General features: G+C 43.1%; 1 protein-coding gene across 2 annotated transcripts; it reads left to right on the plus strand.

Annotated features, from left to right (window-relative positions):
- The first annotated feature begins 25,338 nt into the window (after positions 1–25,338).
- On the plus strand, positions 25,339–111,223 carry LOC139749173 (uncharacterized). 2 transcript variants are annotated; one of them, XM_071662832.1, is made up of 12 exons: positions 25,339–25,481; positions 39,967–40,088; positions 40,497–40,693; positions 40,795–40,993; positions 46,289–46,438; positions 46,690–46,805; positions 48,958–49,045; positions 66,589–66,770; positions 70,426–70,536; positions 108,067–108,303; positions 109,976–110,114; positions 110,895–111,223. In XM_071662832.1, exons 1-12 carry the CDS (start codon positions 25,448–25,450, stop codon positions 111,105–111,107), a joined length of 1,788 nt encoding a protein of 595 aa, XP_071518933.1. In that variant the 5' UTR covers positions 25,339–25,447; the 3' UTR covers positions 111,108–111,223. The 2 variants fall into 2 exon arrangements, with proteins under 2 accessions (XP_071518933.1, XP_071518934.1); XM_071662833.1 differs by lacking the exon at positions 70,426–70,536.
- The last annotated feature ends 32,956 nt before the right edge of the window (positions 111,224–144,179 follow it).

Here is a 144,179-nt window from a genome sequence, read left to right on the forward strand (position 1 = left end):
ATCACCAACCCTTCTGGTAAACCTTGTATCTAATTTCTAACATCTTTCCATTGAGGATTCTATAAAGCTCTGAAAACTTTCTATCTTGCTTTTGTATACATTTCCATTCAGTTTGTGTATGCACTCTTCTGAAACAATTTTCTGCTGTATGTGACTTTTTGTTGACTCTGCTGATTATCCCAATTTATAGTTCTCTTTAGCATTGTAAATATACACCTCTGCTTTCAGTGCTTGTCATATCCTTTCCCATATTTCTATGAGTATGTATATTAACCTGTATCAGACATATTTCATAGCTTTGTTTAGTTGATGTCTAATACTTTTTGAGATGTGAAACCAACCAAAAATGACCATTGGTTGCCATGCATCAACAGCAGCCATACTCACCATTGCCACTATGTACTCACATGCAATGTTGAGTCACCACAGTTTAGTGACATCAGCTTTTTCTTTCTCAATACTGTAACTTGATTCAGTATCTTACTTTTAGAAATGCCTATGTGTTCCATCTTCAACAGATGACTAGAACCAGTTTTTGCTGTAATATATTCAAGCAGCCAGTGGTGTAGGCTAACCCCATACATGCCGTTGTTAATGGACTTAATCACCCATCTCTGTGGCACATTGATAGTTTTTGTTTTCTGTTACAGCCTGCAGGTCAGTGGTGCTGGTGATGGTGCTATTATTGTAATGTGTACTGATTTTTATCGTGAATATGGAGTCAGGATCAATAATTGGGCATTCATTCTCTGAACTGATTTCTTTGCTATAATTATGGCCTTTGAATTCAAACAACGTTCTGTGGCATATAGTGTGCTTGTAAGTGATTGTCCTTCCTTATTACTCACACTAAACTCCCCTCAGCATGATTGTAATAAACTTGTGTTTGAAGCATGACATATATATAACCTAATTGCCCATGATGGACTTATAAGAGTCTAATTTTCCTGGATTACTTCACATACTGGGATCAGAATGCATGGTAAGGCTGATGAATTAGCAAAAACTCATGCAGTTGAGGGTATAATTGGTGCACATGGGGTATTTAGTATTGTGAATGGAAATAGTGAAGAGCTTGTGGATTTGTGTGCTAAAAAAGACTGGTGATTGGGAATACCTGGTCTGAGAATAGAGTTATACAAAAGTATATGTGTGTGAGTAGGAGAGATGTTCAAAAGGCATTATTACATTACGTATCGAGTGATAGGCCTGTAAAAGAGACTTTTGGATGTAAATGTGCTGAGAGGGGCAGCTGGTGGGATATCTGATCACTGTCTTGTGGAGGCGAAGGTGAAGATTTGTAGAGGTTTGCAAAAAAGAAGAGAGAATATTGAGGAGAGGAGAGTAAGTGAACTTGGAAAGGAGACTTGTGTGGAGAGATACAAAAGAGATTGAGTGTAGAATGGAAAAAGATGAGAGCAGATGAAGTGAGGGGAGTGGGTGAGGAATAGGTGTTTAGGGAAGCATTGATGGCATGTGCAAGATATGCATGTGGCATGAGAAAGGTGGGCAGATTAGAAAGGGTAGTGAGTGGTGGGATGAAGAAGTAAAGTTGCTAGTGAAAGAGAAAAGAGAGGAGTTTGGATGGTACTCACAAGGAAGGAGTGCAAATGACTGGGAGATGTTTTAGGGAAAGCAGCAGAGGTCAAGAGAAAGGTGCATTGGTTGAAAAAGAGGGCAAATGAGAGTTGGGGGGAGCGTATCAATAAACTTAAGGGAGAATAAAAAGATGCTTTGGAAGGAGGTAAGCAATGTGCAAGACATGAGAGGAAATGAGAACATCGCTGAAAGGGGCAAAGGGGGGGAAGTGATGACAGGTAGTGATGGAGTGAGTATTTTGAAGGACTGTTGAATGTAAAGATAGAGTGGCAGATGTAGGATGTTTTAGTCAGGGTTGTGTGCAAAGTGAGAGAGTCAGGGAGAGTTGTTTGGTGAAGAGGGAAGAGGTGGTGAAAGCCTTGCTGAAGATGAAATTAGGCAAGGTGGTGAAGTGGATGGTATTGCAATTGAATTCATTAAGAAAGGGGGTGTCTGTGTTGTTGATTGGTTGGTATGTACGGATTGGCAGAATGCATGTATAGTGCCATTGTCCAAAGGCACAGGGGACATAGGTGAATGTTCAAACTACAGGGGCACGAGTTTGTTGAGTATACCTGGAAAATTGTATGGGGGGGTATTGATTGAGAGCCCAGTTCCTGGACCTTTTGTGCACTTTCTTTATCTTTTTATGCACCACCATCCACCCATAGCAGTGCACAATACATTCACTGCCCTTGCAGTAAAAAATTATATCAGTCGATCACAGGCTTAAGGTCCTCAAAATCTGCCATAACACTAACCCCCTTAATTTTATTGTCATTCTTTTGCATTACAAGTAATCCTGATCTTTTGTTAAAATGAATATCTTAGGCTCCCTGAATTTCCTTCATGAGCTCTTCTATTGAAGTCAGCAGACATTTTCAAGCCAATTTTTCCAGTGCCTATGGCTTGGAAACCACAGCCCCTGAGTAGTTATTATTAAGATACAAGGGTAAATAGGTTGTCAAAGTAGAATTTATGTCCACTGAGTTTGGTGGTATCATTTATCATGCCAAACTCAACTTACCAGTGGTTAAATTTGCAGTTGTCACACTCTTCACCAAAGTGTAAATCAAACTTGTGAGGGTAGTCATCTTCACTGCATGTTGCCTGGGATGTATATCAGATACAGATAGGTTTGCATGTCATAAATTGTTTTAGATTTTGACCATAGAAATGCAAAACTACTTTATTTTGTGTAAAATTTTGAATGTTACATTGAGCATCTCAATCAATGGAATACACTTTCTGAACAATGTCAACCAATGTGTTAAGCTGAAACTGTTAAGCTGTTATAAATCAAGGTTTCAACCATGGCTCTTTGCTGACCTTTCATACTCATAGGATTAAATTCTTTTTTCTTGATAATTTCCTGCTTTTCAACATTTCCTCTTGTAAGGGGTTGTTAGTTCAAAAGAAACCCACTTAAATTTAAGAATGAATTTTGTAAGCTTTTCTAGGTCTTTGTAAATATGAAGTTTTGGATCAATTTCATCATGAAAAAAGTTAGAATATAAAGCCCACTTAGGAGTTTGACTTCAGTAACAATAAGGAGCATTTATAACCCCAACCACAACAGCTGTCCCAAGTTTGTCATGTACCCTAGCCTGCCTCCTGCAACTAGAGGATTGCTAACTGTAGAAATTCTGTGGTCAACAGAGAAAGTTCTATAAAGTTATCACCCCCTATGCACATGATTTATCAGTTCATTTTTCATTTGTAGATACACAGTTTCTAGGCACTTTCAGGGCGGTTCTCACAGGGCTTGGCTTTGCCAAACTGCAGTGTCCTTATCACAGTCATGGTTACATTTTACTTGGAATTATTTAGCCAAGAGGTACTTCGGCAAGCTAAGAAATTTAAAGACAATGTGGAAATTCAGTGGGGGCATTCATCAAAGGGAAAGCATGAGAAAAGCAAAGAATACCCTACCCTTTTGAACACCTACTGCTTTCTTTTTTACATCTAATCATCACACTCCTTCCCTGACCACCCATATACTTCTCTTTTGTCTTTCACTAACAACTTTACATCATCATCTTACCTGCCTACCTTCTGCATGCCATACATTTCTCTCACATGCCAGCACTGCTTCACTATATGCCTCCCATTCCTGACTCACTCCACTTGCTATGTTTGCTCTTCATCTTTTGCCATTCTACACTCAATCTCTCCTGGTATTTCAGAGGGAGCCTGGCTCTTGTGGGGGCTGGATGGGATAACAAGCCCAACCCCCTAGGCCCAGTGCTTAGGTCCCTCACCACTAGCGGGCCACCCAAGAGCATTGGGCCCACACCTCCTGAGTTGTAGGAGGTTTAGTCTCAAACAGCATCCTGGTATTTCTTCACACAAGTCTCTTTTCAAAGATGTTTTACTTTCATCTCCTTCATCTGTCTCATATCGTCTTTCTTTACCAAAAACCCATACAAATCTTTTCCTTACCAGGTAATGATCCCACTAGCTGCCCTCTAACACAATCACATCCAAGCCACTTTTGCATGCCCTTCAGTTATTATATCATCCAATAATGCCCAATGGCCATTTGTCTTACTCTCCCATGTATACTTAAGCTTGTCCATTGTTTTAAACTAGGTATTCCCAATCACGAGTGCTGTTCCAATACATATCTCCACAACCTGTCCATTGCCATTCACCTCACTGAATACTCTATGTCTCCCTCTTATACTCTCAAGCACCACATTACTCTTGCATTTAAATTAACCCAGAACCAAACTCTTAGAAAGAGTTCTGGTGTTGCCCGGGATTCCTCTTCAAGGGCTCTTGCAGCCCAATGCTATTTCGTGTGTGGCGGGGTGGCGGCGAGAATGGATGAAGGCAGCAAGTATGGATATGTACATGTGTATATATGTATATGTGAGTGTGTGGATGTTTATGTATATACATATGTATGTGGGTGGGTTGGGCCATTCCTCGTCTGCTTCCTTGCGCTACCTCGCTAACGCGGGAGACGGCGGTTAAGTATGATAATGATAATAATAATAATTATTATTGTTATTATTATTATTATTTTGCTTTGTCGCTGTCTCCTGCATTAGCGGGGTAGCGCAAGGAAACAGACGAAAGAAATGGCCCAACCCACCCACATACACATGTATATACATACACATCCACACACGCAAATATACATACCTATACATCTCAATGTACACATAGGGGAGAAAGAATACTTCCCACGTATTCCCTGCGTGTCGTAGAAGGCAACTAAAAGGGGAGGGAGCGGGTGGCTGGAAATCCTCCCCTCTCGTTTTTTTTTCAATTTTCCAAAAGAAGGAACAGAGAAGGGGGCCCAGGTGAGGATATTCCCTCAAAGGCCCAGTCCTCTGTTCTTAACGCTACCTCGCTAATGCGGGAAATGGCGAATAGTATGAAAGAAAGAAGACATATACATTATACACATGTACATAATTCATACTTTCTGCCTTTATTTATTCCCATCGCCACCTCGCCACACATGGAATAACAACCCCCTCCCCCCTCATGTGTGCGAGGTAGTGCTAGGAAAAGACACCAAAGGCCCCATTCGTTCACACTCAGTCTCTAGCTGTCATGTAATAATGCACCAAAACCACAGCTCCCTTTCCACATCCAGGCCCCAAAGAACTTTCCATGGTTTACCCCAGACGCTTCACATGCCCTGGTTCAATCCACTGACAGCACGTCGACCCTGGTATACCACATCGTTCCAATTCACTCTATTCCTTGCACGCCTTTCACCCTCCTGCATGTTCAGGCCCCGATCACTCAAAATCTTTTTCACTCCATCTTTCCACCTCCAATTTGGTCTCCCACTTCTCATCGTTCCCTCCACCTCTGACACATATATCCTCTTGGTCAATCTTTCCTCACTCATTCTCTCCATGTGACCAAACCATTTCAAAACACCCTCTTCTGCTCTCTCAACCACACTCTTTTTACTTCCACACATCTCTCTTACCCTTACATTACTTACTCGATCAAACCACCTAACACCACATATTGTCCTCAAACATATCATCTCCAGCACATCCACCCTCCTGTGCACAACTCTATCCATAGCCCACGCCTCGCAACCATACAACATTGTTGGAACCACTATTCCTTCAAACATACCCATTTTTGCTATCCAAGATAATGTTCTCAACTTCCACACATTCTTCAAGGCTCCCAGAATTTTCACCCCCTCACCCACCCTATGTTCACTTCCACTTCCATGGTTCCATCTGCTGCCAGATCCACTCCCAGATATCTAAAACACTTCACTTCCTCCAGTTTTTCTCCATTCAAACTTACCTCCCAGTTGACTTGACCCTCAACCCTACTGTACCTAATTGACTTGACCCTCAACCCTACTGTACCTAATAACCTTACTCTTATTTGCATTTACTCTCAACTTTCTTCTTTCACACACCTTACCAAACTCAGTCACCAGCTTCTGCAGTTTCTCACATGAATCAGCCACCAGCGCTGTATCATCAGCGAACAACAACTGACTCACTTCCCAAGCTCTCTCATCCACAACAGACTGCATACTTGCCCCTCTTTCCAAAACTCTTGCATTCACCTCCCTAACAACCCCATCCATAAACAAATTAAACAACCATGGAGACATCACACACCCCTGCTGCAAACCTACATTCACTGAGAACCAATCACTTTCCTCTCTTCCTACACGTACACATGCCTTACATCCTCAATAAAAACTTTTCACTGCTTCTAACAACTTGCCTCCCAGACCATATATTCTTAATACCTTCCACAGAGCATCTCTATCATATGCCTTCTCCAGATCCATAAATGCTACATACACATCCATTTGCTTTTCTAAGTATTTCTCACATACATTCTTCAAAGCAAACACCTGATCCACACATCCTCTACCACTTCTGAAACCACGCTGCTCTTCCCCAATCTGATGCTCTGTACATGCCTTCACCCTCTCAATCAATACCCTCCCATATAATTTCCCAGGAATACTCAACAAACTTATACCTCTGTAATTTGAGCACTCACTCTTATCCCCTTTGCCTTTGTACAATGGCACTATGCAAGCATTCCGCCAATCCTCAGGCACCTCACCATGAATCATACATACATTAAATAACCTTACCTTTTAATAAATTCCACTGCAATACTATCCAAATGATAATATATATATATATATATATATATATATATATATATATATATATATATCTTTCTTTCTTTCAAACTATTCGCCATTTCCCGCATTAGCGAGGTAGCGTTAAGAACAGAGGACTGGGCCTTTGAGGGAATACCCTCACCTGGCCCAATTCTCTGTTCCTTCTTTTGGAAAATTAAAAAAAAACCGAGAGGGGAGGATTTCCAGCCCCCCGCTCCCTCCCCTTTTAGTCGCCTTCTACGACACGCAGGGAATACGTGGGAAGTACTCTTAATCCCCTATCCCCAGGGATCATATATATATATATATATATATATATATATATATATATATATATATATATATATATATAAATTTTTTTTTTTTTTTTCATATTCGCAATTTCCCGCGATAGCGAGGTAGCGTTAAGAACAGAGGACTGGGCCTTTGAGGGAATATCCTCACCTGGCTCTCTTCTCTGTTCCTTCTTTTGGAAAATTAAAAAAAAAACGAGAGGGGAGGATTTCCAGCCACCCGCTCCCTTCCCTTTTAGTCGCCTTCTACGACACGCAGGGAATACGTGGGAAGTATTCTTTCTCCCCTATCCCCAGGGATATATATATATATATATATATATATATATATATATATATATATATATATATATATATATATATATATATATAAGCTAAATAAGTGACATACCCTCAAGTCAACCATTTCCTTAGTTACCAATTTTTGAACATTATGATGAGTAAAATTTGTCGATTGACATTACTGGCTGGTTGCTGAGGCTTGTTCATTAAAAAAAAAAAAGGAAAACTATTAATATACGTAGAGCCGAGGCATTTAGTGATTCACATATCAAAAGTTAAAGCCCAAAGGAAAGTGTACTGTCAGAGGGGGTTATGATGATTACCGTAGAAATATTATTATAACGGATCTTAACTAAACTCTATATGTCAGTCTATGCTCGAGAATACACGCTTATAAGGTCTGTCAAGATATGCAGAGTTACTTATAATGCAAAAAGTTAACTTTCATGTAGACTTGTTTGTGTTACAAAGTCGCCTGTGCATAAAAGCCATTCTCCTGTAGAGTACGGAATGCATGCATATTCTAATCATGCAAAGTTACTCGTATGCAAAGGGGGCTTCTGTGGAAAGTTATGAAAATTGTTACTCTCACGGACAGTAACTTCTGAGTAAAGTCACTTCTGCGGCAGGTGCCTCATTTTATGCTGAGATTCTTATATATAAACTTTATTTGGTGCTAGAAAGTTACTCAGATGATGGGTCATATGCATGAAAAGATACATAGTTTAATGCGATACCAGAACTCATATATACATATATTTTCTTTCTTTCGTACTATTCGCCATTTCCCGCATTAGCGAGGTAGCGTTATCAACAGAGGACTGGGCCTTAGAGGGAATATCCTCACCTGGCCCCCTTGTCTGTTCCTTCTTTTGGAAAATTAAAAAAAAAAAAAAAAACGAGAGGGGAGGATTTCCAGCCACCCGCTCCCTTCCCTTTTAGTCGCCTTCGAGACGCAGGGAATACGTGGGAAGTATTCTTTCTCCCCTATCCCCAGGGATAATATATATATATATATATATATATATATATATATATATATATATATATATATATATATATGTGTGTGTGTGTGTGTGTGTGTAATAAGAGGAGAGCAAGCTTGAGAGAATTTGAATCTCGCGCGTCTGTTGTAGTCCTCACCATCATAGCATGTCAACAAAGGCCAAGCCTGATACCGGTGTTTGGTCACTGGTGACCCGAAGTAAACACACATGTAGCAGCGCTCTGGGAATTATTGCCATAATTGAAGCAGGTATGTGTTTATTCGGCGGGGGACGGGTGGATATTATGTGCAGACAGTTCTAGATCAGTATGACATTAGCTGGGAGGTAGGTACAGAGAATGTTGTCTTAGTTTAGGAAGGAACCTAGGAATGAGGTGGGAGGAGCTCCGCCCATTGTACCGTTAAAGATGGTGGTTACTTGACCCCATTACAAAATAATAGCAGAGCGTGGTTTGCTCCTTGACTTGGGGTCATTTAACAAACAGATTATTGCTTGGGTCCAGTAGTATGGCATGGAGAGCTTTATGGAGGCATTGGAGGGTCATGATTTGAACGCTGGTGTCTATGGACGAGGATACAGGGATGTGGTCGTAATGACATGGACCATGAACCCCCTGGCTGTCACTGTGACAAAGTTGTGGGAGAAATTGAGTAAGAGGTCAAAGGATGCCCCCCCCCCCCACACACACACCCGCCCGCTGCCACCATCCATAAAATTTTTGGGTCGGCAGAAACATGCAGAAGAATTGGCGAGACTGTGAGGGATGGTGAAGAGAAATTAGAACAGTTTGGCTCGCAGGGGAAGTAGGCGGTGACATAAAGATTTTTGGAGTGACCAGCTTTAACTCGAGTATGCAATTGTCGGATGGAAACAACAGAGTTGTTGTTTGATTGTTTGAAAATGCTTAGAAAAAGAGTTGTAGGGCATGGGACAGGGAGGATTTACAGTAACCACAGGAGGGTGGGTAGGAGAGTGCAGATACTGGGGATGTTAGGGAGTTTGAGGATAAGTAAAGTAGGAAATGGGTCGCTGGTCCCACAATATACTGTAATTAGTTTTAAGAGAATTTGACATACTATTGATTAAATTGGATAAGTCTGACAACTCAAATGGTCTAATTTCTTTAACATATATTGTGTTCTTACATATTACTCTTGTTTTGAGATTATCATGATCTTTGCAGGTTTGTAAGTGCCCACTGTCCGTTCCCCCCTAACAAATCCTGGAATCGCGTCTGCCGTGTGGGTGACAGAGGGAGGGAGGCTGAGCAGATACTGAAGGAGGAAGGTGAGTGGAACAGACGCGGTTAACGAACGAGTGGTGAGGGTTGTGCGACACACTGCTTCCACCCTGACTTGTATTGTTGCGTGGACAACATGGTCAGTTCGGTTATCACTGTGAAAGATTCCAGTGGGGCAGTGACATGGGTCAGTGAATGAACTGAGAGTGCGGAATGTCACAGTGGGTTCCCATGGGACGAGTCGTTGATCAGTAGCTGGAAATGTTCAATTGTTTGAGAAAACATCGAGGATTTCTGTGTTTAGTGTATGGTGTACAAGTGGAAGCAGCTGTCGGCTCCGGAGCCGAGGTTAACCTGGTGACAGAGGCTTGGTACTACAAGTAATAGCTTATTCCTAGTCAGAATGGATGTGCAAATTACGGATGTGAAGGGGACGGAAATGCCATGTGTCGGGGTAAGTGAATGTTGACTTAGAAGTAGAAGAAAGTAATGAAGGCTTTGGGTTATTTACGAGGATAGATTTTGGGAATGAAGGGGTGGTACAAGGAAGAAGTTTGTGTTATGAATATGAATGAACGTTTTGGCAGTTAGTGAGAGGGTGGCCGAGTATCACTGGAAACAACTTTCAGTCGGAGTTGCAGGAAAGGTGGGTTCGATGTGTTTGAACCGTGGAGGCTAGTTAAATGGTGTTACATCTGCCATTAGGGTGGGCTGAAGTTTCAACGGGGGCAAAATCTGGTCATATGAGCGGGCTCGAGACGGGTGTTAAGGGTGTTCGTACGGAGTTTTAAAGAAAATAACATGGAGAATGTCATTTCGGGGCCCATGGAGAGATGAAATGGGTGTGTGTGTCTTTCCAGATTCGGGCTTTAGTTGGAAGGTTACCAAAGTATCGGAGACAGGAACTAAGAAGAGTGTAGCCATATAACTTGAGAGGGTTCGGTCGCCAGGGGAGGCTCAAAACCGCCAGCAACGTATTAGGGGTTCATCTAGATGAATAAGGTGAGAATCCTAGTTGGGTGCATCAGCAAGCTGTATCGGTATAAGGCAATGTAACAGTGAATGAACAGGAGTGGGTTGTGCTGGAGGTCCAGTAGTGACCATGTTAGTCGTGGAGACCCTGTACAGTAGAAGAGGTCCACGTCGCCTGCTGGCCCAACCCACACGTTCCCCAGACTGTCGACCGTGTTCCCATGTGTTCAGCTTGGCCAGCGGTGTGGTAGCCAGCCGTATGTGTGTAAGGCTGCTCTTCACCGTGGGTTTGTCCTGCCTTTTTACGAGTTGGGCGGTCGAGGGAGGTACCTAAAAGAACAAATGAAAAGTCAGCTTTGCTGGCTGTGAAGATATGTAAATACCCCGGGATAATACATGGCTCTGCCATAGTCCCACGCGTGGGTTGACTGGTGAGAAGCGAGATGTCTAGTGGAAGGACGGCCATAAGGAGTCTTTGCCTATGTTTCAGGTAGGGATGGAATGTAGATGAAGCAGCAGGCGGGTGCTGGCCATCCTTAAGGACGAGCAGACTGGTCAGGGAGATGGTGATACAAGATGTGGTATAGTAGTCTTCGAAACGGCGTCGTTCACATCTGTCTATGTGATAAACAACAGACCTCTCGTGTACCTTGAGTCGTCTTAGGGGCCACTTGGCCTAGACGGTGATGCACGTCAGCAGCCAAGCCATGGCTGATGGAGTCGGGTGGTGATGGTCCAGCTACACAAGTGAAGACTGACACACTCCTGGTCAACCCGTCCAGTAGTCAGTGGGAAGGGGGGAAATTATTATCTGTCACTGTCCGTTTTTGCGAGACAGATTACGAGTTGAGAGAATACAAACACGATCCACCTGGAAGTCGACCTGACGCGTAAACATCTCTTAGTCGGCCAAAGCTTCAAAAAAAAAAAAGAAAAAACTTCCCCAAAACTGGTCAGCCCTTCGTGTGTCACCCGCTCTTTTGAGGTCGACGGAGCTAGGCACTGGCAAGATAAAGGGCGGCATCTTTTATCATCTCTTGTAGAAAACGCTTGTGAACCAGCAGGTTCTGAAGCGACCGACCTGCTTCGTGATTGTGAACGAATCGTGCCAAAGAAGATCACCACCATCGTCTCGCGTCCAGAGAACTTGTGGGAGGAGGAATGAATGATCATGACCCCCCTGGGTGTAACCCCGGCAACAGCTGGCTGTATCGTGGGTGTGGTACTGGTGACCCTGAGGGAGAACCACATCCGGGTTGTGGTGTGTGTGTGTATGTGTGTGTCTCGGGGGAACAATGGGATTGACGTCACGGGCTGTGGGAACGACTGCTGCTGCTGCTACCACGGGAGGGACGGGGTGCTGGCACTGTCACCTCTACCCGGAGGAGGAGGTGAGGAGGGGGAGAGTGGAGTGTGGGGAGGCTCCGATGTGACCCTCCTTCCCTCCCCTCACATCAGCCAGTGGAGAGGTCGGCCGACCACCTCCCCCTGCTTACCTGCCACGGTCGTTCACCCTGTTACGGTAGGAGTGTGACGGGGCTAACGTCCACCCTGTTACGGTAGGAGTGTGACGGTGCTAACGTCCACCCTGTTACGGTAGGAGTGTGACGGGGCTAACGTCACCCTATTACGGTAGGAGTGTGACGGGCTAACGTCCACCCTGTTACGGTAGGAGTGTGACGGTGCTAACGTCCACCCTGTTACGGTAGGAGTGTGACGGGCTGACGTCCACCCTGTTACGGTAGGAGTGTGACGGGGCCAACGTCCACCCTATTACGGTAGGAGTGTGACGGGCTAACGTCCACCCTATTACGGTAGGAGTGTGACGGGCTAACGTCCACCCTGTTACGGTAGGAGTGTGACGGGGCTAACGTCCACCCTATTACGGTAGGAGTGTGACGGGGCTAACGTCCACCCGTTACGGCAGGAGTGTGACGGTGCTAACGTCCACCCTGTTACGGTAGGAGTGTGACGGGGCTAACGTCCACCCTATTACGGTAGGAGTGTGACGGGCTAACGTCCACCCTGTTACGGTAGGAGTGTGACGGGGCTAACGTCCACCCTGTTACGGTAGGAGTGTGACGGGGCCAACGTCCACCCTATTACGGTAGGAGTGTGACGGGCTAACGTCCACCCTATTACGGTAGGAGTGTGACGGGGCTAACGTCCACCCTGTTACGGTAGGAGTGTGATGGAAATGGTGAAGAGCTTGTAGATTTATGTGCTGAAAAAGGACTGATGATTGGGAATACCTGGTTTAAAAAGCGAGATATACATAAGTATACTTATGTAAGTAGGAGAGATGGCCAGAGAGCGTTATTGGATTACGTGTTAATTGACAGGCGTGCGAAAGAGAGACTTTTGGATGTTAATGTGCTGAGAGGTGCAACTGGAGGGATGTCTGATCATTATCTTGTGGAGGCTAAGGTGAAGATTTGTATGGGTTTTCAGAAAAGAAGAGTGAATGTTGGGGTGAAGAGGGTGGTGAGAGTAAGTGAGCTTGGGAAGGAGACCTGTGTGAGGAAGTACCAGGAGAGACTGAGTACAGAATGGAAAAAGGTGAGAACAATGGAAGTAAGGGGAGTGGGGGAGGAATGGGATGTATTTAGGGAATCAGTGATGGATTGCGCAAAAGATGCTTGTGGCATGAGAGAGTGGGAGGTGGGTTGATTAGAAAGGGTAGTGAGTGGTGGGATGAAGAAGTAAGAGTATTAGTGAAAGAGAAGAGAGAGGCATTTGGACGATTTTTGCAGGGAAAAAATGCAATTGAGTGGGAGATGTATAAAAGAAAGAGACAGGAGGTCAAGAGAAAGGTGCAAGAGGTGAAAAAAAGGGCAAATGAGAGTTGGGGTGAGAGAGTATCATTAAATTTTAGGGAGAATAAAAAGATGTTTTGGAAGGAGGTAAATAAAGTGTGTAAGACAAGGGAGCAAATGGGAACTTCAGTGAAGGGCGCAAATGGGGAGGTGATAACAAGTAGTGGTGATGTGAGAAGGAGATGGAGTGAGTATTTTGAAGGTTTGTTGAATGTGTTTGATGATAGAGTGGCAGATATAGGGTGTTTTGGTCGAGGTGGTGTGCAAAGTGAGAGGGTTAGGGAAAATGATTTGGTAAACAGAGAAGAGGTAGTGAAAGCTTTGCGGAAGATGAAAGCCGGCAAGGCAGCAGGTTTGGATGGTATTGCAGTGGAATTTATTAAAAAAGGGGGTGACTGTATTGTTGACTGGTTGGTAAGGTTATTTAATGTATGTATGACTCATGGTGAGGTGCCTGAGGATTGGCGGAATGCGTGCATAGTGCCATTGTACAAAGGCAAAGGGGATAAGAGTGAGTGCTCAAATTACAGAGGTATAAGTTTGTTGAGTATTCCTGGTAAATTATATGGGAGGGTATTGATTGAGAGGGTGAAGGCATGTACAGAGCATCAGATTGGGGAAGAGCAGTGTGGTTTCAGAAGTGGTAGAGGATGTGTGGATCAGGTGTTTGCTTTGAAGAATGTATGTGAGAAATACTTAGAAAAGCAAATGGATTTGTATGTAGCATTTATGGATCTGGAGAAGGCATATGATAGAGTTGATAGAGATGCTTTGTGGAAGGTATTAAGAATATATGGTGTGGGAGGAAAGTTGTTAGAAGCAGTGAAAAGTTTTTATAGAGGATGTAAGGCATGTGTACGTGTAGGAAGAGTGGAAAGTGACTGGTTCTCAGTGAATGTAGGTTTGCGGCAGGGGTGTGTGATGTCTCCTTGGTTGTTTAATTTGTTTATGGATGGGGTTGTTAGGGAGGTAAATGCAAGAGTTTTGGAAAGAGGTGCAAGTATGAAGTCTGTTGTGGATGAGAGAGCTTGGGAAGTGAGTCAGTTGTTGTTCGCTGATGATACAGCGCTGGTGGCTGATTCATGTGAGAAACTGCAGAAGCTGGTGACTGAGTTTGGTAAAGTGTGTGGAAGAAGAAAGTTAAGAGTAAATGTGAATAAGAGCAAGGTTATTAGGTACAGTAGGGTTGAGGGTCAAGTCAATTGGGAGGTGAGTTTGAATGGAGAAAAACTGGAGGAAGTGAAGTGTTTTAGATATCTGGGAGTGGATCTGGCAGCGGATGGAACCATGGAAGCGGAAGTGGATCATAGGGTGGGGGAGGGGGCGAAAATTCTGGGGGCCTTGAAGAATGTGTGGAAGTCGAGAACATTATCTCGGAAAGCAAAAATGGGTATGTTTGAAGGAATAGTGGTTCCAACAATGTTGTATGGTTGCGAGGCGTGGGCTATGGATAGAGTTGTGCGCAGGAGGATGGATGTGCTGGAAATGAGATGTTTGAGGACAATGTGTGGTGTGAGGTGGTTTGATCGAGTGAGTAACGTAAGGGTAAGAGAGATGTGTGGAAATAAAAAGAGCGTGGTTGAGAGAGCAGAAGAGGGTGTTTTGAAGTGGTTTGGGCACATGGAGAGAATGAGTGAGGAAAGATTGACCAAGAGGATATATGTGTCGGAGGTGGAGGGAACGAGGAGAAGAGGGAGACCAAATTGGAGGTGGAAAGATGGAGTGAAAAAGATTTTGTGTGATCGGGGCCTGAACATGCAGGAGGGTGAAAGAAGGGCAAGGAATAGAGTGAATTGGAGCGATGTGGTATACCGGGGTTGACGTGGTCAGTGGATTGAATCAAGGCATGTGAAGCGTCTTGGGTAAACCATGGAAAGCTGTGTAGGTATGTATATTTGCGTGTGTGGACGTATGTATATACATGTGTATGGGGGGGGGGGGGTTGGGCCATTTCTTTCGTCTGTTTCCTTGCGCTACCTCGCAAACGCGGGAGACAGCGACAAAGTATAATAAAAAAATATATATATATATATATATATATATATATATATATATATATATATATATATATATATATATATGCATGCTAAGTGACCCATGACTTGTTCACAGACGCAAAACAACGGTTGTAACAGATGATGGTGAAGTGTGGCTGGGAGTGGCAACTTGTGGAGTACCACTGGGATCGAATTTGGTTCCCAGTGTCTTTTTAATATGTGTTGATGATCTGTTGATCAGGATTAACGGCAGAAATGTCCACAGGTTCACGGCGGCACACACTGTGGAAGTCCACAGCCAGACACGATTGTAGAGTGCAAAATGAACTGGATGAGTTATCGTATTGGTCAGAGAATTGACGAATGAAAAGGAATGTGGCAAGTGTAAAGTTATGCACATTGGAATACGTACCACGTCAACGTCAAATATTCAGTAACTTTACCGTTACCGCCCGGTTCGAATCCTGTCGGCGGCGGCAGTCTGTCCGCAATCAACCCAGCTGTTCATCCTTCCGTAGGGGTTGGTCGAGTGTAAATGAGATGGTGTTGATTTAAGGGCTATTCAGTTGACCATACCATTTCAGCTACCGTGAAGAACAGTATACAAAGCAAGTGCCTGAATGTGAACGATAAAGCACGCGGAATATTGGGATTCTTAGCCACAAAGAAGTCACATAGCGAACTTCCAAAAGCAATACATACTTGTATGTATACATTTCAGTGGTGAGGCGACATCTCGAATATTTAAGTCGTTGGTCTGGCCACATCTCGAAGATGCGGTGGAGTTTTGGTTTAGCAAGTACATGTGAAAGACGAAGATAATCTTGAGAGACTCTATAGAAAGCTAACAATGACTATATAGGACCAGGCTTGCCTAACTAGCCAAACAAGGAAACACTCCGACAGATTATTTCATTTTCTGTAAAAGAGAAAAAGAAAAAAAAATGGGAGTCGAAGGAGAGTCTTATACAGGTCTTTAGAATATCATAAGATATCGTGAAAATCAGTTTTGATGTTTCAACACCAGATCAGAGGGGGGAATCCTATGTACAGAAGTGACAGAAAATTATATAGGTAACAGCAAGTGATCGCTGGCTGTTGTTGATGTCAACATGAAACAAGACATTCAAAGAATAGCCTAATAATTATTTCGAAGAAATCGGTTGTGTTTTATATAAAGAATTAAGAACGCCTTCTATTAGATGGGCAGGGAACCACGTAGCAATATGGTCATAGAGCAACAGGTTTCATGTTATCTGGAAAAATATAAACGGCATACTAATTTTTAAACAGGTTTCATTTAAAAAAAATACAAACGGCTTACTAATTTTTAAACGGTTATCATGCTATTTGGAAAAATATAAACGGCTTACTATTTTATAAACAGCTTTCATGTTATCTGGAAAAATATAAACGGCTTACTGATTTTAACACAGCTTTCATGCTATCTGGAAAAATATAAACGGCTTACTATTTTTTTCCCTTGACCATTTTGAATGACACCAGCCTTTCCCCGTCCGCTGACGTACATAGCATGAACCCCACGTCATTCAAGCCAGACGTTTTCGAATCTTGGCAACCTCACTTGTATTATTTTTATTTTTTTGAAGGGGTTGTTTTCTGAATTTAACGACCAGCCTCGTTCATCTGCTCGGATTCCTTTTTATTTTTTCGACAAGAGACTTTATTTTTTCCTTCCTCTGGGAGAACCTGGCACTGGTGCAGGTTGCCTTCAGAGAGGAGCTGTCCAACTGTCTTCATATCTCTCGAGTTCCCTAGGCTTTAGCTAACCTGCCTCGCCTCCCCTCCGTCCCCAGCTCCCACAGCCTCGTCCACCGTGGGCCTTCAGCACCCACCTCAAGGCAAAAAAGATAAAGACTCTTTCATAACGAGATAATGTAGCAGTTCTCGCTAAAACTTTTCTATCTCGTAAGCCTTGGTTCTCAGTCATGGTAGCCTAGTGGTCTACCTAAGATTAGACACACGGTGTCCCCCTCACCCACAGTTTGTCTTGCCGCACTCACCTGTTCTAACCTGTTGATATTTTTGTATTTGATTTTCATTAGTGGCCGTTGCCCCTTACACAGTGGGGCTGGTAACCCAAAAAGGTTGCATCTTACAAAGTGGGGCTGGTAAATACTACGGGGCCGTACCTTACACAGTGGGGCTGGTAACAGAAGAAGGTTGCATCTTACATAGTGGAGCTGGTAAACACTACGGGGCCGTACCTTACACAGTGGGGCTGGTAAACACTAGATGGTCGTACCTTACACAGTGGGGCTGGTAAACTAGAGGGCCGTACCTTACAGTGGGGCTGGTAAACAATAGAGGGTCGTACCTTACACAGTGGGGCTGGTAAACACTAGGGGGCTGTACCTTACACAGTGGGGCTGGTAAACAATAGAGGGTCGTACCTTACACAGTGGGGTTGGTAAACACTAGGGGGCCGTACCTTACACAGTGGGGCTGGTAAACTAGAGGGCCGTACCTTACAGTGGGGCTGGTAAACACTTGAGGGTCGTACCTTACACAGTGGGGCTGGTAAACAGTAGAGGATCGTACCTTACACAGTGGGGCTGGTAAGCAGTAGAGGGTCGTACCTTACACAGTGGGGCTGGTAAACACTATGAGGCCGTACCTTACACAGTGGGGCTGGTAAAACAAGAAGGTTGCATCTTACACAGTGGGGCTGGTAAACACTAGGGGGCCGTACCTTACACAGTGGGGCTGGTAAACATTAGGGGGCCGTACCTTACAGAGTGGGGCTGGTAAACTAGATGGCCGTACCTTACACAGTGGGGGTGGTAAACACTAGGGGGCCGTGCCTTAAACAGTGGGGCTGGTAAACACTAGAGGGTCGTACCTTACACAGTGGGGCTGGTAAACACTTGAGGATCGTACCTTACACAATGGGGCTGGTAAACAGTAGAGGGTCGTACCTTACACAGTGGGGCTGGTAAACACTAGAGGGTCGTACCGTACACAGTGGGGCTGGTAAACACTTGAGGATCGTACCTTACACAGTGGGGCTGGTAAACAGTAGAGGGTCGTACCTTACACAGTGGGGCTGGTAAACACTAGGGGGCCGTACCTCACACAGTGGGGCTGGTAAACACTAGAGGATCGTACCTTACACAGTGGGGCTGGTAAACACTTGAGGGTCGTACCTTACACAGTGGGGCTGGTAAACAGTAGAGGGTCGTACCTTACACAGTGGGGGTGGTAAACACTAGGGGGCCGTACCTTACACAGTGGGGCTGGTAAACAGTAGAGGGTCGTACCTTACACAGTGGGGCCTGTAAACACAAGAGGGCTGTACCTTACTCAGTGGGGCTGGTAAACACTAGGGGGCCGTACCTTACACAGTGGGGCTGGTAAACACTTGAGGGTCGTACCTTACACAGTGGGGCTGGTAAACAGTAGAGGGTCGTACCTTACACAGTGGGGCTGGTAAACAGTAGATGGCCGTACCTTACACAGTGGGGCTGGTAAACACTAGGGGGCCGTACCTCACACAGTGGGGCTGGTAAACACTAGAGGATCGTACCTTACGCAGTGGGGCTGGTAAACACTTGAGGGTCGTACCTTACACAGTGGGGCTGGTAAACAGTAGAGGGTCGTACCTTACACAGTGGGGGTGGTAAACACTAGGGGGCCGTACCTTACACAGTGGGGCTGGTAAACACTTGAGGGTCGTACCTTACACAGTGGGGCTGGTAAACAGTAGAGGGTCGTACCTTACACAGTGGGGCCTGTAAACACAAGAGGGCCGTACCTTACTCAGTGGGGCTGGTAAACACTAGGGGGCCGTACCTTACACAGTGGGGCTGGTAAACACTTGAGGGTCGTACCTTACACAGTGGGGCTGGTAAACAGTAGAGGGTCGTACCTTACACAGTGGGGCTGGTAAACAGTAGAGGGTCGTACCTTACACAGTGGGGGTGGTAAACACTAGGGGGCCGTACCTTACACAGTGGGGCCTGTAAACACAAGAGGGCCGTACCTTACTCAGTGGGGCGTTTCTGGTCGCTAGAGAACCCAGCCGGCATTTCTGGTCGCTGTGGGAACCCAGTCGGTTTCTGGTCGCTAGGGGACCCAGCCAGCGTTTCTAGTCGCTAGGGGACCCAGCCGGCATTTCTGGTCGATAAGGGAGCTAGGTGGTGTTTCTGATCGCTAGGTGACCCAGCTGTCGTGTCTGGTGCTGGAGGACCCAATCGGCGTTTCTAGACGGTAGGGGACCCAGTCGGACGTTTCTGGTCGCTATGGAGCCCAGTCGACGTTACCGGACACTATGGGACCCATTCGTCGTTTCTGGTCGCTAGGGGACCCAGCCATCGCTTCTGGTCGCTAGGGGACCCAATCGACATATCTGGTGGCAAGGGGACCCAGCCGGTATGTCGTCGCAAGGAGACCCAGGCGGGGTTTCTGATCGCTGGGGACCCAGCCGGCGTTTGTGGTCGCTAGGGGACCCAGCCGGCGTTTGTGGTCGCTAGGGGACCCAGCCGGCGTTTTTGGTCTCTAAGGGACTCAGTCAACGTTTCTGGTCGCTAGGGAACCCAGTCGACGTTTCTGGTCGCTAGGGAACCCATCCGTGTTTTATGATGGCTTGGGGACCCACCTGTCGTTTCTGGTCGCTAAGGGACCCAGGCGGCGTTTCAGGTCGCTAAGGAATCCAGTCGACGTTTCTGGTCGATATGGTACATAGGTGGCGTTTATGGTCGGTAGAGGACCCAGCCGTCGTTTCTGGTCGCTAGGGGACCCAGCTGGCGTTTCTGGTCGCTAGGGGACCCAGCTGGCGTTTCTGGTCGCTAGGGGACCCAGCTGGCGTTTCTGGTCGCTAGGGGACCCAGCTGGCGTTTCTGGTCGCTAGGGGACCCAGCCGTCGTTTCTGGTCGCTAGGGGACCCAGCTGGCGTTTCTGGTCGCTAGGGGACCCAGCCGACGTTTCTGGTCGCTAGGGGACCCAACCGGCGTGTCTGGTCACTGAGGGACCCAGCCGTCGTTTCTGGTCGCAAGGTAACCTAGCCGTCGTTTCTGGTCGATAGGTGACCTAGCTTTTGTTTCTGGTCTATACAGAACCCAGCCGTCGTTTCTGGTCGCTCGGGAATCCAGCGGGCGTTTCTGGTCGCCTGGAGACCCTTCCGGCGTATCTGGTCACAAAGGGACGCACCCGGCGGTTCTGGTCGCTAGGGAACCCTGTCGGCGTTTCAGGTTGCTAGAGGACCCAGCCGGCGGTTCTGGTCCCAAGGGGACCCAGCCGGCGTTTCAGGTCGCTAGGAGACCCAGCCGTCGTTTTGGTTGCTAGGCGACCTAGCTAGCGTTTCTGGTCGCAAGTTGACCCAGCCGGCATTTCTGGTCGCTAGAAAACCCATCCAGCGTTTCTGGTCGCGAGGGGGGCCCAGCGGTGTTTCTGGTCGAAAGTGGACCTAGCCGGCGTTTCTGGTCGAAAGTGGACCTAGCCGGCGTTTCTGGTCACGAAAGGGAATCCAGCCCATGTCTCAGGTCGTTTGAGGGACCCAGCCGATGTTTTTGGTCGCTGTGTGAACCAACCGGTGTCTCTGGTCACGAAGAGAACCAGCCATTACTCCTGGTCGTTAAAGGACTTAGACGGTTTTTCTGATCGTGTGTGTGTGTGTGTGTGTGGGAGAGAGAGAGAGAGAGAGAGAGAGAGAGAGAGAGAGAGAGAGAGAGAGAGAGAGAGAGAGAGAGTTGCAAGGGAACCTTGCCGGTGTTTCTGGTCGCCAGGGGGGACCCAACTGATGTGTCTGGTCGCCAGGGGGGACCCAACTGATGTGTCTGGTCGCCAGGGGGGACCCAACTGATGTGTCTAGTCGCCAGTGGGGACCCAACTGATGTGTCTGGTCGCCAGGGGGGACCCAACTGATGTGTCTGGTCGCCAGGGGGGGACCCAACTGATGTGTCTGGTCGCCAGGGGGGACCCAACTGATGTGTCTAGTCGCCAGTGGGGACCCAACTGATGTGTCTGGTCGCCAGGGGGGACCCAACTGATGTGTCTGGTCGCCAGGGGGGACCCAACTGATGTGTCTGGTCGCCAGGGGGGACCCAACTGATGTGTCTAGTCGCCAGGGGGACCCAGCTGATGTGTCTGGTCGCCAGGGGGGACCCAACTGATGTGTCTAGTCGCCAGGGGGACCCAGCTGATGTGTCTGGTCGCCAGGGGGGACCCAACTGATGTGTCTGGTCGCCAGGGGGGACCCAACTGATGTGTCTAGTCGCCAGGGGGGACCCAACTGATGTGTCTGGTCGCCAGGGGGGACCCAACTGATGTGTCTGGTCGCCAGGGGGACCCAACTGATGTGTCTGGTCGCCAGGGGGGACCCAACTGATGTGTCTGGTCGCCAGGGGGGACCCAACTGATGTGTCTGGTCGCCAGGGGGGACCCAACTGATGTGTCTGGTCGCCAGGGGGGACCCAACTGATGTGTCTAGTCGCCAGGGACCCAGCTGATGTGTCTGGTCGCCAGGGGGGACCCAACTGATGTGTCTGGTCGCCAGGGGGGACCCAACTGATGTGTCTAGTCGCCAGGGGGGACCCAACTGATGTGTCTGGTCGCCAGGGGGGACCCAACTGATGTGTCTGGTCGCCAGGGGGACCCAACTGATGTGTCTGGTCGCCAGGGGGGACCCAACTGATGTGTCTGGTCGCCAGGGGGGACCCAACTGATGTGTCTGGTCGCCAGGGGGACCCAACTGATGTGTCTGGTCGCCAGGGGGGACCCAACTGATGTGTCTGGTCGCCAGGGAGGACCCAACTGATGTGTCTAGTCGCCAGGGGGGGACCCAACTGATGTGTCTGGTCGCCAGGGGGGGGACCCAACTGATGTGTCTGGTCGCCAGGGGGGACCCAACTGATGTGTCTGGTCGCCAGGGGGGACCCAACTGATGTGTCTAGTCGCCAGGGGGGGACCCAACTGATGTGTCTGGTCGCCAGGGGGGGACCCAACTGATGTGTCTGGTCGCCAGGGGGGACCCAACTGATGTGTCTAGTCGCCAGTGGGGACCCAACTGATGTGTCTGGTCGCCAGAGGGGACCCAACTGATGTATCTGGTCGCCAGGGGGACCCAACTGATGTATCTGGTCGCCAGGGGGGACCCAACTGATGTGTCTGGTCGCCAGGGGGGACCCAACTGATGTGTCTGGTCGCCAGGGAGGACCCAACTGATGTGTCTAGTCGCCAGGGGGACCCAACTGATGTATCTGGTCGCCAGGGGGGACCCAACTGATGTGTCTGGTCGCCAGGGGGACCCAACTGATGTATCTGGTCGCCAGGGGGGACCCAACTGATGTGTCTGGTCGCCAGGGGGACCCAACTGATGTGTCTGGTCGCTAGGGGGGACCCAACTGATGTGTCTGGTCGCTAGGGGGGACCCAACTGATGTGTCTGGTCGCCAGGGGGGACTCAGGTCGTGAGGGAGGGAGGTGAGTGTGTGATGCAACAGATCTTCGCCAAGTGAGCAATAACATGTATGGGAAAGATCCAGACATGGCCTATCAGAGACATGGAAAGCATTCTTATCTCTTGTTGTTTGTCTGCATTTTTTGTTAACTGTATTGATAACTTTAATGCCTCCATGACTTTTATTGAGTTCACTGCCAAGGCAACACTAGTTGTACGATATATATATATGTATATATATATATATATATATATATATATATATATATATATATATATATATATATATATTTTTTTTTTTTTTTTTTTTTTTTTTTTTTTTTTTTTATACTTTGTCGCTGTCTCCCGCGTTTGCGAGGTAGCGCAAGGAAACAGACGAAAGAAATGGCCCAACCCCCCCCCCCCATACACATGTACATACACACGTCCACACACGCAAATATACATACCTACACAGCTTTCCATGGTTTACCCCAGACGCTTCACATGCCTTGATTCAATCCACTGACAGCACGTCAACCCCTGTATACCACATGGCTCCAATTCACTCTATTCCTTGCCCTCCTTTCACCCTCCTGCATGTTCAGGCCCCGATCACACAAAATCTTTTTCACTCCATCTTTCCACCTCCAATTTGGTCTCCCTCTTCTCCTCGTTCCCTCCACCTCCGACACATATATCCTCTTGGTCAATCTTTCCTCACTCATTCTCTCCATGTGCCCAAACCATTTCAAAACACCCTCTTCTGCTCTCTCAACCACGCTCTTTTTATTTCCACACATCTCTCTTACCCTTACGTTACTTACTCGATCAAACCACCTCACACCACACATTGTCCTCAAACATCTCATTTCCAGCACATCCATCCTCCTGCGCACATCTCTATCCATAGCCCACGCCTCGCAACCATACAACATTGTTGGAACCACTATTCCTTCAAACATACCCATTTTTGCTTTCCGAGATAATGTTCTCGACTTCCACACATTTTTCAAGGCTCCCAAAATTTTCGCCCCCTCCCCCACCCTATGATCCACTTCCGCTTCCATGGTTCCATCCGCTGCCAGATCCACTCCCAGATATCTAAAACACTTCACTTCCTCCAGTTTTTCTCCATTCAAACTCACCTCCCAATTGACTTGACCCTCACCCCTACTGTACCTAATAACCTTGCTCTTATTCCCATTTACTCTTAACTTTCTTCTTCCACACACTTTACCAAACTCAGTCACCAGCTTCTGCAGTTTCTCACATGAATCAGCCACCAGTGCTGTATCATCAGCGAACAACAACTGACTCACTTCCCAAGCTCTCTCATCCCCAACAGACTTCATACTTGCCCCTCTTTCCAGGACTCTTGCATTTACCTCCCTAACAACCCCATCCATAAACAAATTAAACAACCATGGAGACATCACACACCCCTGCCGCAAACCTACATTCACTGAGAACCAATCACTTTCCTCTCTTCCTACACGTACACATGCCTTACATCCTCGATAAAAACTTTTCACTGCTTCTAACAACTTGCCTCCCACACCATATATTCTTAATACCTTCCACAGAGCATCTCTATCAACTCTATCATATGCCTTCTCCAGATCCATAAATGCTACATACAAATCCATTTGCTTTTCTAAGTATTTCTCACATATATTTCTTTTTTCAAACTATTCGCCATTTCCCGCGTTAGCGAGGTAGCGTTAAGAACAGAGGACTGGGCCTTTGAGGAAATATCCTCACCTGGCCCCCTTCTCTTTTCCTTCTTTTGGAAAAATAAGAAAAAGAGAATATAGAGAGGGGAGGATTTCCAGCCCCCCGCTCCCTCCCCTTTTAGTCGCCTTCTACGACACGCAGGGAATACGTGGGAAGTATTCTTTCTCCCCTGTCCCCAGGGATATATATACACATATACATATATATATTAATGTACTATCCACACATCGCACAGGCAACCATCACTGAGTCCATTATTTTATTACCCCATTATTTCAAGCTAGATTTCAGTGCTTAATACAGCTGTAGGGGATGTATTATTGACCTGCATGAAACAGTGGCCACACTGTAAAATATAGTGAAAATGCAGGAAACCTTCCCCCAGTGGCCATACTGTAAAATATGGCGAAAATACGGTAAGTCAAAGCCTCTGCCTTATGCCAGAACAAGAAAATATTATCCAGAAGTTGAAAATACGAATGAACTCTGGCGGAACTTCGTGATGTTCTATGGGGGCCACTGGGTGGGAATGGGAGGGCCATGCTTCTCCCAGTGGCTATGGCCCGAAGTGGTCGGTACGCTCAAATGTACCCAGACCAGATGGTCTGAGATGCGAATTGCACCACTGCACCAGCTGCGTGTAGCAGATGGCCTAGGGGCCCAAGGCTGAACTCGATTACTGGACATGATCTGTCAGCATTTCTCTGTTGTGTACATTAATGGCATATACTTTCTATCGCTCACGAGTACCATTCATTGAAAATCCCACCTGGACACACATTAAGGCTTATCTACTGTTTTCATTAACACATACCTATACATCTACCCTGGGTATGTGCCATATGATTTCCCCCAGATGTTATCATTTATACAACGTGGACTAGGCTGTGTGGAGGTTCGAGGTGGGAAGAAGGCAGGTGTGGCGCGCCGGTGAGGTTGGTGTAGCAGTGTGGGTGGACGGGGCCTGGGTACAGTACATTTCTGGCAGCTATGGAGGTCAGATGTGTCCTTCTCCTGGTGCTCGGTAAGCTGCGGGTTAAACCTTGAATGTTTGAGCTTTTCGACCATCCAGTTTTTTTGGGGTTGTTTTTTCTCCTCCTTTAGATGTCTTCCTCTCCCAGCAGGTAACCTGTGTATTTAGTATGATTTATTCTGTCTCGTGACGTCATCCATGTCTCATTTCTTTGATGTATGAACGTGAATGGATCACAGGTGGTAAATGAGAATTTCTTTTTTCTTTTCTGTAATGAAGGAATGAGGTGAAGCAATTCCCAATAGACTGTGTTGGGTCAAGATGTAGTGTGTGTAGAGCAGTACCCAGCAGTATATATATATATATATATATATATATATATATATATATATATATATATATTTTTTTTTTTTTTTTTTTTTTTTCGCTGTCTCCCGCGTTTGCGAGGTAGCGCAAGGAAACAGACGAAAGAAATGGCCCAACCCACCCCCATACACATGTATATACATACGTCCACACGCGCAAATATACATACCTACACAGCTTTCCATGGTTTACCCCAGACGCTTCACATGCCTTGATTCAATCCACTGACAGCACGTCAACCCCGGTATACCACATCGCTCCAATTCACTCTATTCCTTGCCCTCCTTTCACCCTCCTGCATGTTCAGGCCCCGATCACACAAAATCTTTTTCACTCCATCTTTCCACCTCCAATTTGGTCTCCCTCTTCTCCTCGTTCCCTCCACCTCCGACACATATATCCTCTTGGTCAATCTTTCCTCACTCATTCTCTCCATGTGCCCAAACCATTTCAAAACACCCTCTTCTGCTCTCTCAACCACGCTCTTTTTATTTCCACACATCTCTCTTACCCTTACGTTACTTACTCGATCAAACCACCTCACACCACACATTGTCCTCAGACATCTCATTTCCAGCACATCCATCCTCCTGCGCACAACTCTATCCATAGTCCACGCCTCGCAACCATACAACATTGTTGGAACCACTATTCCTTCAAACATACCCATTTTTGCTCTCCGAGATAATGTTCTCGACTTCCACACATTCTTCAAGGCTCCCAGAATTTTCGCCCCCTCCCCCACCCTATGATCCACTTCCGCTTCCATGGTTCTATCCGCTGCCAGATCCACTCCCACATATCTAAAACACTTCACTCCCTCCAGTTTTTCTCCATTCAAACTCACCTCCCAATTGACTTGACCCTCAACCCTACTGTACCTAATAACCTTGCTCTTATTCACATTTACTCTTAACTTTCTTCTTTCACACACTTTACCAAACTCAGTCACCAGCTTCTGCAGTTTCTCACATGAATCAGCCACCAGCGCTGTATCATCAGCGAACAACAACTGACTCACTTCCCAAGCTCTCTCATCCCCAACAGACTTCATACTTGCCCCTCTTTCCAAAACTCTTGCATTCACCTCCCTAACAACCCCATCCATAAACAAATTAAACAACCATGGAGACATCACACACCCCTGCCGTAAACCTACATTCACTGAGAACTTGGGTTGATGTGCTGGCCCACATTTAGGCATATCAACTGTTAGGATCCGTATGGCCATCAGCGTCAAGCGACATCCACCAACCTTCTTCAATTCGTCCACCTACATCCTCACTGTGTATCATATCTTTGAAATTATTTACCAGTATCGTAATAGCTTGGTGATGTTGCGCGTGATGGAGTTAATGATAGCGCCTTCGGGTATGACGCCACAGATCGAATGGGAAGGTACCGAAATACTAGAGACAAATTATGAGTTTTAACACCGGGTCAGAACGTCTTCAGTGATTGTAATCTAAGTATCTTTTTTTTTTTTTAATGTTATAGATGACTAGAATCGTAATCATATTGATTTTTCTCCCCTCCATGATATTGCAACACTAGGTAGAGTTACGTGGTGTCCTGTGACGTTTCCATGGTTTACCCCAGACGTTTCACATACCCTTGTTCAGTCCATTGACGGCACGTCGACCTCAGTATACCACATCGTTCCAGTGCACTGTATCCCGTGTACGCCTTTCACCCTCCTGTATGCTCAGGCCCCGATCGCTCAAAATCCTTTTCACACCATCCTTCCACCTTGAATTTGGTCTCCCACTTCTTGTTCCCTCCACATCTGATACATATATCCTCTTTGTCAAACCTTTCCTCGCTCAGTTTCCATATGTATAAACCATTTCAACACACCCACTCCTGCTCTCAACCACACTCTTATATATATATATATATATATATATATATATATATATATATATATATATATATATATGGGAGTGGATTTGGCAGCGGATGAAACCATGCAAGCGGAAGTGAATCATAGGGTGGGGGAGGGGGCGAAAATTCTGGGAGCCTTGAAGAATGTGTGGAAGTCGAGAACATTATCTCGGAAAGCAAAAATGGGTATGTTTGAAGGAATAGTGGTTCCAACAATGTTGTATGGTTGCGAGGCGTGGGCTATGGATAGAGTTGTGCGCAGGAGGGTGGACGTTCTGGAAATGAGATGTTTGAGGACAATATGTGGTGTGAGGTGGTTTGATCGAGTGAGTAATGTAAGGGTAAGAGAGATGTGTGGTAATAAAAAGAGTGTGGTTGAGAGAGCAGAAGTGGGTGTTTTGAAATGGTTTGGTCACATGGAGAGAATGAGTGAGGAGAGATTGACCAAGAGGATATATGTGTCAGAGGTGGAGGGAACGAGGAGAAGTGGGAGACCATATTGGAGGTGGAAAGATGGAGTGAAAAAGATTTTGAGTGATCGGGGCCTGAACATGCAGGAGGGTGAAAGGCGTGCAAGGAACAGAGTGAATTGGAACGATGTGGTATACCGGGGTAGACGTGCTGTAAATGGATTGAACCAGGGCATGTGAAGCGTCTGGGGTAAACCATGGAAAGTTCTGTGGGTCCTGGATGTGGAAAGGGAGCTGTGGTTTCGGTACATTATTACATGACAGCTAGAGACTGAGTGTGGACGAATGTGGCCTTTGTTGTCGTTTCCTAGCGCTACCTCGCACACATGAGGGGGTAGGGGGATGTTATTCTATGTGTGGCGAGGTGGCGATGGTAATGAATAAAGGCTGACAGTATGAATTATGTACATGTATATATATGTATATGTTTGTGTGTGTATATATATGTATACATTAGATTTATATGTATGTATATTTGCGTGTGTGGACGTGTATGTATATATATGTGTATGTGGGTGGGTTGGGCCATTCTTTCGTCTATTTCCTTGCGCTACCTCGCTAACGCGGGAGACAGCGACAAAGCAAAATAAAATATATATATATATATATATATATATATATATATATATATATATATATATATATATATATATATATATATATATATATATGTAATGTAGGTTTGCGGCAGGGGTGTGTGATGTCTCCATGGTTGTTTAATTTGTTTATGGATGGGGTTGTTAGGGAGGTCAATGCAAGAGTTTTGGAAAGAGGAGCAAGTATGAAGTCTGTTGGGGATGAGAGAGCTTGGGAAGTGAGTCAGTTGCTGTTCGCTGATGATACAGCGCTGGTGGCTGATTCATGTGAGAAACTGCAGAAGCTGGTGACTGAGTTTGGTAAAGTGTGTGAAAGAAGAAAGTTAAGAGTAAATGTGAATAAGAGCAAGGTTATTAGGTACAGTAGGGTTGAGGGTCAAGTCAATTGGGAGATAAGTTTGAATGGAGAAAAACTGGAGGAAGTGAAGTGTTTTAGATATCTGGGAGTGGATCTGGCAGCGGATGGAACCATGGAAGCGGAAGTGGATCATAGGGTGGGGGAGGGGGCGAAAATTTTTGGAGCCTTGAAGAATGTGTGGAAGTCGAGAACATTATCTCGGAAAGCAAAAATGGGTATGTTTGTAGGAATAGTGGTTCCAACAATGTTGTATGGTTGCGAGGCGTGGGCTATGGATAGAGTTGTGCGCAGGAGGATGGATGTGCTGGAAATGAGATGTTTGAGGACAATGTGTGGTGTGAGGTGGTTTGATCGAGTAAGTAACGTAAGGGTAAGAGAGATGTGTGGAAATAAAAAGAGCGTGGTTGAGAGAGCAGAAGAGGGTGTTTTGAAATGGTTTGGGCACATGGAGAGAATGAGTGAGGAAAGATTGACCAAGAGGATATATGTGTCAGAGGTGGAGGGAACGAGGAGAAGTTGGAGACCAAATTGGAGGTGGAAAGATGGAGTGAAAAAGATTTTGTGTGATCGGGGCCTGAACATGCAGGAGGGTGACAGGAGGGCAAGGAATAGAGTGAATTGGATCGATGTGGTATACCGGGGTTGACGTGCTGTCAGTGGATTGAATCAGGGCATGTGAAGCGTCTGGGGTAAACCATGGAAAGCTGTGAAGGTATGTATATTTGCGTGTGTTGACGTATGTATATACATGTGTATGGGGGTGGGTTGGGCCATTTCTTTCGTCTGTTTCCTTGCGCTACCTCGCAAATGCGGGAGACAGCGAAAGCAAAAAAAAAAAAAAAAAAAAATATATATATATATATATATATATATATATATATATATATATATATATATATATATATATATATATTTGAGTGAGTGCTCAAATTACAGAGGTATAAGTTTGTTGAGTATTCCTGGTAAATTATATGGGAGGGTACTGATTGAGAGGGTGAAGGCATGTACAGAGCATCAGATTGGGGAAGAGCAGTGTGGTTTCAGAAGTGGTAGAGGATGTGTGGATCAGGTGTTTGCTTTGAAGAATGTATGTGAGAAATACTTAGAAAAGCAAATGGATTTGTATGTAGCATTTATGGATCTGGAGAAGGCATATGATAGAGTTGATAGAGATGCTCTGTGGAAGGTATTAAGAATATATGGTATGGGAGGCAAGTTGTTAGAAGCAGTGAAAAGTTTTTATCGAGGATGTAAGGCATGTGTACGTGTAGGAAGAGAGGAAAGTGATTGGTTCTCAGTGAATGTAGGTTTACGGCAGGGGTGTGTGATGTCTCCATGGTTGTTTAATTTGTTTATGGATGGGGTTGTTAGGGAGGTGAATGCAAGAGTTTTGGAAAGAGGGGCAAGTATGAAGTCTGTTGGGGATGAGAGAGCTTGGGAAGTGAGTCAGTTGTTGTTCGCTGATGATACAGCGCTGGTGGCTGATTCATGTGAGAAACTGCAGAAGCTGGTGACTGAGTTTGGTAAAGTGTGTGAAAGAAGAAAGTTAAGAGTAAATGTGAATAAGAGCAAGGTTATTAGGTACAGTAGGGTTGAGGGTCAAGTCAATTGGGAGGTGAGTTTGAATGGAGAAAAACTGGAGGAAGTGAAGTGTTTTAGATATCTGGGAGTGGATCTGGCTGCGGATGGAACCATGGAAGCGGAAGTGGATCATAGGGTGGGGGAGGGGGCGAAAATTCTGGGAGCCTTGAAGAATGTGTGGAAGTCGAGAACATTATCTCGGAAAGCAAAAATGGGTATGTTTGAAGGAATAGTGGTTCCAACAATGTTGTATGGTTGCGAGGCGTGGGCTATGGATAGAGTTGTGCGCAGGAGGATGGATGTGCTGGAAATGAGATGTTTGAGGACAATGTGTGGTGTGAGGTGGTTTGATCGAGTAAGTAACGTAAGGGTAAGAGAGATGTGTGGAAATAAAAAGAGCGTGGTTGAGAGAGCAGAAGAGGGTGTTTTGAAATGGTTTGGGCACATGGAGAGAATGAGTGAGGAAAGATTGACCAAGAGGATATATGTGTCGGAGGTGGAGGGAACGAGGAGAAGAGGGAGACCAAATTGGAGGTGGAAAGATGGAGTGAAAAAGATTTTGTGTGATCGGGGCCTGAACATGCAGGAGGGTGAAAGGAGGGCAAGGAATAGAGTGAATTGGAGCGATGTGGTATACCGGGGTTGACGTTCTGTCAGTGGATTGAATCGGGGCATGTGAAGCGTCTGGGGTAAACCATGGAAAGCTGTGTAGGTATGTATATTTGCGTGTGTGGACGTATGTATATACATGTGTATGGGGGTGGGTTGGGCCATTTCTTTCGTCTGTTTCCTTGCGCTACCTCGCAAACGCGGGAGACAGCGACAAAGCAAAAAAGAGAGAGAAAAAAAAAAAAATATATATATATATATATATATATATATATATATATATATATATATATATATATATATATATATATATATACTCACTGGAGTGACTATTTTGAAGGTTTGTTAAATTTTATGATAGGGTGGTAGATATAGGGTGTTTTGGTCAAGGTGGTGTGCGAATGAGAGGGTTAGGGAGAAAGATTTGGTAAACAGAGAAGAGGTAGTAAAAGCTTTGCGGAAGATGAAAGCCGGCAAGGCAGCGGATTTGGATGGTATTGCAGTGGAATTTATTAAAAAAGTGAGTGACTGTTTTGTTGACTGGTTGGTAAGGACATTTGATGTATGTATGACTCATGGTGAGATACCTGAGGATTGGCGGAATGCATGCATAGTGCAAAGTGAATAAAGGTGAGTGCCCAAATTACAGAGGTATAAGTTTGTTGAGTATTCTTGGGAAATTATATGGGAGGGTATTGATTGAGAGGCTGAAGGCATGTACATAGCATCAGATTGGGGAAGAGCAGTGTGGTTTCAGAAGGGATAGAGGATGTGTGGATCAGGTGTTTGCTTTGAAGAATGTATGTGAGAAATACTTAGAAAAGCAAATGTATTTGTGTGTAGCATTTATGGATCTGGAGAAGGTATATAATAGAGTTGATAGAGATGCTCTGTGGAAGCTATTAAGAATATATGGTGTGCGAGGCAAGTTGTTAGAAGCAGTGAAAAGTTTTTATCGAGGATGTAAGTCGTGTGTGAGTGTGGGAAGAGAGGAAAGTGATTGGCTCTCAGTGAATGTTGGTTTACGGCAGGGGTGCGTCATGTCTCTGTGGTTGTTTAATTTGTTTATGGATGGGGTTGTTTGGGTGAACGCAAGGTTTGGAGAGAGGGGCAAGTATGTAGTCTGTTGTGGATGAGAGAGCTTGGGAAGTGAGTCAGTTGTTGTTCGCTGATGATACAGCGCAGGTGGCTGATTCGGAGAGAAACAGCAGAAGCTGGTGAGTGAGTTTGGTAAAGTGTGTGAAATAAAAAAGCTGAGAGTAAATGTGAATAAGAGCAAGGTTATTTGGAACAGTAGGGTTGAGAGACAAGTCAATTGGGAGGTAAGTTTGAATGGAGAAAAACTGGAGGAAGTAAAGTGTTTTAGATATCTGGGAGTGGATTTGGCAGCGGATGGAATCATGGAAGCGGAAGTGAGTCACAGGGTGGGGGAGGGGGCTAAAGTTCTGAGAGCGTTGAAAAATGTGTGGAAGGCGAGAAACATTATATCGGGAAGCAAAAATGGGTATGTTTGAAGGAATAGTGGTTCCAACAATGTTAATGTTATATGGTTGCGAGGCATGGGCTATAGATAGAGTTGTGCGGAGGAAGGTGGATGTGTTGGAAATGAGATGTTTGAGGACAATATGTGGTGTGAGGTTGTTTGATCGAGTAAGTAATGAAAGGGTAAGAGAGATATATGGTAATAAAAAGAGTGTGGTTGAGAGAGCAGAAGAGGGTGTTTTGAAATGGTTTGGTCACATGGAGAGAATGAGTGAGGAAAGATTGACCAAGAGGATATATGTGTCAGAGGTGGAGGGAACGAGGAGAAGTGGGAGACCAAATTGGAGGTGGAAAGATGGAGTGAAAAAGATTTTGAGCGATCGGGGCCTGTACATGCAGAAGGGTGAAAGGCGTGCAAGGAATAGAGTGAATTGGAACGATGTGGTATACCGGGGTCGACTTGCTGTCAATGGATTGAACCAGGGCATGTGAAGCGTCTGGGGTAAACCATGGAAAGTTTTGTGGGGCCTGGATGTGGAAAGGGAACTGTGGTTTCGGTGCACTATACATGACAGCTAGAGACTGAGTGTGAACGAATGTGGCCTTTGTTGTCTTTTCCTAATGCTACCTCGCGCGCATGCGGGGGAGGGGGCTGTCATTTCATGTGTGGTGGGGTGGCGACGTGAATGAATAATGGCAGCAAGTATGAATTATGTACATGTGTATGTATATGTCTGTGTGTGTATGTATACGTTGAAATATAAAGGTATGTATATGTGCGCGTGTGGACATGTATGTACATACATGTGTATGTGGGTGGGTTGGGCCATTCTTTCATGTTTCCTTGCGCTATCTCGCTAACGCGGGAGACAGCGACAAAGTAGGATAAATGTGTATATATATATATATATATATATATATATATATATATATATATATATATATATGTATATATATATATATATATATATATATATATATATATATATATATATATATATATATATATATCATACTATTCGCTATTTCCCATGTTAGCGAGGTAGCGTTAAGAACAGAGGAGTGAGCCTTTGAGGGAATATCCTCACTTAGCCCTCCTTCTCTGTTCCTTCTTTTGGAAAATTAAAAATGAGAGGTCGTAAGGGAAGCCTTGCTTGCTTCATATTCATAAGTAAAGAGAGAACAGCTTCTAGCAATGTTACGGCTGCCTGCTGATATAGCAAGATGTTTATGGTTGTTACGAATATAAAATGTTGGTGTCTTATATTCTGAACCGGTATTCGGGGAAACAATTTTCTCAGTTGTAATAGAAAATGAGAATTGTTGGAATTTTTTCTAGAGAAGGTTTAATGTTATTTGACGTTCATTCTTATGTTTACACAATTTAATGATGGCTGCCGAACTGCAAGGTTGCATATTTCTTTCCCTTATCTGTTATGAAAATTAAGAGATTGTATTCTTAACTTTTTTGTGTGTTGGTTGGGAAGGGGGAATACAATTTCGTCAACTTTAAAAAGCTACCAGTAGGTATATACTGAAACACAAGATAAGACTTGCTTTAAAACTTTTTATTTTTAAGGTTCCCAAACCTTCCTCCTCCATGCAGTACAACTCAGTACTTTACGTTCAGTTCTGCCCTAATGTCTCAAACCCACCTACATCGGATTCCCGGCTTTAGACTCTTGCTTATTGATCGTGCTCAACTAAGTTTGCTATTATTATTTCCTTCTCGGTGTAGTAGTGGCCACGCCGGGCCAGCCTAGCTCTGCTATACACACAAAGCTGGTCTCGATTGACGCGGAGAAGCGACACACATCTGCGTTTGGGTAGGAAATTCTCGCATGACTTTAGAAAGTGAAGGACTTTAGTTCCCTGATAAGTTCTCAGGTGCAGCTCTTGAGAACACGTCGACATCTTGAGAGAATCGCTTTCATTCGCTGTGTTGTCTTCATTCCCGCATTGCTTTTTTCCGCTGCTCTCGTCTTCGTTCACGCCTCTCCAAGTTTGGTCGACTCGTGACGGAAATAAAAGTTACTGGCAACCTCATGTGTTGGTTAGGATCGCGTTGCCACCGGCATGAGTGAGGATTGTCTGGTCCCTTGATGACCAAGGATGAAGGTCGTGTCAAATGCTTCACTCGGCCGAGGTCTTGTCCTTTGCTCACTCTTATGTGGAAATGGTTTTTTCTTCTCTTCTGTTTCACTCGTTCGCCGGGGGGTTGTCAAGAACCATCTACCTCTCGTGTGATATTTCTGTTGCTGCCGTTTTAGTGGCGGTAAATCCCGTGTCTCGGTATTTCTTTATGGCGAGCAGGAAGCAGTACCACGCACGCCTACGTCCTCAGAAGAAACTAAAACATTTTGGATCTCGTAGTGGGCTTTAGGGGGGGGGGGACTCTTCCTGCTTCTCGTGTGACTCAGTCGACACATTCACCAGGAACTTTGAACGTCAAAACGTTCCTGATTTCGTCCGGTAACGAATCGTTTCCACACACTCTCAAAGCTCCATCCCGTCCCTTTGTCTGACGATGGTTTCAGAATCACAAAGGCGACACTCGTCCATGGAAACAGAAACAGTATCGTAGATTAGCTGTACCACAACAAAGATTCCCCGCTGCTTTCGCGTCGCATTTCGTCCTAAGATGTCGTCTTTCTCTTGGCTGATTCCATCCAGCGCTTCTGTTGAGAGATTTTGGCGGTCCTTAGCCACTTTTGGCCTCAACTCGAAGGAATATAGTACAATTCTCCGTTGCCGTTTTTTTCAATTTTCTTGATGGTGCCCTAATCCAGTAAGTCGAGAAACCTACTCGCAAGGAGCTTATGTATTTAGTCCAAAGTAGGAGAAAAGTTTGATACAAGTGAAATTACCTTTAAGGTCGCTTCAACACTGCATGTAATGTTTTGGTCAGCATGACAGTCGCGAAAAATACCCACTTTTAACCTGGCAAATTTTAATGATCGTTGCATTGCTCTCGACAGGCAAACTTGGAATGATATAGTCAATGAAAACGACATTGACTTGGCTTTGGAAAGTTTCAGTAAAACCTTCAAAGCAGTAGAAGGAACACGTGTGCCAGTGGGTAACAGACTTATATGTTTCTAAAACTAAGCCAAGATGCTGAAACAGTGAAATGAAAAAAAGTGCCTGTTGTTTAAAAAAGTGGTCACAAGAATAGCAAACAGACCAATAACCAACATGATATAGTAAGTTATCTAGATTTGCGTAAAGTAAGAGTAACATGACAAATTGAATGTCTATATGAAGCGTATATTGCTGGAAATATCAAAAGAAACCCTATAGAGTTGGACAGTTATGTTAGAAGCAAGAGAGTTATTACTCAGTCAATAGGTCCATTAATTACGAAAGACAGTGACTTGGTTCAAGACGAAGAAGCCATGGCAAAAAATTTTAAGTGACAATTTTGCATCTGTATTTACGATGAAGACATATCCCATGTCCCAAATCCTGTTTCATTGATAAGAGAGGAGAACGTTCTGTAACAGATTGACATAAAAGCTGAAGACATACTATCAGCCATAAACGGAAGGAAGGTAAATAAAACGGCAGAGTCTGATGAATTTTATACGAAGACAGTGAAAGAGGCGGAGATTGAGATACTTAAGCCCTTGACTGTTCCTTTCCTTAAGTCACTTGCTACGGGGGAAGGTTCCCGATGATTGGAAGATTGCTAATGGTGGTACACCGATAGTCCAAAAAGAAAGAAAAAAAAGTTTATGAGTCCCTACCCAGTATTATTGTCCAAATAGCTTATCGTCTGTTGTTGGAAAACTTATATAAACCATCATTCGAGATGGAATTGTCGATCAGTAAGAGGATCACCACATTAAAAAACGATTCTCGGCCTAGTTTTTGACGAAATCGCCCATGTCTTGACAGATCTGCTTGGTTTCTTTTATGATATAATCAGCAAGTATGATGAGAGTAAAACAGTTGATGTCATCTGTCTGGATTTTCGAAAAGCATTTGATAAAGTTTTGCCTCAAAAGGTTACTGTAAAAAAAATTGAAGTCACCTGACAGTAATGGAGTTGTATTTGGGTGGATAGGAAACTGATTAACTAGGGGTAAACAAAGGTGTGATTAATGCTTAAGTCTCAGAGTGGTTAGACGTAACAAGTGGTGTGCCAGAAGGATCAGTCTTGGGACCTTTTCTCTTTCTCATACATATGAATGATATTGATAATGTGTTGCATTGCAAGACATTAGAATTGGTTGATGATACAAACCTGGGAAATAAATCTTACAATCCACAGCTTCAAAGTGACATAGACAAACTGATGAACTGGCCTCACAGGTGGCCAATGACTTCACCTACTATCGATAAGTTCAAAGTTTTAAATATTGGTAATAAAAAAAAACGGAAAGGCAAACAACAGAATGAACTCTTTTGAACTGCATAAGTTAAATGAGGAAAAAAGACTAGGGTGTAATAATCTCAAACCCAGTAAGCCATGCACGGAAGCAGGGAGAAGAGCGAACGAAATTCTTGGATTCGTGGTTACACGTGAGGCATAGTGAATCGACCACGCTGATGGTGTTAATTTTGTGGGCATTGGCCTCCAAGGCCATTACAGTGGAACCTTAGAGGATCGTACGATCTCCTGTTGTGAATGACGTCAGAGTGGCGTTGTGAATGACGTCACAGTGACGTTGGGAAGGTCACCTTGGTCTCCCTGCTTGCGTGCCTGATCTCCGATCAACCGAGGTCACACGAGTTACTTCATAAAGTACTCGTAGTGAACCAGGTAGTCTCAACACACCTTCAGGTTGGCCCGACGTAGCTTGTGAGAGACATGGCGGTGCGGTAGTGGGGGAAAAGTCGCTACAGAATTTTCACTCTATGCCAAATCCCGTTGTTTTATCTCACCGTAAACTGGTCATTGGTTAAGAAGAGGTGAGGACTGGGTATGGCGTATATAGCGTACCGTTCGTCTGGTGATACAGGTTGGAAGGTGTATCATAGTCATGAGTTTAATAGTATGTGCTTGGTTGATTGATAAACCTCGTTACCCCCCCCCCCTCCACATGGTGAGGCAGTACATAGAAAGGGGACAGATAACAGACCTCCCTAATGGCCTATTTGGCCAGTTTGTGTATGTGTGTAAGAGAGAGAGAGAGAGAGAGAGAGAGAGAGAGAGAGAGAGAGAGAGAGAGAGTTAGAATTAGAATTCGAGGGCGCTTCCTCCACCCACCTCTCCCTCCGGCTCAACATCCGGCAGGAGAAAACATAAACACATAATCAGCTGTAGCCTCGTAACATATTGACGTGGACCATTTTTCTTTTTAATAGGAAAGTGTGGAGGCTGGAACAAAGCTCCCTTCCTCCCTCACTATTATGACACCTGATCTGTTGCTGGAGTCTGGGTTATGAAGATATATAGATAGATGTGGCTCTCTTGTTGATAGATAAGGTTGAAGGATTGCTCTGTCTATCTCTGGGGAGGAAGGTATAGATCGTAAAGAAGTTGATCCGCCACATTACGTCTCCACACCATTGGATCTGGTCAGCCAGTGTCTCTCGTCTGTGAGGAAGAAATTATCGTATGATAATGTTTATGGAAATGATTTAGTACATGACAGACCGTGATTAATGCAACACACACACACACACACACACACACACACACACACACACACACACACACACACACACACACACACACACACACGTAATGAGCAGTCATCAGTAAAATCATGTAGCATAAATATACAATTGTAGTAATTTTTTTTTTATCCAGAATTTATCAATGAAACATTTATTTCAGTTTCAGTGATGCTGTATTTAGGTAGAGTTATTTGGAATTTACTTTGTATCCAGTAGTTGAGGTGGATATTGTAATATTCTGTGTATCCAGTAGTTGTGGTAGATATTGTAATATTCAGTGTATCCAGTAGTTGTGGTAGATATTGTAATATTCTGGGTATCCAGTAGTTGTGGTAGATATTGTAATATTCTGTGTAGCCAGTAGTTGTGGTAGATATTGTAATATTCTGTGTAGCCAGTAGTTGTGGTAGATATTGTAATATTCTGTCAGGATGGAGATTGGTCTACTAACACAATGTACAGTTTATATTGCGCTGATACACCTTGGGTACACCTTGAGTACACCCTGGGTACACCTAGAGTACACCCTAGGTACACCTTGAATACACCCTGAACGCACCCGGTGTACGCCCTTGAGTACACCCTGGGTACACCTACTTAGAGAACACCCTGGGTACACCTTGAGTACGGCCTTGGTACACCTAGAGTACACCCTGAACACTGGGTGCACCTGGCGTACACCCTGAACACAACCTGGGTACACCAAGAGTAAACCCTGAACACACCCTTGGTACACCTAGAGTACACCCTGGGTACACCTAGAGTACACCCTGGGTACACCAAGACGAGTGTAGTTGTCGAACGCACTGATGAAGTTCCTAGAATTAAGCCATAGTGAACACTTTATGAATCAGTACCTGGACATGTCACTTGAATTTCCGAAGGCTTAATGACCAGTTTGAACAGTTACAAAATCGCTACCTATAGCAATAATTGCCTCTACAAAATCGCTACCTTAGCAGTAATTGCTGCTACAGAATTGCTACCTTTAGCAATAATTGCCGCCACAAAATCGCTACCTTTATCAACAATTGCCCTCTTGACACTGTATGATCATTTTACCTAATGGATCTTATTAATATGGTATTACTAGAAGATGAAACGATGAAAAATTAACTTATTGAATACTTCAAATAAACCCATTGATTTAGATTTAGAATAATTTGGCATAAGTACGTTATGGATGTTGAAGTTAAATTGTTGTCAGCGGGAAAGTTGGGGACGTAGCGAGAGTACTCAGCTCTTCTCGCGCCTCTCATGAGCTCCTCTCTCGGGACCAGTTAATGTCCCAATCCCTTCTCATCTCACCCTGGCTTATCACCGTAATAGCACATGAAGTAATTACGTTGATATTAATTACATTAATTACTGTGGTCTGTGATTTTATAATGACTATTGAAGCAAAGTTGCGTAAAGGCTAATCAGGTTGTGATATACACAATTATGCAGTTCGAACGCAACTGTTGTCGGTTTGCACATCTGTGATAGATACATATGGATAAGTAATGGTGATGTGTAACAGATAGGAAGATTCGTTATCCTGGATAATTCTTAATTCTTCCCAGGAGCGTGTGTTTCTGGGCTGCGGGTTGGGGCGCCAGAGGCCAGGCTGTCTCCGCCGGTGCAGCAACTTGTGGACGACTACTTCAACTGGCGCGTCACCAACCTGCCGGAGTTTGCCTCCCTGGTGAGTGTTTTTGATACATCTTCATATGATTTGTTATCAATGTCTCTTGTGTCTGTTCTGTTCTGGATGCCTTTGTTTTGATCTCTCGATTTATCATGCTGTCTGTGACAGGGTCTCAGTTGTGTTTAGAATATGGAGAGTAATGTTGATTTCGAAAGTCTCCTTTGGTAAAAGTCTTGTGAGAAAAACGACATAAGTGTTCTCGAAGAGAAACGTGTGAGAAAACTATTAAGTCTAGTATTAATTTTGATTTTGAGAAAACTATTAACAGCCTAGTCATAATTTTGAGAACATTAATAACAGAGCCTTGAATTCATTTTAATTTTGAGAAAACTATTAACAGCCTAGTCAAAATTTTGAGAAAACTAGTAACAGCCTCGTAGTGATGGCCATGTATCATCTATATAGGTTGGCATCCATGATTATGACGACCGCTTGGACGACCTATCACTGGCAGCGCACCAGAGCCGTTACGACCAGTGCCAGGTGTTCCTGGAGGAGGCTGAAGCCCTGGAGGCCAACCTCACCCAGCAGGTCGACCGGGTCAACATAAGAGCCCTCATGAACGAGTTGTTGACATACATAGAGGGATTCCCCTTCCAGGGGTCAGTAGCGCTACGTTTTCCTTGTTGATGTAAGGTATGTTGATGATTGCGCGCGCGCGCATTCCAATTGTGTTGTTTCATTTTTTCTTTTTTTTTTCCAGGTTCCTACATCCGCTGTGCTTCAGCGAGGGAGTCCATGTGGACTTTGAGCGACTGATCTCCTGGATGGTGTTCGAGACGGCTGCCGACTACGAGAAGCTGTTGTCCCGCTACAACCAGCTCCCCGAGCAGCTGAGCCAGATCCAGTCGCTTATGGAAGAAGGTGTGAAGCAGGGCCTCGTCAACCACGCCATCTCGATGGTGAGATCAACAACCAGTCAGTTCAGTTCAGTTGTCCTTCACTGTGTTCAAAACTCGCCCACAGAAAACGGGCCAGTAGACATTCTTCACCGTAATGGTGGAGCTTTAGCCAGTGTATGCGAGGGTAAATTGATAGTTTTAAAGTCATGTAGAAATAAAGGAAGTTATAAAGTCATGTAGAAATAAAGGAAGTTTTAAAGTCATGTAGAAATAAAGGAAGTTTTAAAGTCATGTAGAAATAAAGGAAGTTATAAAGTCATGTAGAAATAAAGGAAGTTTTAAAGTCATGTAGAAATAAAGGAAGTTTTAAAGTCATGTAGAAATAATGGAAGGTCTTTTGCTTCATCTCTGCGTTACTTATTTGATATTTTCCATTATCACGTATACATTATCATGGAGTGATCAGAGAAATGCTTGAATTTACTGGAAGCCTTTAATGAGGCTCAATACCACCGTAACGGACGTGGTCAACCAGCTAAGCTGAACACAAAGCAATGCGGAGTTCGGAGCACAGATACCTAATGTAAGCATGATGTAGGGCGAGATTTGAAGTATGAATCTTTACGTTAGGAGGGTTACGTTACGTTAGTGTATACTGAGGTAGATTGATCCCCTTGCAATTTATGACCACGTCCGTCGCTGTCGGCCATGTTCGCTACTTGGCGATCCTTTTTCGGACGCTCATTTTATCGCGCTGATTGTGACTTCCTGGACACACAACGCTCTGTACATATTGACAGTGGAGACACCACTGATCCAGGTGAAGTGTATTATTGTACTACATTATTGTTCACGTGTGTAGTGTGGACACCAGGTCTTGCAGCAGTAATGACCAGCTCGTAGCTCTAGTTTCCAAAGGCGTTGCCGATCTATTTGATCAAAGACCTTGGTGGAATCCCTATGGCTGTGCCATATATATATATATATATATATATATATATATATATATATATATATATATATATATATATATATAGGGGATAGGGGAGAAAGAATACTTCCCACGTATTCCCTGCGTGTCGTAGAAGGCGACTAAAAGGGAAGGGAGCGGGGGGCTGGAAATCTTCCCCTCTTTCTTCTTTTTTTTTTTTTTTTTTCCAAAGGAAGGAACAGAGAAGGGGGCCGGGTGAGGATGTTTCCTCAGAGGCCCAGTCCTCTGTTCTTAACGCTACCTCGCTGAGGCGGGAAATGGCGAATAGTATGAAAGAAAAGATATATATATATATATATATATATATATATATATATATATATATATATATATATATATATATATATATATATACTCCTGAAACAGGAGTTGTGGGAGTATGTGATAGAATGTAAGAAAGTAAATTCTCGATTAATATGGGTAAAATTGAAAGTTGATGGAGAGAGGTGGGTGATTATTGGTGCATATGCACCTGGGCATGAGAAGAAAGATCATGAGAGGCAAGTGTTTTGGGAGCAGCTGAATGAGTGTGTTAGCGGTTTTGATGCACGAGACCGGGTTATAGTGATGGGTGATTTGAATGCAAAGGTGAGTAATGTGGCAGTTGAGGGAATAATTGGTATGCATGGGGTGTTCAGTGTTGTAAATGGAAATGGTGAAGAGCTTGTAGATTTATGTGCTGAAAAAGGACTGATGATTGGGAATAACTGGTTTAAAAAGCGAGATATACATAAGTATACTTATGTAAGTAGGAGAGATGGCCAGAGAGCGTTATTGGATTACGTGTTAATTGACAGGCGTGCGAAAGAGAGACTTTTGGATGTTAATGTGCTGAGAGGTGCAACTGGAGGGATGTCTGATCATTATCTTGTGGAGGCTAAGGTGAAGATTAGTATGGGTTTTCAGAAAAGAGGAGTGAATGTTGGGGTGAAGAAGGTGGTGAGAGTAAGTGAGCTTGGGAAGGAGACCTGTGTGGGGAAGTACCAGGAGAGACTGTGTACAGAATGGAAAAAGGTGAGAACAATGGAAGTAAGGGGAGTGGGGGAGGAATGGGATGTATTTAGGGAATCAGTGATGGATTGCGCAAAAGATGCTTGTGGCATGAGAAGAGTGGGAGGTGGGCTGTTTAGAAAGGGTAGTGAGTGGTGGGATGAAGAAGTAAGAGTATTAGTGAAAGAGAAGAGAGAGGCATTTGGACGATTTTTGCAAGGAAAAAATGCAATTGAGTGGGAGAAGTATAAAAGAAAGAGACAGGAGGTCAAGAGAAATGTGCAAGAGGTGAAAAAAAGGGCAAATGAGAGTTGGGGTGAGAGACTATCAGTAAATTGTAGGGAGAATAAAAAGATGTTCTGGAAGGAGGTAAATAGGGTGCGTAAGACAAGGGAGCAAATGGGAACTTCAGTGAAGGGCGTAAATGGGGAGGTGATAACAAGTAGTGGTGATGTGAGAAGGAGATGGAATGAGTATTTTGAAGGTTTGTTGAATGTGTCTGATGACAGAGTGGCAGATATAGGGTGTTTTGGTCGAGGTGGTGTGCAAAGTGAGAGGGTTAGGGAAAATGATTAGGTAAACAGAGAAGAGGTAGTAAAAGCTTTGCGGAAGATGAAAGCCGGCAAGGCAGCAGGTTTGGATGGTATTGCAGTGGAATTTATTAAAAAAGGGGGTGACTGTATTGTTGACTGGTTGGTAAGGTTATTTAATGTATGTATGACTCATGGTGAGGTGCCTGAGGATTGGCGGAATGCGTGCATAGTGCCATTGTACAAAGGCAAAGGGGATAAGAGTGAGTGCTCAAATTACAGAGGTATAAGTTTGTTGAGTATTCCTGGTAAATTATATGGGAGGGTATTGATTGAGAGGGTGAAGGCATGTACAGAGCATCAGATTGGGGAAGAGCAGTGCGGTTTCAGAAGTGGTAGAGGATGTGTGGATCAGGTGTTTGCTTTGAAGAATGTATGTGAGAAATACTTAGAAAAGCAAATGGATTTGTATGTAGCATTTATGGATCTGGAGAAGGCATATGATAGAGTTGATAGAGATGCTCTGTGGAAGGTATTAAGAATATATGGTGTGGGAGGAAAGTTGTTAGAAACAGTGAAAAGTTTTTATCGAGGATGTAAGGCATGTGTACGTGTAGGAAGAGAGGAAAGTGATTGGTTCTCAGTGAATGTAGGTTTGCGGCAGGGGTGTGTGATGTCTCCATGGTTGTTTAATTTGTCTATGGATGGGGTTGTTAGGGAGGTAAATGCAAGAGTCCTGGAAAGAGGGGCAAGTATGAAGTCTGTTGGGGATGAGAGAGCTTGGGAAGTGAGTCAGTTGTTGTTCGCTGATGATACAGCGCTGGTGGCTGATTCATGTGAGAAACTGCAGAAGCTGGTGACTGAGTTTGGTAAAGTGTGTGGAAGAAGAAAGTTAAGAGTAAATGTGAATAAGAGCAAGGTTATTAGGTACAGTAGGGTTGAGGGTCAAGTCAATTGGGAGGTGAGTTTGAATGGAGAAAAACTGGAGGAAGTGAAGTGTTTTAGATATCTGGGAGTGGATCTGTCAGCGGAAGTGGATCATAGGGTGGGGGAGGGGGCGAAAATTTTGGGAGCCTTGAAAAATGTGTGGAAGTCGAGAACATTATCTCGGAAAGCAAAAATGGGTATGTTTGAAGGAATAGTGGTTCCAACAATGTTGTATGGTTGCGAGGCGTGGGCTATGGATAGAGTTGTGCGCAGGAGGATGGATGTGCTGGAAATGAGATGTTTGAGGACATTGTGTGGTGTGAGGTGGTTTGATCGAGTAAGTAACGTAAGGGTAAGAGAGATGTGTGGAAATAAAAAGAGCGTGGTTGAGAGAGCAGAATAGGGTGTTTTGAAATGGTTTTCGGCACATGGAGAGAATGAGTGAGGAAAGATTGACCAAGAGGATATATGTGTCGGAGGTGGAGGGAACGAGGAGAAGAGGGAGACCAAATTGGAGGTGGAAAGATGGAGTGAAAAAGATTTTGTGTGATCGGGGCCTGAACATGCAGGAGGGTGAAAGGAGGGCAAGGAATAGAGTGAATTGGAGCGATGTGGTATACAGGGGTTGACGTGCTGTCAGTGGATTGAATCAAGGCATGTGAAGCGTCTGGGGTAAACCATGGAAAGCTGTGTAGGTATGTATATTTGCGTGTGTGGACGTGTGTATGTACATGTGTATGGGGGGGGGGGGGGTTGGGCCATTTCTTTCGTCTGTTTCCTTGCGCTACCTCGCAAACGCGGGAGACAGCGACAAAGTATAAAAAAATATATATATATATATATATATATATATATATATATATATATATATATATATATATATATATATATATATGGAGCGGAAGCTAGGATGAGCCAGTCAAAGGAAGCCATGTCATGTCACCATATCTCACCAAGGGTCATCACATGTAACATTCTGTGGGAGAGAAACGTTATTAAGCCAATCCAAATTCCCTGAGGAAGGCCAGTGGGGCCGTATGCAGAAAAATTCTTAAATTTCTGCTTATTTTTATGCTTAGCTGAGCGAGTGACTTAAGTGCCACACAGAAAAGGACTAAGCACGATGCTTAGCAAAACTTAAGCATAAGATTTAAGTGTGAAATGCAGTTTGGGTCAAAATATTTGTCGTCTGCTAAGCAAATACTTAAGCGTAGGGCAGCTTTCAGAAACATGCTTAGCAAAATTCTTAAAGTTAAGTAAAATTCTTTGGGGTTAAGCGTACTTAAGCATTCTAAGAAGTTTTTTGCATACGGCCCCTGGGGCCGTATGCATCTCTCCTCTCGCCGCAATTCTCCCGGGGCCTCTGTGTGACTTTTGTCGTCCGTCTTTGTTTTGAGGTCATGGAAGTGTCCCAGAGCTTTGTATGCTGATATACAGTGAAGTCCAGGTCTTGTTAAGACTACGAGCAAGGAGACATAGCCTGTCGTTAACATGTTAACTGTACGATTCACCCACAGTCAGTGTAAGATGTGTTGCAAGTGTTTCTTGTGGATAACAAGCGATCTCAAGTTGCTCTGAAAAACTTGAGCGGGGTGTCCTTTTGTTTGTTTATTTTTTGTTGCTTGTCATATGTAAGTAGTGATTACGCTAGCAAGGTCAGCCCTTTTCATAAAAATACATTTTAAAGTTTATACTTTTTAGATATTATAATTGCGGCATAAGAAAAAAGTATTTTCCTAAAATTTTTTTGAAAATTGGCAAACTGAATGATCAAGAAACTTAGTAAATGTTCAAAAGACTTGATATTTAACGGGAAATCTTAGTCATTTTCATACTTAGAATTCAAGATGGTACGAAATGTTTTGTTTGTGTTCTAACCCGTGGTCAGAGCAGTGACTTGGGCGCACTCTTTGCCAGAAAGGCGTGGCGGAGAGCCTTGGACGGTTCGTAGTGCAGACGGCAGAAGAGTCGCCCCTGTGGCTGCCATTTACTTCCTTCCCTTCGAACGTCACCGAGGACGAGATTATCGACTTCCAGGCCCGCGCCAGGACCAGCATCGTGGAACAGGTGACCTGGCTAGCCACTGTGTACACACTTGAACGAACGTAGGGTTAATTCATGGTAATCATTCATATGTCCACTGAGTGTATGTTTAGTGTAACTTGTAACCTGATAACTTCAATTTCCTTCAACAAATTTAACGTGGAACCTTCCAGATTGACAGAACCTTATATTTTAATTATTTTCTCGGCCATTTTAATGCTCGAGTGAATGCCAGATACAGAAGTTCTCGACGTAAACAATGTCGTCTACGGCAGATTTCGCCCGCGTTCGAACGGCTGCGGGACTACGTGGCCAACGATTATGTCACCCGACCGAACATTGGTATTACCAGCGTTCCTGGCGGAGTGGCGCGCTACGACCAGCTCATCAGGTAGGGCTACTGTACCCAGGGCCAATACCCAGGCCGGCCCTAGGCTTTTAGGGCCCGTAAAGCTGAGTCCCTTTTAGGGTGCTTTGTACCCTTCTAACTCTCATGTAGACATATTACTCCATAATAATTTGAAAGTAGTTGTTGTACCAAAAATTAAAAAAAAAAAAAAACGATATGGAAATGAAAAAGTTACTAATCAACAAAAGATTAATTTAAATGATAGAGGTATCCATTCTTCAGACAATAGGCTCCCTAGTGATAGACGGAAGCCATTTATTATACACAGGTTACTTAACCACCACGCTAGCACCATCCATGGGTCTATCTGACCCAAATAACATAAAAGAATAGAAACATGATACATGATCCCTAGGCGATGTCTGAACAATAACAGAAGGTAGAGGGACCCAAGTGGTCGTACACCAATGAGAACCCCGTTCAACAAACGAACTACGAGAAGCGTGTCGGGTGTGATAGACCGAAAGATAATGGTGTGTAGTTAAGCAAGACGACTATTAGTGAATAATCGTGACTGAAGATAACGATGCCAAACTTAAAAGCACCCTGTCCCAAGAATTCCCAGCTGGGACCTCCACAGCTGACAGTAGGCAGTTAACCTTAACACCTTAATTTGTCACGAATTTTCCATTTCAAAAATAAAAATACTAAAAGTGCAAGATATTGGTAAACGTTGTAGTAAATAATGTATCCAATGAACGGGAAAATACAGCCGTACACATAAAACTTTTAAATATCTTGAGATGTTGACTTTTATATTTTCATTTCATAGCAAGGAACATAGGGACTAAAAGTCAGTAGTAAGATCATATTACTGTCGCTCTACTTGATCCTTTTTTTTTTTTTTTCGTGATTTTTAGTTTCTAAACATCTTAACTCATACGATCTATTTTCAGTGATGACGGTAACTTTGTTAAAGTTTAGCGATTATCGTCGGTAACTTTGCTAAAGTTTAGCGATTATCATCGAAATAATATGGATTATATAATGTTCACAGTTAGTGAGATTCCCTCACTGGTTCGTGATTGGCTGATATTAATGTTGTACCACAGTGCGTGAGTCATTATATATATTGCCGACCTGTGCAAACCTTTCCATGTGAAAATTCTTGATCTTGTGCATTTTCATGCAGAAAAAAAATGCTTTGTTTACAATATTAATAATTCCATCCTTTTAGTTTTACTTTGATATTTATAGTCCAAACATTAAAAGAAAATATATTCCCATATATCTCTATACCTACTTCTAGCAATAGTTGGTTGAAATGAAAGAAAAAATGCTAAAAATTTAGTTTTGTCCTCCACAAGGATGAGAAACTCAAAGTATAGCTTCCAGTTTAGATATAGAGGAGGTAATTACTCTAATGGGTACAGTATTTTATGCCCGATTCAGCGGAACAGGGATAAAAAGCGTAAGTGGACGTGGGAATGGCTAGCTGTAAAAAGAATTCAGAAAATGGCGTCATTCGTGCTCTGGAGCGATCGGGATATCCGTAAACAAATCCAATCCATTCAGATGTCTTTGGAATTTTGATACATGTGTGTACTTTGATACATATGTATATTTCCTATTATTAAGATTCATCGTAGAAATACTGTTATTTGACGACTATTATTGTTTTCATTTCCAAACGTAATTTCGAGTTCAAGACGCACCCACCAGAGTCTTCTGTGGAGGCGACAATAATGTGTCGTCAGATACGAGTTTCTCTGAGGGGGGGAAAATAACCGGGAAAAAAAAGTACCCGTGTGATACCGTCTTTTGTTAAGCTTCTGGATTAATCACTATCTGGTCGCTAAACGATTTTAATCATCTTTGAACCACAGTTTATGTGTATCCAGCTGGAGAGCACTAGAAGGGTGAGTTAACGAAGATCGTGATTGGTTCTTTCATTGTCATATATATATATATATATATATATATATATATATATATATATATATATATATATATATATATATATACAGCCTGTATTCACGGCCTCAAAATGTATGAGTTAACTTCGATCGCTCTTGTTTTCTGTCTCTCGACTTTCTGTTATGTATGGCAGTTTCAGCCAGTGAAGGTGGTGTGTTGTGAGAGGCGTCCGTCACTCTCAGACTAACTAAGTTTGAGACCTTTTCCCCTTCGGCAGGTTCCACACCTCCACCAGTATGAGCGCCGTCGATATACACATGAAGGGTTTGGAGGAGGTCGGTCGCATTGAGAGTGAGATGGCCAAGGTGAGCAAGCAAATACATTATTATTATTTATTATTATTATTATTATTATTATTATTATTATTATTATTATTATTATTATTATTATTAATTATTATTGTTATTATTATTATCATTATTATTATTATTATTATTATTATTATTATTGCTGAGTTAACTGCCGTCAGAGACTGTGATCAATGTGTCGGTTGAAAGGGACGGGTTTAACCAACACTCGTTATATTAATCGAAGGGTGGAGTATTCTATACGGTCTGGCTGGTAGTTAGTGATGACGATGTTCCCAGTGGTTGTAATGGGGCTGTTCTTGAAGCAGTTACTGGGTTGCATCGGTGTACATGAGTTCGCCTGGCTGTCAACAGCCACGTATCCAAGATATTGAAAAGTTTACAAGAGTAGTAAGTACACAGCATTGCTAGAGAACTTAGAATTCATTGAGTGAACTGTAATTGAGTCACTTTGAACAATCCTTATAAAATCGAATACAACTGTTGTATAGTTGTGTGAACACACTTGGTGCTACTATAACATCCTTTTTTTTTTTTTTTTTTGAAACCCCACATTACAGGAATAGCCGTGTCTGCCTCTATGAAGCTAGGTGTCCAGATTAGATGTCGAAGCTTCTCTTCTGAACAGTTGATCCGCGTATACAAAGGACTGATTTGTCCTTGTATGGAGTACTGCTCTCACATCTTTGGTGGTTCTAGCTTTGTATCCTTGCTTGACAAGAGTCGAGTCGAAAGCGGTCCGACTTAGTACTTTTCCACTTCTATTGGTATTACATTGGTTTCTGCCCCTGAGAGCTGGCTGCTTGAGTGCTCCCACCAGTAGCTAGACCACACAGTACTCGGCAAGCTGCTGCGTCACATTTTAAAAGACTGGTTTCTCACATCTTCCAGAATTCGTGAATACTTTCCTTTGTCATTTCTTTTTTTTCTCCTTTCATTATTCTTTCCATATTTCAATTAAGTCCTGGCCTTTATGTGGACTTTTGTCCGTGACTGGAGCCTTCAGCATGAACATGAAAAGATGGTGATATACTCCAGGGAGAAGGCTGTGTTGAAAATAAAATGTTTAAGGATGATATATGGGGTGAGGTGGTGTGATCGAGTAAGTGATAGAACAGTAAGATAGAGGTGCAATAATAAGAATGTGGTTGAGGGAGCAGAAGAGGGCGCATTGAAATGGTTTGAATATATGGAGAGAATGAGTGAGGAAAAGTTGACATAAAGGATGTATCAGAGGTGGCGATAACAAGAAGGGCGAAACTAGATCGGAAGTAGAAGGATGAAGTGAAAAAGATTTTGAGTGCTCGAGGCCAAAACATGCAGGAGGGTGAAAGGCATGCATGATAGGTAGTGTATTGAAGTGATGTGGTATATGGGGTATACGGGTATACGGCATGTACAGAGCATCAGATTGGGGAAGAGCAGTGTGGTTTCAGAAGTGGTAGAGGATGTGTGGATCAGGTGTTTGCTTTGAAGAATGTATGTGAGAAATACTTAGAAAAGTAAATGGATTTGTATGTAGCATTTATGGATCTGGAGAAGGCATATGATAGAATTGATAGAGATGCTCTGTGGAAGGTATTAAGAATATATGGTGTGGGAGGCAAGTTGTTAGAAGCGGTGAAAAGTCTTTATCGAGGATGTAAGGCATGTGTACGTGTAGGAAGAGATGAGAGTGATTGGTTCTCAGTGAATGTAGGTTTGCGGCAAGGGTGTGTGATGTCTCCATGGTTGTTTAATTTGTTTATGGATGGGGTTGTTAGGGAGGTGAATGCAAGAGTTTTGGAAAGAGGGGTAAGTATGCAGTCTGTTGTGGATGAAAGAATTTGGGTAGTGAGTCAGTTGTTGTTCGCTGATGATACAACGCTGGTGGCTGATTCATGTGAGGAACTGCAGAAGCTGGCGACTGATTTTGATAAAGTGTCGGAAAGAAGAAAGCTGAGAGTAAATGCGAATAAGAGCAAGGTTATTAGGTACAGCAGGGTTGAGGGACAAGTCAACTGGGAGGTAAGTTTGAATGGAGAAAAACTGGAGGAAGTGAAGTGTTTTAGGTATCTGGGAGTGGATTTGGCAGCGGATGGAACCATGGAAGCGGAAGTGAATCATAGGGTGGGGGAGCGGGCGAAAGTTGTGGGAGCATTTATGAATGAGTGGAAGTCGAGAACATTATCTCGGAAAGCAAAAATGGGTATGTTTGAAGGAATAGTTGTTCCAACAATGCTTTATGGTTGCGAGGCGTGCATATATATATTTTTTCTTTTTTTCTTTCAAACTGTTCGCCATTTCCCGCATTAGCGAGGTAGCGTTAAGAACAGAGGACTGGGCCTTTGAGGGAATATCCTCACCTGGCCCCCTTCTGTGTTCCTTCTTTTGGAAAATTGAAAAAAAAACGAGAGGGGAGGATTTGCAGCCCCCGCTCCCTCTCCTTTTAGTCGCCTTCTACGACACGCAGGGAATACGTCGGAAATACTCTTTCTCCCCTATCCCCAGGATAATATATATATATATTGGAAAGGATCACAATTTTGCGCTTGATCAAGATATTCCTATGAGTCCACGGGGAAAATGAAACACGAAAAGTTCCCAAGTGCACTTTCGTGTAATAATCACATCATCAGGGGAGACAAGAGAGAAATATAACAGTCACTTGATATACATCGAAGAGATGAAGCTAGGACACCATTTGGTAAACATGTGATTGTCCATCACATGTTTACCAAATGGCGTCCTAGCTTCGTCACTTCGATTTATATCAACTGACTTATATTTCTCTCTTGTGTCTTCCCTGAGGATGTGATTATGACACGAAAGTGCACTTGGGAACTTTTCGTGTTTCATTTTCCCCGTGGACTCATAGGAATATATGTATATATATAAATATATATATGCAAATATGCATACCTACACATCTTTCCATGGTTTACCCCAGACGATTCACATGCCTTGATTGAATCCACTGACAGCACGTCAACCCCGGTATACCACATCGCTCCAATTTACTCTATTCCTTGCCCTCCTTTCACCCTCCTGCATGTTCAGGCCCCGATCACACAAAATCTTCTTCACTCCATCTTTCCACCTCCAATTTGGTCTCCCTCTTCTCCTCGTTCCCTCCACCTCCGACACATATATCCTCTTGGTCAATCTTTCCTCACTCATTCTCTCCATGTGCCCAAACCATTTCAAAACACCCTCTTCTGCTCTCTCAACCACGCTCTTTTTATTTCCACACATCTCTCTTACCCTTACGTTACTTACTCGATCAAACCACCTCACACCACACATTGTCCTCAAACATCTCATTTCCAGCCCATCCATCCTCCTGCGCACAACTCTATCCATAGTCCACGCCTCGCAACCATACAACATTGTTGGAACCACTATTCCTTCAAACATACCCATTTTTGCTTTCCGAGATAATGTTCTCGACTTCCACACATTCTTCAAGGCTCCCAGAATTTTCGCCCCCTCCCTCACCCTATGATCCACTTCCGCTTCCATGGTTCCATCCGCTGCCAGATCCACTTCCAGATATCTAAAACACTTCACTTCCTCCAGCTTTTCTCCATTCAAACTCACCTCCCAATTGACTTGACCCTCAACCCTACTGTACCTAATAACCTTGCTCTTATTCACATTTACTCTTAACTTTCTTCTTTCACACACTTTACCAAACTCAGTCACCAGCTTCTGCAGTTTCTCACATGAATCATCCACCAGCGCTGTATCATCAGCGAACAACAACTGACTCACTTCCCAAGCTCTCTCATCCCCAACAGACTTCATACTTGCCCCTCTTTCCAAGACTCTTGCATTCACCTCCCTAACAACCCCATCCATAAACAAATTAAACAACCATGGAGACATCACACACCCCTGCCGCAAACCTACATTCACTGAGAACCAATCACTTTCCTCTCTTCCTACACGTACACATGCCTTACATCCTCAATAAAAACTTTTCACTGCTTCTAACAACTTGCCTCCCACACCATATATTCTTAATACCTTCCACAGAGCATCTCTATCAACTCTATCATATGCCTTCTCCAGATCCATAAATGCTACATACAAATCCATTTGCTTTTCTAAGTATTTCTCACATACATTCTTCAAAGCAAACACCTGATCCACACATCCTCTACAACTTCTGAAACCACACTGCTCTTCCCCAATCTGATGCTCTGTACATGCCTTCACCCTCTCAATCAATACCCTCCCATATAATTTACCAGGAATACTCAACAAACTTATACCTCTGTAATTTGAGCACTCACTCTTATCACCTGTGCCTTTGTAGAATGGCACTATGCACGCATTCCGCCAATCCTCAGGCACCTCACCATGAGTCATACATACATTAAATAACCTTACCAACCAGTCAACAATACAGTCACCCCCTTTTTTAATAAATTCCACTGCAATACCATCCAAGCCTTGCCGGCTTTCATCTTCCGCAAAGCTTTTACTACCTCTTCTCTGTTTACCAAATCATTTTCCCTAACCCTCTCACTTTGCACACCACTTCGACCAAAACACCCTATATCTGCCACTCTATCATCAAACACATTCAACAAACCTTCAAAATACTCACTCCATCTCCTTCTCACATCACCACTACTTGTTATCACCTCCCCATTTGCGCCCTTCACTGAAGTTCCCATTTGCTCCCTTGTCTTATGCACTTTATTTACCTCCTTCCAGAACATCTTTTTATTCTCCCTAAAATTTAATGATACTCTCTCACCCCAACTCTCATTTGCCCTCTTTTTCACCTCTTGCACCTTTCTCTTGACCTCCTGTCTCTTTCTTTTATACATCTCCCACTCAATTGCATTTTTTCCCTGCAAAAATCGTCCAAATGCCTCTCTCTTCTCTTTCACTAATAATCTTACTTCTTCATCCCACCACTCACTACCCTTTCTAATCAACCCACCTCCCACTCTTCTCGTGCCACAAGCATCTTTTGTGCAATCCATCACTGATTCCCTAAATACATCCCATTCCTCCCCCACTCCCCTTACTTCCATTGTTCTCACCTTTTTCCATTCTGTACTCAGTCTCTCCTGGTACTTCCTCACACAAGTCTCCTTCCCAAGCTCACTTACTCTCACCACCCTCTTCACCCCAACATTCACTCTTCTTTTCTGAAAACCCATACAAATCTTCACCTTAGCCTCCACAAGATAATGATCAGACATCCCTCCAGTTGCACCTCTCAGCACATTAACATCCAAAAGTCTCTCTTTCGCGCGCCTGTCAATTAACACGTAATCCAGTAACGCTCTCTGGCCATCTCTCGTACTTACATAGGTATACTTATGTATATCTCGCTTTTTAAACCAGGTATTCCCAATCACCAGTCATTTTTCAGCACATAAATGTACAAGCTCTTCACCATTTCCATTTACAACACTGAACACCCCATGTATACCAATTATTCCCTCAACTGCCACATTACTCACCTTTGCATTCAAATCACCCATCACTATAACCCGGTCTCGTGCATCAAAACCACTAACACACTCATTCAGCTGCTCCCAAAACACTTGCCACTTATGATCTTTCTTCTCATGCCCAGGTGCATATGCACCAATAATCACCTATCTCTCTCCATCGACTTTCAGTTTTACCCATATTAATCGAGAATAATTTCTTACATTTTATCACATACTCCCACAACTCCTGTTTCAGGAGTAGTGCTACTCCTTCCCTTGCTCTTGTCCTCTCACTAACCCCTGACTTTACTCCCAAGACATTCCCAAACCACTCTTCCCCTTTACCCTTGAGCTTCGTTTCACTCAGAGCCAAAACATCCAGGTTCCTTTCCTCAAACATACTATCTATCTCTCCTTTTTTTCACATCTTGGTTACATCCACACACATTTAGACACCCCAGTCTGAGCCTTCGAGGAGGATGAGCACTCCCCACGTGACTTCTTCTTCTGTTTCCCATTTTAGAAAGTTAAAAAATACAAGGAGGGGAGGATTTCTCGTCCCCCACTCCCGTCCCCTCTAGTCGCCTTCTACGACACGCAAGGAATGCGTGGGAAGTATTCTTTCACCCCTATCCCCAGGGATGATATATGTAGGCAGAGAGGAAAGTGATTGGTTCTCAGTGAATGTAGGTTTGCGGCAGGGGTGTGTGATGTCTCCATGGTTGTTTAATTTGTTTATGGATGGGGTTGTTAGGGAGGTGAATGCAAGAGTTTTGGAAAGAGGGGCAAGTATGAAGTCTGTTGGGGATGAGAGAGCTTGGGAAGTGGGTCCATGGAACCATGGAAGCGGAAGTGGATCATAGGGTGGGGGAGGGGGCGAAAATCCTGGGAGCCTTGAAGAATGTGTGGAAGTCGAGAACATTATCTCGGAAAGCAAAAATGGATATGTTTGAAGGAATAGTGGTTCCAACAATGTTGTATGGTTGCGAGGTGTGGGCTATGGATAGAGTTGTGCGCAGGAGGATGGATGTGCTGGAAATGAGATGTTTGAGGACAATGTGTGGTGTGAGGTGGTTTGATCGAGTAAGTAACGTAAGGGTAAGAGAGATGTGTGGAAATAAAAAGAGCGTGGTTGAGAGAGCAGAAGAGGGGGTTTTGAAATGGTTTGGGCACATGGAGAGAATGAGTGAGGAAAGGTTGACCAAGAGGATATATGTGTCGGAGGTGGAGGGAACGAGGAGAAGAGGGAGAGCAAATTGGAGGTGGAAAGATGGAGTGAAAAAGATTTTGTGTGATCGGGGCCTGAACATGCAGGAGGGTGAAAGGAGGGCAAGGAATAGAGTGAATTGGAGCGATGTGGTATACCGGGGTTGACGTGCTGTCAGTGGATTGAATCAGGGCATGTGAAGCGTCTGGGGTAAACCATGGAAAGCTGTGTAGGTATGTATATTTGCGTGTGTGGACGTATGTATATACATGTGTATGGGGTGGGTTGGGCTATTTCTTTCGTCTGTTTCCTTGCGCTACCTCGCAAACGCGGGAGACAGCGACAAAGCAAAAAAAAAAAAAAAGACATATATATATATATCCCTGGGGATAGGGGATTAAGAATACTTCCCACGTATTCCCTGCGTGTCGTAGAAGGCGACCAAAAGGGGAGGGAGCGGGGTGCTGGAAATCCTCCCTCTCTCGTTTTTTTTTTTAATTTTCCAAAAGAAGGAACAGAGTGGGGCCGGGTGAGGATATTCCAAAAAAGGCCCATTCCTCTGTTCTTAACGCTACCTCGCTAACGCGGGAAATGGCGAATAGTTTAAAAGAAAGAAGAATATATATATATATATATATATATATATATATATATATATATATATATATATATATATATATATATATATATGTGAGATATGGTTACGTCGAGTTATTGGCCGGCGGGGGGGGGGGGGTGTCACGCGAGCATTCTCTGACCTCTGTAAATCACAGGCAACCACATGGGGGGTCACGTGAGCATTCTTTGACCTCTGAAAATCGCGGGAAATCACAATGCTTCCACTCTGGATGGAGGAGATCTGTGGAGGACGTAAAACCCTGACGTATTGTGGCAACGCAGTCCTCCTCCTCCACCTCCTCCACCCCCTCAACCTCCTCCTCCTCCTCCTCCATGCCCATGCGCGGGGTTAGTGCATTTTCGAATCGCGTTGGCGCAGGTAAGACTTCACTTCACACACCTGGGCTTAGGAACTCAAACCAACCCCCTCCCTTTCCTTTAACCTCCCTCTTGTTCAAGGCTCACCTGCTTACGTATACCTAACCCTCCGTGGGAGGGCCTCATCTACCTCCTCCTCCTCCTCCACAACACCTGTCGTGGATAAAGACGTGTGAACGGCGAGCCTTAAAAGCCCAAACGGATAAGGGAAGGGTTCACACTCGGGCTCAGCTTACTTCAAGGCCAGAGAGAGAGAGAGAGAGAGAGAGAGAGTGTGTAGGCTGTGTCCTGCTGGCGAGGATCATGCTGATGATGGGCGACCTATATCTCTTGGAATTATGGTAATCGCTTCTTGGAAAGTGGCCTCCCCAGAACTCATTTACTATCCTTCGTAGATCGTGTATATATATATATATATATATTATATTATATATATATATATATTATCCCTGGGGATAGGGTATCCCTGGGGATAGGGGAGAAAGAATATTCCCACGTATTCCCTGCGTGTCGTAGAAGGCGCCTAAAAGGGGAGGGAGCGGGGGGCTGGAAATCCTCCCCCTCTCGTTTTTTTCAATTTTCTGTACAGAGCATCAGATTGGGGAAGAGCAGTGTGGTTTCAGAAGTGGTAGAGGATGTGTGGATCAGGTGTTTGCTTTGAAGAATGTATGTGAGAAATACTTAGAAAAGTAAATGGATTTGTATGTAGCATTTATGGATCTGGAGAAGGCATATGATAGAGAGTTTATAGAAATGCTCTGTGGAAGGTATTAAGAATATATGGTGTGGGAGGCAAGTTGTTAGAAGCGGTGAAAAGTCTTTATCGAGGATGTAAGGCATGTGTACGTGTAGGAAGAGATGAGAGTGATTGGTTCTCAGTGAATGTAGGTTTGCGGCAAGGGTGTGTGATGTCTCCATGGTTGTTTAATTTGTTTATGGATGGGGTTGTTAGGGAGGTGAATGCAAGAGTTTTGGAAAGAGGGGTAAGTATGCAGTCTGTTGTGGATGAAAGAATTTGGGTAGTGAGTCAGTTGTTGTTCGCTGATGATACAACGCTGGTGGCTGATTCATGTGAGGAACTGCAGAAGCTGGCGACTGATTTTGATAAAGTGTCGGAAAGAAGAAAGCTGAGAGTAAATGCGAATAAGAGCAAGGTTATTAGGTACAGCAGGGTTGAGGGACAAGTCAACTGGGAGGTAAGTTTGAATGGAGAAAAACTGGAGGAAGTGAAGTGTTTTAGGTATCTGGGAGTGGATTTGGCAGCGGATGGAACCATGGAAGCGGAAGTGAATCATAGGGTGGGGGAGCGGGCGAAAGTTGTGGGAGCATTTATGAATGAGTGGAAGTCGAGAACATTATCTCGGAAAGCAAAAATGGGTATGTTTGAAGGAATAGTTGTTCCAACAATGCTTTATGGTTGTGAGGCGTGCATATATATATTTTTTCTTTTTTTCTTTCAAACTGTTCGCCATTTCCCGCATTAGCGAGGTAGCGTTAAGAACAGAGGACTGGGCCTTTGAGGGAATATCCTCACCTGGCCCCCTTCTGTGTTCCTTCTTTTGGAAAATTGAAAAAAAAACGAGAGGGGAGGATTTGCAGCCCCCGCTCCCTCTCCTTTTAGTCGCCTTCTACGACACGCAGGGAATACGTCGGAAATACTCTTTCTCCCCTATCCCCAGGATAATATATATATATATTGGAAAGGATCACAATTTTGCGCTTGATCAAGATATTCCTATGAGTCCACGGGGAAAATGAAACACGAAAAGTTCCCAAGTGCACTTTCGTGTAATAATCACATCATCAGGGGAGACAAGAGAGAAATATAACAGTCACTTGATATACATCGAAGAGATGAAGCTAGGACACCATTTGGTAAACATGTGATTGTCCATCACATGTTTACCAAATGGCGCCCTAGCTTCGTCACTTCGATTTATATCAACTGACTTATATTTCTCTCTTGTGTCTTCCCTGAGGATGTGATTATGACACGAAAGTGCACTTGGGAACTTTTCGTGTTTCATTTTCCCCGTGGACTCATAGGAATATATGTATATATATAAATATATATATATATATATATATATATATATATATATATATATATATATATATATATATATATATATATATATCTTTCTTTTAAGCTATTCACCATTTCCCGCAATAGCAAGGTAGCTTTAAGAACAGAGGACTTGGCCTTTTTTGGAATATCCTCACCTGGCCCCACTCTGTTCCTTCTTTTGGAAAATTAAATAAAAACGAGAGGGGAGGATTTCCAGCCCCCCGCTCCCTCCCCTTTTAGCCGCCTTCTACGACACGCAGGGAATATGTGGGAAGTGTTCTTAATCCCCTATCCCCAGGGATAATTATTTTTTTTTTTTTTTTTTGCTTTGTCGCTGTCTCCCGCGTTTGCGAGGTAGCGCAAGGAAACGGACGAAAGAAATGGCCCAAACCACCCCCATACACATGTATATACATATGTCCACACACGCAAATATGCATAACTACACATCTTTCCATGGTTTACCCCAGACGCTTCACATGCCTTGATTGAATCCACTGACAGCACGTCAACCCCGGTATACCACATCGCTCCAATTTACTCTATTCCTTGCCCTCCTTTCACCCTCCTGCATGTTCAGGCCCCGATCACACAAAATCTTCTTCACTCCATCTTTCCACCTCCAATTTGGTCTCCCTCTTCTCCTCGTTCCCTCCACCTCCGACACATATATCCTCTTGGTCAATCTTTCCTCACTCATTCTCTCCATGTGCCCAATCCATTTCAAAACACCCTCTTCTGCTCTCTCAACCACGCTCTTTTTATTTCCACACATCTCTCTTACCCTTACGTTACTTACTCGATCAAACCACCTCACACCACACATTGTCCTCAAACATCTCATTTCCAGCCCATCCATCCTCCTGCGCACAACTCTATCCATAGTCCACGCCTCGCAACCATACAACATTGTTGGAACCACTATTCCTTCAAACATACCCATTTTTGCTTTCCGAGATAATGTTCTCGACTTCCACACATTCTTCAAGGCTCCCAGAATTTTCGCCCCCTCCCTCACCCTATGATCCACTTCCGCTTCCATGGTTCCATCCGCTGCCAGATCCACTTCCAGATATCTAAAACACTTCACTTCCTCCAGCTTTTCTCCATTCAAACTCACCTCCCAATTGACTTGACCCTCAACCCTACTGTACCTAATAACCTTGCTCTTATTCACATTTACTCTTAACTTTCTTCTTTCACACACTTTACCAAACTCAGTCACCAGCTTCTGCAGTTTCTCACATGAATCATCCACCAGCGCTGTATCATCAGCGAACAACAACTGACTCACTTCCCAAGCTCTCTCATCCCCAACAGACTTCATACTTGCCCCTCTTTCCAAGACTCTTGCATTCACCTCCCTAACAACCCCATCCATAAACAAATTAAACAACCATGGAGACATCACACACCCCTGCCGCAAACCTACATTCACTGAGAACCAATCACTTTCCTCTCTTCATACACGTACACATGCCTTACATCCTCAATAAAAACCTTTCACTGCTTCTAACAACTTGCCTCCCACACCATATATTCTTAATACCTTCCACAGAGCATCTCTATCAACTCTATCATATGCCTTCTCCAGATCCATAAATGCTACATACAAATCCATTTGCTTTTCTAAGTATTTCTCACATACATTCTTCAAAGCAAACACCTGATCCACACATCCTCTACAACTTCTGAAACCACACTGCTCTTCCCCAATCTGATGCTCTGTACATGCCTTCACCCTCTCAATCAATACCCTCCCATATAATTTACCAGGAATACTCAACAAACTTATACCTCTGTAATTTGAGCACTCACTCTTATCACCTGTGCCTTTGTAGAATGGCACTATGCACGCATTCCGCCAATCCTCAGGCACCTCACCATGAGTCATACATACATTAAATAACCTTACCAACCAGTCAACAATACAGTCACCCCCTTTTTTAATAAATTCCACTGCAATACCATCCAAGCCTTGCCGGCTTTCATCTTCCGCAAAGCTTTTACTACCTCTTCTCTGTTTACCAAATCATTTTCCCTAACCCTCTCACTTTGCACACCACTTCGACCAAAACACCCTATATCTGCCACTCTATCATCAAACACATTCAACAAACCTTCAAAATACTCACTCCATCTCCTTCTCACATCACCACTACTTGTTATCACCTCCCCATTTGCGCCCTTCACTGAAGTTCCCATTTGCTCCCTTGTCTTATGCACTTTATTTACCTCCTTCCAGAACATCTTTTTATTCTCCCTAAAATTTAATGATACTCTCTCACCCCAACTCTCATTTGCCCTCTTTTTCACCTCTTGCACCTTTCTCTTGACCTCCTGTCTCTTTCTTTTATACATCTCCCACTCAATTGCATTTTTTCCCTGCAAAAATCGTCCAAATGCCTCTCTCTTCTCTTTCACTAATAATCTTACTTCTTCATCCCACCACTCACTACCCTTTCTAATCAACCCACCTCCCACTCTTCTCGTGCCACAAGCATCTTTTGTGCAATCCATCACTGATTCCCTAAATACATCCCATTCCTCCCCCACTCCCCTTACTTCCATTGTTCTCACCTTTTTCCATTCTGTACTCAGTCTCTCCTGGTACTTCCTCACACAAGTCTCCTTCCCAAGCTCACTTACTCTCACCACCCTCTTCACCCCAACATTCACTCTTCTTTTCTGAAAACCCATACAAATCTTCACCTTAGCCTCCACAAGATAATGATCAGACATCCCTCCAGTTGCACCTCTCAGCACATTAACATCCAAAAGTCTCTCTTTCGCGCGCCTGTCAATTAACACGTAATCCAGTAACGCTCTCTGGCCATCTCTCGTACTTACATACGTATACTTATGTATATCTCGCTTTTTAAACCAGGTATTCCCAATCACCAGTCATTTTTCAGCACATAAATGTACAAGCTCTTCACCATTTCCATTTACAACACTGAACACCCCATGTATACCAATTATTCCCTCAACTGCCACATTACTCACCTTTGCATTCAAATCACCCATCACTATAACCCGGTCTCGTGCATCAAAACCACTAACACACTCATTCAGCTGCTCCCAAAACACTTGCCACTTATGATCTTTCTTCTCATGCCCAGGTGCATATGCACCAATAATCACCTATCTCTCTCCATCGACTTTCAGTTTTACCCATATTAATCGAGAATAATTTCTTACATTTTATCACATACTCCCACAACTCCTGTTTCAGGAGTAGTGCTACTCCTTCCCTTGCTCTTGTCCTCTCACTAACCCCTGACTTTACTCCCAAGACATTCCCAAACCACTCTTCCCCTTTACCCTTGAGCTTCGTTTCACTCAGAGCCAAAACATCCAGGTTCCTTTCCTCAAACATACTATCTATCTCTCCTTTTTTTCACATCTTGGTTACATCCACACACATTTAGACACCCCAGTCTGAGCCTTCGAGGAGGATGAGCACTCCCCACGTGACTTCTTCTTCTGTTTCCCATTTTAGAAAGTTAAAAAATACAAGGAGGGGAGGATTTCTCGTCCCCCACTCCCGTCCCCTCTAGTCGCCTTCTACGACACGCGAGGAATGCGTGGGAAGTATTCTTTCACCCCTATCCCCAGGGATGATATATGTAGGCAGAGAGGAAAGTGATTGGTTCTCAGTGAATGTAGGTTTGCGGCAGGGGTGTGTGATGTCTCCATGGTTGTTTAATTTGTTTATGGATGGGGTTGTTAGGGAGGTGAATGCAAGAGTTTTAGAAAGAGGGGCAAGTATGAAGTCTGTTGGGGATGAGAGAGCTTGGGAAGTGGGTCAGTTGTTGTTCGCTGATGATACAGCGCTGGTGGCTGATTCATGTGAGAAACTGCAGAAGCTGGTGACTGAGTTTGGTAAAGTGTGTGAAAGAAGAAAGTTAAGAGTAAATGTGAATAAGAGCAAGGTTATTAGGTACAGTAGGGTTGAGGGTCAAGTCAATTGGGAGGTGAGTTTGAATGGAGAAAAACTGGAGGAAGTGAAGTGTTTTAGATATCTGGGAGTGGATCTGGCAGCGGATGGAACCATGGAAGCGGAAGTGCATCATAGGGTGGGGGAGGGGGCGAAAATCCTGGGAGCCTTGAAGAATGTGTGGAAGTCGAGAACATTATCTCGGAAAGCAAAAATGGATATGTTTGAAGGAATAGTGGTTCCAACAATGTTGTATGGTTGCGAGGTGTGGGCTATGGATAGAGTTGTGCGCAGGAGGATGGATGTGCTGGAAATGAGATGTTTGAGGACAATGTGTGGTGTGAGGTGGTTTGATCGAGTAAGTAACGTAAGGGTAAGAGAGATGTGTGGAAATAAAAAGAGCGTGGTTGAGAGAGCAGAAGAGGGGGTTTTGAAATGGTTTGGGCACATGGAGAGAATGAGTGAGGAAAGGTTGACCAAGAGGATATATGTGTCGGAGGTGGAGGGAACGAGGAGAAGAGGGAGAGCAAATTGGAGGTGGAAAGATGGAGTGAAAAAGATTTTGTGTGATCGGGGCCTGAACATGCAGGAGGGTGAAAGGAGGGCAAGGAATAGAGTGAATTGGAGCGATGTGGTATACCGGGGTTGACGTGCTGTCAGTGGATTGAATCAGGGCATGTGAAGCGTCTGGGGTAAACCATGGAAAGCTGTGTAGGTATGTATATTTGCGTGTGTGGACGTATGTATATACATGTGTATGGGGTGGGTTGGGCTATTTCTTTCGTCTGTTTCCTTGCGCTACCTCGCAAACGCGGGAGACAGCGACAAAGCAAAAAAAAAAAAAAAGATATATATATATATATATCCCTGGGGATAGGGGATTAAGAATACTTCCCACGTATTCCCTGCGTGTCGTAGAAGGCGACCAAAAGGGGAGGGAGCGGGGTGCTGGAAATCCTCCCTCTCTCGTTTTTTTTTTTAATTTTCCAAAAGAAGGAACAGAGTGGGGCCGGGTGAGGATATTCCAAAAAAGGCCCATTCCTCTGTTCTTAACGCTACCTCGCTAACGCGGGAAATGGCGAATAGTTTAAAAGATAGAAGAATATATATATATATATATATATATATATATATATATATATATATATATATATATATATATATATATTTATATATATATATATATATTGTACAAAGGCAAAGGGGATAAGAGTGAGTGCTCAAATTACAGAGGTATAAGTTTGTTGAGTATTCCTGGTAAATTATATGGGAGGGTATTGATTGAGAGGGTGAAGGCATGTACAGAGCATCAGATTGGGGAAGAGCAGTGTGGTTTCAGAAGTGGTAGAGGATGTGTGGATCAGGTGTTTGCTTTGAAGAATGTATGTGAGAAATACTTAGAAAAGCAAATGGATTTGTATGTAGCATTTATGGATCTGGAGAAGGCATATGATAGAGTTGATAGAGATGCTCTGTGGAAGGTATTAAGAATATATGGTGTGGGAGGCAAGTTGTTAGAAGCAGTGAAAAGTTTTTATCGAGGATGTAAGGCATGTGTACGTGTAGGAAGAGAGGAAAGTGATTGGTTCTCAGTGAATGTAGGTTTGCGGCAGGGGTGTGTGATGTCTCCATGGTTGTTTAATTTGTTTATGGATGGGGTTGTTAGGGAGGTGAATGCAAGAGTTTTGGAAAGAGGGGCAATTATGAAGTCTGTTGGTAATGAGAGAGCTTGGGAAGTGAGTCAGTTGTTGTTCGCTGATGATACAGCGCTGGTGGCTGATTCATGTGAGAAACTGCAGAAGCTGGTGACTGAGTTTGGTAAAGTGTGTGAAAGAAGAAAGTTAAGAGTAAATGTGAATAAGAGCAAGGTTATTAGGTACAGTAGGGTTGAGGGTCAAGTCAGTTGGGAGGTGAGTTTGAATGGAGAAAAACTGGAGGAAGTGAAGTGTTTTAGATATCTGGGAGTGGATCTGGCAGCGGATGGAACCATGGAAGCGGAAGTGGATTATAGGGTGGGGGAGGGGGCGAAAATTCTGGGAGCCTTGAAGAATGTGTGGAAGTCGAGAACATTATCTGGGAAAGCAAAAATGGGTATGTTTGAAGGAATAGTGGTTCCAACAATGTTGTATGGTTGCGAGGCGTGGGCTATGGATAGAGTTGTGCGCAGGAGGATGGATGTGCTGAATGAGATGTTTGAGGACAATGTGTGGTGTGAGGTGGTTTGATCAAGTAAGTAACGTAAGGGTAAGAGAGATGTGTGGAAATAAAAAGAGCGTGGTTGAGAGAGCAGAAGAGGGTGTTTTGAAATGGTTTGGGCACATGGAGAGAATGAGTGAGGAAAGATTGACCAAGAGGATATATGTGTCGGAGGTGGAGGGAACGAGGAGAAGAGGGAGACCAAATTGGAGGTGGAAAGATGGAGTGAAAAAGATTTTGTGTAATCGGGGCCTGAACATGCAGGAGGGTGAAAGGAGGGCAAGGAATAGAGTGAATTGGAGCGTTGTGGTATACCGGGGTTGACGTGCTGTCAGTGGATTGAATCAAGGCATGTGAAGCGTCTGGGGTAAACCATGGAAAGCTGTGTAGGTATGTATTTTTGCGTGTGTGGACGTATGTATATACATGTGTATATGGATGGGTTGGGCCATTTCTTTCGTCTGTTTCCTTGCGCTACCTCGCAAACGCGGGAGACAGTGACAAAAAAAAAAAAAAAATATATAATTGCCCCATATCACCTTCCTTGGAAGGGTCCTGGTGTTACTAACCATGCTCGCTCTTCTTGGAGCGAGTTCTTCTTAGAGACCCTATCTTCTTTCATCAGACGATGATAAAGCCTCTCAAACGGTGATATATTTACGGAGGCTGGTAACATCTGTATACAGTACTTTGTTTAACTTTTTTAGTGCTAATCACCCCAATACCAGTTTCTAGAAAGTATCTTGATGTTATGCGGGAACTGCTTCTAAAAGCTCCTTCCTCCAGCCCAAGACTGTGCTACTTCTTAGTAGCAGGGAAATGTAGACTCGTTTGGAGTGGAGGTTCTTTGACAAAAAAAAAAACGCCAGCGATATGCATTTTATTTATATTTATATAAGAAAAGAACTTCCTGGCATAATTTTCACAAGACTTTGTATTACATGAGTGCTAATTGCTTTTACATGAATGATATGAGATTTCTAACTTGGTATTCTTTGGGTATATTTGAAAAGTCATGCTGGATTGGTTTTATAGGTTTTTACACAGACTGTAGTCAACAGGAAACTTGATAATGGTTTCATGGTCCTTTTCAAAACATACTTTCTCTGATTTCCAGTAGCAAGTTACACAAGTGATCCATCTCTCTCTTCAACCCCCCTGAGCATGGCGCCTTTGATGTTCATCAGTATGATGTACCTTTATTATCTTGAAAATTGATTTTTGTTCACCTGGTAATGTTTCAAGAGCATCTGTTAAAGTAGCTCTGGCCTTTTTCTAAAGAAGTACGTCTTGCAAACGTAAATATAAAACGATGATGATATAAGACTGACCCAACTAATTTGAGACATTTATTCAAGGAATTTTGTCAAACGGAATTTTTTGGCCTTGTAAAATTAACATCGACCTCCTAAATGAATATTAATATGTATTGTATGTGTAATGTATGTCATTCTGATTTTCTATTTCAACTGGATATTGATTTTTCACGGTCGTGAGATCTGACGCTGGACCAGTTCAAATTTCTGACTGCCGATTGTAAAGGAGTGTCCATTAGAAATGAGAGTATTATATTCTGTTCGATGGTTGGAAGGTTGAAGGGATGACCCACTTCCAACAACTGGGCCTTGGCAGCCACACCTGAGAACCTCCAATGCAGCCGAGACGTTAATGTTTATCCTTCCGCTGGTCCGGCAGATCGTGGCTGAGCTAGGCTACAACATGTCCGTCCCAGACTTCTCTGCCATGATCAGGAATGATTCACAGTTCTTTTACGACGATCCTGACCACCTGATGCGGGGCTTCGAGGAGCTGGTGTACAACGTGATTCCGCCCAGGCTGCATGAGGTCTTCATCAACATCCCCAAGGCTGAGCTGAAGTAAGGTTGGGGTCAGGAGAGGATAGAACAATTTGGGAGACACCCACATTTTTGGGCCTCCGTGGGTTAGTGGTTTGTGTTACTGACCATGTCATATCATGTGGGCCAGCCCGGGATCGGACCTGCAAGGGATTCGAATCCTGGGGCTTGGCAGTCGGCCTAAACTGAATCAGGTGTACATCCCTCCCTTCGGGACTGGCTTAGGCTGGGGTGTGTGTGTGTGGATACATACAAATATAGGAGTAAAGACATGGTACATATAAAGTTAAGAGATGGGTTGACATGTGTGAAACACTCTCCCTGTAATACAGAGTAATCACACACACACACACACACACACACACACACACACACACACTTGTTGGAGACTGACCATCAACCCTTCTAAGTTAATTTCGTGTTAAAAGTTTATTACAGTGAACATAAAACTGTATTGCATTATTTTTGAGAATTTATCCCGTATTCTTATGAAAAGATGTCAGTCAGTCTCTGATCATCCGAGTTTTTTGAAAGTGTGCCTTCAATAATGATAGTTGGATGGCTCTTGTTGTGTGGGGTGGATGGGAAAGTAACATGCCGGAGAATGGCGTCTTCCTGTTGACAACAAGACATGTTCTCTGCCCACTAACTGGAAGCTGCTGGCTGGCTGTAAATGCTGGGAGTAATACATGACTCCGCTTGCTAAACGGCAGGTGAAAATTCTCCTATCCAGAGGGTGTCCATTACTTTCTTCTGTTGTGGTTTGATTTTATGACTTTTGATGTTTGTCAAGTCAGCTCTGATCAGATTGCAATATGGCCATACCTGTTTATTGTTGTGAACACCTATAAAACTAAGGTAGGAGAAAAGATAGAACATTGGAAGGATCCAAGTGAGGAGTGCTCAGTCTTCTTCGGAGGCTCAGGCTGGGGTGCCTGAATGTGCATGGATATGACCAGGAGAAGAGAGAGTGAGCAAGTACCTCTGGGAGAGAGGAACCTGGATGTTATGGCTCTGAGTGAAACTAGCTCAAAGGGGAAGTGGGAAGTGTGGTTTGGAAATGCCTCGGGGGTAAAAAAGTCTGGCATTGTGTGTGGGTGTGAAGACGAGTCCAAAGGAGGGAGTGGCACTTCTCCCGAAGGAGGAGTTAATGGGGATGTGAAAGAGTGTAAGGAAGTGAGCACCAGACTAATGTGGATGAAAATGAAAATGATTGGCGAGAGATAGGTGATTGTATGTTCTTATTCACCTAGTAGTGGGAGGAGTAAGGCAAATGTTTAGGGAGGAGCTGTTTAAGTGCATCAGCAATTTTGATGTGAGGGATCGAGTGGATAGTCATGGGTGATCCGAATGCAAGGGTAGGTAATGTGGCAGTTGAGGTTATTATTGAAGGGTATGGAAGGTAACCATTGTGAATGAAATTGGTGAATACCTTGTGTAGTTGCTTGATGAAGAGGACTAGTGATTGGGAATACCTGGTTTAAAAAGAGGATATATATATATATATATATATATATATATATATATATATACAGCGCTGGTGGCTGATTCATGTGAGAAACTGCAGAAGCTGGTGACTGAGTTTGGTAAAGTGTGTGGAAGAAGAAAGTTAAGAGTAGATGTGAATAAGAGCAAGGTTATTAGGTACAGTAGGGTTAAGGGTCAAGTCAATTGGGAGGTGAGTTTGAATGGAGAAAAACTGGAGGAAGTGAAGTGTTTTAGATATCTGGGAGTGGATCTGGCAGCGGATGGAACCATGGAAGCGGAAGTGGATCATAGGGTGGGGGAGGGGGCGAAAATTCTGGGGGCCTTGAAGAATGTGTGGAAGTCGAGAACATTATCTCGGAAAGCAAAAATGGGTATGTTTGAAGGAATAGTGGTTCCAACAATGTTGTATGGTTGCGAGGCGTGGGCTATGGATAGAGTTGTGCGCAGGAGGATGGATGTGCTGGAAATGAGATGTTTGAGGACAATGTGTGGTGTGAGGTGGTTTGATCGAGTGAGTAACGTAAGGGTAAGAGAGATGTGTGGAAATAAAAAGAGCGTGGTTGAGAGAGCAGAAGAGGGTGTTTTGAAGTGGTTTGGGCACATGGAGAGGATGAGTGAGGAAAGATTGACCAAGAGGATATATGTGTCGGAGGTGTAGGAGAAGAGGGAGACCAAATTGGAGGTGGAAAGATGGAGTGTAAAAGATTCTGTGTGATCGGGGCCTGAACATGCAGGAGGGTGAAAGGAGGGCAAGGAATAGAGTGAATTGGAGCGATGTGGTATACCGGGGTTGACGTGCTGTCAGTGGATTGAATCAAGGCATGGAAAGCTGTGTAGGTATGTATATTTGCATGTGTGGACGTATGTATATACATGTGTATGGGGGGGTTGGGCCATTTCTTTCGTCTGTTTCCTTGCGCTACCTCGCAAACGCGGGAGACAGCGACAAAGTATAATAAAAAAAAAAAAAAATAAAAAAAATATAAAGTAAATGTGGTGTGGATGAGTCACTATTGGATTATGTAATTGATAGGCATACTAAAGAGAGACATTTAGACGCAAATGTGCTAAGAAGGGCAGCTGATGGAATGTTTGATCTCTTCTTAGTGGAGGCGAGGGTGAAAATGTAGAAGCTTTAGGAAAAAACAATTGTATTGGTAAGAAGGTGGTGAAAGAGAAACTTGGTAAAATGGCATGTGTAAGGAAATATAAGGAGAGGTTGGGTGAAACATGGCGAAAGGTAAGCGAAACTAGGAGAGTGGGAGAGGAGTGGGAGGTATATTGGGAAGCAGTGATTATATGTGCAAGTGTGTTGCAAGCGTACGGTGGGATGTGGGTGTGTTAGAAAGGGTAGTGGGAGGAGGGAGTTGAGGTTGTTTGTAAAAGACAAAAGAGAAAGTTATGGGAACCAGTGCGGGAGACTGGGAGATGTACGAAAGGAAACGGCAGAGATCATGAGGAAGATGCAGGGGTTGAACAATTGCAAATTGGAGTATGGGTGAAATAGTACAGTATCAGCAAACCTCCCGGAGAATTAGAAAATTTTTGGATGGAGGTGAATAGTTTGAGGAGAACAAATGGGAACATCAGTAAAGGGAGCACTTCGGGAAGTGGTACCAAGCAAAGAGGTGAGAAGGAGATGGGAGTTAGTATTTTGAAAGACTTTTGAATGTGGTAGATAATAGGATGGCAGCTTGTGATGTTTGGGATGCGGAGGTATGCGATTGGTTAATGAGATTTACAGTGGATGTATGGCTCTGAGGATTGACAGAATGCCTGTATAGTGCCGTTGTATACAGATAAGGGGAACAAAAGTGAAATTGCTTCAGAGTGGTGATAGAGAAGGTGGGGGCATGCAGAGAGCATTAGACTGGGTCATAACAAATTGGCTTCAGGAATGATACAGGACAAATTTGTGTGTGGCATTTATGGATCTGAAGAAAATGCATGATAGAAATGATACAGGTTATTTGTGGAAGGCTATATGAATACACACAGTGTGAGAGAAAGTTACATGTAAATTGATTTAAGGTAAAATCCAATAAAATATTAATATAATAACGAGCAGCAAGACTACCTTAAAAACAAATCCAAAGCTGCAGGCTCTGTCAGCCTTCGGGGTGGTAATGCTGTTCAAGTGGGTGTTGTTGTTGGAGCAGGTGTGACCGTGTTGTTGGTTATGGCTCAGGGTTGTGGCTGACCCCTCGCCGGACGGCGCCGGGGCCTTCTACCTGGCCGGCTCCTACGATGGCTCCCGACCTGGCGTGTTCTCCATCAACACCTACTACTACGATGCCCAGTGAGTCTCTTTGTGTGTGTGTCTGTATATGTATGTATATATATATATATATATATATATATATATATATATGTATAATAAAGTATAACAAAGTATAATAAAAAAAAAATAAATATATATATATATATATATATATTTATTTATATTTTTGCTTTGTCGCTGTCTCCCGCGTTAGCGAGGTAGCGCAAGGAAACAGACGAAAGAATGCCCCAACCCACCCACATACACATGTATATACATACACATCCACACACGCAAATATACATACCTATACATCTCAATGTACACATGTATATACACACACAGACATATACATATATACACATGTACATAATTCATACTGTCTGCCTTTATTCATTCCCATTGCCACCTCGCCACACATGGAATAACAACCCCCTCCCCCCTCATGTGTGCGAGGTAGTGCTAGGAAAGACAACAAAGGCCCCATTCGCTCACGCTCAGTCTCTACCTGTACCATGTAATAATGCACCGAAACCACAGCTCCCTTTCCACATCCAGGCCCCACACAACTTTCCATGGTTTACCCCAGACGCTTCACATGCCCTGGTTCAATCCATTGACAGCACGTTGACCCCGGTATACCAAATCGTTCCAATTCACTCTATTCCTTGCCCGCCTTTCACCCTCCTGCATGTTCAGGCCCCGATCACTCAAAATCTTTTTCACTCCATCTTTCCACCTCCAATTTGGTCTCCCACTTCTCCTCGTTCCCTCCACCTCTGACACATATATCCTCTTTGGTCAATCTTTCCTCACTCATTCTCTCCATGTGACCAGACCATTTCAAAACACCCTCTTCTGCTCTCTCAACCACACTCTTTTTATTTCCACATATCTCTCTCACCCTTACATTACTTACTCAATCAAACCACCTCACACCACATATTGTCCTCAAACATCTCATTTCCAGCGCCTCCACCCTCCTGCACACAACTCTATCCATAGCCCATGCCTCGCAGCCATACTACATTGTTGGGACCACTATTCCTTCAAACATACCCATTTTTGCTTTCCGAGATAATGTTCTCGAATTCCAAATATTCTTTAAGGCTCCCAGAATTTTCGCCCCCTCCCCCACCCTATGATTCACTTCCGCTTCCATGATTCCATCCGCTGCCAAATCCACTCCCAGATATCTAAAACACTACTTACCTCCCAATTGACTTAACCCTCAACCCTACTGTACCTAATAACCTTGCTCTTATTCACATTTACTCTTAACTTTCTTCTTTCACACACTTTATCAAACTCAGTCACCAGCTTCTGCAGTTTCTCACATGAATCAGCCACCAGCGCTGTATCATCAGCAAACAACAACTGACTCACTTCCCAAGCTCTCTCATCCACAACAGACTGCATACTTACCCCTCTTTCCAAAACTTTTGCATTCACCTCCCTAACAACCCCATCCATAAACAAATTAAACAACCATGGAGACATCACACACCCGTGCTGGAAACCTGCATTCACTGAGAACCAACCACTTTCCTCTCTTCCTACACATACACATGCCTTACATCCTCGATAAAAACTTTTCACTGCTTCTAACAACTTGCCTCCCACACCATATATTCTTAGTACCTTCCACAGAGCATCTCTATCAACTCTATCATATGCCTTCTCCAGATCCATAAATGCTACATACAAATCCATTTCCTTTTCTAAGTATTTCTCACATACATTCTTCAAAGCAAACAGCTGATCCACTCATCCTCTACCACGTCTGAAACCACACTGCTCTTCCCCAATCTGATGCTCTGTACATGCCTTCACCCTCTCAGTCAATACACTCCCATATAATTTACCAGGAATACTCAAAAAACTTATACCTCTGCAATTTGATCACTCACTCTTATCCCCTTTTGACTCTGTACAACGGCACTATGCAAGCATTCCGCCAATCCTCAGGCACCTCACCGTGAATCATACATACATTAAATAACCTTAGCAATCAGTCAACAATACAGTCACCCCCTTTTTAATGAATTCCACTGCAATACCATCCAAACCTGCTGCCTTGCCGGCTTTTATCTTCTGCAAAGCTTTTACAACCTCTTCTCTGTTTACCAAATCATTTTTCCTAACCCTCTCACTTTGCACACCACCTCGACCAAAACACCTTATATCTGCCACTCTATCATCAAACGCATTCAACAAACCTTCAAAATACTCACTCCATCTCCTCACATCACCACTGCTTGTTACCACCTCCCCATTACCCCCCTTCACTGAAATTCCCATTTGTTCCCTTGCCTTAATCACTTTATTTACCTCTTTCCAAAACATCTTTTTATTCTTCCTAAAATTTAATGATACTCTCTCACCCCAACTCATTTGCCTTCTTTTTCACCTCTTTCACCTTTCTTGACCTCCTGCCTCTTTCTTTTATACATCTCCCACTCATTTGTATTATTTCCCTGCAAAAATCGTCCGTCCAAATGCCTCTTTCTTCTCTTTCACTAATAATCTTACTTCTTCATCCCACCACTCACTGCCCTTTCTAATCTGCTCACCTCCGACTCTTCTCATGCCACAAGCATCTTTTGCGCAATCCATCACTGCTTCCCTAAATACATCCCTTTCCTCCCCCACTCCCCTTACGTCTGTTGTTCTCACCTTTTTCCATTCTGTATTCAGTCTCTCCTTGTAGTTCCTCGCACAAGTCTGCTTCCCAAGCTCACTTACTCTCACCACTTTCTTCACCCCCAACATTCTCTCTTCTTTTCTGAAAACCTCTACAAATCTTCACCTTTGCCTTCACAAGATAATGATCAGACATCCCTCCAGTTCCACCTCTCAGCATATTAACATCCAAAAGTCTCTCTATCGCGTGCCTATCAATTAACACGTAATCCAATAATGCTCTCTGGCCATCTCTCCTACTTACATACGTATACTTATGTATATCTCTTTTTAAACCAAGTATTCCCAATCACCAGTCCTTTTTCAGCACATAAATCTACAAGCTCTTCACCATTTCCATTTACAACACTGAACACCCCATGTATACCAATTATTCCCTCAACTGCCACATTACTCACCTTTGCATTCAAATCACCCATCAGTATAACACGGTCTTGTGCATCAAAACCACTAACACACTCCTTCAGCTGCTCCCAAAACACTTGCCACTCATGATCTTTCTTCTCATGCCCAGGTGCATATGCACCAATAATCATCCATCTCTCTCCATCAACTTTCAGTTTTACCCATATCAATCCAGAGTTTACTTTCTTACACTCTATCACATACTCCCACCACTCCTGTTTCAGGAGTAGTGCTACTCCTTCCCTCGCTCTTGTCCTCTCACTAACCCCTGACTTTACTTCCCATACATTCCCAAACCACTCTTCCCCTTTACCCTTGAGCTTCGTTTCACTCAGAGCCAAAACATCCAGGTTCCTTTCCTCAAACATACTACCTATCTCTCCTTTTTTCTCATATTGGTTACATCCACACACATTTAGACACCCCAATCTGAGCCTTCGAGGAGGATGAGCACTCCCCACGTGACTCCTTCTTCTGTTTCCCCTTTTACAAAGTTAAATACAAATATATATATATATACCTCTTCTCTGTTTACCAAATCATTTTCCCTAACCCCCTCACTTTGCACACCACCTCGACCAAAACACCCTATATCTGCCATTCTATCATCAAACACATTCAACAAACCTTCAAAATACTCACTCCATCTCCTCACATCACCACTACTTGTTATCACCTCCCCATTAGCCCCCTTCACTGAAGTTCCCATTTGCTCCCTTGTCTTATTCACTTTATTTACCTCCTTCCAGAACATCTTTTTATCCTCCCTGAAATTTAATGATACTCTCTCACCCCAACTCTCATTTGCCCTCTTTTTCACCTCTTGCACCTTTCGCTTGACCTCCTGTCTCTTTCTTTTATACATCTCCCACTCATTTGCATTTTTTCCCTGCAAAAATCATCCAAATGCCTCTTTCTTCTCTTTCACTATTAATCTTACTTCCATCCCACCACTCACTACCTTTTCTAATCAACCCACCTCCCACGCTTCTCATGCCACAAGCATCTTTTGCGCAGGCCATCACTGCTTCCCTAAATACATCCCATTCCTCCCCCACTCCCCTTACCTCCTTTGTTCTCACCTTTTTACATTCTGTACTCAGTCTCTCCTGGTACTTCCTCACACAAGTCTCCTTCCCAAGCTCACTTACTCTCACCACCCTCTTCACCCCAACATTCTCTCTTCTTTTCTGAAAACCCATACAAATCTTCACCTTCGCCTCCACCAGATAATGATCAGACATCCCTCCAGTTGCACCTCTCAGCACATTAACATCCAAAAGTCTCTCTTTCGTGCGCCTGTCACTTAACAGGCCGGCTTTGCGGAAGATGAAAGGCGGCAAGGCAGCAGGTTTGGATGGTATTGCAGTGGAATTTATTAAAAAAGGGGGTGACTGTATTGTTGACTGGTTGGTAAGGTTATTTAATGTAGGTATGACTCATGGTGAGGTGCCTGAGGATTGGCGGAATGCGTGCATAGTGCCATTGTACAAAGGCAAAGGGGATAAGAGTGAGTGCTCAAATTACAGAGGTATAAGTTTGTTCGGTATTCCTGGTAAATCATATGGGAGGGTATTGATTGAGAGGGTGAAGGCATGTACAGAGCATCAGATTGGGGAAGAGCAGTGTGGTTTCAGAAATGGTAGAGGATGTGTGGATCAGGTGTTTGCTTTGAAGAATGTATGTGAGAAATAATTAGAAAAGCAAATGGATTTGTATGTAGCAATTATGGATCTGGAGAAGGCATATGATAGAGTTGATAGAGATGCTCTGTGGAAGGTACTAAGAATATATGGTGTGGGAGGCAAGTTGTTAGAAGCAGTGAAAAGTTTCTATCGAGGATGTAAGGCATGTGTACGTGTAGGAAGAGAGGAAAGTGGTTGGTTCTCAGTGAATGTAGGTTTGCGGCAGAGGTGTGTGATGTCTCCATGGTTGTTTAATTTGTTTATGGTTGGGGTTGTTAGGGAGGTGAATACAAGAGTTTTGGAAAGAGTGGCAAGTATGCAGTCTGTTGTGGATGAGAGAGCTTGGGAAGTGAGTCAGTTGTTGTTCGCTGAAGATACAGTGCTGGCGGCTGATTCATGTGAGAAACTGCAGAAGCTGGTGACTGAGTTTGGTAAAGTGTGTGAAAGAAGAAAGTTGAGTAAATGTGAATAAGAGCAAGGTTATTAGGTACAGTGGGGTTGAAGGTCAAGTCCATTGGGAGGTGGGTTTGAATGGAGAAAAACTGGAGGAAGTAAAGTGTTTTAGATATCTGGGAGTGGATCTGGCAGCGGATGGAAACATGGAAGTGGAAGTGAATCATAAGGTGGGGGAGGGGGCGAAAATCCTGGGAGCCTTGAAGAATGTTTGGAAGTCGAGAACATTATCTGGGAAAGCAAAAATGGGTATGTTTGAAGGAATAGTGGTTCCAACAATGTTGTATGGTAGGAGGCTTGGGCTATGGATAGGGTTGTGCGCAGGAGGGTGGATGTGCTGGAAATGAGATGTTTGAGGACAATGTGTGGTGTGAGGTGGTTTGATTGAGTAAGTAATGTAAGGGTAAGAGAGATGTGTGGAAATAAAAAGAGCATGGTTGAGAGAGCAGAAGAGGGTGTTTTGAAATGGTTTGGGCACATGGAGAGAATGAGTGAGGAAAGATTGACCAAGAGGATATATGTGTCGGAGGTGGAGGGAACGAGGAGAAGTGGGAGACCAAATTGGAGGTGGAAAGATGGAGTAAAAAAGATTTTGAGTGATCGGGGCCTGAACATGCAGGAGGGTGAAAGGCGGGCAAGGAATAGAGTGAATTGGATCGATGTGGTATACGGTGTTGACGTGCTGGCAGTGGATTGAATCAGGGCATGTGAAGCGTCTGAGGTAAACCATGGAAAGTTTTGTGGGGCCTGGATGTAGAAAGGGAGCTGTGGTTTCGGGCATTATTGCATGACAGCTAGAGACTGCGTGTGAACGAATGGGGCCTTTGTTGTCTTTTCCTAGCGCTACCTCGCACACATGAGGGGGGAGGGGGATGGTATTCCATGTGTGGCGAGGTGGCGATGGGAATGAATAAAGGCAGACAGTGTGAATTGTGTGCATGGGTATACATGTATATGTCTGTGTGTGTATATATATGGGTACATTGAGATGTATAGGTATGTATATTTGCGTGTGTGGACGTGTATGTATATACATGTGTATGGGGGTGGGTTGGGCCATTTTTTTCGTCTGTTTCCTTGCGCTACCTCGCAAACGCCGGAGACAGCGACAAAGCAAAATAAGATAATTAATATATATATATATATATATATATATATATATATATATATATATATATATATATATATTTTTTTGCTTTGTCGCTGTCTCCCGCATTTGCGAGGTAGCGCAAGGAAACAGACGAAAGAAATGGCCCAACCCACCCCCATACACATGTATATACATACGTCCACACACGCAAATATACATACCTACACAGCTTTCCATGGTTTACCCCAGACGCTTCACATGCCCTGATTCAACCCACTGGCAGCACGTCAACCCCGGTATACCACATCGATCCAATTCACTCTATTCCTTGCCCTCCTTTCACCCTCCTGCATGTTCAGTCCCCGATCACACAAAATCTTTTTCACTCCATCTTTCCACCTCCAATTTGGTCTCCCACTTCTCCTCGTTCCCTCCACCTCCGACACATATATCTTCTTGGTCAATCTTTCCTCACTCATTCTCTCCATGTGCCCAAACCATTTCAAAACACCCTCTTCTGCTCTCTCAACCACACTCTTTTTATTTCCACACATCTCTCTCACCCTTACATTACTTACTCGATCAAACCACCTCACACCACATATTGTCCTCAAACATCTCATTTCCAGCACATCCACCCTCCTGCGCACAACTCTATCCATAGCCCACGCCTCGCAACCATACAACATTGTTGGAACCACTATTCCTTCAAACATACCCATTTTTGCTTTCCTAGATAATGTTCTCGACTTCCACACATTCTTGAAGGCTCCCAGAATTTTCGCCCCCTCCCCCATCCTATGATTCACTTCCGCTTACATGGTTCCATCCGCTGCCAGATCCACTCCCAGATATCTAAAACACTTCACTTCCTCCAGCTTTTCTCCATTCACACTTTCTTCCCAATATATATATATATATATATATATATATATATATATATATATATATATATATATATTTATTTTTTATTTTGCTTTGTCGCTGTCTCCCGCGTTTGCGAGGTAGCGCAAGGAAACAGACGAAAGAAATGGCCCAACCCACCCCCATACACATGTATATACATACACGTCCACACACGAAAATATACATACCTATACATCTTAATGTACACATGTATATACACACACAGGCGCATACATATATACCCATGCACACAATTCACACTGTCTGCCTTTATTCATTCCCATCGCCACCTCGCCACACATGGAATACCATCCCCCTCCCCCCTCATGTGTGCGAGGTAGCACTAGGAAAAGACAACAAAGGCCCCATTCGTTCACACTCAGTCTCTAGCTGTCAAGCAATAATGCCCGAAACCACAGCTCCCTTTCCACATCCAGGCCCCACACAACTTTCCATGGTTTACCCCAGACGCTTCACATGCCCTGATTCAATCCACTGACAGCACGTCAACCCCGGTATACCACATCGATCCAATTCACTCTATTCCTTGCCCGCCTTTCACTCTCCTGCATGTTCAGGCCCCGATCGCTCAAAATCTTTTTCACTCCATCTTTCCACCTCTAATTTGGTCTCCCACTTCTCCTCATTCCCTCCACCTCTAACACATATATCCTCTTTGTCAATCTTTCCTTACTTATTCTCACAATGTGACCAAACCATTTCCAAACACACTCTCCTGCTCTCTCAACCACACTCTTTTTATTACCATACATCTCTCTTGCCCTATCATTACTTACTCGATTAAACCACCTCACACCACATATTGTCCTCAAACAACTCATTTCTAGCACATCCAACCTCCACCGCACAACTCTATCTATAGCCCACGCCTCACAACCATATAACATTGTTGGAGCCACTATTCCTTCAAACATACCCATTTTTGATTTCAAAGATAATGTTTTTGCCTTCCACACATTCTTCATCGCTCCCAGAACTTTCGCCCCCTCCCGCACCCTATGATTCACTTCCGCTTTTATGGTTCCATCCGCTGCCAAATCCACTCCCAGATATCTAAAACACTTCACTTCCTCCAGTTTTTCTCCATTCAAACTTACCTCCCAGTTGACTAGTCCCTCAACCCTACAGTACCTAATAACCTTGCTCTTATTCATATTTACTCTCAGCTTTCTTCTTTCACACACTTTACCAAACTCAGTCACCAGCTTCTGCAGTTTCTCACATGAATCAGCCACCAGCGCTGTATCATCATTGAACAACAACTGACTCACTTCCCAAGCTCTCTCATCCACAACAGACTGCATACTTGCCCCTCTTTCCAAAACTCTTGCATTCACCTCCCTAACAACCCCATCCATAAACAAATTAAATAACAATGGAGACATCACACACCCCTGCCGCAAACCTTCATTCACTGAGATCCAATCACTTTCCTCTCTTCCTACACGTACACATGCCTTACATCCTCGATAAAAACTTTTCACTGCTTCTAACAACTTGCCTCCCACACCATATATTCTTAATACCTTCCACAGAGCATCTCTATCAACTCTGTCATATACCTTCTCCAGATCCATAAATGCTACATAAAAATCCATTTATTTTTCAAGTATTTCTCACATACATTCTTCAAAGCAAACACCTGATCCACACATCCTCTACCACTTCTGAAACCACACTGCTCTTCCCCAATCTGATGCTCTGTACATGCCTTCGCCCGCTCAATTAATACCCTCCCATATAATTTCCCAGGAATATTCAGCAAACTTATACCTCTGTAATTTGAGCACTCACTTTTATCCCCTTTGCCTTTGTACAATGGCACTATGCAAGCATTCCGCCACTCCTCAGGCACCTCACCATGAATCATACATACATTAAATAGCCTTACCAACCAGTCAATAATACAGTCACCCCCTTTTTTAATAAATTCCACTGCAATACCATTCAAAATCCGCCGCCTTGCCGGCTTTCATCTTCCGCAAAGCTTTTACTACCTCTTCTATGTTTACCAAATCATTCTCCCTAACCCTCTCACTTGGCACACCACCTCGACCTAACCAAACCTAACCTAACCTAGTCTAGCCTAGCCTAACCTAACCTATCCTAACCCAACCTAACCTAACCCAACCTAACCTAACCTAACAAGCGAGAGCGGCGGCAACGGCGGCGGCCAACCCTCCTCCCTCACCGCGCGCATACCACACACACCGAGCCAGCCAGACACAGTCACCTTCTCACTCTCGCTTTCGATGACGCGCGTCCGACCCACCTCCCTCCCTTCCTCACACACGGTGGTGGTGGTGGTGAACATCAGTGGCCTATTATCGATCGACTCACATTGCGTCCGCGGAGTTTGACATCACTCACTAGATTACCGGTTGTTGTTTTAGTAAGTAGTGCGCGAGCGAGGGAACGGGCGGGTGGCGGCGGAGGAAAAGGCCGGACGACCCCCCTACCTCCCGCGCGCTCTCGCATTCCATACTACACACAAACACACACCCATATATATAGTTATATAATATATATATATATATATATATATATATATATATATATATATATATATTTTTTTTTTGAAAAAAAAAAATATATATATATATATATATATATATATATATATATATATTTTTTTTTTTTTTTTTTTTTGTCGCTGTCTCCCGCGTTTGCGAGGTAGCGCAAGGAAACAGACGAAAGAAATGGCCCAACCCACCCCCATACACATGTATATACATACGTCCACACACGCAAATATACATACCTACACAGCTTTCCATGGTTTACCCCAGACGCTTCACATGCCCTGATTCAATCCACTGACAGCACGTCAACCCCGGTATACCACATCGCTCCAATTCACTCTATTCTTTGCCCTCCTTTCACCCTCCTGCATGTTCAGGCCCCGATCACACAAAATCTTTTTCACTCCATCTTTCCACCTCCAATTTGGTCTCCCTCTTCTCCTCGTTCCCTCCACCTCCGACACATATATCTTCTTGGTCAATCTTTCCTCACTCATTCTCTCCATGTGACCAAACCATTTCAAAACACCCTCTTCTGCTCTCTCAACCACGCTCTTTTTATTTCCACACATCTCTCTTACCCTTACGTTACTTACTCGATCAAACCACCTCACACCACACATTGTCCTCAAACATCTCATTTCCAGCCCATCCATCCTCCTGCGCACAACTCTATCCATAGTCCACGCCTCGCAACCATACAACATTGTTGGAACCACTATTCCTTCAAACATACCCATTTTTGCTTTCCGAGATAATGTTCTCGACTTCCACACATTCTTCAAGGCTCCCAGAATTTTCGCCCCCTCCCCCACCCTATGATCCACTTCCGCTTCCATGGTTCCATCCGCTGCCAGATCCACTCCCAGATATCTAAAACACTTCACTTCCTCCAGTTTTTCTCCATTCAAACTCACCTCCCAATTGAATTGACCCTCAACCCTACTGTACCTAATAAGCTTGCTCTTATTCACATTTACTCTTAACTTTCTTCTTTCACACACTTTACCAAACTCAGTCACCAGCTTCTGCAGTTTCTCACATGAATCAGCCACCAGCGCTGTATCATCAGCGAACAACAACTGACTCACTTCCCAAGCTCTCTCATCCCCAACAGACTTCATACTTGCCCCTCTTTCCAAAACTCTTGCATTCACCTCCCTAACAACCCCATCCATAAACAAATTAAACAACCATGGAGACATCACACACCCCTGCCGCAAACCTACATTCACTGAGAACCAATCACTTTCCTCTCTTCCTACACGTACACATGCCTTACATCCTCGATAAAAACTTTTCACTGCTTCTAACGACTTGCCTCCCACTCCCACACCATATATTCTTAATACCTTCCACAGAGCATCTCTATCAACTCTATCATATGCCTTCTCCAGATCCATAAATGCTACATACAAATCCATTTGCTTTTCTAAGTATTTCTCACATACATTCTTCAAAGCAAACACCTGATCCACACATCCTCTACCACTTCTGAAACCACACTGCTCTTCCCCAATCTGATGCTCTGTACATGCCTTCACCCTCTCAATTAATACCCTCCCATATAATTTGCCAGGAATACTCAACAAACTTATACCTCTGTAATTTGAGCACTCACTCTTATCCCCTTTGCCTTTGTACAATGGCACTATGCACGCATTCCGCCAATCCTCAGGCACCTCACCGTGAGTCATACACACATTAAATAACCTTACCAACCAGTCAACAATACAGTCACCCCCTTTTTTAATAAATTCCACTGCAATACCATCCAAACCTGCTGCCTTGCCGGCTTTCATCTTCCGCAAAGCTTTTACTACCTCTTCTCTGTTTACCAACTCATTTTCCCTAACCCTCGCACTTTGCACACCACCTCGACCAAAACACCCTATATCTGCCACTCTATCATCAAACACATTCAACAAACCTTCAAAATACTCACTCCATCTCCTTCTCACATCACCACTACTTATCACCTCCCCATTTGCGCCCTTCACTGAAGTTCCCATTTGCTCCCTTGTCTTACGCACTTTATTTACCTCCTTCCAGAACATCTTTTTATTCTCCCTAAAATTTAATGATATTTTCTCACCCCAACTCTCATTTGCCCTTTTTTTCACGTCTAGCACCTTTCTCTTGACCTCCTGTCTCTTTCTTTTATACGTCTCCCACTCAACTGCATTTTTTCCCTGCAAAAATCGTCCAAATGCCTCTCTCTTCTCTTTCACTAATACTCTTACTTCTTCATCCCACCACTCACTACCCTTTCTAATCAACCCACCTCCCACTCTTCTCATGCCTCAAGCATCTTTTGCGCAATCCATCACTGATTCCCTAAATACATCCCATTCCTCCCCCACTCCCCTTACTTCCATTGTTCTCACCTTTTTCCATTCTGTACTCAGTCTCTCCTGGTACTTCCTCACACAAGTCTCCTTCCCAAGCTCACTTACTCTCACCACCCTCTTCACCCCAACATTCACTCTTATTTTTTGAAAACCCATACAAATCTTCACCTTAGCCTCCACAAGATAATGATCAGACATCCCTCCAGTTGCACCTCTCAGCACATTAACATCCAAAAGTCTCTCTTTCGCACGCCTGTCAATTAACACGTAATCCAATAACACTCTCTGGCCATCTCTCCTACTTACATAAGTATACTTATGTATATCTTGCTTTTTAAACCAGGTATTCCCAATCATCAGTCCTTTTTCAGCACATAAATCTACAAGCTCTTCACCATTTCCATTTACAACACTGAACACCCCATGTATACCAATTATTCCCTCAACTGCCACATTACTCACCTTTGCATTCAAATCACCCAACACTATAACCCGGTCTCGTGCATCAAAACCACTAACACACTCATTCAGCTGCTCCCAAAACACTTGCCTCTCATGATCTTTCTTCTCATGCCCAGGTGCATATGCACCAATAGTCACCCATCTCTCTCCATCAACTTTCAGTTTTACCCATATTAATCGAGAATTTACTTTCTTACATTCTATCACATACTTCCACAACTCCTGTTTCAGGAGTACTGCTACTCCTTCCCTTGCTCTTGTCCTCTCACTAACCCCTGACTTTACTCCCAAGACATTCCCAAACCACTCTTCCCCTTTACCCTTGAGCTTCGTTTCACTCAGAGCCAAAACATCCAGGTTCCTTTCCTCAAACATACTACCTATCTCTCCTTTTTTCACATCTTGGTTACATCCACACACATTTAGGCACCCCAATCTGAGCCTTCGAGGAGGATGAGCACTCCCCGCGTGACTCCTTCTTCTGTTTCCCATTTTAGAAAGTTAAAAAAAATACAAGGAGGGGAGGATTTCTGGCCCCCCGCTCCCTCTATATATATATATATATATATATATATATATATATATATATATATATATATTATATATCCCATGTCTCCATGGTTGTTTAATTTGTTTATGGATGGGGTTGTTAGGGAGGTAAATGCAAGAGTTTTGGAAAGAGGGGCAAGTATGAAGTCTGTTGGGGATGAGAGAGCTTGGGAAGTGAGTCAGTTGTTGTTCGCTGATGATACAGCGCTGGTGGCTGATTCATGTGAGAAACTGCAGAAGCTGGTGACTGAGTTTGGTAAAGTGTGTGGAAGAAGAAAGTTAAGAGTAACTGTGAATAAGAGCAAGGTTATTAGGTACAGTAGGGTTGAGGGTCAAGTCAATTGGGAGGTGAGTTTGAATGGAGAAAAACTGGAGGAAGTGAAGTGTTTTAGATATCTGGGAGTGGATCTGGCAGCGGATGGAACCATGGAAGCGGAAGTGGATCATAGGGTGGGGGAGGGGGCGAAAATTCTGAGGGCCTTGAAGAATGTGTGGAAGTCGAGAACATTATCTCGGAAAGCAAAAATGGGTATGTTTGAAGGAATAGTGGTTCCAACAATGTTGTATGGTTGCGAGGCGTGGGCTATGGATAGAGTTGTGCGCAGGAGGATGGATGTGCTGGAAATGAGATGTTTGAGGACAATGTGTGGTGTGAGGTGGTTTGATCGAGTGAGTAACGTAAGGGTAAGAGAGATGTGTGGAAATAAAAAGAGCGTGGTTGAGAGAGCAGAAGAGGGTGTTTTGAAGTGGTTTGGGCACATGGAGAGAATGAGTGAGGAAAGATTGACCAAGAGGATATATGTGTCGGAGGTGGAGGGAACGAGGAGAAGAGGGAGACCAAATTGGAGGTGGAAAGATGGAGTAAAAAAGATTTTGTGTGATCGGGGCCTGAACATGCAGGAGGGTGAAAGGAGGGCAATGAATAGAGTGAATTGGAGCGATGTGGTATACCGGGGTTGACGTGCTGTCAGTGGATTGAATCAAGGCATGTGAAGCGTCTGGGGTAAACCATGGAAAGATGTGTAGGTATGTATATTTGCGTGTGTGGGTGTATGTATATACATGTGTATGGGGGGGGGTTGGGCCATTTCTTTCGTCTGTTTCCTTGCGCTACCTCGCAAACGCGGGAGACAGCGACAAAGTATAATAAAGAAAATAATAATATTTTTTTTTTATATATATATATATATATATATATATTTTTTTTTTTTTTTTTTTTTATACTTTTTCGCTGTCTCCCGCATTTGCGAGGTAGCGCGAGGAAACAGACGAAAGAAATGGCCCAACCCCCATACACACGTACATACACACGTCCACACACGCAAATATACATACCTACACAGCTTTCCATGGTTTACCCCAGACGCTTCACATGCCTTGATTCAATCCACTGACAGCACGTCAACCCCTGTATACCACATCGCTCCAATTCACTCTATTCCTTGCCCTCCTTTCACCCTCCTGCATGTTCAGGCCCCGATCACACAAAATCTTTTTCACTCCATCTTTCCACCTCCAATTTGGTCTCCCTCTTCTCCTCGTTCCCTCCACCTCCAACACATATATCCTCTTGGTCAATCTTTCCTCACTCATTCTCTCCATGTGCCCAAACCATTTCAAAACACCCTCTTCTGCTCTCTCAACCACGCTCTTTTTATTTCCACACATCTCTCTTACCCTTACGTTACTTACTCGATCAAACCACCTCACACCACACATTGTCCTCAAACATCTCATTTCCAGCACATCCATCCTCCTGCGCACAACTCTATCCATAGCCCACGCCTCGCAACCATACAACATTGTTGGAACCACTATTCCTTCAAACATACCCATTTTTGCTTTCCGAGATAATGTTCTCGACTTCCACACATTTTTCAAGGCTCCCAAAATTTTCGCCCCCTCCCCCACCCTATGATCCACTTCCGCTTCCATGGTTCCATCCGCTGACAGATCCACTCCCAGATATCTAAAACACTTCACTTCCTCCAGTTTTTCTCCATTCAAACTCACCTCCCAATTGACTTGACCCTCAACCCTACTGTACCTAATAACCTTGCTCTTATTCACATTCACTCTTAACTTTCTTCTTCCACACACTTTACCAAACTCAGTCACCAGCTTCTGCAGTTTCTCACATGAATCAGCCACCAGCGCTGTATCATCAGCGAACAACAACTGACTCACTTCCCAAGCTCTCTCATCCCCAACAGACTTCATACTTGCCCCTCTTTCCAGGACTCTTGCATTTACCTCCCTAACAACCCCATCCATAAACAAATTAAACAACCATGGAGACATCACACACCCCTGCCGCAAACCTACATTCACTGAGAACCAATCACTTTCCTCTCTTCCTACACGTACACATGCCTTACATCCTCGATAAAAACTTTTCACTGCTTCTAACAACTTGCCTCCCACACCATATATTCTTAATACCTTCCACAGAGCATCTCTATCAACTCTATCATATGCCTTCTCCAGATCCATAAATGCTACATACAAATCCATTTGCTTTTCTAAGTATTTCTCACATACATTCTTCAAAGCAAACACCTGATCCACACATCCTCTACCACTTCTGAAACCGCACTGCTCTTCCCCAATCTGATGCTCTGTACATGCCTTCACCCTCTCAATCAATACCCTCCCATATAGTTTACCAGGAATACTCAACAAACTTATACCTCTGTAATTTGAGCACTCACTCTTATCCCCTTTGCCTTTGTACAATGGCACTATGCACGCATTCCGCCAATCCTCAGGCACCTCACCATGAGTCATACATACATTAAATAACCTTACCAACCAGTCAACAATACAGTCACCCCCTTTTTTAATAAATTCCACTGCAATACCATCCAAACCTGCTGCCTTGCCGGCTTTCATCTTCCGCAAAGCTTTTACTACCTCTTCTCTGTTTACCAAATCATTTTCCCTAACCCTCTCACTTTGCACACCACCTCGACCAAAACACCCTATATCTGCCACTCTGTCATCAGACACATTCAACAAACCTTCAAAATACTCATTCCATCTCCTTCTCACATCACCACTACTTGTTATCACCTCCCCATTTACGCCCTTCACTGAAGTTCCCATTTGCTCCCTTGTCTTACGCACCCTATTTACCTCCTTCCAGAACATCTTTTTATTCTCCCTAAAATTTACTGATAGTCTCTCACCCCAACTCTCATTTGCCCTTTTTTTCACCTCTTGCACCTTTCTCTTGACCTCCTGTCTCTTTCTTTTATACTTCTCCCACTCAATTTCATTTTTTCCCTGCAAAAAGCGTCCAAATGCCTCTCTCTTCTCTTTCACTAATACTCTTACTTCTTCATCCCACCACTCACTACCCTTTCTAAACAGCCCACCTCCCACTCTTCTCATGCCACAAGCATCTTTTGCGCAATCCATCACTGATTCCCTAAATACATCCCATTCCTCCCCCACTCCCCTTACTTCCATTGTTCTCACCTTTTTCCATTCTGTACACAGTCTCTCCTGGTACTTCCCCACACAGGTCTCCTTCCCAAGCTCACTTACTCTCACCACCTTCTTCACCCCAACATTCACTCCTCTTTTCTGAAAACCCATACTAATCTTCACCTTAGCCTCCACAAGATAATGATCAGACATCCCTCCAGTTGCACCTCTCAGCACATTAACATCCAAAAGTCTCTCTTTCGCACGCCTGTCAATTAACACGTAATCCAATAACGCTCTCTGGCCATCTCTCCTGCTTACATAAGTATACTTATGTATATCTCGCTTTTTAAACCAGGTATTCCCAATCATCAGTCCTTTTTCAGCACATAAATCTACAAGCTCTTCACCATTTCCATTTACAACACTGAACACCCCATGCATACCAATTATTCCCTCAACTGCCACATTACTCACCTTTGCATTCAAATCACCCATCACTATAACCCGGTCTCGTGCATCAAAACCGCTAACACACTCATTCAGCTGCTCCCAAAACACTTGCCTCTCATGATCTTTCTTCTCATGCCCAGGTGCATATGCACCAATAATCACCCACCTCTCTCCATCAACTTTCAATTTTACCCATATTAATCGAGAATTTACTTTCTTACATTCTATCACATACTCCCACAACTCCTGTTTCAGGAGTATTGCTACTCCTTCCCTTGCTCTTGTCCTCTCACTAACCCCTGACTTCACTCCCCAGACATTTCCAAACCACTCTTCCCCTTTACCCTTGAGCTTCGTTTCACTCAGAGCCAAAACATCCAGGTTCCTTTCCTCAAACATACTACCTATATATATATATATATATATATATATATATATATATATATATATATATATATATATATATATATTTATATATTGGTGTTTTTGCCATGGGATTCATCGTGTGGCTGGGAACTTACACGTATCTCAAGAGTTACTACTAGTGACACCAACTGCTCATTCTTCTGTAGCTCCTTCATTAAGCTGTTACCAGAAAATGGTGGGAGAAGTCAATTTCTTGCATTTTGTTATTTTTGTATTTTTCCTAATCTTTTTATCGTATTCATATTATGTTTCTTTTAATTTCTTGCATTATGCTTATGCAGAAAGTACTTTTATATTGCAGTATATTTGTTTGTCAGCTGTACCCACTTGCCTGTAGCATTTCTTAAAGATTTGAGTTATGTAACTGTTGCTCAGGCTTACTAATAGTTTTTGCATGTGTTTGCATGTTACACAGTATGTTAGTCAAGTTTTCAGGTGTTGCAATACATCCCAGTGTTTCTTTTTTCTAGTAATAAAATTTATATGATTTGTTGATATATTCTGCCTCAGATATTACTCTTAGGTAATCTTTGTATTGATACAGTGGTTAAATTGATGAGAACTACTATTGATGTTTGGGTGAATAAATTATACATTTCCCTTTTCCATAGCCAGAGGTTGAACCATTATGTGACATTCATTTTCTCATTTCATTTCAAGCTAGAAGTTTCAGTTTTCTAAATTATTTCTTACTTTTTTCATATGTATATATATGTATATGTGTGTGTGTGTGTGTGTATGTGCGTGTGTATGTGTATGTATATATATATGTATATATATATATATATATATATATATATATATATATATATATATATATATATATATATATATATATTATCCCTGGGATAGGGGTGAAAGAATACTTCCCACGCATTCCTCGCGTGTCGTAGAAGGCGACTAGAGGGGACGGGAGCGGGGGGCCAGAAATCCTCACCTCGTATTTTTTAACTTTCTAAAATGGGAAACAGAAGAAGGAGTTACGCGGGGAGTGCTCATCCTCCTCGAAGGCTCAAACTGGGCTGTCTAAATGTGTGTGGATGTAACCAAGATGTGAAAAAAGGAGAGGTAGGTAGTATGTTTGAGGAAAGGAACCTGGATGTTTTGGCTCTGAGTGAAACGAAGCTCAATGGTAAAGGGGAAGAGTGGTTTGGGAATGTCTTGGGAGTAAAGTCAGGGGTTAGTGAGAGGACAAGAGCAAGGGAAGAAGTAGCAGTACTCCTGAAACAGGAGTTGTGGGAGTATGTGATAGAATGTAAGAAAGTAAATTCTCGATTAATATGGGTAAAACTGAAAGTTGATGGAGAGAGATGGGTGATTATTGGTGCATATGCACCTGGGCATGAGAAGAAAGATCATGAGTGGCAAGTGTTTTGGGAGCAGCTGAATGAGTGTGTTAGTGGTTTTGATGCACGAGACCGGGTTATAGTGATGGGTGATTTGAATGCAAAGGTGAGTAATGTGGCAGTTGAGGGAATAATTGGTATACATGGGGTGTTCAGTGTTGTAAATGGAAATGGTGAAGAGCTTGTAGATTTATGTGCTGAAAAAGGACTGGTGATTGGGAATACCTGGTTTAAAAAGTGAGATATACATAAGTATACGTATGTAAGTAGGAGAGATGGCCAGAGAGTGTTATTGGATTACGTGTTAATTGACAGGCGTGCGAAAGAGAGACTTTTGGATGTTAATGTGCTGAGAGGTGCAACTGGAGGGATGTCTGATCATTATCTTGTGGAGGCTAAGGTGAAGATTTGTATGGGTTTTCAGAAAAGAAGAGTGAATGTTGGGGTGAAGAGGGTGGTGAGAGTAAGTGAGCTTGGGAAGGAGACTTGTGTGAGGAAGTACCAGGAGAGACTGAGTACAGAATGGAAAAAGGTGAGAACAATGGAAGTAAGGGGAGTGGGGGAGGAATGGGATGTATTTAGGGAATCAGTGATGGATTGCGCAAAAGATGCTTGTGGCATGAGAAGAGTGGGAGGTGGGTTGATTAGAAAGGGTAGTGAGTGGTGGGATGAAGAAGTAAGAGTATTAGTGAAAGAGAAGAGAGAGGCATTTGGACAATTTTTGCAGGGAAAAAATGCAATTGAGTGGGAAATGTATAAAAGAAAGAGACAGGAGGTCAAGAGAAAGGTGCAAGAGGTGAAAAAGAGGGCAAATGAGAGTTGGGGTGAGAGAGTATCATTAAATTTTAGGGAGAATAAAAAGATGTTCTGGAAGGAGGTAAATAAAGTGCGTAAGACAAGGGAGCAAATGGGAACTTCAGTGAAGGGCGCAAATGGGGAGGTGATAACAAGTAGTGGTGATGTGAGAAGGAGATGGAGTGAGTATTTTGAAGGTTTGTTGAATGTGTTTGATGATAGAGTGGCAGATATAGGGTGTTTTGGTCGAGGTGGTGTGCAAAGTGAGAGGGTTAGGGAAAATGATTTGGTAAACAGAGAAGAGGTAGTGAAAGCTTTGCGGAAGATGAAAGGCAGCAGGTTTGGATGGTATTGCAGTGGAATTTATTAAAAAAGGGGGTGACTGTATTATTGACTGGTTGGTAAGGTTATTTAATGTATGTATGACTCATGGTGAGGTGCCTGAGGATTGGCGGAATGCGTGCATAGTGCCATTGTACAAAGGCGAAGGGGATAAGAGTGAGTGCTCATATTACAGAGGTATAAGTTTGTTGAGTATTCCTGGTAAATTATATGGGAGGGTATTGATTGAGAGGGTGAAGGAATGTACAGAGCATCAGATTGGGGAAGAGCAGTGTGGTTTCAGAAGTGGTAGAGGATGTGTAGATCAGGTGTTTGCTTTGAAGAATGTATGTGAGAAATACTTAGAAAAGCAAATGGATTTGTATGTAGCATTTATGGATCTGGAGAAGGCATATGATAGAGTTGATAGAGATGCTCTGTGGAAGGTATTAAGAATATATGGTGTGGGAGGCAAGTTGTTAGAAGCAGTGAAAAGTTTTTATCGAGGATGTAAGGCATGTGTATGTGTAGGAAGAGAGGAAAGTGATTGGTTCTCAGTGAATGTAGGTTTGCGGCAGGGGTGTGTGATGTCTCCATGGCTGTTTAATTTGTTTATGGATGGTGTTGTTAGGGAGGTGAATGCAAGAGTTTTGGAAAGAGGGGCAAGTATGAAGTGTGTTGGGGATGAGAGAGCTTGGGAAGTGAGTCAGTTGTTGTTCGCTGATGATACAGCGCTGGTGGCTGATTCATGTGAGAAACTGCAGAAGCTGGTGACTGAGTTTGGTAAAGTGTGTGAAAGAAGAAAGTTAAGAGTAAATGTGAATAAGAGCAAGGTAATTAGGTACAGTAGGGTTGAGGGTCAAGTCAATTGGGAGGTAAGTTTGAATGGAGAAAAACTGGAGGAAGTAAAGTGTTTTAGATATCTGGGAGTGGATCTGGCAGCGGATGGAACCATGGAAGCGGAAGTGGATCATAGGGTGGGGGAGGGGGCGAAAATCCTGGGAGCCTTGAAGAATGTTTGGAAGTCGAGAACATTATCTGGGAAAGCAAAAATGGGTATGTTTAAAGGAATAGTGGTTCCAACAATGTTGTATGGTTGCGAGGCGTTTGCTATGGATAGAGTTGTGCGCAGGAGGATGGATGTGCTGGAAATGAGATGTTTGAGGACAATGTGTGGTGTGAGGTGGTTTGATCGAGTAAGTAACGTAAGGGTAAGAGAGATGTGTGGAAATAAAAAGAGCGTGGTTGAGAGAGCAGAAGAGGGTGTTTTGAAATGGTTTGGGCACATGGAGAGAATGAGTGAGGAAAGATTGACCAAGAGGATATATGTGTCGGAGGTGGAGGGAACGAGGAGAAGTGGGAGACCAAATTGGAGGTGGAAAGATGGAGTGAAAAAGATTTTGTGTGATCGGGGCCTGAACATGCAGGAGGGTGAAAGGAGGGTAAGGAATAGAGTGAATTGGATCGATGTGGTATACCGGGGTTGACGTGCTGTCAGTGGATTGAATCAGGGCATGTGAAGCGTCTGGGGTAAACCATGGAAAGCTGTGTAGGTATGTATATTTGCGTGTGTGGACGTATGTATATACATGTGTATGGGGGTAGGTTGGGCCATTTCTTTCGTCTGTTTCTTTGCGCTACCTCGCAAACGCGGGAGACAGCGACAAAGCAAAAAAAGAAAAAGAAAAAAAAATATATATATATATATATATATATATATATATATATATATATATATATATATATAGGGGATAGGGGAGAAAGAATACTTCCCACGCATTCTTCACGTGTCATAGAAGGCGACTAAAGGGGACAGGAGCAGGGGGCTAGAAACCATCCCCTTCTTGAATTTTAACTTTGTAAAAGGGAAAACAGAAGAAGGAGTCACGTGGGGAGTGCTCATCCTCCTCGAAGGCTCAGATTGGGGTGTCTAAATGTGTGTGGATGTAACCAAGATGAGAAAAAAGGAGAGGTAGGTAGTATGTTTGAGGAAAGGAACTTGGATGTTTTGGCTCTGAGTGAAACGAAGCTCAATGGTAAAGGGGAAGAGTGGTTTGGGAATGTCTTGGGAGTAAAGTCAGGGGATTAGTGAGAGGACAAGAGCAAGGGAAGTAGCACTACTCCTGAAATAGGAGTTGTGGGAGTATGTGATAGAGTGTAAGAAAGTAAACTCTAGATTGATATGGGTAAAACAGAAAGTTGATGGAGAGAGATGGGTGATTATTGGTGCATATGCACCTGGGCTTAAGAAGAAAGATCATGAGAGGCAAGTGTTTTGGGAGCAGCTGAATGACTGTGTTAGTAGTTTTGATGCACGAGACCGGGTTATAGTGATGGATGATTTGAATGCAAAGGTGAGTAATGTGGCAGTTGAGGGAATAATTGGTATACATGGGGTGTTCAGTGTTGTAAATGGAAATGGTGAAGAGCTTGTAGATTTATGTGCTGAAAAAGGACTGGTGATTGGGAATACCTGGTTTAAAAAGCGAGATATTCATAAGTATACGTATGTAAGTAGGAGAGATGGCCAGAGAGCGTTATTGGATTACGTGTTAATTGATAGGCGTGTGAAAGAGAGACTTTTGGATGTTAATGTGCTGAGAGGTGCAACTGGAGGGATGTCTGATCATTACCTTGTGGAGGCAAAGGTGAAGATTTGTAGAGGTTTTCAGAAGAGAAGGGAGAATGTTGGGGTGAAGAGAGTGGTGAGAGTAAGTGAGCTTGGGAAGGAGACTTGTGTGAGAAACTACCAGGAGAGACTGAGTACAGAATGGAAAAAGGTGAGAACAAAGGAGGTAAGGGGAGTGGGGGAGGAATGGGATGTATTTAGGGAATCAGTGATGGCTTGTGCAAAAGATGCTTGTGGCATGAGAAGCGTGGGAGGTGGGCAGATTAGAAAGGGCAGTGAGTGGTGGGATGAGGAAGTAAGATTATTAGTGAAAGAGAAGAGAGAGGCATTTGGACAATTTTTACACGGAAATAATGCGAATTAGTGGGAGATGTATAAAAGAAAGAGGCAGGAGATCAAGAGAAAGGTGCTAGATGTGAGAAAGAGGGCAAATGAGAGTTGGGGTGAGAGAGTATCATTAAATTTTATGGAGAATAAAAAGATGTTTTGGTAGGAGGTAAATAAAGTGCGTAAGACAAGGGATCAAATGGGAACTTCAGTGAAGTGGGCTAATGGGGAGGTGATAACAAGTAATGGTGATGTGAGAAGGAGATGGAGTGAGTATTTTGAAGGCTTGTTAAACGTGTTTGATGATAGAGTGGTAGATATAGCGTGTTTTGGTCGAGGTGGTGTGCAACGTTAGAGGGCAAGGGAGAATGATTTGGTAAACAGAGAAGAGGTAGTGAAAGCTTTGCGGAAAATGAAAGCCGGCAAGGCAGCGGGTTTGGATGGTATTGCTGTGGAATTTATTAAAAAAGGGGGTGACTGTATTGTTGACTGGTTGGTAAGGTTATTTAATGTATGTATGACTCATGGTGAGATGCCGTAAGATTGGCGGAATGCCTGCATAGTGCCATTGTACAAAGGCAAAGGGGACAAAGGTGAGTGCTCAAATTACAGAAGTATAAGTTTGTTGAGTATTCTTGGTAAATTATATGGGAGGGAATTGATTGAGAGGGTGAAGGCATTTACAGAGCATCAGATTGGGGAAGAGCAGTGTGGTTTCAGAAGTGGTAGAGGATGTGTGGATTAGGTGTTTGCTTTGAAGAATGTATGTGAGAAATACTTAGAAAAGCAAATGGATTTGTATGTAGCATTTATGGATCTGGAGAAGGCATATGATAGAGTTGATAGAGATGCTCTGTGGAAGGTATTAAGAATATATGGCGTGGGAGGCAAGTTGTTAGAAGCAGTGAAAAGTTTTTTTTGAGGATGTAAGGCATGTGTACGTGTAGGAAGAGAGGAAAGTGATTGGTTCTCAGTGAATGTAGGTTTGCACCAGGGGTGTGTGATGTCTCCATGGTTGTTTAATTTGGTTATGGATGGGGTTGTTAGGGAGGTGAATGCAAAAGTTTTGGAAAGAGGGGCAAGTATGCAGTCTGTTGTGGGTCAGAGAGCGTGGAAAGTGAGTCAGTTGTTGTTTGCTGATGATACAGCGCTGGTGGCTGATTCATGTGAGAAACTGCAGAAGCTGGTGACTGAGTTTGGTAAAGTGTGTGAAAGAAAAAAGTTGAGAGTAAATGTGAATAAGAGCAAGGTTATTAAGTTCAGTAGGGTTGAGGGCCAAGTGAATTTAGAGGTAAGTTTGAATCGAGAAAAACTGGTGGAAGTGAAGTGTTTTAGATATCTGGGAGTGGATTTGGCAGCGATGGAACCATGGAAGCGGAAGTGAATCATAGGGTGGGGGAGGGGGCCGAAAATTCTGGGAGCGTTGAAGAATGTGTGGAAGTCGAGAACATTATCTCGGAAAGCAAAAATGGGTACGTTTGAAGGAATAGTGGTTCCAACAATGTTGTATGGTTGCAAGGCGTGGGCTATGGATAGAGTTGTGCGCAGGAGGGTGGATGTGCTTGAAATGAGATGTTTGAGGACAATATGTGGTGTGAGGTGGTTTGATCAAGTAAGTAACATAAGGGTAAGAGAGATGTGTGGTAATAAAAAGAGTATGGTTGAGAGAGCAGAAGAGGGTGTTTTGAAATGGTTCGGTCACATGGAGAGAATGAGTGAGGAAAGATTGACCAAGAATATATATGTGTCAGAGGTGGAGGGAACGAGGAGAAGTGGGAGACCAAATTGGAGGTGGAAAGATGGGGTGAAAAAGATTTTGAGTGATTGGGGCCTGAACATGCAGGAGGGTGAAAGGTGTGCAAGAAATGGAGTGAATTGGAGCGATGTGGTATACCGGGGCCGACGTGCTGTCAATTGATTGAACCAGGGCATGTGAGGCGTCATGGAAAGTTCTGTGGGTCCTGGATGTTGAAAGGGAGCTGTGGTTTCGGTGCATTATTACATGACAGCTAGAGACTGAGTGTGAACGAATGGGGCCTTTGTTGTCTTTTCCTAGCACTACCTCGTACACATGAGGGGGGAAGGGGTTGTTTTTACATGTGTTGCGAGATGGCGATGGGAATGAATAAAGGCACACAGTATGAATTATGTACACGTGTATATATGTATATGTCTGTGTGTGTATATACATGTATACGTTGAGATGTATAGGTATGTATATTTGCGTATGTGGACGTGTTTGTATATACATGTGTATGTGGGTGGGTTGGGCCATTCTTTCGCCTGTTTCCTTGCACTACCTCGCTAACACGGGAGACAGCGACAAAGCAAAATAAATATATATATATAAAAGTTTTTATCGAGGATGTAAGGCATGTGTACGTGTAGGAAGAGAGGAAAGTGATTGGTTCTCAGTGAATGTAGGTTTGCGGCAGGGGTGTGTGATGTCTCCATGGTTGTTTAATTTGTTTATGGATGGGGTTGTTAGGGAGGTGAATGCAAGAGTTTTGGAAAGAGGGGCAAGTATGAAGTCTGTTGGGGATGAGAGAGCTTGGGAAGTGAGTCAGTTGTTGTTCGCTGATGATACAGCGCTGGTGGCTGATTCATGTGAGAAACTGCAGAAGCTGGTGACTGAGTTTGGTAAAGTGTGTGAAAGAAGAAAGTTAAGAGTAAATGTGAATAAGAGCAAGGTTATTAGGTACAGTAGGGTTGAGGGTCAAGTCAATTGGGAGGTGAGTTTGAATGGAGAAAAACTGGAGGAAGTGAAGTGTTTTAGATATCTGGGAGTGGATCTGGCAGCGGATGGAACCATGGAAGCGGAAGTGGATCATAGGGTGGGGGAGGGGGCGAAAATTCTGGGGGCCTTGAAGAATGTGTGGAAGTCGAGAACATTATCTCGGAAAGCAAAAATGGGTATGTTTGAAGGAATAGTGGTTCCAACAATGTTGTATGGTTGCCAGGCGTGGGCTATGGATAGAGTGGTGCGCAGGAGGATGGATGTGCTGGAAATGAGATGTTTGAGGACAATGTGTGGTGTGAGGTGGTTTGATCAAGTAAGTAACGTAAGGGTAAGAGAGATGTGTGGAAATAAAAAGAGCGTGGTTGAGAGAGCAGAAGAGGGTGTTTTGAAATGGTTTGGGCACATGGAGAGAATGAGTGAGGAAAGATTGACCAAGAGGATATATGGGTCGGAGGAGGAGGGAACGAGGAGAAGAGGGAGACCAAATTGGAGGTGGAAAGATGGAGTGAAAAAGATTTTGTGTGATCGGGGCCTGAACATGCAGGAGGGTGAAAGGAGGGCAAGGAATAGAGTGAATTGGAGCGATGTGGTATGCCGGGGTTGACGTGCTGTCAGTGGATTGAATCAGGGCATGTGAAGCGTCTGGGGTAAACCATGGAAACCTGTGTAGGTGTGTATATTTGCGTGTGTGGATGTATGTATATACATGTGTATGGGGTGGGTTGGGCCATTTCTTTCGTCTGTTTCCTTGCGCTACCTCGCAAACGCGGGAGACAGCAACAAAGCAAAAAAAAAAAAAAAAATGTGTGTGGATGTAACCAAGATGTGAAAAAAGGAGAGATAGGTAGTATGTTTGAGGAAAGGAACCTGGATGTTTTGGCTCTGAGTGAAACGAAGCTCAAGGGTAAAGGGGAAGATTGGTTTGGGAATGTCTGGGGAGTAAAGTCAGGGGTTAGTGAGAGGACAAGAGCAAGGGAAGGAGTAGCAATACTCCTGAAACAGGAGTTGTGGGAGTATGTGATAGAGTGTAAGAAAGTAAATTCTCGATTAATATGGGTAAAACTGAAAGTTGATGGAGAGAGGTGGGTGATTATTGGTGCATATGCACCTGGGCATGAGAAGAAAGATCAAGAGAGGCAAGTGTTTTGGGAGCAGCTGAATGAGTGTGATAGTGGTTTTGATGCACAAGACCGGGTTATAGTGATGGGTGATTTGAATGCAAAGGTGAGTAATGTGGCAGTTGAGGGAATAATTGGTATACATGGGGTGTTCAGTGTTGTAAATGGAAATGGTGAAGAGCTTCTAGATTTATGTGCTGAAAAAGGACTGATGATTGGGAATACCTGGTTTAAAAAGCGAGATATACATAAGTATACTTATGTAAGTAGGAGAGATGGCCAGAGAGCGTTATTGGATTACGTGTTAATTGACAGGCGTGCGAAAGAGAGACTTTTGGATGTTAATATGCTGAGAGGTGCAACTGGAGGGATGTCTGATCATTATCTTGTGGAGGCTAAGGTGAAGATTTGTATGGGTTTTCAGAAAAGAAGAGTGAATGTTGGGGTGAAGAGGGTGGTGAGAGTAAGTGAGCTTGAGAAGGAGACCTGTGTGAGGAAGTACCAGGAGAGACTGAGTACAGAATGGAAAAAGGTGAGAACAATGGAAGCAAGGGGAGTGGGGGAGGAATGGGATGTATTTAGGGAATCAGTGATGGATTGCGCAAAAGATGCTTGTGGCATGAGAAGAGTGGGAGGTGGGTTGATTAGAAAGGGTAGTGAGTGGTGGGATGAAGAAGTAAGAGTATTAGTGAAAGAGAAGAGAGAGGCATTTGGACGATTTTTGCAGGGAAAAAATGCAGTTGAGTGGAAGATGTATAAAAGAAAGAGACAGGAGGTCAAGAGAAAGGTGCAAGAGGTGAAAAAAAGGGCAAATGAGAGTTGGGGTGAGAGAGTATCATTAAATTTTAGGGAGAAAAAAAGATGTTCTGGAAGGAGGTAAATAAAGTGCGTAAGACAAGGGAGCAAATGGGAACTTCAGTGAAGGGCGCAAATGGGGAGGTGATAACAAGTAGTGGTGATGTGAGAAGGAGATGGAGTGAGTATTTTGAAGGTTTGTTGAATGTGTTTGATGATAGAGTGGCAGATATAGGGTGTTTTGGTCGAGGTGGTGTGCAAAGTGAGAGGGTTAGGGAAAATGATTTGGTAAACAGAGAAGAGGTAGTGAAAGCTTTGCGGAAGATGAAAGCCGGCAAGGCAGCAGGTTTGGATGGTATTGCAGTGGAATTTATTAAAAAAGGGGGTGACTGTATTGTTGACTGGTTGGTGAGGTTATTTAATGTATGTATGACTCATGGTGAGGTGCCTGAGGATTGGCGGAATGCGTGCATAGTGCCATTGTACAAAGGCAAAGGGGATAAGAGTGAGTGCTCAAATTACGGAGGTATAAGTTTGTTGAGTATTCCTGGTAAATTATATGGGAGGGGTATTGATTGAGAGGGTGAAGGCATGTACAGAGCATCAGATTGGGGAAGAGCAGTGTGGTTTCAGAAGTGGTAGAGGATGTGTAGATCAGGTGTTTGCTTTGAAGAATGTATGTGAGAAATACTTAGAAAAGCAAATGGATTTGTATGTAGCATTTATGGATCTGGAGAAGGCATATGATAGAGTTGATAGAGATGCTCTGTGGAAGGTATTAAGAATATATGGTGTGGGAGGAAAGTTGTTAGAAGCAGTGAAAAGTTTTTATCGAGGATGTACGGCATGTGTACGTGTAGGAAGAGAGGAAAGTGATTGGTTCTCAGTGAATGTAGGTTTGCGGCAGGGGTGTGTGATGTCTCCATGGTTGTTTAATTTGTTTATGGATGGGGTTGTTAGGGAGGTAAATGCAAGAGTTTTGGAAAGAGGGGCAAGTATGAAGTCTGTTGGGGATGAGAGAGCTTGGGAAGTGAGTCAGTTGTTGTTCGCTGATGATACAGCGCTGGTGGCTGATTCATGTGAGAAACTGCAGAAGCTGGTGACTGAGTTTGGTAAAGTGTGTGGAAGAAGAAAGTTAAGAGTAAATGTGAATAAGAGCAAGGTTATTAGGTACAGTAGGGTTGAGGGTCAAGTCAATTGGGAGATGAGTTTGAATGGAGAAAAACTGGAGGAAGTGAAGTGTTTTAGATATCTGGGAGTGGATCTGGCAGCGGATGGAACCATGGAAGCAGAAGTGGATCATAGGGTGGGGGAGGGGGCGAAAATTCTGGGGGCCTTGAAGAATGTGTGGAAGTCGAGAACATTATCTCGGAAAGCAAAAATGGGTATGTTTGAAGGAATAGTGGTTCCAACAATGTTGTATGGTTGCGAGGCGTGGGCTATGGATAGAGTTGTGCGCAGGAGGATGGATATGCTGGAAATGAGATGTTTGAGGACAATGTGTGGTGTGAGGTGGTTTGATCGAGTGAGTAACGTAAGGGTAAGAGAGATGTGTGGAAATAAAAAGAGCGTGGTTGAGAGAGCAGAAGAGGGTGTTTTGAAGTGGTTTGGGCACATGGAGAGAATGAGTGAGGAAAGATTGACCAAGAGGATATATGTGTCGAAGGTGGAGGGAACGAGGAGAAGAGGGAGACCAAATTGGAGGTAGAAAGATGGAGTGAAAAAGATTTTGTGTGATCGGGGCCTGAACATGCAGGAGGGTGAAAGGAGGGCAAGGAATAGAGTGAATTGGAGCGATGTGGTATACCGGGGTTGACGTGCTGTCAGTGGATTGAATCAAGGCATGTGAAGCGTCTGGGGTAAACCATGGAAAGCTGTGTAGGTATGTATATTTGCGTGTGTGGACGTATGTATATACATGTGTATGGGGGGGGGGTTGGGCCATTTCTTTCGTCTGTTTCCTTGCGCTACCTCGCAAACGCGGGAGACAGCGACAAAGTATAATAAGATAAAATAAGTATATTTTTTTTTTTTTTTTTTTTTATACTTTGTCGCTGTATATGTATATATATATATATATATATATATATATATATATATATATATATATATTTTTTATTTTTTTTTTTTCATACTTTGTCGTTGTCTCCTGCGTTTGCGAGGTAGCGCAAGGAAACAGACGAAAGAAATGGCCCAACCCCCCCCCCATACACATGTATATACATACGTCCACACACGCAAATATACATACCTACACAGCTTTCCATGGTTTACCCCAGACGCTTCACATGCCTTGCTTCAATCCACTGACAGCACGTCAACCCCGGTATACCACATCGCTCCAATTCACTCTATTCCTTGCCCTCCTTTCACCCTCCTGCATGTTCAGGCCCCGATCACACAAAATCTTTTTCACTCCATCTTTCCACCTCCAATTTGGTCTCCCTCTTCTCCTTGTTCCCTCCACCTCCGACACATATATCCTCTTGGTCAATCTTTCCTCACTCATCCTCTCCATGTGCCCAAACCACTTCAAAACACCCTCTTCTGCTCTCTCAACCACGCTCTTTTTATTTCCACACATCTCTCTTCCCCTTACGTTACTCACTCGATCAAACCACCTCACACCACACATTGTCCTCAAACATCTCATTTCCAGCACATCCATCCTCCTGCGCACAACTCTATCCATAGCCCACGCCTCGCAACCATACAACATTGTTGGAACCACTATTCCTTCAAACATACCCATTTTTGCTTTCTGAGATAATGTTCTCGACTTCCACACATTCTTCAAGGCCCCCAGGATTTTCGCCCCCTCCCCCACCCTATGATCCACTTCCGCTTCCATGGTTCCATCCGCTGCCAGATCCACTCCCAGATATCTAAAACACTTCACTCCCTCCAGTTTTTCTCCTTTCAAACTCACCTCCCAATTGACTTGACCCTCAACCCTACTGTACCTAATAACCTTGCTCTTATTCACATTTACTCTTAACTTTCTTCTTCCACACACTTTTCCAAACTCAGTCACCAGCTTCTGCAGTTTCTCACATGAATCAGCCACCAGCGCTGTATCATCAGCGAACAACAACTGACTCACTTCCCAAGCTCTCTCATCCCCAACAGACTTCATACTTGCCCCTCTTTCCAGGACTCTTGCATTTACCTCCCTAACAACCCCATCCATAAACAAATTAAACAACCATGGAGACATCACACACCCCTGCCGCAAACCTACATTCACTGAGAACCAATCACTTTCCTCTCTTCCTACACGTACACATGCCTTACATCCTCGATAAAAACTTTTCACTGCTTCTAACAACTTTCCTCCCACACCATATATTCTTAATACCTTCCACAGAGCATCTCTATCAACTCTATCATATGCCTTCTCCAGATCCATAAATGCTACATACAAATCCATTTGCTTTTCTAAGTATTTCTCACATATTGCAGTGGAATTTATTAAGAAAGGGGGTGACTGTATTGTTGACTGGTTGGTAAGGTTATTTAATGTATGTATGACTCATGGTGAGGTGCCTGAGGATTGGCGGAATGCGTGCATAGTGCCATTGTACAAAGGCAAAGGGGATAAGAGTGAGTGCTCAAATTACAGAGGTATAAGTTTGTTGAGTATTCCTGGTAAATTATATGGGAGGGTATTGATTGAGAGGGTGAAGGCATGTACAGAGCATCAGATTGGGGAAGAGCAGTGTGGTTTCAGAAGTGGTAGAGGATATGTGGATCAAGTGTTTGCTTTGAAGAATGTATGTGAGAAATATATATATATATATATATATATATATATATATATATATATATATATATATATATATATATATATTTTTTTTTTTTATACTTTGTCGCTGTCTCCCGCGTTTGCGAGGTAGCGCAAGGAAACAGACGAAAGAAATGGCCCAACCCCCCCATACACATGTATATACATACGTCCACACACGCAAATATACATACCTACACAGCATTCCATGGCTTACCCCAGACGCTTCACATGCCTTGATTCAATCCACTGACAGCATGTCAACCCCGGTATACCACATCGCTCCAATTCACTCTATTCCTTGCCCTCCTTTCACCCTCCTGCATGTTTAGGCCCCGATCACACAAAATCTTTTTCACTCCATCTTTCCACCTCCAATTTGGTCTCCCTCTTCTCCTTGTTCCCTCCACCTCCGACACATATATCCTCTTGGTCAATCTTTCCTCACTCATCCTCTCCATGTGCCCAAACCACTTCAAAACACCCTCTTCTGCTCTCTCAACCACGCTCTTTTTATTTCCACACATCTCTCTTACCCTTACGTTACTCACTCGATCAAACCACCTCACACCACACATTGTCCTCAAACATCTCATTTCCAGCACATCCATCCTCCTGCGCACAACTCTATCCATAGCCCACGCCTCGCAACCATACAACATTGTTGGAACCACTATTCCTTCAAACATACCCATTTTTGCTTTCCGAGATAATGTTCTCGACTTCCACACATTCTTCAAGGCCCCCAGAATTTTCGCCCCCTCCCCCACCCTATGATCCACTTCCGCTTCCATGGTTCCATCCGCTGCCAGATCCACTCCCGGATATCTAAAACACTTCACTTCCTCCAGTTTTTCTCCATTCAAACTCACCTCCCAATTGACTTGACCCTCAACCCTACTGTACCTAATAACCTTGCTCTTATTCACATTTACTCTTAACTTTCTTCTTCCACACACTTTACCAAACTCAGTCACCAGCTTCTGCAGTTTCTCACATGAATCAGCCACCAGTGCTGTATCATCAGCAAACAACAACTGACTCACTTCCCAAGCTCTCTCATCCCCAACAGACTTCATACTTGCCCCTCTTTCCAAAACTCTTGCATTTACCTCCCTAACAACCCCATCCATAAACAAATTAAACAACCATGGAGACATCACACACCCCTGCCGCAAACCTACATTCACTGAGAACCAATCACTTTCCTCTCTTCCTACACGTACACATGCCTTACATCCTCGATAAAAACTTTTCACTGCTTCTAACAAATTTCCTCCCACACCATATATTCTTAATACCTTCCACAGAGCATATATATATATATATATATATATATATATATATATATTTTTTTTTCAAACTTCGCCATTTCCCGCATTAGCGAGGTAGCGTTAAGAACAGATGACTGGGCCTTTGGGGGAATATCCTCACCTGGCCCCCTTCTCTGTTCCTTGTTTTGGAAAAATCAAAAAAAAAAATAAAGAGGGGAGGATTTCCAGCCCCCCCCGCTCCCTCCCCTTTTAGTCGCCTTCTACGACACGCAGGGAATACGTAGGAAGTATTCTTTCCCCCCTATCCCCAGGGATAATATATATATATATATATTTTCCCTGGGGATAGGGGAGAAAGAATACTTCCCACGTATTCCCTGCGTGTCGTAGAAGGCGACTAAAAGGGAAGGGAGCGGGGGGCTGGAAATCCTCCCCTCTTTTTTTTTTTTTTTTTTTTTTTTTTTCCAAAAGAAGGAACAGAGGAGAGGTCCAGGTGAGGATATTCCCTCAAAGGCCCAGTCCTCTGTTCTTAACGCTACCTCGCTATCGCGGGAAATAGCGAATAGTATGAAAAAATAAAATATATATATATATATATATATATATATATAAAAATATATATATTTTTTTTTTTTTTTTTTTTTTTTTATACTTTGTCGCTGTCTCCCGCGTTTGCGAGGTAGCGCAAGGAAACAGACGAAAGAAATGGCCCAACCCCCCCCCATACACATGTACATACACACGTCCACACACGCAAATATACATACCTACACAGCTTTCCATGGTTTACCCCAGACGCTTCACATGCCTTGATTCAATCCACTGACAGCACGTCAACCCCTGTATACCACATCGCTCCAATTCACTCTATTCCTTGCCCTCCTTTCACCCTCCTGCATGTTCAGGCCCCGATCACACAAAATCTTTTTCACTCCATCTTTCCACCTCCAATTTGGTCTCCCTCTTCTCCTCGTTCCCTCCACCTCCGACACATATATCCTCTTGGTCAATCTTTCCTCACTCATTCTCTCCATGTCCCCAAACCATTTCAAAACACCCTCTTCTGCTCTCTCAACCACGCTCTTTTTATTTCCACACATCTCTCTTACCCTTACGTTACTTACTCGATCAAACCACTTCACACCACACATTGTCCTCAAACATCTCATTTCCAGCACATCCATCCTCCTGCGCACAACTCTATCCATAGCCCACGCCTCGCAACCATACAACATTGTTGGAACCACTATTCCTTCAAACATACCCATTTTTGCTTTCCGAGATAATGTTCTCGACTTCCACACATTTTTCAAGGCTCCCAAAATTTTCGCCCCCTCCCCCACCCTATGATCCACTTCCGCTTCCATGGTTCCATCCGCTGACAGATCCACTCCCAGATATCTAAAACACTTCACTTCCTCCAGTTTTTCTCCATTCAAACTCACCTCCCAATTGACTTGACCCTCAACCCTACTGTACCTAATAACCTTGCTCTTATTCACATTTACTCTTAACTTTCTTCTTCCACACACTTTACCAAACTCAGTCACCAGCTTCTGCAGTTTCTCACATGAATCAGCCACCAGCGCTGTATCATCAGCGAACAACAACTGACTCACTTCCCAAGCTCTCTCATCCCCAACAGACTTCATACTTGCCCCTCTTTCCAGGACTCTTGCATTTACCTCCCTAACAACCCCATCCATAAACAAATTAAACAACCATGGAGACATCACACACCCCTGCCGCAAACCTACATTCACTGAGAACCAATCACTTTCCTGTCTTCCTACACGTACACATGCCTTACATCCTCGATAAAAACTTTTCACTGCTTCTAACAACTTGCCTCCCACACCATATATTCTTAATACCTTCCACAGAGCATCTCTATCAACTCTATCATATGCCTTCTCCAGATCCATAAATGCTATATATATATATATATATATATTATCCCTGGGGATAGGGGATTAAGAATACTTCCCACGTATTCCCTGCGTGTCGTAGAAGGCGACTAAAAGGGGAGGGAGCGGGGGGCTGGAAATCCTCCCCTCTCATTTTTTTTTTAATTTTCGAAAAGAAGGAACAGAGGGGGCCAGGTGAGGATATTCCAAAAAAGGCCCAGTCCTCTGTTCTTAACGCTACCTCGCTAACGCGGGAAATGGCAAATAGTTTAAAAGAAAAAAGAAAATATATATATATATATATATATATATATATATATATATATATATATATATATATATATATAAAGGGCAAATGAGAGTTGAGGTGAGAGAGTATCATTAAATTTTAGGGAGAATAAAAAGATGTTCTGGAAGGAGGTAAATAAAGTGCGTAAGACAAGGGAGCAAATGGGAACTTCAGTGAAGGGCGCAAATGGGGAGGTGATAACAAGTAGTGGTGATGTGAGAAGGAGAGGGGTGTGCAAAGTGAGAGGGTTAGGGAAAATGATTTGGTAAACAGAGAAGAGGTAGTGAAAGCTTTGCGGAAGATGAAAGCCGGCAAGGCAGCAGGTTTGGATGGTATTGCAGTGGAATTTATTAAAAAAGGGGGTGACTGTATTGTTGACTGGTTGGTAAGGTTATTTAATGTATGTATGACTCATGGTGAGGTGCCTGAGGATTGGCGGAATGCGTGCATAGTGCCATTGTACAAAGGCAAAAGGGATAAGAGTGAGTGCTCAAATTACAGAGGTATAAGTTTGTTGAGTATTCCTGGTAAATTATATGGGAGGGTATTGATTGAGAGGGTGAAGGCATGTACAGAGCATCAGATTGGGGAAGAGCAGTGTGGTTTCAGAAGTGGTAGAGGATGTGTGGATCAGGTGTTTGCTTTGAAGAATGTATGTGAGAAATACTTAGAAAAACAGATGGATTTGTATGTAGCACTTAAGGATCTGGAGAAGGCATTTGATAGAGTTGATAGAGATGCTCTGTGGAAGGTATTAAGAGTATATGGTGTGGGAGGTATGTTGCTAGAAGCAGTGAAAATTTTTGTGAAAATTTTTATCAAGGATGTAAGGCATGTGTATGAGTAGGAAGAATGGAAAGTGATTGGTTCCCAGTGAATGTTGGTTTGCAGCAGGGGTGTGTGATGTCTCCATTGTTTAATTTATTGATGGATGGGGTTGTTAGGGAGGTGAATGCAAGAGTTTTGGAGAGAGGGGCAAGTATGCAGTCTGTTGTGAATGAGAGGGCTTGGGCAGTGAGTTGGTTGTTGTTCGCTGATGATACAGTGCTGGTGGTTGATTCAGGTGAGAAACTGCAGAAGCTGGTGACTGAGTTTGGTAAAGTGTGTGAAAGAAGAAAGCAGAGAGTAAATGTGAATAACCTTGCTCTTATTCACATTTACTCTCAGCTTTCTTCTTTCACACACCTTACCAAATTCAGTCAACAGCTTCTGCAGTTTCTCACCCGAATCAGCCACCAGCGCTGTATCATCAGCGAACAACAACTGACTCACTTCCCAAGCCCTCTCCTCCACAACAGACTGTATACTTGCCCCTCTCTCCAAAACTCTTGCATTCACCTCCCTAACCACCCCATCCATACAGAGATTAAACAACCATGGAGACATCATGCACCCCTACCACAAACCAACATTCACTGAGAACCAATCACTTTCCTCTCTTTCTGCTTGTACACATGCCTTACATTCTCGATAAAACCTTTTCTCTGCTTCTAGTAACTTGCCTCCCACACCATATATTCTCAATACCTTCCACAGAGCATCTCTATCAACTCTATCAAATGCCTTCTCCAGATCCATAAATGCTACATACAAATCCATTTGTTTTTCTAAGTATTTCTCACATACATTCCTCAAAGCAAACACCTGATCCACACATCCTTAACCACTTCTGAAAGCACACTGCTCTTCCCCAATCTGATGCTCTGTACATGCCTTCACCCTCTCAATCAATACCCTCCCATATAATAATTTCCCAGGAATACTCAACAAGCTTATACATCTGTAATTTGAACACTCACCTTTATCACCTTTGCATTTGTACAATGGCACTACGCATGCATTCCGCCAATCCTCAGGCACTTCACCATTAGCCATGCATACATTAAATATCCCATAAGAACCAGTCAACAACACAGGTGCCCCCCTTTTTTAATAAATTCCACTGCAATACCATCCAAACCCGCTGCCTTGCCGGCTTTCATCTTCCGCAAAGCTTTCACTACCTCTTCTCTGTTCACCAAATCACTCTCCCTAATCCTCTCACTTTGTGCACCAACTTGACCAAAACACCCTATATCTTCCACTCTATCATCTAACCCATTCAACAAACCTTCAAAACACTCACTCCGTCTCCTTCTCACAGCATCACTACTTGTTATTACCTCCCCATAAGCCCCTTTCACCGATGTTTCTATTTGTTCTCTTGTCTTACACACTTTATTTACCTCCTTCCAAAACATCTTTTTATTCTCCCTAAAATTTAATGGTACTCTCTCACCCCAACTCTCATTTGCCCTCTTTTTCACCTTGCAACTTTCTCTTGACCTCCTGCCTCTTTCTTTTCTCTTGACCTCCTGCCTCTTTCTTTTATACATCTCCCAGTCATGTGCAGTCTTTCCCTGCAAAACTCATCCAAATGCCTCTCTCTTCTCTTTCACTAATAATCTTACTTCTTCATCCCACCACTCACTACCCTTTCTAATCTGCCCCCCTCCCACGCTTCTCATGCCACAAGCATCTTTTGCGCAAGCCATCACTGCTTCCCTAAATACATCCTATTCCTCCCCCACAGTGATATACTGTGGTGTTGAACAGCGTTTTGTTGATACGTTATTAATGTAAGTGAATTATAATTTGGAAACTATTCTTAAAAGTGTAACTTAACCTGATTATGAAAAGAACTTAATAAAGCATTGATAACATGTAATAAACCATAAAACTTATGTATTGGAAAAGAATAAAGGAAAAGATACGAAGAAGATGATAATGATATATACTGCCATTGTCAGGGCCAAGTACGAGATGGTGACGCTTTCCCTTCATGAGGGCAACCCGGGTCACCACCTGCAGGGATCACACGGCATCGAGTCTGTCAACATTCCCTACTTCAGGAGGGTTGATGAGGACCGGAACTACTGCCATGCCCCCTCCAGGTTCCCCATGAACACAGCCTTCATCGAGGGCTGGGGGCTGTACGCTGAGACTCTGGGCTTCGACATGGAGTTGTTTGGAGATCCATATGACAGGTAGGTCAGCCGGATTTTCCCATCACAGGAAATATGGACTTTCAAGTGACGTGGACCATGTAAGCCAAAAGATAAGACTTCTAGAAACATCATAGTCACAAGATTAATGTTCTGTCTCACTAGTGTGTGTACAGAAGTTGCATTGCCTCCTAAATCTTTACTTAGTATCAACATGACATGTTACACAACACTTGCTATGGTTGAGGCTACGCTATGATTGACATGGGTGTTAGGGGAAGGCTTCCACGAGTGACAGGTACTGAGGGAAGGCTTCTACAAGTGACCAGTATGAGGGGAAGGCTTCCTCAAATGACCAGTATTAAGGGAAGGCTTCCACAAGTGACCAGTATTAGGGGAAGACTTCCACAAGTGACCAGTATTGGGGAAGGCTTCCACAAGTGACTGGTATTAAGGGAAGGCTTTCACAAGTGACCAATATTAGGGGAAGGCTTCCACAAGTGACCAGTATGAAGGGGAGGCTTCTACAAGTGACCAGTATAAGGGGAAGGCTTCCACATGAGAAAATGAAATGTACAAATTAAGTCTTCATAACCAGTCTGTCCAGGGCATTGTGTGTGATGATTGTAGGGCTGGTTGGAATAGAGACATCAGTACTAGCTCATGTTATTGGTCAGCTGTATGTATGGAACTTTTTTTGGTCTAAAGATTATATTCCCACTTAGTATTTATGTCTGCTGATGTAGTTACTCTGTCATTCATCATCATCAGATTCAGTTCTGACACAAAATAACTTCAGAACATAGCACAATCTCTAGTTATGTTTATCAACAAAAATGAAAAATACAATGCGACATATTAATTAGAATTTATCAGAGTATTTTCGAAGAGGGACTGAAGGCTGACCACATCACAAAGTGTGGCTTTGATGAAGACATTCTCGCAGATCATCCTCAGCCTCACCTGACATGCCCACCGCAACTCTGACATTACCCCGAGCCTCACCTAACCGGCCCACCACAACACTGACATCATCCCCAGCCTCACCTGAAATGCCCACCACAACAATGACAGTATCCTCAGCCTCAGCTGACATGCCCACCACAATACTGACATGATCCCCAGCCTAACCTGACATGCCACCACAACACTGAGTTCATCCAGCCTCACCTGACAGGCCCACTACAAGACTTTGCTTAAGAAAACATATTTTGGGGTTACAATATTGAGCTACATTTTGTTGTTTTAGTGAAGCCATTTTAATTTTGTAATTTTTGGGGAAGGCAGTGTAGGAAAGTACTCTGTGATGGTATTCAAGATTGGTACTGTAGGATGGTACTGTTGGAAGGTATAATAGCTGGGTTGTACTGGAATGTGCTGTGAGGAAGGTGGCCATTGTGGGACACTACTCTAGAATGCTGTTGTAAGAAGGTACAGTATGAAAGTTCCAGAGGAATTTACTGTAGTAAAGTACTAGAGGACTTTACGGTAGGAAGTACTACAGGAAGATACTGGGTATATAGTACTGTATGAAGATGCTGTTGTTCATTTCGTGAATAAAACACAGTAAACTAAACAAAGTATGAGTTGTAGGAAAGTAATTTTAATGTTCAGTAGTTATAAGAGGTCCTAGGACGCTGTCCATGCTAACTGTTCACTCTTCGCTCCAACCTGGGCATGTCCCACTATGGCCATGTTCCATCTGGACTAATAGGTATGGCCACTACTCCGACGAGATCTTCCGGGCATGTCGTCTGGTGGTGGACACGGGGATGCACTCGCTGGGCTGGTCCCGTCAATCGGCAGTCGACTTCATGTTCAGGCACACTGCCTTGCCTCTTGTGGAGGTGGAGGTGAGTCTTCATCATCCACCCAGCTGTCTAGGGTGAATAACTGATGAATAGCTCGAGTCACAAGGGACATGACTGTCAGTTGGGTAGTACTTGACTTGTATTCAAATTTTCCAGTACATATTTTTTATTCATTTATCGTAACGCAGAACAAGTAGAATTATTCCTGATTGTTTCAAAATATAGAAATGTAATGTTATGTGTTACTGTCCAGTGTGTTGTAAGTACATAAGTGGAGGGAAGACTGCTGCTGTACAGCAGTGAAGGGAAGACTGTTGCTGTACAATAGTGGAGGGAAGACTGCTGCTGTACAGTAGTGGAGGGAAGACTACTGCTGTACAGTAGTGATGGTGAACAATCGTAGACTGGCATCACCATGTTTGTCTCCGGACACAGGCCACCCCTGGCACCACCATGTTTGTCTCTGGACCCGGACCACCCCTAGCACCACCGTGTTTGTCTCTGGACCCAGACCACCCCTAGCACCACCATGTTTGTCTCTAAACCCAGGCCACCCCTGGCACCACCATGTTTGTCACTGGATCTGAACCACCCCTGGCACCACCATGTTTGTCTCTGGACCAGGACCACCTCTGGCACCACCATGTTTATCTCTGGATCTGGACCACCCTTGATGACACCATGTTTGTCTCTGGATCTGGACCACCCCAGGTGACATCATATTTTTGTCTCCAGGCACAGGCCACCCCTGGCACCACCATGTTAGTCTCTGGCTGCAGAACAACTCAGACGCCACCATTGTTAATGGCTCTTGTATTACAGAATGAGATAGACCGATACATCAGCTGGCCTGGTCAGGCCTTGGCGTACAAAGTTGGGCAGCTGAAACTGGCTGAACTGCGGGAGGAGGCCAGCAGTCAGTTGGGGGATTACTTCGATGTCAGGAAGTTCCATGATGTAGTGTTGGAGTCTGTGGGCCCCTTGGAACTGGTGGAGGATGAGGTCAGGCTCTGGGTTGAAGGTGGAGGGAACTGACCTCAGCAACCTACATATGGGACAACCCAACCAAAATTTCATGACCAAGTTTGGACATGGAAATTAGCCATTTTGCATGAAAGTGAAGTTAAATAAAATGAAAAGTTCCACATGAAGTCTTTCTTCATTGACCCTCTGAGGTATCTGACACAAAGATATATTACATTAAAGCCAGATAGGAGATGATGTGCCTGATGTAAGCAAGAATATCACGACTTTGAGGAAAGGTTGCTCTACAATGGTATTATTTTTGTGTTTTTGTAATGTAAGTATAACTTGCCACCTGTTGGTGTACCTTCATCAGTGCAAAGTGAGAGGGCTAGGGAGAATGATTTGGTAAACAGAGTAGTTGTAAAAGCTTTGCGGGAGATGAAAGCCAGCAAGGCAGCGGGTTTGAATGGTATTGCAGTGGAATTTATTAAAAAAGGGGGTGACTGTATTGTTGACTGGTTGGGAAGGATATTTATGACATGCCTGAGGATTGGCAGAATGCATGCATGGTGCCATTGTACAAAGGCAAAGGGGATAAAGGTGAGTGCTCAAATTACAGAGGTATAAGTTTGTTGAGTATTCCTGGGAAATTATATGGGAGGGTATTGATCGAGAGGGTGAAAGCATGTACAGAGCATCAGATTGGGGAAGAGCAGTGTGGTTTCAGAAAAGGTAGAAGATGTGTGGATCAGGTGTTTGCTTTGAAGAATGTATGTGAGAAATACTTAAAAAAGCAAATGGATTTGTATGTAGCATTTATGGATCTGGAAAAGGCATATAGAGTTGTTAGAGATGCTCTGTGGAAGGTATTAAGAATATATTGTATGGGAGGCAAGTTGCTAGAAGCAGTGAAAAGTTTTTATCGAGTATGTAAGGCATGTGTATGAGTAGGAAGAGAGGAAAGTGATTGGTTCTCAGTGAATGTCGGTTTGCGGCAGGAGTGCATGATGTCTCCATGGTTATTTAATTTGTTTATGGATGGGGTTGTTAGGGAGGTGAATGCAAGAGTTTTGGAAAGAGGGGTAAGTATGCAGTCTGTTGTGGATGAGATTGCTTGGGAAATGAGTCAGTTGCTGTTTGCTGATGATACAGCGCTGGTGGCTGATTCGGAGACTGAGTTTGGTAAAGTGTGTGAAAGATGAAAGAAGTATATGTGAATAAGAGCAAGGTTATTAGGTATAGTAGGGTTGAGGGACAAGTCAATTGGGAGATAAGTTTGAATGGAGAAAAACTGGAGGGAGTGAAAGGTTTTAGATATCTGGGAGTGGATCTGGCAGCGGATGGAACCATGGAAGCGGAAGTGAGTCAAAGGGTGGGGGAGGGGGCAAAAATCCTGGGAGCCTTGAAGAATGTGTGGAAGTCGAGAACATTATCTCCGAAAGCAAAAATGGCTATGTTTGAAGGAATAGTGATTCCAACAATGTTGTATGGTTGCGAGGCGTGGGCTATGGATAGAGTTGTGCGCAGGAGGGTGGATGTACTGGAAATGAGATGTTTGAGAACATTGTGTGGTGTGAGGTGGTTTGATCGAGTAAGTAATGTAAGGGTAAGAGAGATGTGTGGAAATAAAAAGAGCATGGTTGAGAGAGCAGAAGAGGGTGTTTTGAAATGGTATGGGCACATGGAGAGAATGAATGAGGAAAGATTGACCAAGAGGATATATGTGTCGGAGGTGGAGGGAACGAGGAGAAGTGGGAGACCAAATTGGAGGTGGAAAGATGGAGTGAAAAAGATTTTGAGTGATCGGGGCCTGAACATGCAGGAGGGTGAAAGGCGGGCAAGGAATAGAGTGAATTGGATCGATGTGGTATACTGGGGTTGACATGCTGTCAATGGATTGAATCAGGGCATGTGAAGCATCTGGGGTAAACCATGGAAAGTTGTGTGGGGCCTGGATGTGGTTTCGGGCATTATTGCATGACAGCTAGAGACTGAGTGTGAACGAATGGTGCCTTTGTTGTCTTTTCCTACCTCTGCCTCGCACAAATGAGGGGAAAGGGGGTGGTTATTCCACGTGTGGCAAGGTGGCGATGGGAATGAATAAAAGCAGACAGTCTGAATTGTGTGCATGTGTATATATGTATGTGTCTGTGTGTGTATATATATGTGTACATTGAGATGTACATTGAGATGTGGACGTGTATGTATATACATGTGCATGGGGGTGGGTTGGGCCATTTCTTTCGTCTGTTTCCTTGTGGTACCTCGCAAACGCGAGAGACAGCGACAAAGCAAAATAAATAAATATATATTTTTTTTTCTTTCTTTTTTTTTTTTCCCAAAAGAAGGAACAGAGAAGAGGGCCAGGTGAGGATATTCCCTCAAAGACCCAGTCCTCTGTTCTTAACGCTACCTCGCTATCGCGGGAAATGGCGAATAGTATTAAAAAAAAAATATATATATATATTATTATTCATTTTTATTATTTTGCTTTGTCGCCGTCTCCCGTGTCAGCGAGGTAGCGCAAGGAAACAGACGAAAGAATGGCCCAACCCGCCCACCTACACATGTATATACATACATGTCCACCCATGCACAATATACATACCTATACATCTCAATGTACACATATATATACACACACAGACATATACATATATACAAATGTACATAATTCATAGTCTGCCTTTATTTGTTCCCATTGCCACCTCGCCACACATGGAATAACAACCCCCTCCCCCCTCATGTGTGCGAGGTAGCGCTAGGAAAAACACCAAAGGCCCCATTTGTTCACACTCAGTCTCTAGCTGTCATGTAATAATGCACCGAAACCACAGCTCCCTTTCCACATCCAGGCCCCACACACATTGCATGGTTTACCCCAGACGCTTCACATGCCCTGGTTCAATACATTGACAGCACGTCGACCCCGGTATACCACATCGTTCCAATTCACTCTATTCCTTGCACGCCTTTCACCCTCCTGCATGTTCAGGCCCCGATCACTCAAAATCTTTTTCACTCCATCTTTCCACCTCCAATTTGGTCTCCCACTTCTCCTCGTTCCCTCCACCTCTGACACATATATCCTCTTGGTCAATCTTTCCCCACTCATTCTCTCCATGTGACCAAACCATTTCAAAACACCCTCTTCTGCTCTCTCAACCACACTCTTTTTATTTCCACACATCTCTCTCACCCTTACATTACTTACTCGATCAAACCACCTCACACCACATATTGTCCTCAAACATCTCATTTCCAGCACATCCACCCTCCTGCGCACAACTCTGTCCATAGCCCACGCCTCACACCCATACAACATTGTTGGAACCACTATTCCTTCAAACATACCCATCTTTGCTTTCCGAGATAATGTTCTCGACTTCCACACATTCTTCAAGGCTCCCAGAATTTTCGCCCCCTCCCCCACCCTATGATTCACTTCCGCTTCCATGGTTCCATCTGCTGCCAGATCCACTCCCAGATATCTAAAACACTTCACTTCCTCCAGCTTTTCTCCATTCAAACTTACCTCCCAGTTGACTTGACCCTCAACCCTACTGTACCTAATAACCTTGCTCTTATTCACATTTATGCAAAAGACTGGGTTATAGTGATGGGTGATTTGAATGCAAAGGTGAGTAATGTGGCAGTTGAGGGAATAATTGGTATACATGGAGTGTTCAGTGTTGTAAATGGAAATGGTGAAGAGCTTGTAGATTTATGTGCTGAAAAAGGACTGGTGATTGGGAATACCTGGTTTAAAAAGCGAGATATACATAAGTATACGTATGTAAGTAGGAGAGATGGCCAGAGAGTGTTATTGGATTACGTGTTAATTGATAGACGCACGAAAGAGAGACTTTTGGATGTTAATGTGCTGAGAGGTGCAACTGGAGGGATGTCTGATCATTATCTTGTGGAAGCAAAGGTGAAGATTTGTGGGGGTTTTCAGAAAAGAAGAGAGAATGTTGGGGTGAAGAGAGTGGTGAGAGTAAGTGAGCTTGGGAAGGAGACTTGTATGAGGAAGTACCAGGAGAGACTGAATACAGAATGGAAAAAGGTGAGAACAAAGGAGGTAAGGGGAGTGGGGGAGGAATGGGATGTATTTAGGGAATCAGTGATGGCTTGCGCAAAAGATGCTTGTAGCATGAGAAGCGTGGGAGGTGGGTTGATTAGAAAAGGTAGTGAGTGGTGGGATGAAGAAGTAAGGTTATTAGTGAAAGAGAAGAGAGAGGCATTTAAATGATTTTTGCAGGGAAAAATGCAAATGAGTGGGAGATGTGTAAAAGAAAGAGGCAGGAGGTCAAGAGAAAGGTGCAAGAGGTGAAAAAGAGGGCAAATGAGAGTTGGGGTGAGAGAGTATCATTAAATTTCAGGGAGAATAAAAAGATGTTTTGGAAGGAGGTTGTTTAATTTGTTTATGGATGGGGTTGTTAGGTAGGTAAATGCAAGAGTTTTGGAAAGAGGGGCAAGTATGAAGTCTTGGGGATGAGAGAGCTTGGGAAGTGAGTCAGTTGTTGTTCGCTGATGATACAGCGCTGGTGGCGGATTCATGTGAGAAACTGCAGAAGCTGGTGACGGAGTTTGGTAAAGTGTGTGGAAGAAGAAAGTTAAGAGTAAATGTGAATAAGAGCAAGGTTATTAGGTACAGTAGGGTTGAGGGTCAAGTCAATTGGGAGGTGAGTTTGAATGGAGAAAAACTGGAGGAAGTGAAGTGTTTTAGATATCTGGGAGTGGATCTGTCAGCGGATGGAACCATGGAAGCGGAAGTGGATCATAGGGTGGGGGAGGGGGCGAAAATTTTGGGAGCCTTGAAAAATGTGTGGAAGTCGAGAACATTATCCCGGAAAGCAAAAATGGGTATGTTTGAAGGAATAGTGGTTCCAACAATGTTGTATGGTTGCGAGGCGTGGGCTATGGATAGAGTCGTGCGCAGGAGGATGGATGTGCTGGAAATGAGATGTTTGAGGACAATGTGTGGTGTGAGGTGGTTTGATCGAGTAAGTAACGTAAGGGTAAGAGAGATGTGTGGAAATAAAAAGAGCGTGGTTGAGAGAGCAGAAGAGGGTGTTTTGAAGTGGTTTGGGCACATGGAGAGAATGAGTGAGGAAAGATTGACCAAGAGGATATATGTGTCGGAGGTGGAGGGAACGAGGAGAAGAGGGAGACCAAATTGGAGGTGGAAAGATGGAGTGAAAAGGATTTTGTGTGATCGGGGCCTGAACATGCAGGAGGGTGAAAGGAGGGCAAGGAATAGAGTGAATTGGAGCGATGTGGTATACAGGGGTTGACGTGCTGTCAGTGGATTGAATCAGGTCATGTGAAGCGTCCGGGGTAAACCATGGAAAGCTGTGTAGGTATGTATATTTGCGTGTGTGGACGTGTGTATGTACATGTGTATGGGGGGGGGTTGGGCCATTTCTTTCGTCTGTTTCCTTGCGCTACCTCGCAAACGCGGGAGACAGCGACGAGGTATAAAAAAAAAAAAAAAAAAAAAAATAAAGTGCGTAAGACAAGGGAGCAAATGGGAACTTCAGTGAAGGGGGCAAATGGGGAGGTGATAACAAGTAGTGGTGATGTGAGAAGGAGATGGAGTGAGTATTTTGAAGGTTTGTTGAATGTGTTTGATGATAGAGTGGCAGATGTGGGGTGTCTTGGTCGAGGTGTGTGCAAAGTGAGAGGGTTGGGGAAAATGATTTGGTAAATAGAGAAGAGGTAGTAAAAGCTTTACGGAAGATGAAAGCCGGCAAAGCAGCAGGTTTGGATGGCATTGCAGTGGAATTTATTAAAAAAGGGGGTGACTGTATTGTTGACTGGTTGGTAAGGTTATTTAATGTATGTATGATTCATGGTGAGGTGCCTGAGGATTGGCGGAATGCTTGCATAGTGCCATTGTACAAAGGCAAAGGGGATAAGAGTGAGTGCTCAAATTACAGAGGTATAAGTTTGTTGAGTATTCCTGGGAAATTATATGGGAGGGTATTAATTGAGAGGGTGAAGGCATGTACAGAGCATCAGATTGGGGAAGAGCAGTGTGGTTTCAGAAGTGGTAGAGGATGTGTGGATCAGGTGTTTGCTTTGAAGAATATATGCGAGAAATACTTAGAAAAACAAATGGATTTGTATGTAGCATTTATGGATCTGGAGAAGGCATATGATAGAGTTGATAGAGATGCTCTGTGGAAGGTATTAAGAATATATGGTGTGGGAGGCAAGTTGTTAGAAGCAGTGAAAAGTTTTTATCGAGGATGTAAGGCATGTGTACGTGTAGGAAGAGAGGAAAGTGATTGGTTCTCAGTGAATGTAGGTTTGCGGCAGGGGTGTGTGATGTCTCCATGGTTGTTTAATTTGTTTATGGATGGGGTTGTTAGGGAGGTGAATGCAAGAGTTTTGGAAAGAGGGGCAAGTATGCAGTCTGTTGTGGATGAGAGAGCTTGGGAAGTGAGTCATTTGTTGTTCGCTGATGATACAGCGCTGGTGACTGAGTTTGGTAAAGTGTGTGAAAGAAGAGAGTTAAGAGTATATATATATATATATATATATATATATATATATATATATATATATATATATATATATATATATATATATATATATATGTAGGTTTGCGGCAGGGGTGTGTGATGTCTCCATGGTTGTTTAATTTGTTTATGGATGGTGTTGTTAGGGAGGTAAATGCAAGAGTTTTGGAAAGAGGGGCAAGTATGAAGTCTGTTGGGGATGAGAGAGCTTGGGAAGTGAGTCAGTTGTTGTTTGCTGATGATACAGCACTGGTGGCTGATTCATGTGAGAAACTGCAGAAGCTGGTGACTGAGTTTGGTAAAGTGTGTGGAAGAAGAAAGTTAAGAGTAAATGTGAATAAGAGCAAGGTTATTAGGTACAGTAGGGTTGAGGGTCAAGTCAATTGGGAGGTGAGTTTGAATGGAGAAAAACTGGAGGAAGTGAAGTGTTTTAGATATTTGGGAGTGGATCTGGCAGCGGATGGAACCATGGAAGCGGAAGTGGATCATAGGGTGGGGGAGGGGGCGAAAATTCTGGGGGCCTTGAAGAATGTGTGGAAGTCGAGAACATTATCTCGGAAAGCAAAAATGGGTATGTTTGAAGGAATAGTGGTTCCAACAATGTTGTATGGTTGCGAGGCGTGGGCTATGGATAGAGTTGTGCGCAGGAGGATGGATGTGCTGGAAATGAGATGTTTGAGGACAATGTGTGGTGTGAGGTGGTTTGATCGAGTGAGTAACGTAAGGGTAAGAGAGATGTGTGGAAATAAAAAGAGCGTGGTTGAGAGAGCAGAAGAGGGTGTTTTGAAGTGGTTTGGGCACATGGAGAGGATGAGTGAGGAAAGATTGACCAAGAGGATATATGTGTCGGAGGTGGAGGGAGCAAGGAGAAGAGGGAGACCAAATTGAAGGTGGAAAGATGGAGTGAAAAAGATTTTGTGTGATCGGGGCCTGAACATGCAGGAGGGTGAAAGGAGGGCAAGGAATAGAGTGAATTGGAGCGATGTGGTATACCGAGGTTGACGTGCTGTCAGTGGATTGAATCAAGGCATGTGAAGCGTCTGGGGTAAACCATAGAAAGCTGTGTAGGTATGTATATTTGCGTGTGTGGACGTATGTATATACATGTGTATGGGGGGGGGGTTGGGCCATTTCTTTCGTCTGTTTCCTTGCGCTACCTCGCAAACGCGGGAGACAGCGACAAAGTATAAAAAAAAAAAAAAATGAATAAATATATATATTTCATAAACGTACTGGAAAAGTTGAGGTCCAGATAAATTTTTGGTCTGTCAAGGCTTTATTATGGCGGATGACCAACTACCTACCCTCATGTATCCAAGATATGGTTGTACTTTGTGTAATGAAGACAATTGAGAAACATCATAAGCCAATATTCCTGTTTCATGGTAAGAGAAGTGGACCAGGCAGTATGATACAGTGGTTAAATTGATGAAAACTAGTTATTGACGTTTGTGTAAATAAATTATACATTTCCCTTTTCCATAGCCAGAGGTTGAACCATTATGTGACTTTCATTTTTCATTTCATTTCAAGCTAGAAGTTTCAGTTTTCTAAATTATTTCTTACATTTTTCATATTATCTATATGTATGTGTGTATGTGTGTGTATATATATATATATATATATATATATATATATATATATATATATATATATATATATATGTATCCCTGGGGATAGGGGATTAAGAATACTTCCCACGTATTCCCTGCGTGTCGTAGAAGGCGGCTAAAAGGTGAGGAAGCGGGGGGGCTGGAAATCCTCCCCTCTCGTTTTTTTTTTAATTTTCCAAAAGAAGGAACAGACGGGGCCAGGTGAGGATATTCCAAAAAAGGCCCAGTCCTCTGTTCCTAACGCTACCTCGCTAACGCGGGAAATGGCGAATAGTTTAAAAGAAAAGAAGAAAAAAATGTATATATGTATATATTATCCCTGAGGATAGGGGTGAAAGAATACTTCCCATGCATTCCTCGCGTGTCGTAGAATGCGACTAGAGGGGACGGGAGCGGGGGGCCAGAAATCCTCCCCTCCTTGTATTTTTTAACACACTAAAATTGGAAACAGAAGAAGGAGTCACGTGGGGAGTACTCATCCTCCTCGAAGACTCAGACTGGGGTGTCTAAATGTGTATGGATGTAACCAAGATATGTAAAAAGGAGAGATAGGTAGTATGTTTGAGGAAAGGAACCTGGATGTTTTGGCTCTGAGTGAAACGAAGCTCAAGGGTAAAGGGGAAGAGTGGTTTGGGAATGTCTTGGGAGTAAAGTCAGGGGTTAGTGAGAGGACAAGAGCAAGGGAAGGAGTAGCAGTACTCCTGAAACAGGAGTTGTGGGAGTATGTGATAGAATGTAAGAAAGTAAATTCTCGATTAATATGGGTAAAACTGAAAGTTGGTGGAGAGAGATGGGTGATTATTGGTGCATATGCCCCTGGGCATGAGAAGAAAGATCATGAGAGGCAAGTGTTTTGGGAGCTGCTGAATGAGTGTGTTAGTGGTTTTGATGCACGAGACTGGGTTATAGTGATGGGTGATTTGAATGCAAAGGTGAGTAATGTGGCAGTTGAGGGAATAATTGGTATACATGGGGTATTCAGTGTTGTAAATGGAAATGGTGAAGAGCTTGTAGACTTATGTGCTGAAAAAGGACTGGTGATTGGGAATACCTGGTTTAAAAAGCGTGATGTACATAAGTATACGTATGTAAGTAGGAGAGATGGCCAGAGAGCGTTATTGGATTACGTGTTAATTGACAGGCGTGCAAAAGAGAGACTTTTGGATGTTAATGTGCTGAGAGGTGCAACTGGAGGGATGTCTGATCATTATCTTGTGGAGGCTAAGGTGAAGATTTGTATGAGTTTTCAGAAAAGAAGAGTGAATGTTCGGGTGAAGAGGGTGGTGAGAGTAAGTGAGCTTGGGAAGGAGACTTGTGTGAGGAAGCACCAGGAGAGACTGAGTACAGAATGGAAAAAGGTGAGAACAATGGAAGTAAGGGGAGTGGGGGAGGAATGGGATGTGTTTAGGGAATCAATGATGGATTGCGCAAAAGTGGGAGGTGGGTTGATTAGAAAGGGTAGTGAGTGGTGGGATGAAGTAAGATTATTAGTGAGAGAAGAGAGAGGCATTTGGACAATTTTTGCAGGGAAAAAATGCAATTGAGTGGGAGACGTATAAAAGAAAGAGACAGGAGGTCAGGAGAAAGGTGCAAGAGGTGAAAAAGAGGGCAAATGAGAGTTTGGGTGAGAGAGTATCATTAAATTTTAGGGAGAATAAAAAGATGTTCTGGAAGGAGGTAAATAAAGTGCGTAAGACAAGGGAGCAAATGGGAACTTCAGTAAAGGGTGCAAATGGGGAGGTGATAACAAGTAGTGGTGATGTGAGAAAGAGATGGAGTGAGTATTTTGAAGGTTTGTTGAATGTGTTTGATGATAGAGTGGCAGATATAGGGTGTTTTGGTCGAGGTGGTGTGCAAAGTGAGAGGGTTAGGGAAAATGATTTGGTAAACAGAGAAGAGGTAGTAAAAGCTTTGCGGAAGATGAAAGCTGGCAAGGCAGCAGGTTTGGATGGTATTGCAGTGGAATTTATTAAAAAAGGGGGTGACTGTATTATTGACTGGTTGGTAAGATTATTTAATGTATGTATGACTCATGGTGAGGTGCCTGAGGATTGGCGGAATGCGTGCATAGTGCCATTGTACAAAGGCAAAGGGGATAAGAGTGAGTGCTCAAATTTCAGAGGTATAAGTTTGTTGAGTATTCCTGGTAAATTATATGGGAGGGTATTGATTGAGATGGTGAAGGCATGTACAGAGCATCAGATTGGGGAAGAGCAGTGTGGTTTCAGAAGTGGTAGAGGATGTGTGGATCAGGTGTTTGCTTTGAAGAATGTATGTGAGAAATACTTAGAAAAGCAAATGGATTTGTATGTAGCATTTATGGATCTGGAGAAGGCATATAATAGAGTTGATAGAGATGCTCTGTGGAAGGTATTAAGAATATATGGTGTGGGAGGAAAGTTGTTAGAAGCAGTGAAAAGTTTTTATCGAGGATGTAAGGCATGTGTACGTGTAGGAAGAGAGGAAAGTGATTGGTTCTCAGTGAATGTAGGTTTGCGGCAGGGGTGTGTGATGTCTCCATGGTTGTTTAATTTGTTTATGGATGGGGTTGTTAGGGAGGTGAATGCAAGAGTTTTGGAAAGAGGGGCAAGTATGAAGTGTGTTTGGGATGAGAGAGCTTGGGAAGTGAGTCAGTTGTTGTTCACTGATGATACAGCGCTGGTGGCTGATTCATGTGAGAAACTGCAGAAGCTGGTGACTGAGTTTGGTAAAGTGTGTGAAAGAAGAAAGTTAAGAGTAAATGTGAATAAGAGGAAGGTAATTAGGTACAGTAGGGTTGAGGGTCAAGTCAATTGGGAGGTAAGTTTGAATGGAGAAAAACTGGAGAAAGTGAAGTGTTTTAGATATCTGGGAGTGGATCTGGCAGCAGATGGAACCATGGAAGCGGAAGTGGATCATAGGGTGAGGGAGGGGGCGAAAATCCTGGGAGCCTTGAAGAATGTGTGGAAGTCGAGAAAATTATCTCGGAAAGCAAAAATGGGTATGTTTGAAGGAATAGTGGTTCCAACAATTTTGTATGGTTGCGAGGCGTGGGCTATAGATAGAGTTGTGCGCAGGAGGGTGGATGTGCTGGAAATGAGATGTTCGAGGACAATGTGTGGTGTGAGGTGGTTTGATCGAGTAAGTAACATAAGGGTAAGAGAGATGTGTGGAAATAAAAAGAGCGTGGTTGAGAGAGCAGAAGAGGGTGTTTTGAAATGGTTTGGGCACATGGAGAGAATGAGTGAGGAGATTGACCAAGAGGATATATGGGTCGGAGGTGGAGGGAACGAGGAGAAGTGGGAGACCAAATTGGAGGTGGAAAGATGGAGTGAAAAAGATTTTGTGTGATCGGGGCCTTAACATGCAGAAGGGTGAAAGGAGGGCAAGGAATAGAGTGAATTGGATCGATGTGGTATACCGGGGTTGACGTGCTGTCAGTGGATTGAATCAGGGCATGTGAAGCGTCTGGGGTAAACCATGGAAAGCTGTGTAAGTATGTATATTTGCGTGTGTGGACGTGTATGTATATACATGTGTATGGAGGTTGGTTGGGCCATTTCTTTCGTCTGTTTCCTTGCGCTACCTCGCAAACGCGAGAGATAGTGACAAAGCAAAAAAAAAAATATATATATATATATTTTATCCCTGGGGATAGGGGAGAAAGAATATTTCCCACGTATTCCCTGCGTGTCGTAGAAGGCGACTAAAAGGGAAGGGAGCGGGTGGCTGGAAATCCTCCCCTCTCTTTTTTTTTTTTTTGATTTTCCAAAAGAAGGAACAGAGAAGGGGGCCAGGTGAGGATATTCCCTCTAAGGCCCAGTCCTCTGTTGATAACGCTACCTCGCTAATGCGGGAAATGGCGAATAGTACGAAAGAAAAGAAAATATATATATATTTATATATATATATATATTATCCCTGGGGATAGGGGAGAAAGAATACTTCCCACGTATTCCCTGCGTGTCGTAGAAGGCGACTAAAAGGGGAGGCAGCGGGGGGCTGGAAATCCTCCCCTCTCGTTTTTTTTTTTTTTTTTTTTTTTTTTTTTCCCAAAAGAGGGAACAGAGAACGAGGCCAGGTGAGGATATTTCCTCAGAGGCCCAGTCCTCTGTTCTTAACGCTACCTTGCTAACGCGGGAAATGGCGAATAGTATGAAAGAAAGAAAGAATATATATATATATATATATATATATATATATATATATATATATATATATATATATATATATATATATATAAATAAATATACATATATAGGGGATGTTAATGTGCTGAGAGGTGCAACTGGAGGGATGTCTGATCATTATCTTATGGAGGCAAAGGTGAAGATTTGTAGAGGTTTTCAGAAAAGAAGAGAGAATGTTGGGGTGAAGAGAGTGGTGAGAGTAAGTGAGCTTGGGAAGGAAACTTGTGTGAGGAAGTACCAGGAGAGTCTGAGTATAAAATGGAAAAAGGTGAGAACAAAGGATGTAAGGGGAGTGGGGGAGGAATGGGATGTATTCAGGGAAGCAGTGATGTGATGGCTTGTGCCAAAGATGCTTGTGGCATGAGAAGCTTGGGAGGTGGGCAGATTAGAAAGGGTAGTGAGTGGTGGGATGAAGAAGTAAGATTATTAGTGAGTGTTGTGGAAACAGCTAACATGAGTGTGTTAGTGGTTTTGATGCAGAGACCGTGTTATAGAGTGATTGGGTGATTTGAATGCAAAGGTGAAGTAATTGTGGCAGTTGAGGGAATAATTGGTAAGCATGGGGTGGTTCAGTGTTGTAAAATGGAAAATGGTGAAGATGCTTGTAGATTATGTGCTGAAAAAGGACTTGATGATTTGGGTATACCTGGTTTAAAAGCTGGTTTACATAAGTATACTTATGTACAGTAGGAGAGATGGCCAACGAGACGTTATTGGAATTAAATTTAATACAGGCGTGCGAAAATAAGAGATACATATTAGGATGTCTAATGTGCTGAGAGGTGCAACTGGAGGGATGTCTGATCATTATCTTGTGGAGGCTAAGGTGAAGATTAGTTGGGTTTTCAGAAAAGAAGAGTGAATGTTGGGGTGAAGAAGAGTGGTGAGAGTAAGTGAGCTTGGGAAGGAGAACTGTGTGAAGGAAGTATCAGGAGAGTCTGAGTATAAAATGGAAAAAGGTGAGAACAAAGGATGTAAGGGGAGTGGGGGAGGAATGGGATGTATTCAGGGAAGCAGTGATGTGATGGCTTGTGCCAAAGATGCTTGTGGCATGAGAAGCTTGGGAGGTGGGCAGATTAGAAAGGGTAGTGAGTGGTGGGATGAAGAAGTAAGATTATTAGTGAAAGAGAAGAGAGAGGCATTTGAATGATTTTTGCAGGGAAATAATGCAAATGACTGGGAGATGTATAAAAGAAAGAGGCAGGAGGTCAAGAGAAAGGTGCAAGAGGTGAAAAAGAGGGCAAATGAGGGTTGGGCAGAGAGAGTATCATTAAATTTTAGGAGAATAAAGAGATGTTTTGGAAGGAGGTAAATAAAGTGCGTAAGACAAGGGAACAAATGGGAACTTCAGTGAAGGGGGCTAATGGGGAGGTGATAACAAGTTGTGGTGATTTGAGGAGATGGAGTGAGTATTTTGAAGGTTTGTTGAATGTGTTTGATGATAGAGTGGCAGATATAGGGTGTTTTGGTCGAGGTGGTGTGCAAAGTGAGAGGGTTAGGGAAAATGATTTGGTAAACAGAGAAGAGGTAGTAAAAGCTTTGCAGAAGATGAAAGCCGGCAAGGCAGCGGGTTTGGATGGTATTGGAGTGGAATTTATTGAAAAAGTGGGTGACTGTATTGTTGACTGGTTAGTAAGGTTATTTAATATATGTATGACTCATGGTGGGGTGCCGTAGGATTGGCGGAATGCTTGCATGGTGCCATTGCACAAAGGCAAAGGGGATAAAAGCAAGTGCTCAAATTACAGAGATATAAGTTTGTTGAGTATTCTTGGTAAATTATATGGGAGGGTATTGATTGAGAGGGTTAAGGCATGTACAGAGCATCAGATTGGGGAAGAGCAGTGTGGTTTCAGAAGTGGTAGAAGATGTGTGGATCAGGTGTTTGCTTTGAAGAATGTATGTGAGAAATACTTAGAAAAGCAAATGGATTTGTATGTAGCATTTATGGATCTGGAGAAAGCATATGTTAGAGTTGATAGAGATGCTCTGTGGAAGGTAGGAAGAGTATATGGTATGGAAGGTAAGTTGCTAGAAGCAGTGAAAGTTCTTATCGAGGATGTATAGCCTGTGTATGAGTAGGAAGAGAGGAAAGTGATTGCTTCCCGGTGAATGTCGGTTTGCGGTAAGGGTGTGTGATGTCTCCATGGTGGTTTAATTTGTTTATGGATGGGGTTGTTAGGGAGGTGAATGCAAGAGTTTTGGAGAGAGGGATAAGTATGTAGTTTGTTGTGGATGAGAGGGATTGGGAAGTGAGTCAGTTGATGTTCGCTTATGATACTGCACTGGTGGCTGATTCAGGTGAGAAACTGCAGAAGCTGGTTACTGAGTTTGGTAAAGTGTGTGAAAGAAGAAAGCTGAGAGTAATTGTAAATAAGAGCAAGGTTATTAGGTTTAGTAGGGTTGAGGGACAAGTTAATTGGGAGGTAAGTTTGAATGGATAAAAACTGGAGGAAGTGAAGTATTTTAGATATCTTTAGATATTTTTAGATATCTGGGAGTGGATTTAACAGCGGATGGGACCATGGAAGCGGAAGTGAGTCTCAGGGTGGGGGAGGGGGCGAAGGTTCTGGGAGCGTTGAAGAATGTGTGGAAGGCAAGAACACTATCTCGGAGAGCAAAATTGGGTATGTTTGAAGGAATAGTTGTTCCAACAATGTTATATGGTTGCGAGCTGTGGGCTATAAATAGGGTTGTGCGGAGGAGGTTGAATGTGCTGGAAATGAGATGTTTGAGGACAATATGTGGTGTGAGGTGGTTTGATTGAGTAAGTAATGAAAGGGTAAGAGAGATGTGTGGAAATAAAAAGAGTGTGGTTGAGAGAGCAGAAGAGGGTGTATTGAAATGGTTTGGTTGCATGGAGAGAATGAGCAAGGAAAGATTGACAAAGAGGATATATTTGTCAGAGGTGGAGGGAACAAGAAGAGGGAGACCAAACTGAAGGTGGAAGGATGGAGTGAAAAAGATTTTGAGCGATCAGGGCCTGAACATACAGGAGGGTGAAAGGCGTGTAAAGAATAGAGTGAATTGGAACGATGTGGTATACCGTGGTCCACGTGCTGTGGATTGAACAAGGGCATGTGAATCGTCTAGGGTATACCATGGAAAGTTTTGTGGGACCTGGATGTGGAAAGGGAGCTGTGGTTTCGGTGCATTACACATGACAGCTAGAGACTGAGTGTGAACAAATGTGGCCTTTTTGTTTTTTCCTAGCACTACCTCGCATATGCATGGGGGGGAGAGGGGGGTGCCATTTTATGTGTGGTGGAGTGGTGATGGGAATGGATGAAGGTAGCAAGTATGAACATGTACATGTGTATATTTGTATATGTCTGTGTATGTATATGCATGTATATGTTGAAATGTATAGGTATGTATAGGTATTAATTTTCCAAAAGAAGGAACAGAGAAGGGGGCCAGGTGAGGATGTTCTCTCAGAGGCCCAGTCCTCTGTTCTTAACACTACCTTGCTGATGCGGGAAATGGCGAATAGTGTGAAAAAAAAAAATGTATATACATGTGTATGTGGTTGGGTTGTGCCATTGTTTCGTCTGTTTCCTTGTGCTACCTCGCTAACATGGGAGACAGCGACAAAGTATAATATATATACACACACACATATGTATTCATACTTACTTCCCTTCATCCATTCCCATGCCACTCTGCCCCTCAGAAAAATTTACAAATGCATGAAGGAAAATGGAAAAATATCCTATACATTTTCTTCTCTTCCCCCACACCCGATTGCTGCCCCCTGCATCAGATAGCTAGTGCCAGGAAATAGATGAAAAATGGCCACATTCACTCACAGTCATATGTAATGCATGGAAACCGTAGTGCTGCAGCCACATCCATGCCCTGCAGACCTTTCCATGGTTTACCCCGGACATTTCACATGCCCTAATTCAGTCCATTGACAGTATGTTTCACATCGTTTCAACTCACTCTATTCCATGCACACCTTTCACTCTCCTGCATGTTCAGGCCCTGATCGCTCAAAATCTTTTATCACTCCATCTTTCCATCACCAATTTTGTCTAATGGTTCCCCTTGTTCCCCCCACTTCTGACTTATATATCATCTTTGTCAACCTCTCCTCACTCATTCTCACCATTTGTCCAAACCATTTCAACACACCCTCTTCTGCTTTCTCAACCACACTCTTCTTATTACCACATATCTCTCTCACCCTTTTAGTGTTACTTAATCAAACCACCTCATACCACATATTGTCTTCAAACATTTCATTTCCAACACATCCACCCTCCTCTGCACAACCCTATCTGTTACTCTTACCTCGCATTCATATAATATTGTTGGGACTCCTATTTCTTCAAACGTACTCATTTTTGCTCTTCGAGATAAGTTCTCTCTTTCCACACATTCTCCATCGCTCCCAGAACCTTCGCCCCCTCTCCCACCCTATGACCCACTTCCTCTTCCATTGTTCCATTTGCTGCCAAGTCCAATTTCTATCCATTCAAACTTATATCCCAACTAACTTGTCCCTCAACCCTGCTGAACCTAATAATCTTGCTTTTATTTACATTTACTCTCAAATTTCTCCTGTCTCACACTCTTCCAAAGTCTGTCACCAACTTCTGCAGTTTCTCACTCGAATTAGCCACCAGTGCTGTATCATTGGCAAGCAACAACAGACTCACTTCCCAGGCCCTCTCATCCCCAACAGACTGCATATTTGCCCCTCTCTTCAAGACTTGCATATACCTCCCTGACCACCCCATCCATAAACAACAATGGTGACTTCATACACATCTGCCACAGACCAACCTTTGCTGGGAACCAATTACTCTCCTCTCATCTTACTTGTACACATGCCTTTCACCCTTGATAAAAACTTTTCACTGCTTCTGTCAGCTTACCTCCCACACCATATATTCTTAATACCTTTGACAAAGCATCTCTGTTAGCCCTGTCATATTCCTTCTCCAGATCCATAATTGCCGCATACAAATCTATCTGTTTTATAAGTATTTTTTGTACACATTCTTCAAAGCAAACACCTGATCCACTCATCCTCTACTGCTTGTGGAACCACACAGCTCCTCTGCAGTATGATGTTCTCTACATGCCTTACCCTCTCAATCTACAGCCTTCCATACAACTTACCCTGTGTACTCAACAAATTTACTCCTGTTGTTTGAACACTCACCTTTATCCCCCTTGCCATTATAGAGTGGCACTGTACTTGCATTCTACATTGAATATCTTTACCAACCAATCTACAACACAGTCACCCCCTTTCTTAATAAATTCAACTCCCACTACCTTGCCACATTTTGTCTCCTGCAAGGCTCTCACAACCTCATCTCTTTTTACCAAACCACTCTCCATGACTCTCTCACTTCACATACCACCCTGACCAAAACACCTGACATCTGTCACTCTATCATCAAATACATCTAACAATCCTTCAGAGTACTCACCCTATCTCCTACTTCATCACTAACTGTTATCACTTCCATTCTTGCTCCCTTCACTGATGTTCCCATTTGTTCTCTTGTCTTTTGCGCATTATTTACCTCCTTCCAAAACATCTTTTTAGTCTCCCTAATTTTCAACCCCTGCAGCCTTCCTCTTAACCTCTTGCCACTTTCTCATATACATCTCCCAATCATTTGCACTCCCCTATAAGTACCACCCAAATGCCTCTTTTCTCTTTCACTGGCAACTTTACTTCTTCATTGCACCACTTGCTACCCTTTCTAATCTGCCCATCTCCCACCTTTCGCATGCCATGTGCATCTAAATACATACCATTCCTCATCCACTCCCCTCACTTCATTCGCTTACCTTTTGCCTTTCTGCACTCAGTCTCCTGGTATTTCTTCTCTCAAGTCTCCTTTCCTAGCTCACATACTCCACCATTCTTTTCTCACCAACATCATTTCCTCTTTTTTGAAAACCTCTACAAGTCATCACCCTCATCTCCACAAGACAGTAATGAGATATCCAATCAGCTTCCATCTCGGGACATTTACATCCAAAAGTCTCTCTTTTACACACCTCATTAATTAATACATAATCCAATAATACCCGTTGACCATTTATCCTACCTGTGTATATCTCTCTTTTTAAACCAGGGTGGTTGGTCTGCAGCACGGGTGTGTGATGTTACCCTGGTTGTTCAGTTTGTTTATTGATGGGGTGGTGAGGGTCTGTAAAGTGAGTCTGTAGTTGTTTGCTGATGTTATACACTGGTGGCAGATTTGAATGAGAAACTGCAGAAGTTGGCAACTGAGTTTTGATGAGTGTGTAAAAGGAGAAAATTGAGAGTAAATGTAATAAAATCAAGATTATTAGGTTTGGTAGGGTTAAAGGACAGGTTAGTTAGGGTGTGAGTTTGAATGGAGAAAATTTGGAGGAAGTGATGTGTTGTAGATACCTGGAAGTTGATATGGTTTGTGAATGTTTGAAGGAATAGTAGTTCCAGCAATATTGTGTAGATGTGAGGCATGGGCTATGCTATAGATAAGGTTGTGTTGAAAATGAAATGGTTGAGGACATTATGTTGTGTGACATGGTTTGATTAAATAATCAAAAGGTAAAAGAGAGGTATGGAAATAAAGAAAGTGTAGTTGAGGGAGCTGAAGAGGATGTGGTGAAATAGCTTAGACGTAGGGAGAAAATGAGTGAGGAAAGGTTGACAAAGAGGATATGTGTTATATTTGGAGGGGACAAGGAGAATTGGGGGGACCAGATTGGAGATGAAATGATGGAGTGAATAAGATTTTGAGCTACTGGGGACTGAACTTGCAGGTGGGTGAAAGGCTAGCATGGGATAAAGTGAACTGGAACGATGTGGTATACTAGGGTTGAAGTGTTCCCAATGGACTGAATCAGGGCATGTGAAGCATCTGGGTTAAATCCTGGAAAGATCTGTGGGGCTTGGACATGGATAGGGAGCTGTGATTTTGGTGCATTACACATAACAGCTAATGAATGCATGTGAGCTGATGTGGCCTTTCTTCGTCTGTTCCTGGCATTACTCCATCAACACAGGAAACTCCAATCAAGTAAAAAAAAAACAAGTACCCAGGATCAACAAGCAGAAACTAAAAATTAGGTGACACTTACCCATTCTAATGATTTCTTAACACCTTATATCCTTTTCATATTCTACTTCATTCTTTGTTTTCCTTCCACCAGAGCATTCACTTCAACTTAAATATTTATCCCTTGCATAATTCCCCTGTCAACATTATCTTTCCCACTGTCCTATATATCTAAATTTGCCTATATTTTCCAGTTCATCGTGCAGACTGATGCCACACAGTAATCTCTAATATCACACATTAATCTTCCTATCCTTACAACAACTGATTTTACATTCACATTCATCATCATCTCCCTGCATTCATTGCAGTGGCCCACCATTCTGTCTTATTCTTCCTCTGACTTGGCCAACAATACAGCAACTTTAGCAACTTTCATTGTTTCTCCATAATTAAGTACTACACTACCATCATCTTATCTCACTCCCATAAAAACATAACACAGCCTTGATGTATTTCTCTCTCACATCCACTACTTTCAATATAAAAGCTCTTAACACCACTAAAATTGCTTCCTAGATACCTTTCCCATTCACTTTATTTTCCCTCTTGTAAATCTATAAATGTTACATACACTTTCTTCTGTTTCTCAAAAATTTTCTGCACTAATTGTCAAAGAGCAAAACCTGTTCTACACTCCTTCCCTCCTTCCTTTGTTCACCTACCTTGTTCCTGACCAACATTGTGTTCGTTAATTGTATTAACCATACACCTTGTTAAATTTGCTGTGGGGACCTATTCCTCTGCATTACACCTTATTCATGTTCAACTCAAGGTCTTGGTACAAAATTCATTGAAACAAAATTTCATTAAATCAGCAGTGTCTGAAAACCAAATTTGTGCAAAATTTTAATGTTTGGACAGATAAGAAAATGATGGGAAGTGTTGGCTCATTTGTGCCTCTGGCACTTGTGAACTTAAAGTCCACTGACTTAACAACTATGTATGAACTGTAGATCACAAATGTTAACTGTTTAGTAATCAGTTCTTTGAAAGATACACAGAGAGCACCCACAGGCCACTTCAGGAAATTAATCAAGAGACATGGTACAAATGTTGTAAAGCAATATTATAGTATCAGAGTAGTGGATTAAAGAAATAAGCCAAGTGATGAAACTGTGAATGCTGAGAGGATGCAGAGCTTAAAAAGTGTTATGATAAAGTCCAGGAAAAGGGTCCTAACAGTGTAAAACAACCTCCCTAGAGAGTGCAGATAGTTAATTACACCATCCACACAAAAAAGGTAGATGAAAAGTAAAGTATATAGCTCACATTCATAAAGAAACAATGAACAGGTACTCATGGTATGCTTGCACGCTGCATATATTTCTTGATGACTTAGTATGTGCTTTGTTACAGCATTTTCCAAATAATGCATTAGCCCCAGAATTCCATACAACAGATGCAGCAAATAAAATATTTTAGACCAAACTGCCCTATTAAAATCAAAACCAAGGACAGAAATAAGACAGTAATGAATGCTACACTGGTTTATTTTGCTCAGCTCAGCAAAGGCCACGCCTTAAGGGGACCTGAAGGGCATTTTCAGTACCACGCCAGACTCACACTGTCCCATGCAGGCTCACATTTCAGTTTATAAATGTTGACCAATACTTATTATAAAATATAAAATAATTTCAGAATCTCAATATTCCAAAAAATCTGATGCCAGTTAAGATGATAAATGTTCAGCTGTATCCAAGAATTATAATATAACAATTTTATAAAAACCAAGCATTGCTTGGCAGACTCATATTGTGGTTATGTAATTCAAATATTACTTGCTTTTATAACCAAAGACAGAAGTGAAATCAGTCAATTCAAGAGCTGTGTCCACATCACTTGTCATGCAATACCATTATTTCAAAATTAATACAGAAACTTCGTACTTCTATTAGACCAGTCACAGTACATGCCTGTACCAGCTAAATCAAAAGATTGTGATACCTCACTTTTTATAAATCAGGTATATGATTTATCTGACTATATAACAAATCAATGTATTACAGCACAATGTAAGACACCCTAACAATATTTTCTTTTTCCATACGCACAGTGGCCCAATATACTAAACATACAAAAAATTTGAATGACAGTAATAACTGAAGATCAAACAGATTGGTTGTGGCACCTACGTAACAATTTCAGCGAGTATAAACCTTGCATAGGAACTAAATCTTTTATGTAATACAGTATGTACCACTCAATCTAGAGGAGCAATAATATTAATATTAAAATCTTACAAAAGATTATAGTACCTGATTTTTTTACAAACTATCATGAACCCAAAATTACTCGCACTGCATTGTACTTAGTTGTCAAGATGTATCTCAGGTTGAACTGTATTCCTGGGAAAAAATAGCAAGTAATTTCAGAAGAAACTTCCCTAATTCTTAACATTGAAAAAAGTGTGGATAATTATTTGATTAATATTTTGATATCCATTAAGTACAGCATTAAGTACATTCTCGGGTATTATTCTATGTGATGGATTAGGATATAGTGTTATTTAGGCAACTCATTAACTCATATCCTATTGTCCACTAACATTTATCAAAATAGTAACTATTTTTATGTTACTATGGAAATCCATATATGCATTAATGCTTATAATTATTAGAAACACATAACTATGTCTTGAGAATTAATAGCAATTCTGTCATCATACTTCATCCTTCAATAATTCATTGGAGTGAAATGAAGTAATCTTTGTTTCTTCACAACATATTCCCACTAAAAGACATTCTATTCATTAAGAAAAAAATCCATCAAAACATGAAAGATAACTGTGGCACATTATTTGCCAGACTGGTACATTTCAGCTTCTGATATGATCTGCCCTGGAGATCACAAGACAACACAGGATATTCTCACATCTAAATTACATTGGTTTATATCCTACAATTATAGTACAACACTTGAGCTGATTTCTTGGACAGAATTACTCCCCAAAAGTATGTAAACACACATGCATACACATTTTTTTTTTCCATAATTTACTGCCATTTCCCATGTTAGTGAGGTGCCGACAGGAACAGAAGAAAGGAGACATCCACTAAATTTTATGTATACATATATATATATTTCTTTCTTTTTTCTTTTAAACTATTCGCCATTTCCCGCGTTAGCGAGGTAGCGTTTAAGAACAGAGGACTGGGCCTTTGTGGAATATCCTCACCTGGCCCCCCTCTGTTCCTTCTTTTGGAAAATTAAAAAAAAATGAGAGGGGAGGATTTCCAGCCTCCCGCTCCCTCCCCTTTTAGTTGCCTTCTACGACACACAGGAAATACGTGGGAAGTATTCTTAATCCCCCATCCCCAGGGATAATATATATATATATATATATATATATATATATATATATATATATATATATATATATATATATATATATATATATCCCTGGGGATAGGGGAGAAAGAATACTTCCCACGTATTCCCTGCGTGTCGTAGAAGGCGACTAAAAGGGGAGGGAGCGGGGGGCTGGAAATCCTCCCCTCTCGTTTTTTTTTTTTAATTTTCCAAAAGAAGGAACAGAGAATTGGGCCAGGTGAGGGTATTCCCTCAAAGGCCCAGGCCTCTGTTCTTAACGCTACCTCGCTAATGCGGGAAATGGCGAATAGTTTGAAAGAAAAGAAAAAATATATATATATATATATTTCTTTCTTTTTTTCTTTCAAACTATTCGCCATTTCCCGCGTTAGCAAGGTATCGTTAAGAACAGAGAACTGGGCCTTTGAGGGAATATCCTCACCTGGCCCCCTTCTCTGTTCCTTCTTTTGGAAAATTAAAAAAGAATAATGAGAGGGGAGGATTTCCAGCCCCCCCACTCCCTCCCCTTTTAGTCGCCTTCTACGACACGCAGGGAATACTTGGGAAGTATTCTTTCTCCCCTATCCCCTATTTTTTTTCTTCTTTTTTTTTTTTTTTTCTCCAAAAGAAGGAACAGAGAAGGGGGTCAGGTAAGGATATTCCCTGAAAGGTCCAGACCGCTGTTCTTAAGGCTACCTCGCTATTGCGGGAAATGGCGAATAGTATGAAAGAAAGAAAAGATATATATATATATCCCTGGGGATAGGAGAGAAAGAATACTTTCCACACATTCACCGCTAGAAACCCTCCCCTCCTTGTATTTTAACTTCCTAAAAGGGGAAGCAGAAGAAGGAGTCACGCGGGGAGTGCTCATCCTCCTCAAAGGCTCAGATTGGGATGTCTGAATGTGTGTCGATGTAACCAAGATGAGAAAAAAGGAGAAATAGGTAGTATGTTTGAGGAAAGAAACCTGGATGTTTTGGCTGAAAAATCATCAGAGGCAAGTGTTTTAGGAGCAGCTGAGTGAGTGTGTTAGCAGTTCTGATGCACGAGACCGGGTTATAGTGATGGGTGACTTGAAAGCAAAGATGAATAATGTGGCAGTTGAGGGAATAATTGGTGAACATGGGATGTTCAGTGTTGTAAATGGAAATAGTGAAGAGCTTGTAGATTTGTGTGCTGAAAAAGGACTGGTGATTGGGAATACCTGGTTTAAAAAGAGCGACACATAAGTATACGTATGTAAGTAGGAGAGATGGCCAGAGAGTGTTATTGGATTACGTGTTAATTGATAGGCACGTGAAAAAGAGACTTTTGGATGTAGAAAAGAAGAGAGAATGTTGGGGTGAAGAGAGTGGTGAGAGTAAGCGAGCTTGGGAAGAAGGCTTGTTTGAGGAAGTACCAAGAGAGACTGAGTGCAGAATGGAAAAAGGTGAGAGCAAAGGACATAAGTGGAAGAATGGGATGTATTTAGGGAAGTAGTGATGGCTTGTGCAGAAGATGCTTGTAGCATGAGAAGTGTGGGAAGTGGGCAGATTAGAAAAGGTAGTGGTGGGATGAAGAAGTAAGATTATTAGTGAAAGAGAAGAGAGAGGCATTTGGACGATTTTTGTATGGAAATAATGCAAATGACTGGGAGATATATAAAAGAAAGAGGCAGGAGGTCAAGAGAAAGGTGCAAGAGGTGAAAAAGAGGGCAAATGAGAGTTGGGGTGAGGGAGTATCATTAAATTTTAGGGAGAATAAAAAGATGTTTTGGAAGGAGGTAAATAAAGTGCATAAGACAAGACAACAAATGGGAAAAATCAGTGAAGGGGGCTAATGGGGAGGTAATAACATGTAGTTAAGATGTGAGAAGGAGATGGAGGGAGTATTTTGAAGGGTTGTTGAATGTGTTAGATGACAGAGTGGCAGATATAGGGTACTTTGGTCGAGGTGGTGTGCAAAGTGAGAGGGTTAGGGAGAATGATTTGGTAAACAGAGAAGAGGTAGTGAAAGCTTTGCTGAAGATGAAAGCCAGCAAGGCGGCGAGTTTGGATGATATTGCAGTGGAATTTATTAAAAAAAGGGGGTGACTGTGTTGTTGACTGATTGGTGAGGATATTCAATGTATGTATGGCTCATGGTGAAGTGCCTGAGGATTGGCGGAATGCTTGCATAGTGCCATTGTACAAAGGCAACGGGGATAAAGGTGAGTGCTCAAATTACAAAGGTATAAGTTTGTTGAGTATTCCTGGGAAATCATATGGGAGGGTATTGATTGAGAGGGTGAAGGCATGTACAGAACATTAGATTGGGGAAGAGCAGTGGGGTTTCAGAAGTTTTGGTAGAGGATATGTGGATCAGGTGTTTGCTTTGAAGAACGTATGTGAGAAATGCCTAGAAAAACAAATGGGTTTGTATGTAGCATTTATGGATCTGGAGAAGGCATATGATAGAGTTGCTCTGTGTAAGGTATTAAGAGTATATGGTGTGGGAGGCAAGTTGCTGGAAGCAGTGAAAACTTTTTATCAAGGATGTAAGGCATATGTATGAGTAGGTAGGAAGAGAGGAAAGTGATTGGTTCTCAGTGAATGTCGGTTGGTGGCAGGGGTGCGTGATGTCTCCATGGTTGTTTAATTTGTTTATGGATGGGGTTGTTAGCGAGATGAAGGCAAGAGTTTTGGAGAGAGGGCAAGTATGCAGTCTGTTGTGGATGAGAGGGCTTGGGAAGTGAGTCGGTTGTTCGCTGATGATACAGCACTGATGGCTGATTCGTGTGAGAAACTGAAGAAGCTGGTGACTGAGTTTGGTAAAGTGTGTGAAAGAAGAAAGCTGAGAGTAAGTGTGAATAAGAGCAAGGTTATTAGGTGTATATATATATATATATATATATATATATATATATATATATATATATATATATATATATAATTGGGAGGTAAGTGTGAATGGAGCAGCAAAAGTGGAGGAAGTAAAGTGTTTTAGATATCTGGGAGTGGATCTGGCAGCGGATGGAACCATGGAAGCGGAAGTGGATCATAGGGTGGGGGAGGGGGCGAAAATCCTGGGAGCCTTGAAGAATGTGTGGAAGATGAGAGAGCCTGGGAAGTGAGTCAGTTGTTGTTCGCTGATGATACAGCGCTGGTGGCTGATTCATGTGAGAAACTGCAGAAGCTGGTGACTGAGTTTGGTAAAGTGTGTGAAAGAAGAAAGTTAAGAGTAAATGTGAATAAGAGCAAGGTAATTAGGTACAGTAGGGTTGAGGGTCAAGTCAGTTGGGAGGTGAGTTTGAATGGAGAAAAACTGGAGGAAGTGAAGTGTTTTAGATATCTGGGAGTGGATCTGGCGGCGGATGGAACCATGGAAGTGGAAGTGGATCATGGGGTGGGGGAGGGGGAGAAAATCCTGGGAGCCTTGAGGAATGTGTGGAGGTCGAGAACATTATCTCGGAGAGCAAAAATGGGTATGTTTGAAGGAATAGTGGTTCCAACAATGTTGTATGGTTGCGAGGCGTGGACTATGGATAGAGTTGTGCGCAGGAGGATGGATGTGCTGGAAATGAGATGTTTGAGGACAATGTGTGGTGTGAGGTGGTTTGATCGAGTAAGTAACGTAAGGGTAAGAGAGATGTGTGGAAATAAAAAGAGCGTGGTTGAGAGAGCAGAAGAGGGTGTTTTGAAATGGTTTGGTCACATGGAGAGAATGAGTGAGGAAAGATTGACCAAGAGGATATATGTGTCGGAGGTGAAGGGAACGAGGAGAAGAGGGAGACCAAATTGGAGGTGGAAAGATGGAGTGAAAAAGATTTTGTGTGATCGGGGCCTGAACATGCAGGAGGGTGAAAGGAGGGCAAGGAATAGAGTGAATTGGAACGATGTGGTATACCGGGGTTGACGTGCTGTCAGTGGATTGAATCAGGGCATGTGAAGCGTCTGGGGTAAACCATGGAAAGCTGTGTAGGTATGTATATTTGTGTTTGTGGACGTATGTATATACATGTGTATGGGGGTGGGTTGGGCCATTTCTTTCGTCTGTTTCCTTGCGCTACCTCGCAAACGCGGGAGACAGCAACAAAGCAAAAAAAATATATATATATATATATATATATATATATATATATATATATATATATATATATATATATATATTTATATATATATATTTTCCCTGGGGATAGGGGAGAAAGAATACTTCCCACGTATTCCCTGCGTGTCGTAGAAGGCGACTAAAAGGGAAGGGAGCGGGGGGCTGGAAATCCTCCCCTCTCTTTTATTTTATTTTTTTTTTTTTTCCAAAGGAAGGAACAGAGAAGGGGGCTGGATAAGGATGTTTCCTCAGAGGCCCAGTCCTCTGTTCTTAACGCTACCTCGCTGACGCGGGAAATGGCGAATAGTATGAAAGAAAGAAATATATATATATATATATATATATATATATATATATATATATTTAGACATCGATGAATGGATACGTACATACATACATACATACCTTACCTTCCTACCCCAGGAGTCCCTTCTATGAAGCTACCACAGCAGTAAAGAGGCCAGACACATCCATCAAGCTGGAACACAGATCATAACATGGAGATCTTTTGTATGTCTCAGTGTGGAGAGGGTGGGCTTGTAATATGTTTAAATGATGTTTGTAGTTTTGGAGTGACATGTGTATCCTGAGCACAGATGTCTAAGGGTAACTGGAATATGTCTCAAGAGTGAAATTTCAGACGGGTGTAAGTCTGGCATAATGGTGTTTGAGATTGGGTTGGAGGCTAGGTCATTTTGGTGAGTACATGTTCAGTAATTTTTGTTTTTGTTGTGGGAAAGGGGATCTGTGGGTAGAGATTTCTGGTATCAGAGTTGTACAAGACAAAATGCCAGGAGGTCAACATGAAGGTACAGGTGTTGAAAATGAGGGCAGAATTGGGGTCAGCAAGTATAAGCAAATTTCAGGTTTTGGATGGAGGTTAATAGTAAAAGAAAAATGGGAGCATTGGTGAAGAGGGCAAATGGAGAATTAATATTAGGCAGTAATGAGGTGGAGAGAAGGAAAGAATACTTTGAAGAAATGTTGAATGTTTTTGATGATAGGATGGGTCAGGAGGTGTGTAATATGAAAGAGTCATGGTAAGTGGTTCACTGAAAAAGGGGTGGTAATATGAAAGAGTCATGGTAAGTGGTTCACTGAAAAGAGGTGGTAAATGTTATGCCTAACATGAGGTTTGGTGAAAAGAAAAGAGGTAGTGAAAGCCTTTTGTAAGAAGAAATGTGGCAAGGCAAGTGAATTTCCAAAGAAAGGGAGTGATTGGGTTGTTGATTGGTTTCTTGGGATTTTCATTTTCAGTGTATGCATGTATCATAGTGAGGTGCCTGAAAATTGGCAAAATGGATGTTTAAAGGTAAATGATACAAAGGTTAGTGTTTGAATTAGTTATAAGTTTGTTGAATGTACCTGGTACATTGTATGGAAGAGTGGTGGCATACACTGAGTATCAGACTGGGGAGGAACTATGTGGTGTCAGAAGTGTCAGAAGATGAGTGGTTCAGGTCTTTGTTTTGGTGAATGTGGTTGAGAAATATATATTGAAACAAGGATTTGTAAGTGGCATTTATGGATCTGAAGTAAGCATATGATATGGTTGATAAGGATGTTGTGGAAGGTGTTAGGAATATATGATGCAGGAGGAAAGCTATTACAAGCAGTGAGGACTTTTTATCATGAGAGTAAGATTTATATATGTGCACGTTTCAGGTGGAGACAGATCTGCAGCAGGGGTGTGTGATGTCACCTATCTATCGATATATCTGATGCCCTTACCCTCTGGGAACTCCCATCAAGGGGGTGGCCATAGCAAAAGAGTCTCCATTTATCCCTGTCCTTGTATGCCTCCCCGACATATAACATTCCACACATTCTTCCACCATATCTTCCTCTCTAGTGTTCTTCCACGCCTCTTTCCCCTGGTAACAGGTGGTCTCCCTCTCACCAACCCCTTTAATCATACTGCAATGCACTATCCATATATCCTCCCTGACTTGCAATTTTCCACATGCCCAAACCACCTCAAAGTATCATATTTCACCCACTCTACCACTCCACAGTTCATTCCATTTGCATTACCTACCATACCAATCTCTCATACACCCCCTCATTTCTTTCTTCATTCTATCTATTCATACCACACATTCCTCTCAGACAGCTCATTTCCACAGCCTGGATTCTTAACCTCCAAGACCACCCCATCTCCATGTTTCTGCTGCAGAGCCTTGGTTGGGATGCTATGCCATCCCTTAATCCTTTCTTCACTTCCATACTTAGACTTCTACCCTTCATTATTATGTGAAGGGACCCAGTGACTCTTCTACCCTGTACTGCTCTCTCCCTCATCTCTCCTTCCGTATCAACACACTTACCCAAGATAGCTTCTAAATACTTAAAGTCTGTCACCTCTTCCACTCTTTTTCTCCCATATCTGTATCACAGTTTAGTACACTTTCACTCTATAGGCTAGGGTTTTGCAAAATCTATATTTTCACTCTGTTTCCCTTTAAACACCATTAATTTACTTTTACTTGCATTTTCCTTCCATTGCCAATGATTACAGACATCATAAAACACTCACAACCTTCTGCAACTCCTTTGCACTCTAGGCAAAAAACACAGTATCATCTGCAAACAGCCTTGTCACTAGCTTCCATACCTCAATAAAACACTCCATCTTTGCATCCCCTTTTCCTAATTCTGCTTTCATCTTTCTTACCATTCCATCCATTTATATGTAGAAACGCCACAATGACATCACACAGCACTGCTTCACACCCAGTGTAAACTGAACTTTCACTCAATTCTCCATCCACTCTTACATATGCATTTGCTCATCTATAGAAGGCTTTCACACCATCCAAAAGTTGTCCCCCATATATCCTAACATATCCCATAAAGCATTCCACTTGACTCTATCATATGCTTTTTCCTTATCCATAAAAGCTGCATCCAACTTCTTACCTTTTGCTAAATACTTTTCCAAAGCCATTCTACAGCAAATATCTGATCCACACATCCCAAACCTTTTCTAATCCCCCTTGTTCCTCAAAATTATTCTGCATTCAGTCACTTCTATCACTATCAGTTAACTCACATACACTTTTCCTTGTATACTTAACAGACTTATTCCCCTATAACTTGTACATACATCCTTAGCACCTTTTCCTTTGAATAAAGGAACAATAATAGCTTTCATCCTATACTTAAGGACGACCTTCTGCTTCCATGCTTAATTACATATCAAATGCACCCACTCCTATCACACTTTCTCCTTCATACCTCAACATTTCAGCTATCTATAGTCCCATTGGCATCAGGTGCCTTTCCTACCTTCAACCTCATCATCATCCCTTTTTTGCTTCCCTTCTTGCCATAGTTCCTGCACTTGTATCCTTTTCCTTCCATCCTCTTTACCCATGCATGTAACAGCTTGCTGCCTTACCTTTTTCCACATTCGTCACTTCTTCAAAGTACTCTTTCCATCTTCCTTTCAATTCCTCTTTTTGAATTGCATTCTTTCATAAACCTCTTTCCTTTTCCTCCCCCTTCCCATGCAAATTCTTTTTCCTAAACTTTTCACACAATTCCTCCAAAATCTTCATTTGCTTATTCTTTGCTTTCCTATCAGGTTCTTAAGAGTTAGCATACACATCTTATATTCTCTCCATTTTTGCCGAACTTCCCTGGTACACTCCTTTCAACCAATCTACCGTACGACTTTTCTTCTTTTCCACAGTTTTTTTTAATCTCATCTGTCCACCATGCATTTCTCCTTGTACTCATATCTCACAGCCTTTTATCCAATTACCAGTTCTATAGCCTTTAACAGTCTTTCTCTAAACATTTTAAACACTTCATTCACACATGACTGCATCCCTACATTTACTACATGTTCATCTAAACTTTCTATCACCCTACTTTCATAATCCTCCTTGCATTCTTTCCAGTTAATCTTGCTTACCAACACTTTACCCTTCCATTCTTCCTTACACCATACCTCCACTTCTCCCTGATTCTCACCTTCACAAGAAATGCAAAATGGTCAGAACATCAGAATATCCTCTCACAACTCTAGTATCCATTACAACTAGAATCCAGCACAACCTCTCTTCCATTGCCACATAGTCAGTCGAAGTACTTCGTTCTTCTCTTCCATGATTTCTCATTCATGTATGTTCTGTGGATCATCTTGTGCTGAAAAAGATTTTTGATGTCACCATGGCTGTTAATTTTGTTCATGGTTGGGGTGATGAGACTGGTAAATGCAAGGGTCTTGGCAAGAGGTGCAGGTATGCAGTATGTTTGGAGTGCAGGGGCTTAGGAGGTGAGTCAGTTGTTTACTGATGAAATGGAGCTGGTGGTAGGTTTGAGTGAGAAACTGCAAAAGTTCATGTCTAAGTCTGGGAGAATGTGTGAAAGGAGAAAGTTGAGAGTAGATGTTTCACATATGCAAGGTTTGAATTGAAAAAACTTGTTGGAAGGGAAGTATTTTAGATACATGAGAGTAGACATGACAGCCAATGTAACCATGGAGGCTGAGGTGAGTCACTGGATAGGTGAAGGGGTGAAGGTTCATGTAGCACTAAAGAATGTGGAAAGAATGCTCACTATCTGGGAGGGTGAAAACAGATATGTTTGAAGTTATAGCACCCCTAACAGTGTTGTATGGATGCAAGGGACAGGCTTTAGATAAGAATTTTCAAAAAAGGGTGAATGTGTTGGATATGAAATGTTTGAGGACAATATGCGGTAGAGGGTTGATTGTGTAAGTAACGATAAAGTATGAGAGAGGTGTAATAAGAAAAGCATTGTTGTGAGAAAGCTGAAGGTGTGTTGAGATGATTTAGACATATGGAGAGAATGAGTAAAGAGGTTGACAAAGGATAAATGTGTCAGAAGTGGAAGAGACAGGAAGGGGGGAGATAAAATTGGAAATGGAAGGATGAAGTGAAACTAATTTTGAGTGCTTTGGGCCTGATCATATAGGAGGATGAAAGGTGTGCATGGAATAGAGTTAATTGCAGCGATGTGGTATACAGAATGTGTGTGAGACATTCTGTCAATGGACTGAAGTAAGGCATATAAAGCAGCCAGGGGAAACCAAAAAAAGGTCTGTGAGGCCTGGTTGTGGATGGAGGGCTGTGGTTTTAATGCATTGCACTAACTGTTAGAGAAAGGGTGTGAGTGAATGAGACCTTTTCTTTGCATGATACTGATGTAACCATGCTAATGCATGAAATGACAAAAAAGCATGAAGTATATATATATATATATATATATATATATATATATATATATATATATATATATATATATATATATATATATATATATCCCTGGGGATAGGGGAGAAAGAATACTTCCCACGTATTCCCTGCGTGTCGTAGAAGGCGACTAAAAGGGAAGGGAGCGGGGGGCTGGAAATCCTCCCCTCTCGTTTTTTTTTTTTTTTTTTTTTTTTTTTTTTTTTTTTTTTTTTTTCCCCCCCCCCAAAAGAAGGAACAGAGAAGAGGTCCAGGTGAGGATATTCTCTCAAAGGCCCAGTCCTCTGTTCTTAACGCTACCTCGCTATCGCGGGAAATAGCGAATAGTATGAAAAAAAAAAAAAAATATATATATATATATATATATATATATATATATATATATATCTTTCTTTTCTTTCATACTATTCGCCATTTCCCGCATCAGCGAGGTAGCGTTAAGAACAGAGGACTGAGTCTTTGAGGGAAATCCTCACCTGGCCCCCTTCTCTGTTCCTTCTTTTGGAAAATTAAAAAAAATGAGAGGGGAGGATTTCCAGCCACCCGCTCCCATATATATATATATATATATATATATATATATATATATATATATATATATATATATATATATATCCCCATCCCTGGGGATAGGGGATTAAGAATACTTCCCACGTATTCCCTGCGTGTCGTAGAAGGCGACTAAAAGGGGAGGGAGCGGGGGGCTGGAAATCCTCCCCTCTCGTTTTTTTTTTAATTTTCCAAAAGAAGGAACAGAGAATTGGGCCAGGTGAGGGTATTCCCTCAAAGGCCCAGTCCTCTGTTCTTAACGCTACCTCGCTAATGCGGGAAATGGCGAATAGTTTGAAAGAAAAGAAAGATATATATATCAAAACTTTCCATGGTTTACCCCAGATGCTTCACATGCCCTGGTTCAATCCATTAACAGAAAGTCGACCCTGGTATACCACATCGTTCCAATTCAATCTATTCCTTGCACGCCTTTCACCCTCCTGTATGTTCAGGACCCGATCCCTCAAAATCTTTTTCACTCCATCCTTCCATATATATATATATATATATATATATATATATATATATATATATATATATATATTTTTTTTTTTTTTTTTTTTTTTGCCGGTGTCTCCCGCGTTTGCGAGGTAGCGCAAGGA

Source organism: Panulirus ornatus, chromosome 6 (genome assembly GCF_036320965.1).
Source record: "Panulirus ornatus isolate Po-2019 chromosome 6, ASM3632096v1, whole genome shotgun sequence".
NCBI lineage: Eukaryota > Metazoa > Arthropoda > Malacostraca > Decapoda > Palinuridae > Panulirus > Panulirus ornatus.

Excerpts from the sequence above, each read along its gene's own strand:
- LOC139749173 (XM_071662832.1), top strand. The coding sequence starts at position 25,448 with ATGGAGGTCAGATGTGTCCTTCTCCTGGTGCTCG. Across the intron at positions 25,482-39,966 it reads TGTCCTTCTCCTGGTGCTCG|GAGCGTGTGTTTCTGGGCTG; the intron begins GTAAGCTGCGGG and ends AATTCTTCCCAG. Across the intron at positions 46,806-48,957 it reads CGCTACGACCAGCTCATCAG|GTTCCACACCTCCACCAGTA; the intron begins GTAGGGCTACTG and ends CCCCTTCGGCAG.